This window comes from Sceloporus occidentalis, unplaced genomic scaffold (assembly GCF_023333645.1).
Source record: "Sceloporus occidentalis isolate IW3139 unplaced genomic scaffold, rSceOcc1.0.p SCAF_57, whole genome shotgun sequence".
Taxonomy (NCBI): Eukaryota; Metazoa; Chordata; class Lepidosauria; order Squamata; family Phrynosomatidae; genus Sceloporus; species Sceloporus occidentalis.
Window position 1 is genome coordinate 2,630,567 of NW_028317037.1, and position 144,179 is coordinate 2,774,745.

General features: G+C 43.7%; 4 protein-coding genes and 1 long non-coding RNA gene across 5 annotated transcripts; 2 read left to right on the forward strand and 3 right to left on the reverse strand.

Annotated features, from left to right (window-relative positions):
- Positions 1 to 5,079: 5,079 nt before the first annotated feature.
- Positions 5,080 to 9,487, reverse strand: LOC149287704 (uncharacterized). Its single transcript, XM_089492563.1, has 2 exons — positions 9,421 to 9,487; positions 5,080 to 6,450 (listed from the first exon to the last, which is right to left on the reverse strand). The coding sequence occupies exons 1-2, from the start codon at positions 9,485 to 9,487 to the stop codon at positions 5,717 to 5,719; spliced, it is 801 nt and encodes a 266-aa protein (XP_089348689.1). The 3' UTR covers positions 5,080 to 5,716.
- An 18,252-nt stretch (positions 9,488 to 27,739) lies between these two features.
- On the forward strand, positions 27,740 to 31,420 carry LOC149287705 (uncharacterized). Its single transcript, XR_016277447.1, has 3 exons — positions 27,740 to 27,808; positions 30,722 to 30,875; positions 31,065 to 31,420. It is a non-coding gene; the product is annotated as an uncharacterized LOC149287705 (long non-coding RNA).
- Positions 31,421 to 33,956: 2,536 nt separating this feature from the next.
- Positions 33,957 to 109,960, forward strand: LOC149287706 (uncharacterized). The gene is made up of 3 exons (XM_089492564.1): positions 33,957 to 33,960; positions 34,144 to 34,991; positions 109,205 to 109,960. The coding sequence occupies exons 1-3, from the start codon at positions 33,957 to 33,959 to the stop codon at positions 109,727 to 109,729; spliced, it is 1,377 nt and encodes a 458-aa protein (XP_089348690.1). The 3' UTR covers positions 109,730 to 109,960.
- LOC149287707 (uncharacterized) lies at positions 46,878 to 50,241 on the reverse strand. Its single transcript, XM_089492516.1, has 2 exons — positions 50,225 to 50,241; positions 46,878 to 47,841 (listed from the first exon to the last, which is right to left on the reverse strand). Exons 1-2 carry the CDS (start codon positions 50,239 to 50,241, stop codon positions 46,962 to 46,964), a joined length of 897 nt encoding a protein of 298 aa, XP_089348642.1. The 3' UTR covers positions 46,878 to 46,961.
- Positions 59,185 to 64,259, reverse strand: LOC149287708 (uncharacterized). Its single transcript, XM_089492518.1, has 2 exons — positions 64,250 to 64,259; positions 59,185 to 61,078 (listed from the first exon to the last, which is right to left on the reverse strand). The coding sequence occupies exons 1-2, from the start codon at positions 64,257 to 64,259 to the stop codon at positions 59,925 to 59,927; spliced, it is 1,164 nt and encodes a 387-aa protein (XP_089348644.1). The 3' UTR covers positions 59,185 to 59,924.
- Positions 109,961 to 144,179: the final 34,219 nt, after the last annotated feature.

Sequence of the window (144,179 nt, forward strand, 5' to 3'; positions counted from 1 at the left end):
CCCTCCCGCCATCCCTGGCCCTGATTGGCTGGGAGGGGAAGCAAGGGCAAGATGGCAGGAACCACGGATCAACTAATCACTGAAAGACAGAGGATTGTACATAACTGACCCCCATTACATCCCAGTCTCTCAAATTCCCAATGGCTCCACTTCAAAAAAGGAGGGCTGAACATTTACTGTCCCAAGGTCTTCTTTCCTCCATTTTCTTCTTTGAAGGAGGAACTGAGGGTAGTTTATCCTCTCTTCCTTCCTTTGGAGGCCATCTTGGTTCTTTGCACACCTGCAGAAAGTACAAATGGAGGTGTTTTACATGTGCAACACTTATGCAGTCTTCCATGGACCACCAAAGATAGAATTCAATGGCTCTCAGAGCAAAGCAAAGCTCAACCTTTCCTAGAAGATCAAACAAATCAATGAAGCTATTGTACTTTGGGCAGATAGTTAGATGACATGACTCACTGGGGAAAAGGAGGATGGTCAGTAAAGTGGAAGGCATCAGGAAAGAGAAAGAGTGGCTGGAGGTGGACTGAGTCAAGGAAAGGAAGACTTTCAGCTTGCAAGACCTTGTTCAGTCAGTTAATAACAAGGTCTTTGGAGGTCCCTCCTTCTTAGGGTTGCTCCAGAGAGAAGCCAACTGAACAGACGAAGGAACAGGAAAAGGCTCTTGTCTTGGGTTCCTTCTTTCTTCATTAAGAAAAACAACCCCAAACCCCTCTAGCTGGGATTACGCACAAGGCTTAGTCCTAAACTAGGGATGGGATTTCTTTTGGCCTCCAGGTGTCAGTGTACTACAACTCCCAGCATCCTTCTTTTATTTGTTATGCTGTCCAAGGGGATGATAGGAGCTGTAGTCTGTCAACATCTGGTGGGCGATAGGATGTTCATCCCAGTTGAAAGAAGACCAACAGTTTGCAATGAAGGAAACAGAGCCAGATCCCCTTCCCTCCAGGATCCAGCCTTTGGAGAAGAGTCTGGAAAGAGCTTCAACACCAGAGATGGTCCTCTTTTGCCTGAACAGAAGCAGATGTATATATTCACACAGAGACACCCTTTGATTCCCCTCTGAAATCTCATAGACCGACAGAGACCCCCAAGAAGGAAGAGGAGGCCTGGCAGCCAGAGGAGCCTTTCTGTCTTTTTGGAGGGAGGAGGAGGAGAAGGGGCCTTCCTTGCTTCCAGCCCCAAAGCTGCCTCCCTACAGAAGGCCCTCCATCCCCCATCACTGGCTCCAAAATGGGGCTCTTCCCCTCCAGTCCTCATTCTCACAGAGGAACCAAACTGGGGAGTGCCCCATGGAGGCCCCACTTTCCCTTCCCTGCCAAGGAGACCCAGAAGGAGCCCTTCTTTTTCCTAAGCAGCCAATGGTCAAAGCCACAGCCTTCTAGGATCCCATTCAGGCCTCTCTAGTCTCAGCAGCCACCTTCTAGAAGCTTCTTCCCCAACAGCTGCCCTCTGATTGGACAGTTGCCCACCAGTGATGTCATCCCCCAGAGGAGTGTCTTTGTGCCTCTGAGAATGGCCTCCTTCACTGTTGCCAGGCAGAGTCTGTTGTCGCCATGGAAACACCAAGGGAGGGAGGGAGAGTACTGAGGATGCTCCTCAAGAGATCTGGGCATGCTCAGTAGCAGCCACTGAAGCCCCTCTGCCCTGAAGGAAGATGGCTGCCCTGGCTGCCACTGAGCATGCTCAGTCCCTCCAGAGGAGAAAATGGAGGAGGAGGAAGGGGCCTGAGCCTTTAAGGGCTTGAGCCATTCCCAGAAAGAAGGACTCATTAATAGTTAATACTAATTATAAGTGAGTCAGTTGGAAAAGCCCATCTCACTCCAGAAAATAAAATAAAGATACTTGAAGAGTTTGCTCTCTACCTCTTTTCTAATGTAAGGGGAAAATACAGGAAAGGGCAAAATATCAGTACAGAATATATAGGTGATGCCAAGATAATAAATAGAACATGTATTGGAAGGTATTGGAAGTTGTAAATAGGATCAATCTGTAAATATCTTGTATGTTCAAGAGATGCTGGCAGAAGTTATAAATAACTGCAAAGTACAATTGCAAATGTATAACTGTATGTGAATTTATAAATAAAGCTCACCTGAACCTAAATCAATCAATCAATAAATAAATTGTCACAGTGAGCTGCCATATTTTGAATTAGTTGAAGTTTCCAGACTTACTGCAAGGGTAGCTCTATGTAGAGCGCATTGCAGAAGTCAAGATGTGAGCTTACCAGCGCATGAACCATAGTTTCTGGGTCTTCAGGTTCCAGGAAAGGGCGCAGCTGGCGTATCAACCGAAGCTGATAACAGGCCCTCTTGGCCGTCGCATCTATCTGAGCTGACATCTGGAGCAAAGGAAGCAGGAGCACCCCCAAACTGCAAATATAGTCCTTTAGGGGAACTGTGACCCCGTCCAGGAGCGGTAGACAAGCCTCCATACCTGGGTTAGAGGCTCCAACAACAAGTACTTCTGACTTAAATGGATTCACTTTCAATCTGATTTCCTCATCTTGCCCATTACTCCCTCAAGACATTCATTCAGAGGGGAGATGTCTTCCTTAGTTGACGCTGAAGTCTGGGGCATGGAGAGATATTGGATGTCATAAGCGTACTGATAAAACCCCATCCCATACCTCCGGATGATCTCTCCAGGCGGTTTCATGTAGATGTTAAATAGCATTCGGGACAGGATGATGCGACGAAGGATGCCAAATTTAAGCTTCCAAGCATCACCATCTGAATCTGCTTCTGAGATAGGACCAAAACCACCGCAACGCAGTGCCCCCGATCCCCAATTCCCTCAGGCTTTCCAGAAGGATACCATGGTTGACGGTATCGAAAGCCACTGAGAGGTCCAAAAGCACCGACAGGGTCATACTTCCCCTGTCAATGCTCAAGCGGAGATCATCTAAGGAGACCATTGCAATCTTGACTCTGTATCCCGTCCTGAAGCCAATTTGAAAAGGGTCCAGATAGTCTGTTTCATCCAAGACCACTTGGACTTGAAGAGCAACTGCCCTCTCAATCACCTTGCTTAGAAATGGAAGATGGGGGACCGGTCTGTAATTGTTCATGTCCAAGGGATCTAGGGAGGGCTTTTTCAGAAGCGGCCGTACCACCGCTTCTTTTAAGCAAGATGGAAAATAGCCCTCCCTAAGAGGTGCATCTATGATACATCTCAGGAGAGTCCTAAGTGCATCTCCTCCTTGGAGGACCAGCCATGAAGGGCAAGGGTCGAGGGGGCAAGTTGTCTTCTTTACACTTCTAAGGAGCTTGTCTACGTCCTCAGGACTCACAGATTCAATTTGATCCAGTATGATCTTATTCACAGAGTCACTGGACACCTCACCTATAGCCTCTGCAATAATGCTGGCATCCAAGTCAGCTCTTATCTGAGAGATATTATCTGTGAAATAGTCATTTAAAGCATCACAGTGATCTGTGGTAGGCTCTAATGGTGGGTTCTGGGGGGCAGGTGCCTGGATCAGGTTCCAGATCTCCCCCTCTCCCACTTAAGCCGTCCCTTTATGCTTCTCTTCCCTTGGTGTTTTCATTCCTTTATTCCTTCTTTCTACTCCTTTTACCTACATCCTTTCAAGGGGGTCCAAAGCCTTTTCAGCATGTTCCCAAAACCGGGAGGAGGGTGTTCTTTTTGGGGCTGAGGGTCTCTCTGTTGGTCCTCCTCCGCAGGGTTGTTGTGAAGGGAAAGGTATGTAGTTGTGGGGGATGCCTAATATGGATCCTGTGGGCCTTTAAGCCTAGTTCCCAGGTTGCCAGGGAAGTGTCAGTCTCCCCAGACGGGGCTTTGGGGTCCCTCCATCTCCCTCCTCTTGGATTTGGCCTAGATTTTGCCTCTTTCCCCCACCCAGACAGAGCCTCCTCACCCCAGGACCCCAGAGAAAACGTCTCCCCCCCCCAAAAAAAAAACAACACTGTTGTTTCCAATGCTCTTGAACCCTATCCTGTCTGATGCTTTGTATTTGGCACAAAACTCTTCACCAAATGAGTCATCAGAAGGGAGGGTCTCTCCTCTGCCCCACTTTCCAGGAGGGAGAGGGCTCCCCAAAATCCTTTCTACCCTTGAATGCCCCTCCCCTTCATGGCCATGCCTCTCTCCAAGGGTCCCCCCTTTCCTCTTTTCTCAAAATAACCCCCCAAGTACCTGGGTCCCAAGGAATCCCCAGAGGAGGGGGCAGGGAAGGGAGAGGAGGCCTGGCAGGCTCCCTGCCTTTCTTTGTGGGGAGGAGATCGGGGTTTCCGTCCTTCTTACATCACCCCTCCCCAGAAGATCCTCCAGCCATTCTGAATGAATGAGGGCTCTCCCCACTTCCCTCCCTCAGAGCAGGCTGTGAGGGCGGCAGATTCAGGGGATGAGACAGAGCATGCACATTGGCCACCAAAGGCCCCTCTTGAGCATGCGCAGGGATCGCAAAGCCCTAGCTGCTGCTGTTTATTCCATTGTCGACATTTGAAAGAAGGGAAGGACTACACCCTTCCTTCCTTCCTTTTTCCTTCCTTCCTTCCGGAATGGAGCCCAAGCTGCGGAGCTGGACTCAGGAGGGAAAGGCTGTGAAGACTCTGCTTTGTACATACAGATCTCTCTCTCTCTCTCTCTCTCTCTCTCTCTGTGTGTGTGTGTGTGTGTGTGTATGTGTGTATACACACAAGTGTGTGTGTGTGTGTGTGTGTGTGTGTGTGTGTGTTTGCCTCTGCTGCTCATATGGCTGGGAATGGAGCTGAGGACTGAGAAGAGAAGAAAGGGTCAGTTATGTGCAAATTCAGAACTTATATGCATCAATGAGTCCATTGTGTTGAAATAACAAAGAACTTTATTAAGAACACAATGGCGGGATACAGACCGACCAAAAATGGCAGTCTCTCGCCACCCTGGTTTGCTCCGCAAGGGAGCCAAAGTGAACAAACTGTGTGGCTCCATCGCCAAACAAAAAGAACCCACAAAAAGCAGGTTCTTGTTGTGGTGCCTTTGTGACGCCGCAAGGCACCAAAGGCGCACTTGCAGTGTCACAAAGGGGCCGGGACGTGCATACGCAACGCATCCATTGCATCAAAATGGCAGCGCCTGTGTGTACAGGGTGCCGCCATTTTGACGCCCCCATCACGTGCTAGGAGTGAGGTCGGTATGGACACTACGTTCTCGGCCAACCCCTAGCATGTGACGGGGGCTGCGCAAAGGCCCATTTAAATCAGGCCAGCATTTAAGTTAGCATTTAAGTCAGAACTGCCCACCTCAAGCCAAATAATACATTAAAACCCCAAAACCTAAAACTCTACCCTCTTCCAAACCTAGCCACCACCTCCAATTCCCACAGTCAATGGCCCACAGGTAACAAGGCTACCTTTGTCATTCCCAGAAACTAGTCCCCTTTATGTTAATACCTTCCCCCCAAATTTCTTCAGCCAACATCCCACACAATCCAAAGGCTATAAATCAAACAACTATTCTAGCCAGCTGCAACAAATCCCACCCTCTATCTAGCTAAGCCATTCCACAACCCATAATCCCCAGTCAAATTTATAAACTAAAGCAATGATCTACTCTAATAACAATTAATAGCTAAAATTCAGAAAATATAACTTTAAAACATAAAGACATATGGAGAGACAAACCTAACACACAAATCACAAGGGCATTTTCTTATCACCAAAGGAAGAAAAATATATTCTTTGTATTCCTTCTCCACAAAAATAATGTTAGTTCATTTCTGGGATTTTTGTGGCTTCTTTCCCGTGTGGCCTTTCTGATGTCTTACTAGGTTTGACTTCTGAGCAAAACATTGTCCACAATGCTGGCATTTGTGTGGCTTCTCTCCTGTGTGGACTCTCTGATGTTTCACTAAGTCTCCCTTCAAAGAAAAACCTTTCCCACAATGCTGGCATTTGTATGGCTTCTCTCCTGTGTGGACTCTCTGATGTAACACTAGGTATGACTTTGAAGAAAAACCTTTCCCACAATGCTGGCATTTGTATGGCTTCTCTCCTGTGTGGACTCTCTGATGTAACACTAGGTATGACTTTGAAGAAAAACCTTTCCCACAATGCTGGCATTTGTATGGCTTCTCTCCTGTGTGGACTCTCTGATGTATCACTAGGTTTGACTTCAAAGAAAAACATTTCCCACAATGTTGGCATTTGTATGGCTTCTCTCCTGTGTGGACTCTCTGATGTTTCTCTAGGTCTGACTTCCAAGAAAAACATTTCCCACAATGCTGGCATTTGTATGGCTTCTCTCCTGTGTGGACTCTCTGATGTATCACTAGGTTTGACTTCAAAGAAAAACCTTTCCCACAATGCTGGCATTTGTAGGGCTTCTCTCCTGTGTGGACTCTCAGATGCTTGACAAGGACTGACTTGTAAGCAAAATGTTTCCCACAGTGCTGGCATTTATGTGACTTCTTTCTTTTATGGACTCTCTCATGACTGACATGTTCATCTGTAAACAATGACAATGACAGACAAGACTGAATCTCAGCATTAAGAGAAGAAGGTGTTACCTCAAGATTTAGCCCCACGTTAACCCCTCCCTATGTGAGATTAAATTAATTTGGGCGCGTTACACATGCGCCAAAAGTACAAGCTCCGCACATACTAGGGTTAGGAAGGGGCATACTAGGGTTAGAAAGGGGCTTCTATTCTAGACACCCCTGAACTCTAGTATGCGCAGAGAGCGTACAAATTGACACCCTTCCACACGGGCGCCACCATTTTGATGTCACGGACGCATAGCATCCAGATGTTGCCCGGCAGAAGTGACTCTGCAAGTGTGCGACTAGCGCCTCTCGGCGCCACTTCTGGGGTGCAGAAAAGAAGCGCCATTCTCAAGCTTCTTTTTTGCTGTGTCTGGAAACTACGCAGTTTGGCCACTGCGGTTCCTGGACACAGCAACAGGTAGCACTGGCAAACCACCGCTTTCAGGCCGTCTGTAATGCGCCATAGTTGGTGTGAGTGACCCGAGCATAACCCTGTTCTGGATGCCCCAAATCCATATAATGATTGTATCCTTACTCCTAGGAGCTAGCAAAGAAGAGATTGTAGGTGAACTGCCATAAGGAAATTAGTGGAAGCAGATAGTCAGACAGTTTGAAAATATTCCAATAAATATATGTAAAAATACTTTGATTGAAAAGTGGCATCATTTCCTGTGAGACGGCCATAGAGTGTTGAGTCAGAGCACATGGCATGATGCAATCTAACTGCAGAGGATGCTTCATATTGTGAGGCACCAGGAGATGACTCCCAACCAATACAGTATACAGCTCACATGCGGATTGATGTGGGTTGGAGTTGTGTGTACAAGAGATTGTGAAGTTGATGGAAGTCAGAGAGGAGAGCTGGTACATATTTGTTTTCTATTGCAACTCAAGCTAAAGAACTTCCAAGGGCTTGGAGGAAATCAGCTGTGTCTGTGAGTTATTTTTAAGAGTGGAAAGTGGTTAGTGCATTGACAATACCTATATCTGGAGATTTGCTTCTGTTCTTGCTGTGTTATTATTGAGCTCTGGGAGTGTCGCCTTCAGACTGTGCTATACATTGGCTTTGAATGGGACCAGAATTTAGAGCCAAGAAGGACCTGAGAGCCTGTGTGATAATCCTTTTTGGCTGAAGTATTTCCACCAAGCACCCATTTCATTTAATTCAGTTTCCAACAATGTTTTCCCCATACAAAATACTTTCTAAACCAATTTAAACCTTTTTGAATGCTTGCTTTCTGTCCCCAAGTAACAATTTCAGTACAAATATCAGCCCCAAGGGGCTGTTCTTTAGCGTCAGTCCAGTTGCATACAGACCCTCTGTTGATATACATTGCTAAACACCTCTCTACACTCGCCAGCCCCACTTGCCATTGAAGTTACTGTCTTCTCTCCCCATTCTGGACTCATAGCAATTGGATTCGAGATCCATCTAGGTCACTGATGGTGAAACTATGGCACGCGTGCCAGAGGTGGCACTCAGAGCCCTCTCTGCCGGCACATATGCCATCACCCCAGCACAGATTTTGCCAGAGTTTGTTACTAGAAATCTAGAGGGACATGGCAATTTGCAATAAATAAGTGGCTTTTGGGTTGCAGTTTGGGCACTTGGCCTCTAAAAGGTTCACCATCACTGATCTAGGTGATGTATTACCATTAGCAAAGCCTCACACTATTCACCACTCCCACCTTTGTTACCTAGTTTGTGTGTTTGTGTGTGTGCGTGCGCATGAACACGTATATGAATACATATATGTATGTATGTGTGTGTTTTACTTTCCCCCTAAAAAACCCACAAAAACCTATTTGAAATGCCTCTGGAGTTCTGTGTGTACCTCTTGCCTTCTTCTTCCACCGTTCTCATACCCCTCTCCCCCTGGGGCATGCCTGCCACCCAAATCTCACAAACCAGTCAGTTAATAGCCTCCGCAACTGATTCCCTTCCTCCAAGCCGTTCTAGGCCCCATTATACTTACCAACGACTTAAAACTACTAACATTTAAACTACTAACAACTCCCCCCTAAACCCCAAGACCATTCTGGATGAACTACAGAAGCTGGTTCTGACAATTGGCAGTTTACGATGCGGTATTTAGTATCCTTATAAAGTGGAGACCATAGTGCCTCACTAAACCACAAATTCAAATATTCTACAGGATGTTGCTATCTCAATTAAACTACACTTGAATGGGATCTAGGACTCCCAGTAGACCACAAGTTGAACATGGGCCAACAGTGTGATGCGGCAGCTAAAAAGGCCAATGTCATTCTAGGCTGCATCAATATGAGTATAGTTTCTTGATCAAGGGAAGTAATAGTGCCACTCTCTTCTGCTTTGGTCAGGACTCCCTTGGAATAATCCTGTGTCCAGTTCTGAGCCCCACAATTCAAAAGGATGTTGAAAAGTTTGAACATGCTCAGAGGAGGGCATCCAAAGTGGTGAAGGATTTGGAAACCATGAAGCCCTAAGAGGAATGGCTTAGAGAGCTGGGTATGTTTAGCCTGGAGAAAAGAAAGTTAAGAGTGGATACGATATCCATGTTTAAATATTGGAAAGGGTCGTATTTATGATGGAGCAAGCTTGCTTTCTGCTGCTACAGAGAAAAGGAGACACCACAGTGGATGCAAGCCACATAGAAAGAGGTTCCACCTAAACATTACTAGGGACTTTGGGACAGTAAGAACTCTTCAACAGTGCAATATACTCCCTTAGAGCTTGGTGGAGTCCTCTTCTTTGGAGGTCTTTAAACAGAGGCTGGATGGGGCTTGGAATGTGTATTCCTGCATGGCAGAAGAGGCTTGAACTGAATGGCCCTTGGGGTCTATTCCAACTCTATGATTCTATAATTCTAGGGGAATAATAGCACAATGATAATTTAGCATAAAAGGGACCTCAGTCTTCATAGAAAGGAGAATGGATTACGGTTCCTTACCCACAGAGGCCACATTCTGATAATTCTCCATCATCACATAACTGTACATCAGTCTCTCTTTCTTCATCAACAGTTTCCATTCCTCCTCAGTGAAATATACTGCCACATCTGCAAAGGTCACCTGCAACAGAAAATAGCCCTCATCCAGAGAGTGACTAAACAAAAGGGGAGGAAAGCACATGGTTCATCCCAAATATTATTTCATCACTTCACAATTCAGTCCAGAAAATAAACTTTAAATTCTGTCAGCAAGGGGGGGGAAACTACTGCCTTCGAGATCCAGTTTGTCTCGAATCCTTTCAATATAATATACAATATAATAAACAATATAATTTAGGCCACGGTTGGGATATAGAGGATGGATTAGGATACTCACTATCCCAACACATACAGTACATTTAGCCACCAAAGAATTATAGTGCATTTAGATATTTCTTGCCACATTTCAGAGGCAAAAGTTAATTTTAAAAAACTGTTCTGGGGAGCACTGTGGGCTTGAGGGCCACTGGGCCCACCCCATATTTAGACCCAGAGATGTTCTCCCATATCCCCCATTTCACAGACGGGAAAAGCAATACATATGTGGAAAAGCAACACCAAAAGGTGGGTCAAGATGGACAAAGTTGTTTATGAGAAAGATCACAGAAGCTAGGAAGGGCACAACAGTTTGCTTTTGCTTCAGCCTCCTGGGAAGGGCAATATCCTGCCTCTTTCTTTCCTCTCCTCTCCCCACTTTTGAGTTGATGGGGTGCAAACTCAATGGCACTCAGAAACTGAAGTAAGCTGAGAAGGGGGAAAGTGGGAGGAGGAGAGAGCAATCGGGACATTTTTAAAAGCCCCTGAAAAAGTGGGTTGACAGAGCATTAACCAGGACTGTCTTTGCCAAACTCAGACAGTATGTGATTTGCTTCCTTTCATAAATTGGCCCAGCAGTGACACAGATGAAGCTAATAGGATAGTGACTTACCGAAGGACTGTCTCTGGTAAATTGGGAAAGTATGTTCTCTGTTTGCTTTCATGAACTGGCCCAGCAGTGACACAGATGAAACTAACAGTCAAGAACCTCGACTCACCAAAGAGTTCTTGTATCTCTGCATCCTCTTTCTCTTGGGGCCCAACTCCCTCCGCTTGGCCTCTGTGTTGGCCATCAGGTGGGCAGGGGTCCTGGTGGTCTTGCACTTGGGTCACTTCCAGCAAAGGGTGCCCCAAAGCTGTGTCCAAGGGGTCCAAAATGAAGTTCCTGCGAAAGGAGACCAGAGATTCAAAAAAAGATGCAAATTGGATCTCCTATAAAGAATTAATGCAAATAGATAGAACTGGTTATAGAATAAAGACATGAGAAGATCCTAATGATCAGGGATATGATCTTTCATGGTTCTTTTACAGACAATTACGAGAGCTCTTCCTAATGGATAAAAAACAATACAATATTTGCAAATCAGACTCTGATCTAGAACAGGAAATAATGTTGAATAAAGATGCCTTGTTAGCAAGACTTTATAATTGTATTCTTAAAAATCTGTACAGAAGAGGAAGTTATTAAAGAAAATATGGTTAGATGGTCTCAAATCTTTGGTTTTGCAATTGAATTAGACCAGTGGGAGTAGACTTGGAAACAAAGATTGACCTATACTTGCAGCCAAAACATCAAAGAGAGTTATTATAAAACATTTTTGGTGGTATTTAACACCAGAGAGAATAAGCAAGATGTATAAGAATTGCAGTAATTTGATACAGTTAAATACCTGGGGGTTTGGCTCTCCACTAAAAATTTGGAACTGTATAAGAATAAATACTGTAAAACTTGGCTTAAAATTAAAGCAGATTTATCCCGTTGGAATAAAATCGGCTTATCCTGGTTGGGTAAAGTGGCTGCTATTAAAATGTTAGTTTTACCTAGAATGATTTTCTTGTTTCAAACTATCCCAATCTTAACTAATGAAGCACCATTTGTAACGTGGAATCGAGATATTAGCAAGTTTTTGTGGGGAGGCAAGAAACCTAGAGTCCACTTTCGGATAATGCAGGATGATGTAAAAACGGGGGCTTGGGACTTCCTGATTTAAAGACATTGTATAGCAATCAGAGAAAATTATTACAAGATGCAGAATAGGTGGCATCTAACTCCTTTAAAGCTCTCCAAAATTTAGAAAAACCAAAATTTGGACTGCTGGAAGTGTGGTAACTCCCCAGGATCCCTGGTACACATGTGGTGGCAATGTCAGCATGCCAAGAAATACTGGAAAGTGATTCATCAGAAGATGCAAATGATTCTTAATTATAAATCCCCGTTTGGCCCGAGAATGTTTTTGTTGAATATGGTTATGGATGTTAAACTTGAGAATATGCATGGAAAATTACTGTTTTATATGATTTCAGCGGCCAGATTGGTGTATGCTTCTTGTTGGAAAGGGTCAGGGCAGCCCTTGTGGAAGGACTGGACTATGAAACTATTGGATTATATGGAATTGGAGAAACTCACTTGCTACATGAAAAACCTTGACTGGGAAATAACAAAGAAAGTAAGGCATCCTTTTATGTTGTTTATTAAGAAGGAAGGCCTATCCCCTAATTTTATATGGTAGCTATGATTTTTGATTTATCTTATTGGGAAAGATATGAGATTAGGCACAGAAGCAAAAACATAAGTATAATATATGATATATGACTTTTTTTACTATATTTAAATTGTGCATGGATTAATTCTATTCGTTTAGATCTGATTGCATTAAGGGCTATAATTTGGCATAATCGTGTCCCATCTTTCTCTTGGAAGTCTTACTTAATCTTGCTTTATTTTTAGTTTAGAATACTGTATATTGTGCATAGTTTATAACTAATACATTTATTTAAGATGTAATGCTGTATATGTTGTTCATCTTATATATTGTTATGTGTATCTTTATGTGTTTTTAATGCCTAATAAAGATTATACTAAAAAAAAAAAGAATTGCAGTAATTTGTATTGGAACTGTGAAAAGGAGAAGGGCTCAATCTGTCATTTGTGGTGGACTTTGGGAAAGCGATACAATATTGGAAGTTGATTTATTTTGAAATTAAGAAAGTTGTAACTATCTTTTAAATTCGTGCCTGAATTTTTTTGCTTAATATAATAGAACAATCCATAGGGGGAAATGGTTTATTATTATTTTATATGTTGTCATCTGCAAGAATAGTGTTTGCTCAGAGACAGAAAAGTAAAGAAATTCCTTCAAAAGAAGATTGGATAGTTAAGCTTCTGGACATGATGGAAATGGACAAACTCTCAAGAGGAATTAGAAAGGAGCGTTAAATTTATATAAAGGAGACTGGAATAATATAACTGAATATCTCCAGAAGCATGGAGGGAAAATGTTACTTTAGAGACAAGACTAATTTAATTTGAAGTGTTTTAATTTATTCAAAGAAATATAACATCGGTAAAACAGAAGTATGTTGGGAGGTTAAAAGCCCAATGATGTTGAGTTTAATCTAATGAGAGCGATTTTGTATCAACTGTTTTACAATTTAAATGAGGCCTGAAAGAGAAAATAAATGATTTGTAAGGATAAAGATAAGTAGAACAATATAGTATATATTTACTTTTTACTTATTAACAGATAATTAAAAACGAATGAGATAGAAATAAAAGTTAGTGTGGTAGTTTGGAAGCAGCGGATGGTAAATGTAATAGGTTTGTCTTTAACCCTCAGTGCTATGGAATCCTGGGATTTTGCCTTTGGACACTTAGCCTTCTCTGCCAGAGAGCTCTGGTGCCTCAACGAACTACAAATCCCAGGATTCCACAGGACAGAGCCAGGAGAGTTAAAGAGGTTTTGAACTGGATTATTTCTGCAGTGCAGATACAGCCTGAGTCGGTTGTAAAAGGGCAGAAGCACCCAAGTCTTGCTTTTACCTTCCTAATAATGGGTTTCATTTAAAAAAAAGAAGCAGTTTGTTTTTCTGTCTAATTCTTATTTTTGTTGTTATTGTTTGTTTCTATGTTTATTTGGTAATAATATGAGATGGTCTGGTCTGCCTCCTTCCTTCTTCCCTTAAAGTCTCTTAATAAGGAAACTGGGGAGACTTTTAAAACCTTCCAAAGGAGCCACTTTTGGCCTTGTTTGGGGGGCAGTCCTCCTCTTAGAAGCCAAAGCCCAATGTTTGTGAAGAAGAAGAATAAGGCTTGTATTAAAACTATCTCCCCATTTCTGATCCCTCTTAAAACCCATGTTCCCCAGAAGGAGCAGAGCTGTGTAATAAGAAAACCCTCTCAGAAAAGAGACACAAATGTCACACTTCCTTCCTTTTGGCCCAAGGAGCCTGGCCTCCTTCTCTCTCTGGAGCCTCAGAGAGAAAGAGAGGCCTCTGTTCAACTGAGGCTTCAGAGAAGGTTCTGGAACATTATTCCCAACAGTCAGAAGCAGCACAAAATGGCTGCCAGAAAAATAAATGGCCACCGGAACACAAAATGGCTGCTTGAAAACAAAATGGCTGCCGGAACACAAACTGGATGCCTCTGCCTTATGATTATTAAGGTCTGGCGGCAGCTCCATCCTCTCCCCCGCAGGCCTGATAATATCATCATCATCACCACAAGCACCATTGCTACAGCATGAGAGCCACCATTAAAAGCATTGAAATCCCTTTGGGGAGTCCTCTCTCCCACCTTCAGAGAGAGAGGGCCTTGCCTAGAAGGACTGCTGGGCCTCCTTCCTCCCCTCCTTCATGGCAGTGGCCAAAGGAAAGCAGCAGAAGTAGTAGAACCAAGCCAGGCCCAGCCAGACTTCAGTGCAGCAGTGAAGCCTAGTGGTTCCAGGCCTTGTCTCTCTGCTCTCACTCCACTCCTTCCTCTCTGTCTGTTCTCCCTCTAAAACTCTGCTCCTTTCTCCTCACTCTCTCTCTTCCACGCGCAGAGCTATATAGAGAAGCAGAAGCTCCGCCTCTTTTTGAGGCTGGCCAATGGGGGCAGAGCAGCTGGAAGACCCCGCCCCCTGCCCCAGACTCATATTTTGTGTTCCGGCGTCTATTCTGTGTTCTGGCAGCCATTTTGTGTGCTGCTTGTGACTGTGGGGAATAATGTTCCAGAACCTTCTCTGAGGCCTCAGTTGAACTGACCATTGGCTTCTCTTTCTCTCCCTGAGGCTTTAGAGTGAGAAGGAGGCCCAGCTCCTTGGGCCAAAAGGAAGGAAGTGTGTTTCTTTGTGTGACTTTTGTGTGTCTTTTCAGAGTTCAATCCTATATATACATATTATCAGACATAACTCCAGAGAGTGTTAGCCTTTTGGATGCCAGAAGGTTCCTCTCATTCTTCAGAGCAAGAAGCAACACTTCAGCTGCCTTCTAGAAGATAAAGCAAAAAGGCTTCCAAAAGAACTGAAGCCTTGGGCAATTCTCACTCTCTCAGCCTCAGAGGATGGCCATGGGAAACCCACTCTGAAGAAACCTGCCAAGAAAACCCCTTCAGAGATTCCCATTAGGTCACCATAAGACCTGGAAACAACTGGAAGGCACACACACACACCAGTCACAATAATGGGAAATAGGTGCAAGTCTTGCCCTGTGCAAGTCACACTCTCTCAGCCTCAGAGCACAGTAGTGACAGGAATCGCTCAGCCAAGGGTGCTGCCAGTCTTTCACACTGCAGCAGCCATGGAGCACTTGATGGTGGAAAGGTCAACAGTGCCCCAGCCACCAGCCACTGCCTTCTTGGCGGAGGCAACGGTTGGGCAGAGGCTCAAGCCCATGGCGGCTCCCTTGATCCCAGCCATTAAGCCCTGAAGCTGTCAGGAAGGTTAGGATTCATTTCTTCCCTGGAGAAGTCACACTCTCTCAGCCTCAGAAGAGGGCAGGGACAGACCTCCTCCCCAGCCTAAATCTTGGAATTTAAGAATTGATCCAAGGACAGGATGGGCAGGAGACATCTGACCCTTTTCTGGAGGGACTATTTTGGATCTAGGATCCATTTTAAGGCCAACAGGCTAAACGTAAACACTGATCTCAGTCAGAGTCCTTGGTGAGGAGATAGGTTTGATCCTGCTATAAATCTGTGGATATAAGGATTCAATAGTACCAGCGGATCCACATATGCACACGTTCAGAACAAGACTGCACCTGTCTATTCACAAGCAAGACTCACTGAGGTCAGGACAAGCATGTTGTTGTTGTTGTTGCTGTTATTGCAGTGTGCCTTGGCAGGAATTCTTCAGAGTGGTTTTGCCATCATATCCATCCACTGACGGCTGAGAGAGTGTGGCTTATTGCCCCAGTTCATCCAGTGGGTTTATACAGCCAAGCCTGTACTCGAACCCTGGGCTCCAGAGTCACCCAGGACATGATTTGGTTTCCTGGAAATACAGTGTTCAGAGGAAGCCTTTTGTTGCTGGGCTAAGACTCTGGAGACCAGAGTTCAGATCTCGTTTGCTTAGCTTCAGAGGGTGGCAAAGGCAAAAAACCAAGGAGTCTTTAACAACGTGATTTCCAGAACTATATCTCTCAATCCTCCCTCCTTCTAAGGATCTCTTTTCACTGCCCTCCCTGCCAGGATCTCCCTCCAACTCTAGGATTCTGTGTATTCCTGCATGGCAGAAGGGGGATGGACTGGATGGCCCTTGGAGGTCTGGGATTCTGTGTATTCCTGCATGGAAGAAGGAGGCTGGACTGGATGGCCCTTCTAGGTCTGGGATTCTGTGTATTCCTGCATGGAAGAAGGAGGCTGGACTGGATGGCCCTTGGGGTCTAGGATTCTGTGTATTCCTGCATGGCAGAAGGAGGCTGGACTGGATGGCCCTTGGGGGTCTAGGAGTCTGTGTATTCCTGCATGGCAGAAGGAGGCTGGACTGGATGGCCCTTGGGGGTCTAGGATTCTGTGTATTCCTGCATGGCAGAAGGAGGCTGGACTGGATGGCCCTTGGGGGTCTAGGATTCTGTGTATTCCTGCATGGCAGAAGGAGGCTGGACTGGATGGCCCTTGGGGGTCTAGGAGTCTGTGTATTCCTGCATGGCAGAAGGAGGCTGGACTGGATGGCCCTTGGGGGATCATTTCCAATTCTAGGGCTCTCAGATTTTCTTCTCTTCCCATTTTATAGAGGACAAATGACTTTGCTTCAAACTCAGTTGGCACTAATTAAAGCAGTGTGTCCTAACCCCATTTGGGACTTTCGGCCCTTGCCTTCCCCACTTCAGCCTCTCTAGACCAAAAGAATTCTGCAGAACTTAAAAGCCTCCATCTTATTCTAGGCTCAGAAGTGGTTAAGAAGGGAGGTCCTTTGCAGTCCAGGCCTCTGGCCACCCTCTTTGGGGTCCCTTCTGACTTTGCAGCCCTTTCATCTTGCATTAGGGATTCCCTAAAGGCCTCCACCTGCCAAGTGCCAAGTGCTGAGGCAGAGGCAGCCATTTTGTGTTACGGCAGCCATTTTCTGCTGTTTGTGACTGTGGGGAATAATATTCCAGAACCTCTGAAGCCTCAGTTGAATAGAGCCTCCTCTTTCTCTCCTGAGGCTCCAGAGAGAGAAGGAGGCCAGGCTCCTTGGGCCAAAAGGGAGTCAGTGTGTTTCTTGGTGTGTCTTTTGTGTCTCTTTCCAGAGAGGGGTTTCTTATACAGAAATGGGGAGGATGGTTTTAATAGAAGCCTTGTTATTCTTCACAAATATTGGGCTTTGGCTTCTAAGAGGATGCCAAAAAGAGCTCCTTTGGGAGATTTTAAAAATCTCCTCCCTTTTCTTATTAAGAGATTTGCAGGCAAGAAGGAAGGAGGCAGACCAGACCATCTCATATTACCAAGAATGAAACAAACAAACAAAACAAGAAGAACAAAAATAAGGATTAGACAGAAAAACAAACTGCTTATCTTTTAAAAAGTAGAACCATTTTTAAGGGTAAAAATCAGCCTTTGGTGCTTCTACACTTTTACAACTGACTCAGGCCGTATCTGCACTGAAGAAATAATTCAGATCGAAACCGCTTTAACTCTCCTGGCTCCATCCTGTGGAATCTTGGGATTTATAGTTTGTTGCGGTATCAGAGATCCAGAGCCACCCAAGGCAAGGCTCTCCAGGGCTCTCTTGGCTCTCCTTTGCTTGCGAATTCAGTGGGCCCCTGGAGCGTATACCAAAATCCGCGTATGCTCAAGTCCATGCGTGCAGACATTTGGGACAAAAGTCCCTCTCCTCCCCTCCCCTCCCCAACTTTTTCCCTCCCCGCCGCCACGGTCGGGGGAAAGGTCGCGTGGGGGCCTCCAGCCCACCATCTGGTCCTTCCACAGAGGTGGCAGTGATTGTGGCGGTGGCAGCGAAGAGGAGGCGGAGGAGCAGCGCCAGAGGCCTCCTCTCCATCTCGGCCTGCATGCCCCCGATGCTGCCACCGCAGAAGGGCCGGGTGGTGACTTGGAGGCCTCTTGGCCTCCAATAGCCCCACATGGCCCTTGCACAGAGACAGAGGTGGCGGCAAAGAGGAGGCCTCTGGCATTCTCCTTGGCCTCCTCTCCACTGCCACCATCACCAACACAGGAGGTGCCGGCGGCGACGGCGGAGAGGAGTCTGAGGCTTGGCCTCCTTGCAGCCGCAGCTCCACTGCCGCCCCCCAATGCGAAAGGGCCAGGTGCAGCCTGGAGGCCTCTTGTCCAGCTTGTTTCATGTTTTTGTTTTATATACAGTACTGTTTAATTTGGTTAAATGCTATTAAGGGACATATCTATGAGATTCTATGATATGGGGTGCACTATAAACCTTTTAATAAATGAACAGGGATTGCAATCCTATATATTCATATTATCAGACATAACTCCAGAGAATGTTAGCCTTTTGGATGCCAGAAGGTTCCTCTCATTCTTCAATGCAAGAAGTCACACTTCAGCTACCTTCTAGAAGATAAAGCAAAAAGGCTTCCAAAAGAACTGAAGCCTTGGGCAAGTCACACTCTCTCAGCCTCAGAGGATGGCCCTGGGAAACCCACTCTGAAGGGACCTGCCAAGAAAACCCCTTCAGAGACTCCCATAAGGTCACCATAAGACCTGGAAACAACTGGAAGGCAGACCCCAAGAACAACATTGGGAAATAGGTGCAAGCCTTGCCTTGGGCAAGTGCAATGACTGGGCTCCAGTCAATGGAAGTCTTTTTCAGGCAGTAAGGGGAGGTTTATGCAAATACAGAATGACATCACTGCTACGGAAGGCTCTCTTGACCAATCAGAGAGCAAGATAAAGGTTCTTCTGGAAGCTTCTGTGAGAAGGAGATATAAGGCCTGAGAGACCAAGAGACAGTTGGGGGAATTGTGTCGGTTGGAGATCGAGAGAGAGAGAGTTAAAGAGCGGATCTTGGAAGTTAGTCTCAGAATTGGATGTTTAGGTTTATTTATTATTATAATAGCTTGTAGGAATTGAATATTATATACTTACAAATATTGTACCTGCAAGACTCTTAATATCTTGTATGACTTATATTTTAGTTATATTTTGTTATTTATAATAAACATCTCCTTGGAGTATCTACTACTCAAAGCTCCTTTTACACGTGTTTTGGCTCGGTTGATGCTTGGGAAGATCAGTAAAAAAGTAGAAATAAGTCTCCTTAACTGGTCCCAGTGTAGGTTAAGGGAAATCCTTTTATATTTCACTGGGAGGTGGAGAGAGAGAGAGAGAGAGAGTGTGTGTGTTTTGGAAAGGATTAAAGTGGAGAGATAAAGGTTAGAGTAAGAGCTGAGGCAAGAGAAAAGTGACCCCTCTTTAGAATATTTTTGTTAGTATAAATAAAGGATGAAAGATGAATATGTAAAATAGAAATGCATAAGTAGGTATGTGTGTGTGTGTATATATATATGTATGTGTGTGTTTGTATATGAAGATTGATATATGTGTGTTTGTATATATGTTTTAATAATAAAATATTTTTTAAAATTAAAAAATAAATCACTGGGAGGTGGCAGCGTGATTTAAGGAATTTAACAATTTGTAAGCCACTTTGATAGCCTTTTGGCTGAAGAAAGAGCGGTATAAAAGTATTATTATTATTATTATTATTATTATTATTATTACAGGGCCATGGTTTGGCTGCTTGGACCACCGGAGATCATCACAGTGACTCAGTTGGAAAAGCCCATCTCACTCCAGAAAATCAAGGTACTTGAGGAGTTTGCACTCTACGTCTTTCTGTAATAATAGCTACAAAACTGATAATAGCATTTGGAACATTTAGTCTTTTAAAAACAAATATGGCAGATTTAAATGCTGCTTTAAAACCTCTTTCCATCTGCCAGCTTTGTGCTGGTTTTGGGGGGAAATGAGAAAGTGTTGGGAGGGAGGGACTGCCAACAGAATTAGGAGATGCATTGCAGGCTATGGACAGTTTGCGGCCAAGAAAGGTCCAAAACACACGGCAGCAATAGTCCAGTTTGAGTGTGCTTTAACTGCCCTGGGCCAGTGCTAGGGAATCCTGGGAAATGGAGTTTATTGTGGCACCAGAGGTCTCTGAAAGAGAAGGCTCAATGTTTCACAAAACTACATTTCCCAGAATTCCCTAGCACTGAGCCAGGGCAGCTAAAGTGGTCCCAGTCCTGCAGCTGGACTGGCCTCCCTGAGCGGTCAAGACCTGAGCTGGGTTGTGGATGATGGGCTCTCTTGATATTAATATCAATATCTTTCACTATTGATTGTAATTAAGGAGGGGATCAGGTTCCTCCTTTCAATAGCATCAGGAAAATATTTAGCTGTTGTTAACGTTCAGAAATCCTGTTTGGGGACTTTTTGTGTTCTCACAGCCATCGGGTGCGATCAGGAAAACCTTTCTGTGTTGTTTAGGTTCAGAAATCCTGTTTGGGGTCCCTTCTGACTTTGTGGCCCTTTCATCCTCCATTTTGGGTTCCCTGAAGGCCTCAAACTGCCATCTGCCACGCACTGACGCAGAAGCAACCGTTTTGGGTTCTGGCAGCCATTTTGTGCTGCTTGTGACTATGGGGTATAATGTTCCGGAACCTTCTCTGAGGCCTCCTCAGTTGAACCAAGAGGCTCCTCTTTCCCTCCCTGAGGCTCCAGAGTGAGAAGGAGGCGAGGCTCCTTGGGCCAAAAGGAAGGCAGTGTGTCCCTTTCTGCCTCTGGCCCTCCATTTTGGGGAGAAGGAAGGAAAGAAGGAAGGAAGGACGGAAGGAAGGACGGAAGGAAGGAAGGAAGGAAGGAAGGAAGGAAGGAAGGAAGGAAGGAAGGAAGGGGTCCGAGAAAGGGGAGGCAGGGGACCCAGGGCCAGTGCGGAGGCTGGGCTTTGGGGGCTGGGAGAAAGAGGTAGAGCAAGAGACACTCCCTTTGGACCCTAGCTGGGGAGGGTCCACCGGTCCTTGCCCCCCCTTTGGGAAAGGAGACCCCCCTCAGCCCCCTGGACTCACTCCTGCCACTCATTCCTAGGGCTGGGACTCAGAGGAGTTTCCTAGGCATTGTCACCTTCTGCCCTCCATGGCCATTGGCACTGACCTTTTCCCCATTGCCTTCCCTCCCTCAGCCCTTGGACCTCCTCCTCATTTGCATTCAGAGCAACCCTTCTCTACGGCTGAGGAGACTGCCTCTGACCCAGGGAAGCTCCGGCCTTAAAGGACTGCAGAAGAGCCCTTTCTGGGGCTGCAGTAATCAGGGTCTTTGTACTGAAGGTAGGCCTTTATTCCTGGAGCTGGAAGAGGTCCTTTGTTTAAATGCTTCAGTCCAGGATTGTGTGGAAGGGCTGCAGCTGAGACAGTGAGCCCATGCTTTGCAGGCATAAAGTCCCAAATTCAGCTTCTGGCAGCATTGTCTTCCCAGAATGTGGAAGTGAGATTCCAGACCCCAAAGACACAGTGCGTCAGTGAGTCCTTTTTATGGGGACTGTGTGTACGTGTTGTTTACTAGAACTTTGTGAGGTATTTTTTCCTCTGGGTTTATAAAATGAATTTACATAGGTCTTCACTTCCCAAAAATGAGCATAATCCAGGATGCAATCTTCACTCATAAACCTATACATTTATAGATTTTTGTTGTATAAGTGCAACATATTCAGCAGTGTGCATCTTTTTAAAAAATATACAAGGAAAAGTGAAGAAATTGTGATTTTGACAATAGATCCTTTCAGAAACACTGTACACAAATGTACATGCCTCAATTTCTGTGTGGCTTTAGCAAACAGAGGGAGGAGGTACATACCTCATGCTCCTGCTATGACTGACACACACAAACACACAAATCTTGTAATTGCACATTTGTAAACTGCTTTGATCTTTTTGGAAAGGTGGTATACACATTATTATTATTATTATTATTATTAACACAGCAGTTAAACTCAGAGATTTTTCTCATTTGCAAAAATGAAATGATTATTTTCACCAGTGTCTAAATGGGGAAGGGGGCATGATAAGGGGAGGCCATTGATCAGATCATTGAAAAAATACAGGTCTTATCCAGGCCAGGGGCCAGTGTTTCTCCACCTGGAATATAAATAATAGAATCAAAGAATCATAGAGTTGAGAGAGACCTCAAGGGCCATCCAGTCCAACCCCATTTTGCCATGCAGGAACTCTCAATCAAAGCATCCCTGACAGATGGCCACCCAGCCTCTGCTTAAAGACCTCAAAGGAAGGAGACTCCACTGCACTTCAAGGAAGGAGTGTGTTCCACTGTTGAACAGCCCTTACTATCAGGAAGTTCCTCCTAATGTTGAGCTGGAATTTCTTTCCTGTAGCTTGCATCCATTGTTCTGGGTCCTGTTCTCTGGAGCAGCAGAAAACAAGCTTGCTCCCTCCTCAATATGACATCCCTTCAAAAATTTAAACAGAGCTATCATATCACCTGTTAACTTTATCTTCTCCAGGCTAAACATCTCCAGCTCCCTAAGTCATTCCTCATAGGTCATGGTTTCCAAATCCTGCACCACTTTAGTTGCCCTCCTTTAGACACACTCCAGTTTCTAAACATCCTTTTTGAATTGTGGTGCCCAGAACCGGACAAAATGTTCCAGGTGGGACCTGACCAGAGCCGAATAGAGTGGCACTATTACTTCCCTTGATCTAGACATTATACTTCTATTGATGCAGCCCAAAATCGCTTCTTTGCAAGAATGACATGGGGAACCTTTCTGAAATCAAGATATACTATATCCATAGCATTCCCTTCATCTACCAAGGCCTTACTGAAATCAAGATATACTATATCCATAGCATTATCTTCATCTACCAGGATCATCTACCGAGATTAGATTTGTCAGGCATGACTTCTTTCTCTGAAACTGATATTGACTTTTTGTGATTATGGCATTGCTTTCTAGATGTTCACAGACTCTCTGATTAATGATCTGCTCTTTAATCTTTCCATAAAGAAGGTGGTCCTCCTCCTCTTCCTCTGCATGAAAGAGAAATCAAATTCTCATCAGTGATGATGATGCAGCATGGAAAAATTAACATTCCTGCATTTAAAGTCTTTTTTTAAAATAATTTTTTATTGAAACTAAAGTACATACAATGAATTTTATACAATGCATAATTATGTATATATATTTTCTACATTCTATTGCAATTTATCGGAATTTAAAGTCTGAGGAGGCCTGAATCCTGTTGGTTAAACCTAGCGTAGATCGACTCAACCCATAATTGACTGGTGAGTCAATCTATAGGTAAATCCAAGAGACTGAGTGATTCTACTCTGATCAGGACTAAGTATAGGATTGGATACAGGCTAAGATTTAGTCCTATTTGTGGCTAGAACAGGACATTCCCAAGCCAAGATGGCCAGGCAACAGTGTGGAAAATAGGCACTCTCCACATGGGCAGAGACACTCTAAGAATTGTGACTTCTCTGCATGCAGAAGGCTGCCATGGGAATTGGTTGTTCCCTTCCCATCAGCTCAATCCTCTGGTGCCCCCCCCCCCCCAATCCTGGGAGGAGAGCTGGATCCCATGGAAGGGGGGCAACCAGAGAAGAGAGAGCTCCTTTCCTGCCCTGCTTGACCTGGGAACTCCCTGGGGGATGGAGGGCAACTGCTTTGGCCAATGGGAGAATGGGAAGCCACTAGGCCAGAAAGCCTGACCCAGCAGAACCCTCTATGCTCCAGTGTTGCTCCGTGTGGAATCGGGCTAGGAAGCAAATGCCCACCTCTGCATTGGCCCAACCGAGGCATATGTCTTCTGCGTGTGTCACCAGCAGGATGCTGTTCTCTGTCTCTTTGAGTGCTGCAGGGTTTCTTGCTAAGCCAATCCTAACCCTGGGCCCTTTTCTCAGGACCTTCAACTCGGCCTCCTTGTACACGGCTTTGAGGCCTCTCTTTCTGGAAGTGACCCAAGTGCAGGACCACCAGGACCCCTCTGCAGACCTGATGGCCAACACAGAGGCCAAGCGGAGGGAGTTGGGCTCCAAGAGAAGGAGGCTGCCGAGGTACAACAACTCTTTGGTGAGTCACTATCCTAATAGCTTCATCTGGGTCACTGCTAGGCCAGTTTATGAAAGGAAGCAAATAAAGTACTGTCTGAGTTTGGCAGAGACAGTCCTGTTTAATACTCTGTCATCCCAATATTTCAAGGGCTTTTAAAATGTCCTGGTTTCTCTCTTCTCCCACTTTCCCAATTCTTCAGCTCATTTCAATTTCTGCATAATGATTGCCAAGGAGTTTGCAGCCCATCAACTCAAAAGTGGGGGTTGGAGAAGAAAGAAGGGGGCAGGGACTTGCCCTTGCTAGGAGTCTGAGGCAAAAAGAAACTGTTGTGCCCTTTCCCACTTCTGTGATCTTCTTCATAAACAACTTTGTCCATCTTCACCACTTTCTGCTGTTGCTTGTCCACATATGTCTTGTTTTTTCCATCTGTGAAATGTTGGGGGATATGGGAGAATGTCTCTGGATCTAAATTGGGGGTGGCTCCGTGGCCCTGAAGCCCACAGTGCTCCCCAGAACTGCTTTTTAAAAATGACATTCGCCATCCCTGTCAGGGATGCTTTGATTGAGAGTTCCTGCATAGCAGAATGGGGTTGGACTGGATGGCCCTTGGGGTCTCTTCCAAGTCTATGATTCTAGGTTTCTTCAGAGTGGGTTTCCCATGGCCATCCTCTGAGGCTGAGAGAGTGAGACTTGCCCAAGGCTTCAGTCCTTTTGGAAGCCTTTTTGCTTTATCTTCTAAAAGGCAGCTGAAGTGTTGCTTCTTGCACTGAAGAATGAGAGGAACCTTGTGGCATCCAAAAGGCTAACATTCTCTGGGGTTATGTCTGATAATATGTATATATAGGATTGCAATACCTGTTCATTTATTGAAAGGTTTATAGTGCACCCCATATCATAGAATCTCATAGATATGTCCCTTAATAGCAGTTAACCAAATTAAACAGTATATAAAATAAAAACATGAAACAAGCTGGACAAGAGGCCTCCAGGCTGCACCTGGCCCTTTCGGGTTGGCGGCGGCAGTGGAGTTGCGGCTGTGAGGAGGCCAAGCCTCAGACTCCTCTCCGCCTTCGTCGATGGCACCTCCTGTGGTGGTGATGGTGGCGGTGGAGAGGAGGCCAAGGAGCAGTGCCAGAGGGGCTATTGGAGGCCAAGAGGCCTCTGGGTCACCGCCCGGCCCTTCTGCAATGGGGGCAGCGGGGGCATGCAGGCCGAGGTGGAGAGGAGGCCTCTGGCGCTGCTCTTCCACCTCCTCTTCGCTGCCACCTCCACAATCACTACCACCTCCGCAGAAGAGCCGGATAGTGGGCTCCAACACCCCAAAGCGGCATTTCCCCCGAACGTGGCGTCGAGGAGGGAAAAAGTTGGGGAGGGGAGGAGAGGGACTTTTGTCCCCAATGTCGGCACACATGGACTTGAGTATATGCGGATTTTGGTATACGTGGGAGGGTCTGGAATGGATTCCCCGCGTATACCAGGGGCCCACTGTATTTGCAAGCAAAGGAGGGCAAAGAGAGCCATGCCTTGGGGTGGCTCTGGATCTCTGGTGCCGCAACAAACTACAAATCCCAGGATTTCACAGGATGGAGCCAGGAGAGTTAACACAGTTTCAAACTGGAATATTTCTGCAGTGCAGATACAGCCTGAGCTGGCTGTAAAAGGGTTGAAGCACCCAAGTCTGGTTTTCCCCCTTTTGATAATGGTTTTACTTTCAAAAACTACGCACTTTGTTTTTCTGTCTAATCCTTGTTTTTATTGTTGTTTGTTTGATTCATTCTTGGTAATATGAGATGGTCTTGTTTGTCAACTTCCTCCTTGCGTAAAAATCTCTTAATAAGAAAGCTGAAGAGACTTCTAAAACCTCCCAAAGGAGCTACTTTTGGCCTTTTTTGGGGGGACTAGCCTCCTCTTAGAAGCCAAAGCCTGATGTTTATGAATAATAATAATAAGGCTTGTATTAAACCTATCCTCCCCATTTCTGATCCCTTTTAAAACCCATGTTCCCCAGAAGGAGCAGAGCTGTGTAATATGAAAACCCTCTCAGAAAAGAGACACAAAAGACCCACAAAGAGACACACTTGCTTCCTTTTGGCCCAAGGAGCCTGGCCTCCTTCTGACTCTGGAGCCTCAGGAGAGAAAGTGCGCCAGTGAGTCCTTTTTGTGAGGACTGTATGTGTATGTGTTGTTTACTAGAGCTTTGTGAGGTATTTTTTCCTCTGGGTTTATAAAATGAATTTACATAGGTCTTCACTTCCCAAAAATGAGCGTAATCCAGGTTGCAATCTTCACTCATAAACCTATACATTTATAGATTTTTGTTGGATAAGTGCAACATATTCAGCAGTGTGCATCTTTTTAAAAAATATACAAGGAAAAGTGAAGAAATTGTGATTTTGACAATAGATCCGTTCAGAAACAATGTACACAAATGTACATGCCTCAATTTCTGTGTGGCTTTAGCAAGCAGAGGAAGGAGGTACATACCTCATGCTCCTGCTATGACTGACACACACAAACACACAAATCTTGTAATTGTCAATTCATAAACTGCTTTGATCTTTTTGGAAAGGTGGTATATAAATAAATGTATTATTATTATATTATTATAGTATAAACACAGCAGTTAAGCTCAGAGATTTTTCTCATTTGTTAAATGAAATGATTATTTTCACCAGTGTCTAAATGGGGAAGGGAGCGTAATGAGGGGAGGCCATTGATCAGATCATTGAAGAAATACAGGTCTTATCCAGCCCAGGGGCCAGAGTTTCTCCACCTGGAATATAAATAATAGAATCAAAGAATCACAGAGTTGGAAGAGACCCCCAGGGCCAACCAGTCCAACCCCATTCTGCCATGCAGGAACTCTCAATCAAAGCATCCATGACAGATGGCCACCCAGCCTCTGCTTAAAGACCTCAAAGGAAGCAGACTCCACTGTACTCCAAGGAGGGAGTTTGTTCCACTGTTGAACAGCCCTTACTGTCAGGAAGTTCCTCCTAATGTTGAGGTGGGATCTCTTTTCCTACAGCTTGCATCCATTGCTCTGGGTCATAGTCTCTGGAGAAGCAGAAAACAAGATTGCTCCCTCCTCAATATGACATCCCTTCAAAAATTTAAACAGGGCTATCATATCACCTCTTATCCTGCCAAGAAAACCCCTTCAGAGACTCCCATAAGGTCACTATAAGACCTGGAAACAACTGGGAGGCAGACACCAAGAACAGCATTGGGAAATAGGGGAAAGCCTTGCCTTGGGAAAGTGTAATGACTGGGCTCCAGTCAATGGAGGTCTCCTTCAGGCAGTAAAGGGAGGTTTATGCAAATGCAGAATGACATCACTGCTACGGAAGGCTCTCTTGACCAATCAGAGAGCAAGATAAAGGTCCTTCTGGAAGCTTCCGTGAGAAGGAGATATAAGGCCTGAGAGACCAAGAGACAGTTGGGGGAATTGTGTTGGTTGGCGATCGAGAGAGTTAAAGAGCGGATCTTGGAAGTTAGTCTCAGAATTGGATGCTTGGGTCTATTTATTTCTTTAATAGCTTGTATGAATTGAATATTATATACTTACAAATATTGTACCTACAAGATTCTTAATATCTTGTATGACTTATATAACAGTTATATTTTGTTATTAATAGTAAATACCTCCTTGGAGTATCTACTACTTGACGCTCCTTTTACACGTGTCTTGGCTCAGTTGATGCTTGGGAAGATCAGTAAAGAAGGAGAAATAAGGTTCCTTAACTGGTCCCAGTGAAGGTTAAGGGAAACCCTTTTATAATTCACTGGATGATGGCAGCGGGATTTAAGGAATTTAAGGGTCTGCTGGGCTAAGAGCCATAATGTCTAAATGTCTAATTAACAATTTGTAATCCACTCTGATAGCCTTTTCACTGAAGAGAGGGGTATAAAACTATTATTATTATTATTATTATTATTATTATTATTATTACAGGGCCGCGGTTTGGCTGCTTGGACCACCGGAGATCATCACAGTGAGTCAGTTGGAAAAGCCCATCTCACTCCAGAAAATAAAGGTACTTGAGGAGTTTGTACTCTACGTCTTTCTGTAATAACAGCTACAAAACTGATAATAGCATTTGGGACATTTAGTCTTTTAATAACAAATATTGCATGTTTAAATGCTGCTTTAAAACCTCTTTCCATCTGCCAGCTTTGTGCTGGTTTTGGGGGGGAAATGAGAAAGTGTTGGGAGGGAGGGACTGCCAATAGAATTAGGAGATGCATTGCAGGCTATGGACAGTTTGCGGCCAAGAAAGGTCCAAAACACACGGCAGCAATAGTCCATTTTGAGAGTGCTTTAACTGCCCTGGCCCAGTGCTAGGGAATCCTGGGAACTGGAGTTTATTGTGGCACCAGAGCTCTCTGACAGAGAAGGCTCAATGTCTCACAAAACTACATTTCCCAGAATTCCCTAGCACTGAGCCAGGGCAGTTAAAGTGGTCTCAGATTGGATTATTGCTGCAGTGTGTTTTGGATTTAGGTGACCCTTGGCAAGTCACACTCTCTCAGCCTCCGAGGATGGCAATGGCAACCCCTCTCTGAAGAAACCTGCCAAGAAAACCCCATGATAAGGTTGCCTTAGGGTCGCCATAAGTTGGAAACGACTTGAAGACACACATGAAGAACAGGAAAAATGTCTGCAGTTATTTCTCAGGTTGTACATGGGAACGGGAGGCAGTGTGGTGCAGTGGTCTGAGTGTTGGGTTACAATTCTGGAGACCAGGGTCCAGTGCCCCACTCCCCCATGAAATCAGCTGGGTGCCCTTGGCAAGAAGTCACACTCTCTCAGCCTCAGGGAAGGCAATGGCAAACCTCCTCTGAACAACTCTTGCCAAGAAAACCCCAGGAGAGGCTCCCCAGAAGTCAGCAATGAGTTGGAGCCACTCCACAAAAAACGGCAAAGCCTCAAGAAAGAGCCAGCGTGGTTCAGTGGCTGGAGCATTGGACTATGACCCTGGAGACCAGGGTTCGAATGCCCTCTTGGCTACAGAAACCCACTGATTGAACTTAGGCAAGTCACACTCTCTCAGCCTCAGAGGGAGGCACTTGCAAAACCACTTCTGGACAAATCTTGCCAAGAAAAGCCTACAAAGGGCTTCCCTTACGGTAGCCATAAGTCAGAAAGAACTTAGAGGCACACAATGACAACAAGAGAACACCACTAACACAAGGCAGCTAGGGAGAAAGAAAGAAAGAAGATGTGGGAGTTGTAGTCCTTGGTTCAGAGGGATTGGAGGGGCCTTTCTGCAGGGCAGGACCCCTCCTCTTTCTGGCCACGTGGATCCTGGGAAATCAAGTCTAGGAAATACACTGTAAATCCCATTGGCAAGAGAAAAGGCTACTACTGTCTTTCAGATCCAGTTTGCCCCAAATCCTTTATGAGGCCAGAAACCCCTTTGTTAGGAGGCAAACACCGAATATCTCAGGAAGGATCTATATCTCCCAAGGCCCCCTCCCTCCAGGACCTCTTCCACTCTTCCTTCAGTCTCTCTCTCTCCCCTGGAGGCCTCAAAATGACAACTGCCAAGTGCTGAGGAAGAGGCAGCCATTTTATGTTCTGGCAGCCATTTTATTGTCTGCTTGTGACTGAGGGGAATAACATTCCAGAACCTTCTCTGAGGCCTCAGTTGAACAGAGGCTTCTCTTTCTCTCCTGAGGCTCCAGAGTCAGAGGGAGGCCTGGCTCCTTGGGCCAAAAGGAAGGAAGTGTGTCTCTTTGTGTGTCTTTTGTGTGTATGTTTTCTGAGAGGGTTTTCTTATTACACAGCTCTGCTCCTTCTGGGGAACATGGGTTTTAAAAGGGATCAGAAATGGGGAGGATAGTTTTAATACAAGCCTTATTATCATTCTTCACAAACATTGGGCTTTGGCTTCTAAGAGGAGGCTAGTCGCCCAAAAGAGGCCAAAAGTGGCTCCTTTGGGAGGTTTTAAAAGTCTCTTCAGTTTCCTTATTAATAGATTTTCAGGTAAGAAGGAAGGAGAGACACCAGAATAACTCATATTACCAAGAATGATACAAACAAACATAGAAACAAACAAGAAGAACAAAAATAAGGATTAGAGACTAAAACAAACTACTTAATTTTTTTAAAAGGAAAACCATTATTAGGAGGGTAAAAACAAGAATTTCTACCTTTTTACAGCCGACTCAGGCTGTATCTGCACTGCAGAAATAATCCAGTTCGAAACCGCTTTAACTCTCCTGGCTCCATCCTGTGGAATCGTGGGATTTGTAGTTCGTTGTGACACCAGAGCTCTCTGGCAGAGAAGGCTAAGTGTCCAAAGGTAAAATCCCAGGATTCCATAGCACTGAGTGATTAAAGCGGTGTCAACGTGCCTTATTTCTGCAGTGTGGATGCAGCCTTCTTGGGAAAGGGGCTGATGATGGGGAAAAGCACTGGGGACCTCTGCAGTTTTCAGCACATGATTTATTTATTCATTTATTCATTTATGATGCAGTTGTTTCACATCTAGCTGCAGGGACATAACCAGGGCCCTCTCCAATTCCCAATCCCCTCATCCCTCACCACTCTAATAAGGCATGGAGTATCTGTTGTGTAGGGGAGCTGCAGTGAATCTAAGCTAGGTCCAGGGGGCTTTGTTTGGAGGGAGGAAGGGGATACCCATCTCTGCATCGGCCCAAAGGAGGCATATGTGACTTTTGTATGTCACCAGCAGGATGCTGTTCTCTTTATTCAACATTATTTCCTGTTCTAGATCAGAGTCTGATTTGCAAATACCGTATTGTTTTTTATCCATTAGAAAGAGCTTTCTTAATTGTCTGTCAAAGAATCATGAAAGATCATAACCCTGATCATTAGGATCTTCTCATGTCTTTATTCTATAACCAGTTCTATTTATTTGGAGTAATTCTTTATAGGAGATCCAATTTGCGTCCTTTTTTGAATCTCTGGTCTCTTTTCGCAGGAACCCTTGGACACAGCTTTGGGGCCCTTTTCGCTGGAAGAGACCCAAGCGCAAGACCACCAGGACCCCTGCCCACCTGATGGCCGACACAGAGGCCAAGCGGATGGAGTTGGGCTCCAAGAGAAAGAGGATGCAGAGATACAAGAACTCTTTGGTGAGTCGAGGTTCTTGCCTATTAGTTTCATCTGTGTCACTGCTGGGCCAGCTCTTGAAAGCAGGCGGAGAACATACTCTCCCAATTTAGCAGAGACAGTCCTGGTTAATCCTCTGTCACCCCACTTTTTCAGGGGCTTTTAAAAATGTCCCAGTTGCTCTCTCATCCTCCCATTTTCCCCCTTCTCAGCTCACTTCAATTACTGAGTGCCATTCAGTTTGAACCCCATCAACTCAAAAGTGGGGAGAGGAGAGGAAAGAAGGAGACAGGATATGGCCCTTCCCAGGAGGCTGAAGCAAAAGCAAACTGCTGTGCCCTTCCTTGCTTGTGTGATCTTCTTCATATACAACTTTGGCCATCTCGACCGCCTTCTGGATTGCTTTTCCACATGTGTATTGCTTTTCCAATCTGTGAAAAGTTGGGGGATATGGGAGAATATCTCTGGATCTAAATTGGGGGTGGGCCCAGTGGCCCTCAAGCCCAGAGTGCTCCCCAGAAATGTTTTGTAATAATGACATTTGGTTCTAAAATTTGGCAAGAAATGGCTAAATGCACCATAATTCTTTTGTGCCTAAATGTACTATATGTGTTGGGATAGTCAGTATCCTAATCCATCCTCAGTATCCCATCGATGGCCTAAATTATATTGTATATTATATTGAAAGGATTCGAGACAAACTCGATCTCTAAGGAAGTAGCTTTTTTCTTGCTGACAGAATTAAAAGTTTATTTCCTGGACTGAATTCTGAAGTGATGAAATAATACTTGGATGCACCATGTACTTTCCTCCCCTTTTGCTTAGTCACTCTGTGGATGAGGGCTATTTTCTGTTGCAGGTGACCTTTGCGGATGTGGCTGTATATTTCACTGAGGAGGAATGGAAACTGTTGACGAAGAAGCAGAGACTTATTTACAATTATATAATGATGGAGAATTATGAGAATGTGGCCTCTGTGGGTAAGGAACCAGAATCCACTAGCATTATAGAATCACAGACCACAAGGGCCATCCAGTTGAACCCACTTCTGCCATGCAGGAATACACATTCCAAGCATCATCCAGCCTCTGTTTAAAGACCTCCAAAGAAGAGGACTCCACCAAACTCTAAGGGAGTATATTCCACTGTCGAAGAGCTCTTAATGTCCCAAAGTTCCTCCTAATGTTTAGGTGGAACCTCTTTCTCTCTGGCTTGCATCCATTGTGGTGTCTCCTTTTTTCTGTAGTAGCAGAAAGCAAGCTCGCTCCATCCTCAATACGACGACCCTTTTCGATATTTAAACATGGATATCATATCCACTCCTAAATTTCTTTTCTCCAGGGTAAACATACCCAGCTCTCTAAGCTGCTCCCATGGGGTGCAAAATGGCTTGATGGTTTCCAGATCCTTCACCATTTTGGTTGCCCTTCTCTGGGCATGTTCTAACTGAATTGTGGAGCCCAGAATTATTTCAAGTGAGGATTATTCCAAGTGAGGCCTGACCAAAGCAAAATAGAGTGGCACTATTACTTCCTTTGATCTAGAAACTATACTCGTATTGATGCAGCCTAGAATCACATTGGCCTTTAGGAGTCCTAGATCCCTTTCAAGTGCAGTTTAATTGTGATAGCAACAGTCTGTAGAATATTTGAATTTGTAGTTTAGTGAGGCACTATTGGAGAGAGACCAAAGGAGAGGGGCCTTGGGGATTGGGAGGCAGCCATGAACCTGACAGATTTTAAGAACTGGTTTGAGAGAAGTTCTGAGAATTGGCTCAAATCCTTGTTTGTAGACATATTTAGGGGTTCCATTAAGCAATTATGAGTAATATCTATGAAGGGAGGAAAGGGGGACACAAACCTGCTTTTCCTCTAATGTTTCTTTTCCAACCTGAGTTTGCTTAGTACCATGGTTGATTCCAGAGGCCCTTTGTTATCCAAAATGCTGGAGTCTGGGGAGGACACTCCCAAGTGCTATGCTTTTAGGGGAATGGGGTACTTAGCTGAAAGCAGACATATAGTTTGGTTGGGGCAAAAACTACCTTGGGATTCAGCTCAACTATATCGGGCCCGGAAGCACCCAGAACTCCAAATGCAATTGAAATAGATTTTTATGTTTTATTTAGGGGAAAAGCAATATACACGCATATACATGCATATACAGATATGGGTGTTCACACATACACAAGAACTAGTAACAAAGGTGGGAGTGGTGAATAGTGTGAGGCTTTCCTAATGGTAAAACTTTACCTAGGTGGATCTTGATTGCAATTCTTGAGGGTCCAGAATGGGGAGAGAAGTCAGTAACTTCCATGGCAAGTGGAGCTGGCGAGTGTAGTGAGGTGTTTAGCAACGTAAACCAACAGACTGTCTGTCTGTAATTGGACTGATGTCAAAGAACAGTCAGTCAGGGCAGATATTTATACTGTAATTGTTTCTTGGGGTCAGAAACCGAGTGTTTCTGACCCCAAAAAGGTTTATATCATTTTAGAAAGATTCCTGGGGGAGAATGGTTTGAAACTAAATTAAATTCACTGGGTGCTTGGTGGAAATATCTCAGACAAAAAGGATTAGCATACTGGCTCTCAGTTCCTTCTTGGCTCTGAATTCCTATTGCGTTCACAAGCCAATATACAGCGTAATCTGAGGGTGACACTCCCAGATGCAGCTCAAGAATAACATAGCAGAGTATGGAAACAAATATCCAGATATAGATATTGGCAATTCACTGGCCACTTTTTACTTAAAAATAAATCAGAAACACAATTGTTTATTTGCAAGCTCTCCTCTCTGACTTCCATCAACATCACCATCTCTTCCTCACACAACTCCAATCCACACCAATCCGCATGTGAGCTGTATACTGTATTGATTGTGAGTCATCTCCTGGAGCCAAACAGCATAAAGCATCCTGTGCAGTTTGCTTGCATCATGCCTTGGGCTCTGACTCAAGACTCTATGGCAGTCTCACGGGATATGATGCCACCTGTCAATCAAAGTATTTTTGCACATGGTTAATGGAATATTTTTTCAACAGTCCTTTGACTCTCTGCTTCTACTGATTCCCTCATCAAAGTTCCCTCAATCTCTTTTTTGGTCGCTCCTATGAGTAAGGTTACAATCATTATATGGATTTGGGAGCATCCAGAACAGGGTCATGCTCAGGCCACTCACACCAACTTTATTAATCTAATCTGAAATAGGGAGGGATGAACGTTGGGCTAAATCTTGGAGTGACATCTTCTTCTCTTAACGCTGAGATTGTCTTGTCTGTCATTTTCTTTGTTTACAGAATCACTTGTCAATCATGAGAGAATTCACACAAGAAAGAAGTCACATAAATGTCAGCATTGTGGGAAAAATTTTGCTTACAAGTCACTCCTAGTGACACATCAGAGAGTCCACACAGGAGAGAAGCCATACAAATGCCAGTGTTGTGGGAAATGTTTTCCTCAGAAGTCAAGCCTAGTGACACATGAGAGAGTCCACACAGGAGAGAAGCCATACAGATGCCAGCATTGTGGGAAATGTTTTTATTTGAAGTCAATCCTAGTGACACATCAGAGAATCCACACAGGAGAGAAGCCATACAGATGCCAGCATTGTGAGAAAGGTTTTTCTCAGTGGTCACACCTAGTAACACACAAGAGAATCCACACAGGAGAGAAGCCATTCAAATGCCAGCATTGTGGGAAATGTTTTTCTTCAAAGTCAGACCTAGTGAGACATCAGAGAGTCCACACAGGAGAGAAGCCATACAAATGCCAGCATTGTGGGAAAGGTTTTTCTAGGAAGTCACACCTAGTGACACATCAGAGAGTCCACACAGGAGAGAAACCATACAAATGCCAGCATTGTGAGAAAGGTTTTTCTCAGAAGTCAGACCTAGTGACACATCAGAGAGTCAACACAGGAGAGAAGCCATACAAATGCCAGCATTGTGGGAAAGGTTTTTCTCAGAAGTCAGACCTAGTGACACATCAAAGAGTCCACACAGGAGAGAAGCCATACAAATGCCAGCATTGTGGGAAAGGTTTTTCTCGGCAGTCACACCTAGTAACACACAAGAGAATCCACACAGGAGAGAAGCCATACAAATGCCAGCATTGCGGGAAATGTTTTTCTTCAAAGTCAGACCTAGTGAGACATCTGAGAATCCACACTGGAGAGAAGCCACACAAATCCCAGTAGTGAATTAACATTATTTTTCTCAATAATGAATACAAAAAATATATTTTCAATCCAGTGGTGCTAAGAAAAGGCCTTTGTGTTTTTGTTTGTAAGCTTTGTGTGTCGATATGTCTGTTTGTGTTTTAAAGTTGTATTTTGTTATTTTAAAGTTTTAATTGCTAATAGTATAGATAATTACTTTGGGATGTAAATTTGGCTGGAGATTGTGGGTTGTAGTATAGGTTAGGTAGTTCGAGGGCTGGGATTTGTTAAGATGTGTAGAATAGTTATGGGAATGATAACTTTTGCAATGTGTGGGATGTTGGGGGCAGGTATTGACATAAAGGGCTAGTTTGTGGGAATGGCAATGGTGGCCTTGTTACCTGTGGGGCATAGACTGTGGGAACTGGAGGTGGGGCTAGGTTTGGAAGAGGGTGATGTTTTAATTTTGGGGTTTTAATGTATTGTTTGGATTGGAGTGGGCAGTACTGTCTTAAACACTGAATTTCTATGTGTTCCCAATAAATTTCTTTGCTATTTCAACACACTGGACTCTTTGATGCACAGAAGTTCTGCATTTGCCCAAACTGAACCTTTCTTCTCTCCTCAGTCCTCAGCTCCATTCCCAGCCATAAGAACAGCAGAGGCAAACACATACACACACACACACACACACACACACACACACACAAACATACAAGAAACACAGAGAGAGCCTTCCTTTCCTGCCTTTCCCTCCTGAGTCCAGCTCTGCACTTTGGGCTCCATTGCAGTCTCCTCAAAGGAAGAAAAGAGGGAAGGAAGGGGAGGCCGCTGAACCCGCAGAGCATACCTTCCTTTCCCGCAAAGGCCGCCAGTGGAATAAGCAGCAGCATCTAGGCCCTGGCAATCCCTGTGAATGCTGAGGAGAGGCATCGAGGGGGATGTTGCGGACACCCAAGACTTAAAGCCTAGGTGAATCCAGCAGCAGCTCAAAGACCAGATGTCAGCTCCGCTAGGGAGTCTGTTAAGGAACGGGGCGGATGGTAAACCAACAAAATCCCCAGACTTTTCCTAGTCTTTAAGCTGAAATAAATACATTCAATGTGGTCCATCTTACGGATATGTATCCTGGACAAAGCAGGATTGTCTTTATGGACCAACGCGACATCCCTTTACCTGCTCTCTGACGGAGAACCAGGCTGGTAAGGCCCGATCCCAGGTGGCTGAGCTCTCATCACCCAGAAAGGTCTCCGTGAAACAAGCCAGGTCAGCCTCTTCGTCCAGAAGGAGATCCTGGACTATCTGAGTTGTATTTTTGACTGATCTGGTATAACACAAGAGCAGGGGAAGGTTCTGTGGTTGGTTGGGTATACTCTCCAGCTCTTTTGGGATAGCAGGCTGAATGGAAGGGGAGAGAAATATCTGTCAGGGTCCTAATTGCAGCCCCTCTTGCAACACAACAGGCAGTACTTTGAAAAAGGAACAGCTTTCATTGAAGGAGATATATGCAATAGAAGTGACTTTTTTGTCAGGAATGAAAGAAAGTATAAATATATTACTTTTATAACCATATCAATTAACCTCACCCCATTAACCAATAAAGCTAATTAATTGGATAGCCCTTTCTCACAGAGCATTCTCCTGCCCTTTTCTGCGCAATGTCTTCCCATCCAGGATTCTGGCAGCGTTTCTAAAGACAATTAAGCTCTCATATGCCTTGGACCACAGAACTCAGCCACACAACAGTTTAATTAACATTATGGCTTGTATATATATATATAGAAACCCCATCAATCCCAATCTAATATGATACCGTATAAAAATATAATAAGCATAAACACATAACCACATAATACAATATAAAAAAACCAATAACTTTCTATGTTCCCCCTCCTTTTACAGAGACCAGTCTTTTAAACCCAAGCCTCTGTCAGAAGGATGATTCCCACACTTTCCAATCCTAGCAAACAATCACATTCTTTAGCCATGATCTCTCTCCCTCTTTCTAGTGTCTTCTATTATAGCACATATTAAAACATATTATTTTAACCCACCATAAATCCCATCTATCTTAACTCTAACCTAAACCTATAACCTTTATGGCATGAATCCCAAATGAATAAATGCATGAATAAAGGTATTCATGACATATTGTGATTTTAGGCTGGTGCTCCTTACCTGAATGAGACGGGCCCATTGTGACTTCAGACTGATGCTCCTTGGATGAAGGACTGAGACGGTACTATTGTGACTTCAGGGTGGTGCTCTTTACCTGAAGGATTGAGACTGGCCCATTCATTGCGTGTCAGAAACAGTGTATAAGGGTTCTGTCATAAAGAGTAAAATATTAGGGTTTGGTTATTAAAGTAGGAGTTATAGTTGTAGTTCATAGTAGGTAGTGTAGTGTGATGGGTTATAGAAAGCACGTAGTGGGAAATTAGAAGGACAGACAGAGTGGCTTTTAGATGAAGGAGGGCGTTTGGAGAGAGGGATGGGGTTGCAGCTGTAGATGGTTATCAAGGAGGAGTGAAGCTGGCTTGGGAAGACCGCTCTTCAAGGTGAGGCTGTCTGGGAGAAGGGAAGGGAAGTATACACAACCTTGGTATCTATGCAACCTCCGCTTGTGTTGCTTTAGGTTGGGAATTGGGGGCTCGATTAGAGAAGGTTGAGTAAGTTCCTTCGGACTTCAGACTTTGCAAAAAGGTGTTAATGGATGTTTCTGCCTGGATTCATCAATAAAGCTTCTTTTGTTTCAAATGAGTTTTATTTTTTGAGCGTAGGACTGACTCCAGATCTCGCAGTTTGCAAAGTCTCACAGTTTTACCTCCAATGGAGACCCAGGAACAAGAAGAGTTCTTGGGGAACCCGGTGGTTCTGAAGATCCTGGTGGTGGAGGAGCAGATGCCTTCTTCAGAGGAACTAGGGCCAAGCCCAAGACTGGGAAACCTTATGAAGCTCACACCATCCAGGCCACCACTGGAGGATTTGGGTTTCCGGCCCCAGACTGGGGGAAAGAAGGCCGTCGGGGGGCAGAGTGACAGCCTGGGACCTGGCAGTGGGGGAGTCCCTTGATAGCTGCCCCAGCAAAGAAGAACCCCAGGTAGACGTTTATCGAATGGAGGAAGACATACAGGAATTAAAGGACCTTATAAAGTGGATGGTGCCCAAGTTAAAGATGTAAGACAAAAGATGTAAGACAAAGCTAAAGAACCAAGGAATGGTGTTTTAAAACAAGCTAAAGAACTAAACAAGATGGTTCCGCGCAGAGCATTGATGTGAAGGAGGGATTTGGCAACTGAGATGAGGAAAGGCTGAGGAATTTGGAAGCTGAAGCTGGGAGATGTTCGGGTGTGTCGAACTATGACTGTGAAGGTGCTTTTTCTCCTGAGTGGCAATAAAGAGGAACTGACAGGACAACGGACTAATTTGAACAGAACGACCTGCCTTTGAACAGCGTGGACTGTTTGAACAGCTGTCTCCTCCCGAAAAGAAGAAGTTGAGTAATGGGCTGCAATATTGCAAGATTTCAACAGCCAAAAGCCAGAAAGAATAAAAGTATAAGGATCCTTGGCTTTCACCCTAATTTTGTTGGCACCAAACGCGCGGCAACAATGTCATCCCCAGCCTTCGAGGACAACTGATCAATGTCCAGCGGAAGGAAAGTGTGTGTGAGTATTGTATGAATGTGTGAGTGAATGAAAGAGCTCTTTATAATCAATGTTTGTGTTATGTTTGTGATTTAATAAATGTTGCATGTATAGTGTTTAAACCCAAATTTGGTGTCTCACTATCTGTGTTAGTCCTGCTCTGAATAAGTCCACAGAAAGAGAAATTTTCATTACACGTTCTCAGGTTAAAAAGGTGGCCCTTACAAACTCGGGCATAACAAAGATGTGGAGGAGGAAGATATTTGAGGCTTACTGAGGGCAGCCGATGCTCCTTGCCTGAAGCATTGAGACTGGCCCATTGTGATGACTTCAGTCTGATGTTCTTTGCCTGAAGTTTGAGACTGTCCCATTGTGGTTTCCAAATCCTTCACCATTTTAGTCGCCCTCCTTTGGACATGCTCCAGTTTCTCAATGTTCTTTTTGAATTGTGGTACCCAGAAATGGACACAATATTCCAGGTGGGGCCTGACCACAGCAGAATAGAGTGGCACTATGACTTCTCTTGATCTAGACAGTATACTTCTATTGATGCAGCCTAAAATGGCATTGGTCTTTTTAGATGCTGCATTGCACTGTTGACTCATGTTCAACTTGTGTCTACTTGATTCTTAGATCCCTTTCACACGTAGTTTCATTCATCCAGGTGTCCCCCATCCTGTATCTGTGCATTTCATTTTTCTGCCCTTAATGCAATACCTTACATTTCTCCCTGTTGAAGTTCATTTTGTTAGCTTTGGAACAGCTTTCTAGTCTATTCAGGTCATTTTGAATTTTGATCCTGTCCTCTGGGGTATTAACTACTCCTCCTAATTTGGTGTCATCTGCAAATTTGATAAGAATGCCCCAATTCTGTCCTCCAAGTCATTGATAAAGAACAGCACTGGGTAACAGACAGAACTCCACTGGACACCTCACTGGTCACTTCTCTCCAGGATGAAAAGGAGTAATTGTTGAGCACCCTTTGGGTTCAGCCAGTCAACCAATTACAGATCCATGTAACAGTTTCCTTGTCTAGATTGTTTCATGTTTTTGTTTTATATACTGTTTAATTTGGTTAACTGCTATTAGTGAATTGCCAAGAGTGGCCACCAGATGGCACTCCAGGATAGAAGTTGGTGAGAAGCCCAAGGAGGCTGCAGTGCCCTGAGTATCCACAAGAGGGCGGCGTTGTATTAGGCATGTTCTTGATTGATTAAAACATTAATCTATGGGGACTAATGTGATTTTCCCATTGGCTCCCCATTCCTGAGGGGGCGTGGCCTCCTTCCCTTTACCTGGACCTTCCTCCGCTCCCATTGGCTGCGTATTCCCCACCAAAGGGTTCAGCCTTATCCCAGCAACAACGGAGCGAACAACAATCCCCCCCTCAGTTGCCCTGAAAGCGAAAGGACCACCGGAAGGAAATGGGGGGAATTGCAGTGCTGCATAATGGGAAATTTGCAACCGGGGGGTTTGCGGTGGTGAAACAGAGCAGAAACGAAGCTACATTCCACAGCAGACCAATTCGGAGTGGAATCGGAGTGAGCTTGGAAGCGATTTCTGTGCATTCGCTTGTCACTGATTTCACCAAAATGAGGGGTCACTTTGGAATCACTGCGGATGCCCCACGGAAGGAGCCCCCATAGAAAGGAATTGCGTGTCATAACACAAAACGTTATCGCCTGAATTCGCATCGTTGGACCTGCAGTGGCTTTGGATCTGAGCTGCGAAGAGCTGCAAAAACCTCCGTGTGATAAACACAGTCTTTGAGATTTCACAAGGTTTTGTGGTTTTGGGAACAAGAATTACCATAATTGTTGTTGTTGATGATAATAATAATAATAATAATAATAATAATAATAATAATATCCCCTTTCTCTCTCATAAAGGGACACAACTGGAATTACAAGTTTAAGACAATAAACTCTCTTTCCCTGGAGTTTGCACCCATTGCTCCGTCTCCCGGTCTCCTCCGCTGGGAGGAGGGAGAGCGTGGAATTCTGGGAAAGGCTGGTGGTTGGCTTGGAGCCTGAATAGGATTCTAGAAGGCTGGTGGCTTTGACCGTTGGCTGCTTAGGAGGAAGAAGGGCTCCTTCTGGGTTTCCTTGGCAGGAAAGGGAAGGTGGGGGCCTCGAGATGGCGATGGGAGACCCCCAAATTTGGTTCTTCTGTGAGAAGGATGGCTGAGGGGGAAGAGCCCCCATTTTGGAGCCAAGGATGGGGGTATGGAGGTTCTTCTGTAGGGAGGCAGCTTTGGAGGCTTGAAGCAAGGAAGGCCCCCTCCTCCTCCCCTCTTCTCCGGCTGCCAGGCCTCCTCTCCTCTCTTGGGAGTCTCTGTGGGGCCATGAGGTTTTGGAGTTGGATCCAAGAGAATCAAAGGGAGGCTGGGACCAAGGAACCTCAGAATATGATCAAGATTGCAAGGTTGGTTCTGAGGAAGGAGAGGCAAACTAGGAGAGGCTGCAGCTGTTTGCTTCTGCCTGAGCCTCTGGGAAGGGCCCCTCTTCTCCTTTCTCCTTGGCTGTCTTCATGGAGGACAGACTCCTTTCCCCCTTTGGACTCAGTTTGCAGCAATGGCAGTGAGCTCAAGAGAAGGGGAGAAATGGCAGGAGGAGGAGGAAACTGTGGCCTTTGAAGAGCAGCTGAGAAGGTGGGAGGGCAGAGGATGAACCAGGGGAGGGTCCCTGCCAAACTGGGAGAGTTGGAGGGCTTTCAGAAGGACCTGGGCCTGGAAATGGAGGAGGAGAAGGGGGCTTCTAAAATGACCTCCATGGATGAGGAAGCTGGGCCCAGTGAAACAATGTCCATGTTGTAGGAGTCAGTGTGGTCTAGTGGTTTGAGCATAGTGGAACTATGACTCTGGAGATCAGTGTTTGAATCCCACCTCCAACATAGAAACTCACTGGGTGACTGAGCAAGTCACACTCTCTCAGCCTTAGCGGAAGGCAATGGGAAACATTAAATATAGACATATAATATTGCAGTTGCCATGGTTGTTGTTACTGGGTAGTTGTTGTTATTGCTGTCTATCTATACATTATGATTTTATGTAGATTATTGGAAGAAAAAAAATCAAAAATAGACCCATTAATATCAATCAGACCCATGAGTCCTACCCAGACCTCCTTCTATTGACATCTGTGGGAGTGATGAAGGCTGGGGCCAACCCTAGGACTCCAATCCTAGCCCCATTTTCTAGAAATTAAGGGGATGTACAGGCCGCCCCTTTTATCGCCAGATCAAGGCCATGGCAAACACATTGCTTTTTACAGCTCCTTTTTGCACTATGATAAGGTTACGCCGTGGCCTTGATGTGGGGCAAAAAGGAGCTCCTTTCTGCGCTGCGGAAAAAGTGCCATATCCGCCAACGGTGTGGCTTTTCTGCACTGCTTTGGCACTGTGTCATCTGGATGTAGCACCAGAGGAACGCCGTGTCATCACCTGCGATGTGGTGCAGTGTGCAGTGTCACACCGGCATGTGGGAAGAGTCAGGGAGTGCGCTGTGCAGACGCCATCTTCACCCTCATGCCGGCTAACGATGCTGGTTTCTACGCCCCAAAAGGCCCAGTGAACTGTCTAATCTTTCAGCATTCACAAGATTCTCTCTCTGCGGGTTTGGAGGCGAGACTCCCTCTCTTTCTTGCCAAGATAGAGACTTATTCAGGGAAGGCTTGCCATGGCCTTCCCCTGAGGCTGAGAGAGTGTGACTCCCCAAAGTCACCCAGTGGATTTCCATAGTCCCATTTCTCTCCCTCCCCCCCCAATAACTCCTTCCTCCTTCCTACACTTTGGCCCTATTCTTCCCTATCCACCCACCTTTGCCTCCCTTCCCATCACTTGTTGTTGTTGTGTGCCTTCAAGTCCTTTCTGCCTCCTGGCCATCCTCTCATGGGGTTTTCTTGGCAAGGTTTGTTCAGAGGAGGCTCACCATGGCCTTCATCTGAGGCTGAGAGAGTGTGATGCCCCACCCAGTGGGTTTCCATGGCTGAGCTGGGATTTGAACCCAGAGTCATAGTCTAATCAATGCTCAAACAACTAGTCCATACTGGCTCCAACAATCCACTTTAAAAGCATGGTCTTTTTCCCAGATGTCTTCACCGCAAAGGAAGACACCACAAAATGGAAGACATTCAAGAAAAAGGGAGGACAGGACTCAAGAAAAGCTCCAAACACGCCTAGAAATGTTAATGCATGCTTCTTAGTCATGCTCAAAATGGAGGATGCTTTAGAATACCTCCTGGACAGAAGGTTGGAATGGAGGACATGTCCTGGAAGAGGAGGAGGTCTGTCCTGCCCTGAGGTGAACCTACCATGGGGTTTTCCTGGCAATATGAGTTCAGAGAAGCTTTGCCAGGACCTTCCTTTGAGGCTGAGAGAGTGTGGCTTGCCACTCTTGGTGGCTGTGCTTACTATGTGTCTTTTCTTTCTCAACCTGGAGCCATTCCCATCCTTTTTTCATAGGCTGCATCTACACTGCAGAAGTAATGCCATTTGACACCGCTTTAACTGCTCTGGCACCAAGCTATGGAATCCTGGGATTTACACTTTGGAGAAGTCGCCTTCTCAGTCAGAGAGCAGTGGAGCCACAACAAACTACAAATCCCAGGGCTCCATAGCATGGAACCCCAGGATGACCAGTTGTCTTCTTTTTCTGGGGTATACCTTACATTTCAGTCTTCTGTCCAGGAGGAATTCCAAAAATGTCCTCCCTTTTGAGCATCACTAAGAAGCATGAATGTATATTTATATGAGAGGTTTCATCTTTTACTGGCCATGTCCTCCATTTTACTTGAAAGTCCTACATTTTGTGGTACCTTGTCCTCCTTTGCAGTTAGTACAACTGGTCACCATGGGAGCCAAAGGCAGCTAAAGTGGTGTCAAACTGCAGCCCTGGTCCTCTCACCTGGAGACCCTATTGGTTTTCTTTCTTGTGACACCCTTTTCTGCCCCTTGGGTGAAGATTTCTAGTTTTTAGGGGTCATACATGGACCACTACTACCCCATAAATTCATGGGATGGGACCCAGATTTTTCCACATCCTTAGAATGAATAATGCTTCCAGCTTGCAAAAGGAATATGTGTGCGTTAGTTGCCATTCGAAATATCACAGCAGTCAATTAACCTGTAAAAACCTAATTGGCTTTTTGACTAATTCGCAATACTGTGACGAGAGATTGGAACCCAAATTTTATGTCATGTTTAGCTTTAACAAATGAAACAGCGGAAATCAAGGAGTGAAAATAATTATGAGGGGCGACGGGTGCCAAAATATTTCTCGCCTAGGGTGGCAAAATACCTAGAGCCGGCCCTGGGAACAACTGTCCCCAAGCGTCTCCATCTGGAATCTGCTTGAGAGATAGGACTAGAACCACCGCAACGCATTGCCCCCTATCCTCAGTTTCCTCAGACCCTTCTGGATGCCCTGGTCGATGGTATCAAAAGTCGCTGAGAGATCTAAAAGCACCAGCAGGGTCACGCTTTCCCTGTTGATATTCAAGTGGAGATCATCTACTAAGGCGACCATAACAGTTTCGACTCTGTATCCCATCCTGAAGCCAATTTGAAATGGTCTAGATAGTCTGTTTCATCTAAGACCGCTTGGAGTTGAAGAGCAACTGCCCTCTCAAGCACCTTGCTTAGAAATGGAAGATGGGAGACTGGTCTGTAATTGTTCATGTCCAAGGGATCTAGGGAGGGCTTTTCCATAAATGTCCGTACCACCGCTTCTTTTAAGCAAGATGGAAAATAGCCCTCCCTGAGAGAAGCATATCTCAGGTGAGTCCTAAGTGCATCTCCTCCTTGGATGACCAGCCATGAAGGGCAAGGGTCCAGAGGGCAAGTTGTCTTCTTCACACTTCCAAGGAGCTTGTCCATGTCTTTGGTACTTACAGATTCAAATAGACCCAGTATGATCTTATTCACAGAGTCACTGGACACCTCACCTATAGCCTCTGCAATAATGCCAGTGTCCAATTCGGCTCTTATCTGAGAGATGTTCTCTGTGAAATAGTAATTTAAATTGTCAAAGTGAGCTGTGGAAGACTCTAATAATGAGTTCTGGGGGGGAAGATGCCTGAGTCAGGTCCCAGATGCCCCCCCCCCAACTTCAGCACTCCCTTTATGCTTTTCTTTCCTTGGCACTTTCACTCCTTTATTCCTTCCTTCTTCTCCTTTAACATACATCCCTTCAAGGGAGTCCAAGGCCCTTTCAGCATGTTCCCAGAACCGGGGGGGGGGGGGGGGGGGCTGAGGGTGTCTCCGCTGGTCCTCCTCCACAGGCTTGTTTTGAAGGGAAAGGTATGTATGTGGGGGGGGGGGGGCGCTAATCCGGAAACTGTGGGCCTATAAGCTTAGTTCCCAGGTTGCCAGGGGGTGTCAGTATCCCCAGAAGGGGTTTTGGGGTCCCTCCATCTCCCTCCTCTTGGCTTTGGCCTAGATTTGGGTCTTCTCTCCCCCCAGACAGACCCCCCCCCAGAGAAAACTCCACCCCTCCTGAATAATGTTGTTTCCAATGCTTTGAAGTACCTGGACCCCAAGGCCATGCCTCTCTCCAAAGATCCCACCTGCCCTCTTTTCTCATAATAACCCCCCAAGTACCTGGGCCTCAAGGAATTCCTTGAAGAGGGGGCAGGGAAGGGAGAGGAGGAAGAGGAGGACTGCCTTTCTTTGGGGGGAGGAGATCAGGGTTTCCTTCCTTCTTACAACCCCCCCAACTCCCCCCCTCCCGAAGACCCTGCAGCCAAATCTTTGAATGAACGAGGGCTCTCCCCACTTCCCTCCTTCAGAGCAGGCTGTGAGGGTGGCAGGTTCAGGGGCTGAGACTTTGCATGCACATTTGCCACCAAAGGCCCCTCCTGACCATGCGCAGGGACTGCAAGGACCATGCTGCTGCTGCCGCTTACTCCACTGTCGGCCTTTGGAAGAAAGGAAGGAGCCCTGGTGGCGCAGTGTTTAAATCCCTGTACTGCAAAACCATAAGGTTGTGAGTTCAATACCTGTGAAAGGGTTCAAGCTTGACTCAGGCTTGCATCCTTCTGAGGTCGCTAAAATGAGTACCCAGATTTTGGGGGAGCAATTAGCTTATCATTGGAAACCACTCAGACACTGTTAGTTCAGTATGAAGCGGTATATAAATGACGCTGTATGTTTTTTGTTTGTTCCAGAATGGAACCCAAGCTGCGGAGCTGGACTCAGGAGGGAAAGGCTGGGAAGGCTCTGCTTTGTACATATAGCTCTGATGTCTGTCTGTCTGTCTGTGTGTCTATAAATATGTGTGTGTTTGCCTCTGTTCCTATGGCTGGGAATGGAGCTGAGGGCTGAGGAGAGAAGAAAGGGTCAATTTTGTGCAAATTCACAACTTCTGTGCATCAATGAGTCCAGTGTGTTGAAACAACAAAGAACTTTATTAAGAACACATAGTCAGAAATTTGGTGTTTAAGCCAGTACTGCCCTCCCCAATCCAATGAATACATTACAACCCCCAAACCTAAAACTCCACCCTCTTCCAAACCTAGCCCCCACCTCCAATTCCCACAGTCTATGCCCCACAGATAACAAGCCCCCCTTTGCCGTTCCCAGAAACTAGCCCTTTCTCTTAATACCTGCCCCCAACTTTCTGAAGCCAAAATCCCACACATTGCAAAAGCTAGCATTCCCATAACTATTCTAACCAGCTGCAACAAATCCCAGGCCCCCATCTAGCTAACCTATACCACAACCCATAATCCTTAGCCAAGTTTATAACCCAAAGCAATGATCTATACTAATAGCAATTAAAACATAAACTTAACAAAATATAACTTTAAAACATAAACAGACATATGGACAGACAAACCTTACAAACAAAATCATAAAGGCTTTTTCACTGCTGCATTGAAAATATATTTTCTTTTAAAAAATTATTGAACATTCATTAAAAAGACATACAAAACAAAACATTAGTACACACTGAAACATATTTACACAATATACAAAGAATATATATATATATATATATATATGAAAAAAGCCAAATTAGTTTCTGTATCTCTAAACTATGTATACTTCCTAGATGGTCTCTAAACCTCTTAAATTTTCATTTCTTCTAGTTTCCTGTTTTAATCTTTCAGCAAAGAAAAATAGAGCTAGATAAACAAAAAACCAATCTCCATTTTTACTTGGTTCTTGTTTCTACTCTTTAAGAGAAGAGGAGATTAATTCATCCTAATTTATATATGTTTTCATAGTTGATTTGAATTGAAAAATCAAAAAAAGAACCTTTTTTTCTGAAAATATATTTTCTGTATTCCTTCTTTACAAAAATAATATTAGTTCACTGCTGGGATTTTTTTGGCTTCTCTCCTGTGTGAACTCTCTGATGTGTCACTAGGTGTGACTTCTGAGAAAAACCTTTCCCACAATGCTGGCATTTGTATGGCTTCTCTCCTGTGTGGACTCTCTGATGTGTCACTAGGATTGAGTTCCGAGAAAAACATTTCCCACAATGCTGGCATTTGTATGGCTTCTCTCCTGTGTGGACTCTCAGATGTGTCACTAAGTGTGACTTCGTAGAAAAACCTTTCCCACAATGCTGGCATTTGAATGGCTTCTCTCCTGTGTGGACTCTCTGATGTCTCACTAGGACTGACTTCTGAGAAAAACCTTTCCCACAATGCTGGCATTTGTATGGCTTCTCTCCTGTGTGGACTCTCTGATGTCTCACTAAGAGTGACTTTGTAGAAAAACATTTCCCACAATGCTGGCATTTATGTGACTTCTTTCCTGTGTGGACTCTCTGATGTGTCACTAGGTTTGACTTCAAAGAAAAACATTTCCCACAATGCTGGCATTTGTATGGCTTCTCTCCTGTGTGGATCCTGTGATGTTCCAAAAGGTGTGACTTCCGAGAAAAACCTTTCCCACAATGCTGGCATTTGTATGGCTTCTCTCCTGTGTGGACTCTCTGATGTGTCATTAGGACTGACTTCTGAGAAAAACCTTTCCCACAACGCTGGCATTTGAATGGCTTCTCTCCTGTGTGGACTCTCTGGTGTATCACTAGGTATGACTTCCAAGAAAAACATTTCCCACAATGCTGGCATTTATATGGCTTCTCTCCTATGTGAACTCTCAGATGTGTCACTAAGTGTGACTTCGTAGAAAAACTTTTCCCACAATGCTGGCATTTGAATGGCTTCTCTGCTGTGTGGACTCTTTGTTAGCTTTGGAACAGCTTTCTAGTCTATTCAGGTCATTTTGAATTTTGATCCTGTCCTCTGGGGTATTAACTACTCCTCCTAATTTGGTGTCATCTGCAAATTTGATAAGAATGCCCCAATTCTGTCCTCCAAGTCATTGATAAAGAACAGCACTGGGTAACAGACAGAACTCCACTGGACACCTCACTGGTCACTTCTCTCCAGGATGAAAAGGAGTAATTGTTGAGCACCCTTTGGGTTCAGCCAGTCAACCAATTACAGATCCATGTAACAGTTTCCTTGTCTAGATTGTTTCATGTTTTTGTTTTATATACTGTTTAATTTGGTTAACTGCTATTAGTGAATTGCCAAGAGTGGCCACCAGATGGCACTCCAGGATAGAAGTTGGTGAGAAGCCCAAGGAGGCTGCAGTGCCCTGAGTATCCACAAGAGGGCGGCGTTGTATTAGGCATGTTCTTGATTGATTAAAACATTAATCTATGGGGACTAATGTGATTTTCCCATTGGCTCCCCATTCCTGAGGGGGCGTGGCCTCCTTCCCTTTACCTGGACCTTCCTCCGCTCCCATTGGCTGCGTATTCCCCACCAAAGGGTTCAGCCTTATCCCAGCAACAACGGAGCGAACAACAATCCCCCCCTCAGTTGCCCTGAAAGCGAAAGGACCACCGGAAGGACAGTGCGACGCAGCAGCTAAAAAGGCCAATGCAATTTTAGGCTGCATCAATAAAAGTATAGTGTCTAGATCAAGGGAAGTAATAGTGACACTCTATTCTGCTTCGGTCAGGACCGACCTGGACTATTGTGTCCAGTTCTGGGCACCACAGTTTAAAAAGGATGTGGAGAAACTAGGGCATGTCCAAAGGAGAGCAACTAAAATGGTGAAGGTTCTGGAAGCCATGCCCTACGAGGAATGACTTAGGGAGCTGGGGATGTTTAGCCTAGAGAAGCGAAGGTTAAGTGGTGATATGATAGCCCTGTTTAAATATTTGAAGGGATGTCATGTTGAGGAGGGAGCAAGCTTGTTTTCTGCTGCTCCAGAGACAGGGACCCGGAACAATGGATGCAAGCTACAGGAAAAGAGATTCCAACTCACCATTAGGAAGAACTTCCTGAGAGTAAGGGCTGTTCGACAGTGGAACAAACTCCCCTGTAGGGGAGTCTCCCTCCTTGGAGGTGTTCAAGCAGAGGCTGGATGGCCATCTGCTGGGCATGCTTTGATTCGGATTTCCTGCATGGCAGGGGGTTAGACTCTTGCGGTCTCTTTCAACTTTATTATTCTATAATTCTATCTTGAAATAATTATGACATAGAGTCAGTCTACTGTTTTAAGTCTATATTTCTCAAAGTTATTTGGGACAATTTTTACTTGCAAGGTTTAGGATTTCATTTTATGAACTGATTTTACCCTTATTGCTAGGATGCAGTTTACTTATTGTGATTCTTTGTAATACTTGTTTTTACTTCTTCTTTTTTTTAAGCTGGCCATGTGCCATAATAAATTATTCATTTATTCATTTGTATTATTTTGTAACTCAAGATAAAGAACCTCCAAGGACTTGAATGAAATCTACTGTGTCGGTGACTTATTTTTAAGTGTGGACAGTGGTCTGTGTAGTGCCAATACCTATATCTAGATATTTGCTTCCATACTCTGCCATGTTATTGTTGAGCTGCATCTGGGAGCGTCACCCCCAGATTGTAGTGTACATTGGATTGTGAACGCAATCGAAATTCAGAGCCAACAAGGACCTGAGAGGCAGTGTGGTCTTTGTCTGAGGTATTTGCATCAAACACACACTGCATTCAATTCGTGTTCATGCCATGCTTTCCCCTCACAGGAAATATTCTAAAGAGCTATAAACCTTTCCGAACCCTCAGTTTCTGCCCCAAGCACCAATTTCAGTATAAATATCAGGCCCAACTTGCTGTGCTTTAGTGTCACTCCAGTTAGAGACAGACACTCTGTTTTCTTAGCTAAGCACCTCAATGCACTCACCAACCCCAATTGTCGCAGGAACTACTGACCTCTCCCCATTCCAACAATTGGAATAAAGCTCTGGATAGGTAATAAATACCTTTAACAAAGCCTTACATCTATTCACTACTCCCACCTTTGCTACCTAGATCTTGTGTGTGCACATGAACACTTATATATATATAGTATGTGTGTCTGTGTATTTTGCTTTCCCCCTAAATAAATAATATAACTTTATTACAGCCATTTGGCCAGCACAATTACAAAATTCCAATTTAAAACACAACATAGGTTCATGTACAGGCAGATTGGAGAGTATAACCAAATGATAGTTTATAAAAAGTAAGGCTAAAAAGTAAGGATAAAAAGTAAGGATAGGGCTGCACGATCAGGTAAACAGACAACGAGTAGGCTGCCATCACCTCACAAACAGCTCTATCATATTGTGTAATAGAGTACCACATTCAAGACATATTAGTTCAAAACCACAGACATATCCCCTGTCCAACCAAGAGCTAAACTACAAAGTGCCATTAATCAGATGCAACTGATTGGGGTAATTTCATTAGACTTTAGTCCCCAACTAGGTTAGTTTGATGGTATGGTAAAATACGGTCATACCTCCTCCTTTACCAATTTAACGTTAAATCAAGCCATCTATACAGATTTTGAGATTATAACATATTACATCTGTTTAACAAACTGTTAACGATTTGCAATAGCAGCTGCAAAGAATTGTGCAACTGCTTGCGTTATAACTTCCTTCTGATCTGCAAGTAGAAAATTGGTATAAAATTGCTCTTGTGTGCCTGGAAACTGCAACACAATTGGTGTTATATATAAAGCACGTATTTCTGTATACAAAGAACAGCCAAAGAGAACATGATTAATATTTTCGATTTCCTCAGAGCCACAAGGACAGTATCTGTGTTCGTAAGGGATCTTTTTAAATCTGCCCTCCAGGACTGCTGATGGTAAGATGTTAAACCTTGCTGACATGAAAGCTATTCTGAATTTCGGGACATTCAAACTCTCAAAATATTTCGCATATTTGCCAGGTCTACTGGATTCCCTAACAGGATGTAAAGTTAGTTGGCTTATATGAGTCTGGAAATCAATATCCTTGATGCGTTGAGAAATCACAGATTTTGCTTTATCATAGCCTAGTAGAGTTATTTCAGATAGTGAGAGTCCAAGAGATAAGAGTTTCAAGGTCAGTGTCTCCTTCCAGGGGACAAAAAGGAGTCTGTTAGAATTAATGGCACTAAAACGATCGGAACAAAAAACATTTTGAGCCATATATTTAATTTGCATATCCATACACGCGCCTCAACAAATAGCATCCCTGTTTCTAGACGGAGAATGGGATTCGAAACACAATTTGGGGCACGTAAAATTGTTCTTAAAATTTTTGCTTGAACTGCCTCGAAGGTTGTAAAGCTACTGAAAGTACAAATCTCAGAACCGTATAATAGTTGTGCGAAGATATTAATAACAAAGACTTGGAGAGCTGCTGGAATGTATTGGCCTCCCTTATTATAATAGAAAGAACATAGAGCTTTAATACTTCTTTGTGTATCCCCTAAATAAAACACAAAAACCTATTTCAAATGCCTCTGACGTACTGTTTGATTCAGGACCTGCTAGAGCTGGGCGGGATCCAGAGGTCACTGTTGCCCCAGTAAAACTATCTCGATCTATTGAGCTATGTACCAAATCCCCCTAAAAGCATAGCGCTTGCGGGTGTCCTCCCCAGACTCCAGCATTTTGGGTAACAAAGGGCCTCTGGAATCAACCATGGAGCTAAGCAAGCTCAGGATGGAAAAGAAACATTAGAGAAAAAGCAGGTTTTGTGTCCCCCTTTCTTCCCTTCATAGATATTACCCATAACTGATCATAGAATCATAGAATCGTAGAGTTGGAAGAGGCCACAAGGGTCATTCAGTCCAACCCCTTGCCATTCAGGAACTCTCAATCAAAGCATCCCCGAAAGATGGTGATCCAGTCTCTGTTTAAAGACCTCCAAGAAGGGAGAGTCCTCTACACTCTGAGGAAGGATTGTGTTCCACTATCAAACAGCCCATACTTTCAGGAAGTTGCTTTGATTCTATAATTTTAAAGTGGAAACAAAGTGCTCTGACAGTGAATGAAGAAAGGGCCCTCAGTCTTCACAGGAAGGGCAATGGATTCAGGTTCCTTACCCACAAAGGCCACATTCTCATAATTCTCCATCATCACAGAACTGTATGTAAGTTTCTGCTTCTTTGTCAACAGTTTCCATTCCTCCTCGGTGAAATATACTGCTACATCCGCAAAGGTCACCTGCAATAGAAAATAGCCTTATCCAGAGAGTAACTAAGCAAAAGGGGAGGAAAGCACATGGTGCATCGCAAATATTATTTCAACGCTTCAGAAATCTGTCCAGGAAAAAAAATTGAAATTCTGCAAGAAAGCAAAAAGCTACAGCCTTTGAGATCCAGTTGGTCTCGAATCCTTTCAATATAATATACAATATAATAAACAATATAATAAACAATATAATTTAGACCATTTCTGAGATATTATTGATTGATTGGGATACTGCTTACCCCAACACGTAAAGTACATTTAGTCACCAAGGAATTATAGTGAATTTAGCCATATCTCTCCTAATTTCAAAAACAGTTCTGGGGAGGGCTTGAGGGACACTGGGCCCATCCCCAATTTAGGTTCAGAGAAATTCTTCCATATCCCTCAGCATTTCACAGATGGGAAAGCAAGACATATGTGGACAAGAAACACCAGAAGGGGTTCAAGATGGCCAATGTTGTTAATGACGAAGATCGCACAAGCGAGGAAGGGCACAGTAGATTGCTTTTGCTTCCGACTCCTAGCAAGGGTAAGACTCCTCCCCTCTCCCTCTTTTGAGTTGATGGGCTGCACACGTCTTTTGAACTTGGAACACATTTTGCAGTAACTGAAGTGAACTGAAGAGAAGAGGGAAAGTGGGAGCAGGAGAGAGAAATGGGTCATTTTCAAAGCCCCTGAAAAAATGAGGTGACAGAGGATTAAGCAGGACTCCCTCTGCCAAACTGGGACAGTTGTTCTCCGCTTGCTTTCATGAGCTGGCCCAGCAGTGACCCAGATGAAACTAATAATCAGGATGGCAATTTACCAAAGAGTTGTTGCACCTCGGCAGCCTCTTCTTCTTGGAGCTCAACTCTCTCTGCTTGACCTCTATGTCAGCCATCAGGTAGGCAGGGGGTTCCTGGTGGGCCTGCACTTTGGTCACTTCCAGCAAAAGATACTGCAAAGCAGGGTCCAAGGGGTCCAAGATGAAGTTCCTGAGAAAAGAGATCAGGGTTAGGCTTGGTTTAGAAAGAAATCCTGCAGCACTCAAAGTCACAAAGATCGGCATCCTGCTGGTGATATACGCAGGTGACATATGCCTCCTTTGGCCCAATTGACAGGTGGGCATCACTTCCTCCCTCTGCACCAAACAAAACCCCTTGGACCTAGCATAGACTCACAGCAGCTCCCCTACACAACAGTTACTCCATACCTTGTTAGATTAGCTGGGGATCAGGGGATGGGAAATTGGAAAAGGCCCTGGTTATGTCCCCATAGCTAGATGTGAAATGAGGGCATCACCTGCTGAAACCTGCAGAGGTCCCCAGTGGCCCTCACAGGAAAATGTCTTCGTTTTGCTTCTGGCTATAGAAAGACAGCTGGATGCATCTCCAATACCTCGCACCCAACACTCCCACCAGGCATGGAATGGTCATGCGGGATGGCTTCCACAACTCTATGGTAATACCTGGGTCATTGAATGGCCAGTTGCAGCCTGATTCCACCTGGAGCAACACTGGAGCATAGAAGGTTCTGCTGGGTCAGGCATGTCTGGCCAGGTGGCCCCTCATTCTCCCAGTGGCCAAACCAGTTGCCGTCCATCCCCCAGAGAGGCCCCCAGTCAGGCAGGGCAGGAAAGGATCTCTCTCTTCTCTGGTTGCCACCCTTCCATGGGATCCAGCCCTCCTCCCCAATTCCCATGGCAGCCTTCTGCATGCAGAGAAGTCACAATTCAGAGAGTGTCTTTGCCCATGTAGAGATTGCCTATTTTCCACACTATTGCCTGGCCATGTTGTCTTGGGAATGTCCTGTTCTAGCCACATAGATTCATAGAATCATAGAATCGTAGAGTCGGAAGAGACCCCAAGGGCCATCCAGTCTAACCCCATTGTGCCATGCAGGAACTCTCAATCAAAGCATCCCCGACAAATGGCCATCCAGCCTCTGCTTGAAGACCAAGGAAAGAGACTCGACTGCACTCCGAGGAAGGAGTCTGTTCCACTGTCGAACAGCCCTTACTGTCAGGAAGTTTCTCCTAATGTTGAGGTGGAATCTCTATTCCTGGAGCTTGCATCCATTGTTCCGGGTTCTAGTCTCTGGAGCAGCAGAAAACAAGCTTGCTCCCTCCTCAATATGACATCCCTTCAAAAATTTAAACAGATCTATCATATCACCTCTTAACCTTCTCTTCTCTAGGCTGAACATCTCCACCTCTCTAAGTCATTCCTCATAAGGCATGGTTTCCAGACCCTTCACCATTTTAGTCGCCCTCTATGATTCTATGATTTGTATCCCAGGTGGAGAAATTACAGCCCCTGGGCTGGATAAGACCTGTATTTCTTCAATGATCTGATGAATGGCTTCCCCTCATTAGGCCCCCTTCCCCATTTAGACACTGGTGAAAATAATCATTTCATTTTTACAAATGAGACAAATCTCTGAGCTTAACTGCTGTGTTTGTAATATCATAATATAATAATAATACATTTATTTATATACCGCCTTTCCAAAAAGATCAAAGCAGTTTACAAATTGACAATTACAAAATTTGTGTGTTTGTGTGTGTCAGTCATAGCAGGAGCATGAGGTATGTACCTCCTCCCTCTGCTTGCTAAAGCCACACAGAAATTGAGGTATGTACATTTGTGTGCATTGTTTCTGAACAGATCTATTGTCAAAAATCACAATTTCTTTACTTTTCCTTGTATATTTTTAAAAAAGAAGCACACTGCTGAATACGTTGCACTTATACAACAAAAATCTATAAATGTATAGGTTTATGATTGAAGATTGCATCCTGGATTATGCTCATTTTGGGGAAGTGAAGACCTATGTAAATTCATTATATAAACCCAGTGAAACAAATACCTCACAAAGCCCTAGTAAACAACATGTACACACAGTCCCCACACAAAGGACTCACTGGTGCATTGTGTGTCTGGGGTCTGGAAATCTCACTTCAAACTTCTGGGAAGACAATGCTGCCAGAGACTGAATTTGGGGCTTTATTCCTCCAAAGCAAGGTCTCACTCTCTCAGCTGCAACCCTTCCATACAATCCTGGACTGAAGCATTTAAACAGAGGTCCTCTTCCAGCTCCAGGAATAAAATCCTACCTTCAGTACAAATAATAATAATAATAATAATAATAATAATGATTTATTTATAGCCCGCCCAATCACAAGGAATCCAGGCGGGTTACAACAGTAAAAATAAAGATAATAAAATAAAATACAATAAATAAATAAAATACAATAAAATTACAGAGAGCGAAGTGAGCACAGTTAGGCCTGATGGAAGTTGGGCCTCTCTTTTTCACTCCCTCCCAGGTCTGATGATGATGTCATGGAGGGAGGGCTCTTCTTCTTGAGGCAAGGATTTTATTTTAATTAATTTTAATGTAATTCTTCTCATTAAATTTAAGAGAAGAATTGGTGGACAGAGTGACATAAGTCACAGTAAATGGGGAGTAGAACTAGGTAGGGAAGGCCTGCCGGAAGAGATCCGTTTTAAGAGCCTTCTTAAAGGCTGTAAGAGTAGAAATGTCACGGATCTCCTTCGGCAGGTCATTCCGTAGCTTCGGAGCTGCGATGGAAAAGGCCCTCTGGGTGACTGAGGTTAGCCTAGATTTTATTGGCTGAAGTAGATTCTTTCCCCAGGACCTTAGAGTGCGGGACGGACAGTATGGAAGGAGGCGATCTCTTAAGTATTCTGGACCCAAGCCATGTAGGGCTTTGAAGGTAATCACCAACAACTTGTACCTTGCCCAGAAACTAATTGGCAGCCAGTGAAGGGATTTCAAAACCGGTGTTATGTGGTCGGTACGACGAGTACCTGTAATTAACCTGGCTGCCATATTTTGTACAAGTTGAAGTTTCTGAACTTGGCACAAGGGTAGCCCCATATACAGCGCATTACAGAAGTCCAATCGAGAGGTGACCAGCGCATGTACAACTGTTTCAAGGTCTCCCTGCTCCAGGAAGGGGCGCAGCTGGCGTATCAGCCGAAGCTGATAACAAGTGCTCCTGACTGTCGCATCTACCTGAGCTGTCAGGTGAAGCGACGAGTCAAGGAGCACCCCTAAGCTGCGGACGTGGAATCTCTTTTCCTGTAGCTTGCATCCATTGTTCCGGGTCCTGTTCTCTGGAGCAGCAGAAAACAAGCTTGCCCCCTCCTCAATATGACATCCCTTCAAAAATTTAAACAGATCTATCATATCACCTCTTAACCTTCTCTTCTCTAGGCTGAACATCTCCACCTCTCTAAGTCATTCCTCATAAGGCATGGTTTCCAGACCCTTCACCATTTTAGTCGCCCTCTATGATTCTATGATTTGCACAGAGACGGTGCAGCCCCAGGAAGGCCTCTTCCGCAGTCCTTTATGGCTGGAGCTTCCCTGGGTCAGAGTCCGCCTCCTCAGCCGTAGAGAAGGGTTGCTCTGAGCGCGAAGGAGGAGGAGGTCCAAGGGCTGAGGGAGGGAAGGCAATGGGGAAAGGTCAGTGCCAATGGCCATGGAGGGCAGAAGGTGACAATGCCTAGGAAACTCCTCTGAGTCCCAGCCATTCTAGGAATGAGTGTCAGGAGTGAGTCCAGGGGCTGAGGGGGTCTCCTTTCCCAAAGGGGGAGGCAAGGACCGGTGGACCCTCACAGTCACAAGCAGCACAAAGTTTCTTCCAGAACACAAAATGGCTGCCTCTGCCTCAGCACCTGGCAGTTTGAGGCCTTCAGGGAACCCAAAATGGAGAATGAAAGGGCCCCAAAGTCGGAAGGGACTCCAAACAGGATTTCTGACCCTAAACAACACAGAAAGGTTTTCCTGATGGCACCCAATGGCTGTGAGAACACAAAAAGTCCCCAAACAGGATTTGCAAACCTTCACAACACCTAAACATTTTCCTGATGCTATTGAAAGGAGGAACCTGATCCCCTCATTAATTACAATCAATAGTGAAATATATTAATATTAATATCAAGAGTGCCCATCGTCCACAACCCAGCTCCGGTCTTGACCGCTCAGGGAGGCCAGTCCAGCTGCAGGTGGCCCTCCGTCCGTCCGTCCTCCTTTCCCTCTTCATTCCTCCTCTTTTTCCTAGCATCAGCCCCTTTCCCAAGAAGGCTTCATCCGCACTATAGAAATAAGGCTCTTTGATACTGCTTTAACCGCTCAGTGCTATGGAATCCTGGGATTTTACCTTTGGACCCTTAGCCTTCTCTGCCAGAGAGCTCTGGTGCCACAACAAAGTACAAATCCCAGGATTCCACAGGATGGAAACAGGAGAGTTAACACACTTTAGAACTGGATTATTTCTATATTGCAGATAAAGCCTGGGTCGGATGTCAAAGTCTAATTATTATCCTGTTAAAAATGGTTTTGCTTTTTTAAAATATAAGCAGTTTGTTTTTCTGTCTAATCCTTATTCTTCTTGTTGTTGTTTGTTTCCTTCTTGGTAATCTGAGTTATTCTGGTCTGTCTCCTTCCTTCTTCCCTGAAAATCTCTTAATAAGGAAACTGGGGAGACTATTAAAACCACCCAGAGGAGCCACTTTTGGCTTTTTGGGGGGACTAGCTTCCTCTTAGGAGCCAAAGCCCAATGTTTGTGAAGAAGAAGAAGAAAGATTGTGTTAAAACTATCTTCCTATTTCTGATCCCTTTTAAAACCCATGTTCCCCAGAAGGAGCAGAGCTGTGTAATAAGGAAACCCTCTCAGAAAAGAGACACAAAAGACACACAAAGAGACACACTTCCTTCCTTTTGGCCAAAGGAGCCTGGCCTCCTTCTGACTCTGGAGCCTCAGGAGAGAAAGAGAGGCCTCTGTTCAACTGAGACTCAGAGAAGGTTCCGGAACATTATTCCCAACAGTCACAAGCAGCACAAAATGGCTGCCAGAAAACAAGGAGGCAGGGGCTGAGATTCTAGCCAATCAGGGCCAGGGATGGTGGGATGGACAGGAATTCCAGCCAATCAGGGTCAGGGATGGTGGGAGGGTGCGGACTCCAGCCAATGGCAGCACCTCATAGTGTCCTCAGGAGGCATTCATGTGTAAAATACATATCATAAAAACATCACAAAGTATAAATTCCAATTGCAGGAGTCGCAGGGCAGTTATACTGTTATGACCGGAAGTAAACATATATACAGTTATAATTATATATACACACTGATGTTGACCAGAACCTGGGGGGTGTATACATGCGCATTCATATGTACTTACATATTTCTCTATGCATTTCCTTATGTTTAAATTGTATGCAAATAGAAGAGTATATATAAATATATAAATCATATATATATGATCCAACATATATGTGTACATGTGTTTGCATCTCTCTCTCTCTCTCTCTATATATATATATATATATGTATACACACACACACACACACACGTACACATGCACACGTTCAGACAGGTATCAATGGGTATGTATAGATGTATCTATGGGTATCGTATGCAAGATGTATAGACTTGAAACATTCCATATATATATAGATGTGTGTGTGTGTAAGCTCTTAAAAGTATAAGTCTGAGTGCACTTAGATAGAGATGCCTCCATATTTATATATATATATACACACACATACACACATACAGATGTACAGATGTATATGCACAAACACACATGCCACATCCATCTGTTGTTGTCCATTGTTCTGGTCCGTTGTTCCAGGTGATGCTGGAGAAGAGGCCCTGCCTCCAACGGAACCAGAGGCTGCAGGCGATGACCCAGCCCCCATATTTTAACCCAAACCTTACGGCTGGCAGTGGATAAGAACTCCAAGGCCTGTCTCTTATAGTGGAATCGTAATGGGTTAACAAAGGAAGTGTGTCCCCACTGCTTAGTTAGTTCTCTTTCCGCTTTCAGGGATCAGTGCAGAATGAGAGATCACACACCTGTCACCAATCTAGGTCTTCTTCTTTACATCTAGAGTGGTGAGTAAATACAGAATTGGACTATAAAACTTTTAATCAGACACATAAGAGACCAGATCTGGATTCAAACACTTTGTATGTAACATTTATTCTAACATTAGGGACATGCATTCTAATATATTACATATCAAGAGGCCTCAAATCATGCACACATTCATACAATGCCCATGCACACAAATCTTCCCAGAGGTCGATCAGTTTTCTGAAAGAGCGATGGGTGCCAGTTCCAGCTGATTTTGGCACACTAGCACCATGGTTTTGAATATTCCTTTATGCTTTTTATATGTGCATCATTTTTCCTGATGAGTGACGTCTTGTTCCCATTCCGTTCTTGTTCTGGTGCTCTTTACATCAAGTTGTGTTATACACAGTCCATTCTTCTTTTAGTACATTCGCTTTCATGTCCTTGCATTACGGTGTCTTTATCTTTTGCACATTCAGTTTGAGCTTTTCTTGCTTCTCTGTGCCAGATCCTTCATCTCATCCTTCATCTTCTAATTCTGTCATATTCACACATAACACACCTACCCACCATGCTACATCTTCCTATATGGCAGGGGCTTGGACTAGAAGGTGCTTGTGGTGCCTTACAAAGCCAGAATCCTATAAATCCATGCTTTGTCATCCTGTGTGTCGGGGGTTGGACTGCATGGGTCCTGTGGTCCATTCTTATTCTAGAATTCTATAAAAAAAAATAAAAACAACAACAACAACACAACAACATACAAAAATCAATAACTTTATGAACAGACAACCCTTAAAAACAAAATCACAAGGGCTTTCTCTTATCACCAATGCATTGAAAATATTTTTCTTGTAATACTTCTTAACAAAAACAGTGTTAGTTCACTGCTGGCATTTATGTGGTTTCTCTCCTGCATGGACTCTCTGATGTATAATTATGTATGACTTCGAAGAGAAACATTTCCCACAATGCTGGCATTTGTATGGCTTCTCTCCTGTGTGGAGTCTCAGATGTATCATTATGTATGACTTTGAAGAAAAACATTTCTCACAATGCTGGCATTTGTATGGCTTCTCTCCTGTGTGGCCTCTCTGATGTCTCACTAGGTGTGCCTGCTGAGAAAAACATTTCCCACAATGCTGGCATTTGTGTGGCTTCTCTCCTGTGTGGACTCTCTGATGTATCACTCGGTTTGACTTTAAGGAAAAACATTTCCCACAATGTTGGCATTTATGTGGCTTCTCTCCTGTGTGGACTCTCTGATGTGTCACTAGGTCTGACTTCTGAGAGAAACCTTTCCCACAATGCTGGCATTTGTGTGGCTTCTCTCCTGTGTGGACTCTCTGATGTGTCACTAGGTTGGGCTTCTGAGAAAAACCTTTCCTACAATGCTGGCATTTGAATGGCTTCTCTCCTGTGTGGACTCTCTGATGTATCAGGAGGTTTGACTTCTGAGAGAAACCTTTCCCACAATGCTGGCATTTGAATGGCTTCACTCCTGTGTGGAGTCTCAGATGTGTCACTAGGTTTGACTTTAAAGGAAAACATTTCCCACAATGCTGGCATTTGTATGGCTTCTCTCCCGTGTGGACTCTCTGATGTGTCACTAGGTGTGACTTCTGAGAGAAACCTTTCCCACAATGCTGGCATTTGTATGGCTTCTCTCCTGTGTGTACTCTCTGATGTTTCACTAGGTCTGACTTCTGAGAGAAACCTTTCCCACAATGCTGGCATTTGTGTGGCTTCTCTCCTGTGTGGATTCTCAGATGAATCAGGAGGCTTGATGTCTGAGAAAAACCTTTCCCACAATGCTGGCATTTGAATCGCTTCTCTCCTGTGTGGATTCTCAAATGTGTCACTAGGTTTGACTTCCAAGAAAAACATTTCCCACAATGCTGGCATTTGTGTGGCTTCTCTCCTGTGTGGCCTCTCTGATGTCTCACAAGGTCTGACTTTGAAGGAAAACATTTCCCACAGTGCTGGCATTTATGTGGCCTCTCACATGTATGGACTCTCTCAAGACTGACATGTTCTTCTGAAAAAAAGAAAGAACAATGACAGACAAGACTGACTCTCTGAATCAAGAGAGGAATGTGTTACCCCAAGATTTAGCCACCTGTTAACCCTTCCCTATTTGATATAAAATTAATAAAGTTGGAGTGGGTGCCCTGAATTTAGCATTTTTGCAGGTATGGATCCCTACTCATAGGAGGTAGCAAAGAAGAGATTGTAGGAGAACCTGCCTTGAGAAAATGAGTGGATTTAGCTGCATGATCCATTTATGTCTGTAGAGGTTGAAGGGATTATGGCTAAGGAATGGGACTGGAAGGAAATAGTCAGAAAAAGGCTCTGAGAATCAGTGTGCTAATCCCTTTTGTCTGAGGTACTTGCACCAATAATAATAATGATGATGATGATTTATTTATAGCCTGCCCAATCACAAGGAATCCGGGCGGGTTACAACAATAAAAATAAAGAGAATAAAATAAAATACAAAAATAAATACAATACAGTAAAATAAAACAGAGCGACGTGAGTTACAGTAAAATTCACAGTTAGGCCTGATGGAAATTGGGCCTGTCTTTTTCACTCCCTCCTAGGTCTGATGATGACAGTTGGGGCGGAGGGAGGGCTCTTCTTTTTGAGGCCAGAATATAATTTTAATTTAATTTAATTTAATTCTCCTCATTAATTTAAGAGAAGAAGTGATGGACAGAGTGAAGGAAGTCACAGTAAATGGGGAGAGCTTAAACCAAGCCCTCATTGCATTAAATTTGGTTTCAGACCATTGTCTCCTCACCCAGGAAACATTCTAAAGCAATTTAAACCTTTTCATACCCTCAGTTTCTTCCACTAAGCAACAATTACAGCATAAATATCTGCTCCTAGTGGCTGTTCTTCAGCCTCAGTCCAGTTGCAGGCAGACACTCTGCTCCCTATTGCATGGGGTAAGAAAGCCAGGTTACCTTCCCAAAGAGAATTTTAATTTGGGCTATGTCCGGGTCCAATCTTATGTAAATCACTGCTGAATCTATTGGCCAAATCCATCCCAGATGTAGCCTGGGTCCGAGGCATGCTCAGCCATCCCCCTCTTTTTTAAGCGGAAGCTTCCAACATTAAAAAATGGCCCTGAAGTGCTGTGGGGATTTGGGCTGAATCCAGGATGGATTTGGCTGGTGGATTCAGCGGAGATTTACATATGATAGGACCCGGATGCAGCCCAAATCAGAATTCAGTTCAGAAAAGTTAAGCTGGCTTTTTTATCCCATGCGATAGGGTCCTCTGTCGGTTTACATGGCTAAGCACCTCAATACACTCTCCAACCCCACTTGCCATGGGAGCTACTGACTTCTCTCCCCATTCCGGATTCTCAGCAACTGGGATTGAGATCCATCCAGGCAACATATTACCATTAGCAAAGTCTTACATTTATTCACCACTCCCACCTTTGTTACATAATTCTCTGTGTGCATGTGTGTGCATTTTGCCTTTCAAATGCCTCTGGAGTTCTGTGTGATTGCAGACCTGCTATAGCTTTGCTGGATCCTGAGGTCACTGTTGCCTCAATCAAACTATATCTCCCCTTTGAGCTAAGTATCTAATTCCCCTAAAAGCATAGCACTTGCAGGTGTCTTCCCCAAACTCCAGCATTTCAGGTAAAAGACCCTAAGCAAGCTCAGGTAGGAAAAAGAAACATTAGAGAAAAAGGAATTTTTGTGTTGCCTTTCCTTTCTTCATAGACATTGTTCATAATTGCTAAATGGAAGCCCTTAATATGTCTGAAAACCAGGGTCTGAGCCGGTTCTCACCAGTTCAGTTCTTAAAACCTGTCAGGTTGGTGGCTGCCTCCCAATCCCCAAGGCCCCTCTCTTGACCCTTCCCAGAGGTCCTTTCCTGTCCACATACCTCACCTTACTTCCCCTCACCTTCCCACTAGGGCCCTCCGTTCTGGTAGTCAAGCCTGCTGTCCCAGCCCAGGATTTCCTCTGCCCCATCTAGGATTCGCCCCTTCTCACTCGCTGCCCCTCACTCCTGGAACCTTCTTCCCCCGCGAGCAAGAGCCATCACTTCATTAACCAGCTTCAAAACGGAGCTGAAGACCATCCTGTTCAGAGAAGCGTTCCCAGGCATTGCATAATTGTCACTTGCTATTTGATGTTCTTTTCTTGTCTGTTTTATTGAATCATTTCCGGTATTGCTATGTATTTTATATGTATTATCTTAGTAGACAGGCCCCTTAGCCACCACCACTCCCTTCTCCTTCTGTGTCATGTCTTTTTAGATTGTAAGACAGAGGGCAGGGAACCGTCCAATTAAAAAGATTGTATGTACAGCACTGTGTAAATTTACAGCGCTTTATAAATAAAGGTTAATAATAATAATAACAACAACAACAACAACAACACAGAGCTAGGCAATCCTGGCTTTGCTCCTGCTTTCCTTTCCTGGCTCCCAGAGACCTGATCCCCTTCCCTTTCTCCCTCCACTCTCCAACCTTCCCTCTTGCCTATCCGCACTGCTTCAGCTTTCACCTTCAGCATCTCTTTCCTGCCTTTCTGTTTTTCCCATTCCCTCCATCTCTCTATCACAGACACACATCCACAGCATGTGATGCACAAAAGGGACATTCTGAGTCCCATTTGTTGAGAAAGGCAGGATAATCAATATACAAATAAGTCATTGGGAAAGCAAGAGCAAGGGGGCTGGGACCTGGTCTCCAATTTTGGTGAGGGTCAAGTGCCAGCCTTAAGGCATCTATAAGACAGGGATGGCCTAATGTTGGGGATGGGGGGGTCACACTGGCCCACAGGGGATCTCAGGAGCAACCTAACATTGTATTGTCTGGGGGTGAAATGAAATACTATTTTCTCCTCAGTATCCCACAGCATCCCTTTGGGGAACCAGAGGCCATTTTGCCACTATTGGGCTCTCTCTGAGCCATTGTAGGGCCAAGGGAGGCCTTTTCCCCAAGAAGACTCTCCTGAGCCTGAAAAGCCTGGAAGAAGGGCCAAAAAAGCCAGGAAACTTAGGACCTTTCCAGAAGGGCACCCTAGTACGTACTGTGTACGTACTAGGGTTGCCCGGGGGCATCTTTTTCAGACGCCCCCAACCCTGGTACGCACACAGTACGTACAAAATGGTGGCGCCCATTCTACATGCAGATAGTGGTGCCCCTTAGGACGTCACGATTGCGCTGCCTCCAAACGGAGCGGCATGGACGTGATGTCCTGGTGTCATGAAAGGGCGCTTGTGGCGCCCTTTCCACGGTGCAGGAAGGAACTCCATTTTGGAGCTCCTTCGTTCATTTGTGTCGCTGGTGCAGCCTTTAGAGAGCTGCGCCAGCGATACAAAAGAGAAAGGTGCAGAGTGGCCCCTTTCTCCTTTCCACGCCGCTGTTGGGGTGTCTTTGGGGCTTGAAGCCCCAAGGACACTTTTTCCAGGCCACGGCGTGGAAAAGCGGTGGATTGGGGCCTCAGGGCTGCAGCTGTGGCAGCTGAGGCCCTGATCCGTTGATGAAAGGGGCAGGTACAGGCCACCCCAAAGGGGCAGTCTGTAAACCGCCCTACTGAGGGATGTGCTGAGGAGCATTTGGGGGTGAAAAGCATTTATCTCCATAGTTCCTTCCCACAGAATCCTAGAATTGGCAGTTTAGAATGGGATATTTAGAATCCTTAGAAAGTGGAGAGCAATAGTGCCTCACCAAACTACAAATTCCAAGATTACACAGGATATTGTTATGACAATTAAACTACGTGTGAAAGCAGCTTAGGACTCATAGTAGACCACAAGTTGAACATGAGGCAGCTAAAAAGGTCAATATGATCCTAGGTTTTATCAATAAAAGTATAGTGTCTAGATCAAGAGAAGTAATAGTGCCACTCTATTCTGCTTTGGTCAGGCCTCACTTGAAATAAGCCTGTGTCTAGTTCTTGGCACCACAATTCAAAAAGGATGTTGAGAATCTGGAGAGTATCCAAAGGAGGGCAACCAAAAAGGTGAAGGAACTGAAAACCATCAAGCCCTATGAGAAGTGGCTTAGGGGTGGCTATATTTATCCAGGAGAAGAGAAGGTTAAGAGTGGATATAATAGCCCTGTTCAAATATTTGAAGAGATGTCACCTTGATGGATCAAGCTTGCTTTCTCCTATTCCAGAGAAAAGGAGAGGAACAGTGGATGCAAGCCACAGGAAAAGAGATGCCACCTAAAGATTAGGAGGAACTTGCTGACAGTAAGGGCTGTTCGAGAGTGCAATATACTTCCTCTGAACGTGGTGGAGTATCATTATTGTTATTATTGGCCTGGTAGAAATGGGCACTTTGTGGCATGCCGGCGGTGATTTTAGGGTTTGGGAGCATGCAGTAACTGCACACTCCCAAAGCCTAATACTTATGGGCAGCACAATCTTGACGCAGCGCCATCCATACGGCGCATGCATCCATGACGTGTCTTGTGTGACGCGTCCAAACAGCACGGCGCATAAGACATATCACCGTGACGCTCCAAGGTGCAAATGGTGCCTTGGTGGCATCACGGGAAGGAGTTCCATTTCTGAGCTCCTTTTGGCTGCAGATTGTTCTTGCAGCCATGAGGTTGCTGCAGCAATGATCCGGAGGAGAAAGGGACAGCCTGTGGCCACCCCTTTCTTCTAATCTGCACTGAGCCATTGTTATTGTTATTAAGATTTATTTCTAAAGCGTTCCTTCTTTGGAGATCTTTAAACAAAGGCTGGATGACTATCTGTTGTGGGTGCTTTGAATGTGTATTCCTGCATGGCCAGGGGTTTAACTGGATGGCTCTTGTTGCCTATTCCAACTCTATGATTCCATAATTCTAAAGTAGAAACATAACACCATGACAATGTAGTATGAAAGGACCCTCAGTCTTCACAGGAAGGGCAGTGGAGTCAAGTTTCTTACCCACAGAGGCCACATTCTCATAATTCGCCATCATAACATCGCTGTACAGAAGTCTCTGCTTCTTTGTCAAGAGTTTCCATTCATCCTCGGTGAAATATATCGCCACATCCGCAAAAGTCACCTGCAATAGAAAATAGCCCTGATCCAGAGAGTGACTAATAAAAGGGAAGGAAAGCACATGGTGCATCCCAAATATTATTTCATTACTTCAGAATTTATCCCAGGAAACAAACTTTAAATAATGTTAGCAAGCAAAAAGCTACTGCCTTTGAAATCCAGTTTGTCTCGAATCCTTTGTGAGGCTACAAGCCCCTCTGTTTGGAAGAGAAAACTGAATTTCTCAGGCAGGCTCCATGCTTTTACACAGGAAAACTTGTAGGTGTTGATAAGGTAAAACATGCCAATGCTGTCCCAATTTAAAAGATATTTTAAAACCTTTGTTGGAGGTAGCAACCTCCAATAGTACAGGTCCCATCCATTGGCCTTCTCTTTATCATTCTCCCGTGAAGCCTAAAATGTGGTATATTCACATCCATATAACATATCCGATATCCTAGTTTTGTGGATTTGGGATGCTACTGCTATATGGCCAACATGGCTCCCGCTGGATATGTCAATTGTGTGTGTGTTTGTGTAGGGTAAAATCTGGGAAGCAAAGCTCTGAGTTTCTGACATTCTCTGGGTGTCAATAGGAAGGTCTTTTCACATCATCCTGTTTCCCATCCATTTCCTCCTGGGTTCACCCCACTCCATTTTCTTCCAGAGCCCCCCAGCTCTCTGTCCCCTCCAAGGGACTGACTGGGTCTGTGGCCTTCAAGTATGGCCTCCTTTGGAGGAAATGGTGAGCTAACAGGGAGGGCTGAAGGACAAACTCTGCCAGAGCTGGAGAACCATGGTGGCTGCATTACTGGCTCTGGTCGAAGGTGGGGCAGCCCTTGAGGAGGGTGAGGAATGCCTGGAAAAGACACCCCAGCCCCACCATCACCAGAGGTTAGAAGTCAGTTGCTCTGCCTTCCCTGAGGCCATCTCAGTAGCAAGAGCCCCACAGAGTGAGAGTCCAAAAGGACAGGGGGCTACCTGGGTCTCAGACATTTCCTATCCCTTCTTGTTCCTCCCAGGAATGGTCTTGTGCAGTTGCTTGCATGGCCAGAGGAATGGAGCCCATAGCAATGTGTTGTGGCTGGGAAGACCCATTTCCGTCCCACTTACCACTGCAGCTGAGCTCTGAGGGGGTGAGAGGAGAGGGTCAGGGGGCTGTTGCCAGAGGAAGGGGCACAGACCAGGTTCAAAGCTGCAATATCTTTCACACAGTTGGTCTCAAGGGTGCTGCAAAATCCCTCTGCACACAATCACTACATCTTATAAGTATAACCCATCCAATCATATTTGATTCACTATTATTCAGTCTGAACCATCAAATGATTTTCATTACCATGATAAGGGCCTGAATCATACTGTTAGTTTTAGCGCAAGAAGACCTATTGATCCCATAGGATTTACAACCATGTGTGGAATAAGCGGAGTTTCACAAGTATTGTGATTTCACATAAGCAAAACTGTCTCTGGTCCTCACCAGAGTAGACCCACTGAATCAGCTGAATTTACCTATCTGTTGAAGAATCGTTTAGTAGTTGATTGAAAGGGTCTATTCTAGCTCAATATACACAATATATAATATATAAACCAAAGATAAGATAAAAACAAAATAATTTAGGCTATGGCTGGGATACTGAGGATAGATTAAGATATTGACTATCCCAAAACATATACTACATTTAGCCACCAAAGAATTATAGTGCATTTATCCATTTGTTGCCAAATATCAGTGGCAAATGTCATATTTAAAAAACAGTTCTGGAGAACGCTGTGGGCTTGAGGGCCACAGTTCAGATCCAGAGACGTTCCCCCATATCCCCCAACATTTCACAGATGGGAAAAGAAAGACACATGTGGACAAACAACACCAGAAGGTGGTCAAGATGGCCAAAGATGTTTATGAGGAAGGTCACAAAAGCAGGGAAGGACACAGCAGTTTGCTTTTGCCTCAGACTCCTAGCAAGGACAAGTCCCTGCCCCCTTCTTTCCTCTTCTCTCCCCACTTTTGAGTTGATGGGGTTCAAAATCCTTGGCACTCATTTTGTAGGAACTGAAGTGAGCTGAGGACAAAGGGGAAAGTGGGAGGAGGAGAACAAAACCAGGACATTTTTGAAAGCCCCTGAAAAAGTGGGGTGAGAGAGGATTTACCAGGACTGTCTCTGCCAAATTGGGAGAGTATGTTCTCCACTTGCTTTCATGAACTGGCCCAGCAGTGAAACACATGAGACTAATAACCAGGATGGGGACTCACCAAAGAGCTGTTGTACCTCCGCAGCCTCCTTCTCTTGGAGCCCAACCCCCTCTGCTTGGCCTCTGTGTCGGCCATCAGGTGGGCAGGGGTCCTGGTTGCCCTACTCTTGGGTCACTTCCAGCAACAGAGGCCCAAAGCCGTGTACAAGGAGTCCGAGATGAGGTTCCTGAGAAAAGGGACCAGGGTTAGGATTGGCTTGGAAAGAAACTCTGCAGCACTCAAAGAGACAGAGAACAGAATCCTGCTGGTGACATACACAGGTGAGCAGAGCTGTGTAATAAGAAAGCCCTCTCAGGAAATATACACAAAAGACCCACAAAGGGACACACTTCCTTCCTTTTGGCCCAAGGAGCCTGGCCTACTTCTCTCTCTGGAGCCCCAGGAGAGAAAGAGAAGCCTCTGTTCAACTGAGGCTCAGAGAAGGTTCCGGAACATTATTCCCCACAGTCACAAGCAGCACAAAATGGCCCCTGGAACACAAAATGGCCACCTCGACCTCAGCGCTTGGCAGTTGGAGGCCTCAGCACAGCAGTGAAGCCTACCACTTCCAAGCCTTGTCCCTCTACTTCCTCCTTGTCTCTCTCTAATCCCTTCTCACTCTCTACTCCTCACTCACTCTTCTGCGCAGAGAGCTAAATAGAGAGGCAGAAGCTCCTCCCCTTCTTCAGTCTGGCCAATGGGGGCAGAGGAGCTGGAAGGCCCCGCCCCCTGCCCCACCCTCACAGGCTCCTCCTGCAGTTAATATGGAACAAGGCAGGAGGGACTCTGGAGCCCCAGCCACATGGACGCTGGCCAAAGGCACACGTTCCCAGAGCCTAAGACCCATGAAATGCAGGGCAGGACCCCTCCTCTTTCTGGCCCTGTGGATGCTGGGAGATCCAGTCAAGCAAATACACTGTAAATCCCATTGGCAAGAGAAAAGGCTGCTACTGCCTTTCAGAACCAGTTTGCCCCAAATCCTTTATGGGCCCAGAAACCCCTTTGTTAGGAAGCAACCCGAAATATCTCAGGAAGGCCCTATATCTCCCAAGGCCCCTTCCCTCCAGGACCTCCTTCCCTCAGTCTCTCTCTCCCCTGAAGGCCTCAAATGTCAACTGCCAAGCACTCAGGCAGAGACAGCCATTTTGTGTTCTGTCAGCCATTTTGTTTTCTGGTGGCCATTTTGTGTTCCAATGGCCATTTTGTGTGCTGTTTGTGAGTGTGGAGAATGTTCCAAAACCTTCTCTGAAGCCTCAGTTGAACAGAGGTACACTGTTGCCAATTTTGTGACTTTCACACGGAAATTGGGATTTCTGAGTGCTTTCCGTGTGATTTCTGTGCCTGGCTCTATTCTGTGGAGATTCAGGGACTTTTGCACATTTCAGCTCCAGCCCTGAAAAAAAACAACCCAATTTCCGGGACAAACCCCCGAAATTGGCACCAGTGGCCCTGACTCTGAGAGCGAGGCTACAGAGCAACCAGTCCTGTTGGGAGTCACACTAAGAGTTTTCAGGCAATCAGAGAGAGGAGACTGGTTGCCCCCCCCCCCTGCCCTCAGGAAAAGCTCAGCCAGGGCAGACGTGCGGGAGACAAGGCTCTTATATACACACACACACACACACATATATATATACACACAGACAACACACACACACATATATATACACATACATGTCACAACAAACTACAATTCCCAGGTAGGGCTGCCATAATTGTCCACTTTTACCAGGGACAAAATGTAGGACAAATTCAAGACCAAACTGTAGAGCAACTGCAGGACAAAACTCAGCTCAAAATGTAGGACATTTAAGGTCCACCATTTTTCTTCAATGTCCTACATTTTGGGCTGAGTTTTGTCCTGCAGTTGTCCTACAGTTTGGTCTTGAATTTGTTCCACATTTTGTCCCTGGTAAAAGTGGACAATTATGGCAACCATATCCCAGGATCCCCTGGTTTGACAAGGGAATTGCCTCCACACTTAGAGATCACAGCCCCAGAGAAAGAGTCTACAGTACGTCAGTGTTGCCACTTTAAGTCCACTTCTTCAGCTGCATTAGGATTTAATAATGATAATAATAATGGTGATGATGATAGAGAGATAGATCTTGTAGAAAAGTTGACAGCATGAGCTTTCCTAGACTTAAGCGTACTTCCTCAGATGCATGGGAATTGTAGTTTATTGTGGCACCAGAGCTCTTTCTCAGAAAACTACAATTCCCAGGGTTCCCTAGCACTGAGCCAGGGCAGTTAAAGCAGTTTCAAACTGGATTATTTCTGCAGTATGGATTGGATCTTGAGCATTTATAATAACAAAGGTCCAAAACACACTGCAGAAATAATCCAGTTTGAGACTGGACCGCTTTAACTGCCCTGGCTCCATGCTAGGGAATCCCGGGAATTGTAGTTTGCTGTGGCACCAGAGCTCTTTCTAATAGAGAAGGCTCAATGTCTCACAAAACTACAATTCCCAGGGCTCCCTAGCACTGAGCCAGGGCAGCTAAAGGGGTGTCAAACTGGATTATTTATGCAGTGTGGTTGCAGCCGAACACGTTTCTATTTGGCACAAAGCTTCCTGGACCCCCTTCATGTCAAAATAAATATCTTAAAGGTATTAGAGAGTGTGACTTCTTGTCCAAGGGACCCAGCTGGTTTCATGGAGGAGTGGGGCACTGGACCCTGGCCTCCAGAGTTGTAACCCAACACTCAAACCACTGCACCAGACTGCCTCCCATTCCCATGTACAACCTGAGAAATAAGTGCACACTTTTTTCTGTTCTTCATGTGTGCCTCCAAGTCGTTTCCAACTTATGGCAACACTAAGGCAACTTTATCATGGGGTTTCCTTGGCAGGTTTCTTCAGAGATGGGTTGCCATTGCCATCCTTTGAGGCTGAGAGAGTGTGACTTGCCAAGGATCACCTAAGTCCAAAACACACTGCAGTAATAAACCAATCTGAGACCGCTTTAACTGCGCTGGCTCAGTGCTAAGGAATTCTGGGAAATGTAGTTTTGTGAGACATCGAGCCTTCTCTGACAGAGAGCTCTGGTGCCACAATAAACTCCAGTTCCCAGGATTCCCTAGCACTGGGCCAGGGCAGTTAAAGTGCTCTCAAACTGGACAATTGCTGCCTTGTGTTTTGGACCTTTCTTGGCCGCACACTGTCCATAGCCTGCAATGCATCTCCTAATTCTGTTGGCAGTCCCTCCCTCCCAACACTTTCTCATTTCCCCCCAAAACCAGCACAAAGCTGGCAGATGGAAAGAGGTTTTGAAGCAGCATTTAAATCTGCCATATTTGTTTTTCAAAGACTAAATGTCCCAAATGCTATTATCAGTTTTGTAGCTATTATTACAGAAAGACGCAGAGTGCAAACTCCTCAAGTACCTTTATTTTCTGGAGTGAGATGGGCTTTTCCAACTGACTCACTTTGATGATCTCCGGTGGTCCAAGAAGCCAAACTGCGGCCCTGTAATAATAATAATAATAATAATAATAATAATAATAATAATAATGTTTTTATACGCCTCTCTTCAGCCAAAAGGCTATCAGAGTGGATTACAAATTGTTAATTAGACATTTAGACATTACGGCTCTTATCCCAGAAGACCCTTAACTTCCTTAAATCTCGCTGCCATCATCCAGTGAATTATAAAAGGACTTTCCTTAACCTACACTGGGACCAGTTAAGGAACCTTATTTCTCCTTCTTTACTGATCTTCCTAAGCATCAATCGAGCCAAAAGACGTGTAAAAGGAGCGTCGAGTAGTAGATACTCCAAGGAGGTATTTACTATTAATAACAAAATATAACTAAAATATAAGTTATACAAGATATTAAGAATCTTGCAGGTACAATATTTGTAAGTATATAATATTCAATTCATACAAGCTATTAAAATAAAAAATAAACCTAAGCATCCAATTCTGAGACTAACTTCCAAGATCCGCTCTTTAACTCTCTCTCTCTCTCGATCTCCAACCGACACAATTCCCCCAACTGTCTCTTGGTCTCTCAGGCCTTATATCTCCTTCTCACGGAAGCTTCCAGAAGGACCTTTATCTTGCTCTCTGATTGGTCAAGAGAGCCTTCCGTAGCAGTGATGTCATTCTGCATTTGCATAAACCTCCCTTTTCTGCCTGAAGACCTCCATTGACTGGAGCCCAGTCATTGCACTTTCCCAAGGCAAGGCTTGCACCTATTTCCCAATGTTGTTCTTGGGGTCTGCCTTCCAGTTGTTTCCAGGTCTTATGGTGACCTTATGGGAGTCTCTGAAGGGGTTTTCTTGGCAGGTTCCTTCAGAGTGGGTTTCCCATGGCTATCCTCTGAGGCTGAGAGAGTGAGACTTGTCCAAGGCTTCAGTTCTTTTGGAAGCCTTTTTGCTTTATCTTCTAGAAGGAAGCTGAGGGGTTGCTTCTTGAAGAATGAGAGGAACCTTATGGCATCCAAAAGGGTAACATTCCCTGGAGTTATGTCTGATGATATGTATATATAGGATTGAAATACCTGTTCTTTTATTAAAAGGTTTATAGTGCACCCCAGATCATAGAATCTCATAGCTATGTCCCTTAATAGCAGTTAACAAAATTAAACAGTATATAAAACAAAAACATGAAAACAAGCTGGACAAGGAAACTGTTACATGGATTTGTAATTGGTTGACCGGACGAACCCAAAGGATGCTCAGTAATGGCTCCTTTTCATCCTGGAGAAAAGTGACCAGTGGAGTGTCCAGTGGAGCTCTGTCCTGGGCCCAGTGCTATTCAACATCTTTATCAATGACTTGGATGACAGAAATGGAGGAATACTTATCAAATTTGCAGATGGCACCTAATTAGGAGGAGTAGATAATACCCCAGAGGACAGGATCAAAATTCAAAATGACCTGAACAGACAAGAAAGCTGGGTCCAAGCGAACAAAAAGAAATTCGACACAGAGAAATGTAAGGTACTGCACTTAGGGCGGAAAAATGAAATGCACAGATATAGGATGGGTGACAAATGGCTGAATGGGATCTAGGAGTCCAGGTAGAACACAAGTTGAACATGAGTCCACAATGTGATGCGTCAGCTAACAAGGCCAATGCGATTTTTGGCTGCATCAATAGAAGTATAGTGTCTAGAACAAGGGAAGTAATAGTGCCACTCTATTCTGCTCTGGTCAGGCCCCACCTGGAATATTGTGTCCAGTTCTGGGCCCTACAATTCAAAAAAGACATTGAGAAATTGGAGTGTGTCCAAAGGAGGGTGACTAAAATGGTGAAGGATCTGGAAACCCTGCCCTACGAGGAACGACTCAGGGAGCTGGGGATGTTTAGCCTGGAGAAAAGAAGGTTAAGAGGTGATATGATAGCCCTGTTTAAATACTTAGAGGGGTGTCATATTAAGGAGGGAGCAAGCTTGTTTTCTGCTGCTCCAGAGACTTGAACCTGGAGCAATGGATACAAGCTACAGGAAAAGAGATTCCAGCTGAACATTAGGAGGTACTTCCTGACAGAAAGGGCTGGGTTTTGTTGTTGTTGTTTTTTACATTATATCTTTATTAATTTTTTCAATAATGTCTTCATCAATGCAAGTCACATGAATGCAAACTTCAATAACACAGAAGACATTTGATCTTCTTTCTCTTCTTTTTCTTCACTTCTTGCTTTAAAAGAGCTTATCTGTGTTGCCTATCACACTTCTTTTTGTTTCTTGCAATGAAGTTATACAATCCCCTCATTGAATTATTACATTTCCCCTTTTTTTAACTATATAAAGGGTTGTATACCTAAACATATTATCCTAATTTTATCTAATAATCCCTATAACTTTGATTTCCTTGAAAAATATTTCTTCTCCTGCTCTCTTCACATATTTTATTTTGCTCATATTTATGCATAATATCAGACCAGGTTTTTATCCACAGCCCATCTTTTCTCCCAATATGTCACTATCTGCATCCAATCCTTTTCTATTCTGTCTCTCTTCTTATCCTTCAGAGTACATGAAAGTCTATCCAACTCTCTAATCTCATTAAGTTTTAACAGCCACTCATCTACCTGTAACTTCTCCTTTGATTTCCAGTATTTTGCTATCAATATCCTGGCCAGTGTTATCATGTATAGTATAGTTCTCCATCGCTTGTACTCATCCTCTCCCTTCATGAAATGTGTCATATTCAGAAGGTACAATTCCGGTCTTTTCTTGTATTTTATACCATAAATTTGCTGTATTATTCTGTGTATATCATCCCAAAACCCTTTTACCTTTTCACATTTCCACCAGATGTGGATCATCGTTTCTTTTTCTTTTTTTGGCAATTCCAGCACCTATCTGTTTCTATTTTAAACATCTTTTTCATTCTGGCTGGAGTATAATACCACCTATTGCTGATTATTAAAAAAATTCCCCTTAATTCCTGACATTTGGTGAAAGAGTTTGTTTTTCCCAAGCTTTCTCCCATGCTTCTAATGGGATTTCATGTCCAATATCCTTTGCCCAGTCTATCATGTATTGCTTTATTGCTTCTTTTTCTCACTCTCTATCTCTGAATAATTTATAATATTTAGCTATTTTTTATCTTCTTCTTTTATTATTAATTCGTCAAATTCTGTTGTATCTCAATTCCCACTGTCTTCATGTCCTCATTAAATCTATATTTCATTCGATAGTAACTATACCAATTTATTTCTTTTTCCCCAGAATCAATTCCTCCCTAGATTTCATACAAATTTCTTGTTTTTTATTTATTTTAATTATATCATTATATCTTAACCAATCTTTTTTTGAGTCCCATCTATTAGCGAAAGCCTCCTGTCTTGATCCCCAACCCAGTATTTTGTAATAAAAATTTTCTTTTACCAATTTCCATGTTTCCGACAGTGCTCTTCGAATTGGGTTGTTATTGAAGTCTTTATTCACCAAAGCTTTATTGCACCATAGGAACGCGTGCCACCCAAGTCGTATGTCTGTCCTTCCACATTTAATGTTGTTTTATCATTTAATTTAATCCACTCCTGTAGCCATATCATCTTACATGCCCATCTAAAGATGTTTATATCTGGCATGGCACATCCTCTTTCTTCTCTTTTAAATTGTTCCACTTAATTCTTGCTTTACCCCCTTTCCAAATAATTTGTTTAAGTTCTTTATTCCATTGATCTATGATTCTTGGGGTTATACTAATTGGTAAATTCATAAAAAGGAATAGAAACTTAGGGAGTGTGGCCATTTCTATTGCATTTATTCTGCCATGGAAAGATAAATTTAGGTTTGACCATCTATACAATTATTTACATATCTTATTCCACATTGTTTTATAATTATTATTATTATTATTATCAAGAAGATTCATGTTGTTATTGGATAAACAGACTCCTAAATATTTTACTTTATTTGTGACTTGAAATCCCGTTTTTTGTTTCAATAATTCTTTTTCTTGCTTATTCAAATTTTTTGGTATTATCATAGATTTTCCCTTGTTGGTCTTAAATCCTGATAGTCTTCCAAACCAATTTAATTCACACATTAAATGTTCGGTATTATTTATCGGGTCTTCAAGAATCACAACTAGGTCATTCGCAGAGGCTCTCTCACCTTTGTTTCTTCTCCCTTTATTTTAAGTCCTTTTATCCTTGAATTATTTCTAATCTTATTTTAAAAAAATTCCAATACAATTATGAATAATAATGGCGAGAGCGGACATCCTTGTCTCCTTCCTCTTCTTATATTAAATTCTTTTGTTAGTTCTCCATTAATTTTTAGACAAGCTGACTGGTTTTTATAAATTTCTCTCACTCTATCTTGATCCTCTTCTTTCTTCTTTAACCTCTCATTCTTTAACCTGAACCTTTGCTTTCCTAGATTCTTCTTGTCATTTTCTTGTTTGTAAGTCAGTCACTTGCTTTGCCTTTCGCCCCTTTCTTCTTAAACACTGACACTTTCTCCCTACTCTTACATTCATAACACACTCATTTCTACTTATCTGTGACTTCCTCCGCTTTGTGAGAATGATACAACTAAATACTCTCTTATACCTTGCTCTCTCGCTTATGCCCTCCTCCTTCAATATGTTAACAATAGTATACTTTCCAAATGTCCCAACTACTCTCTTGTATCTGTTACGGATATCTTTGACACAGATAATAACCACTAGGTTTTCCAGTCTTCTTTTTCTTTCTCTATAATCATCATCGTCGAGATTCTATAATACGCTATATCGCTTTTTTATTATTTGTTTGTTTCTTTCTATACTGCTTCCTTAGTTTATCTTTTTCTCTAACAAAAATACAAATTATTTTCCTATATCATGAAATTAAAAATACACGGTACAATTACATAGTTAGTAAATTAAAGTGCAAGAAGAAGGATCGTCAATAGATAATCAAATAATTTTCCCATTTCTTCCTAATGAAACCTAATACTTTTCCCCAGTGTTCTAATGTAGTTAATCCCGAATTTTCTCTCAATATGAGTGATAGTTTGTCCATCTGCAATAAATCATAGAGAGAGTTAATCCATCCTTCTGTTTCTGGTATTCCTTTTGTCTCCCATTTCCTTGTGTATAAACCCTGGCGCTAGATAACATAGAATCTACTTCAGCCAATAAAATCTAGGCTAACCTCAGTCACCCAGAGGGCCTTTTCCATCGCAGCTCCGAAGCTATGGAATGACCTGCCGAAGGAGATCCGTGACATTTCTACTCTTACAGCCTTTAAGAAGGCTCTTAAAACGGATCTCTTCCGGCAGGCCTTCCCTACCTAGTTCTACTCCCCATTTACTGTGACTTATGTCACTCTGTCCACCAATTCTTCTCTTAAATTTAATGAGAAGAATTAAATTAAAATTAATTAAAATAAAATCCTTGCCTCAAGAAGAAGAGTCCTCCCTCCATGACATCATCATCAGACCTGGGAGGAAATTAAAAAGAGAGGCCCAACTTCCATCAGGCCTAACTGTGAATGTACTCACTTCGCTCTCTTTAATTTTATTGTATTTTATTTTATTATCTTTATTTTTACTGTTGTAACCCGCCTGGATTCCTTGTGATTGGGCGGGCTATAAATAAATCATTATTATTATTATTATTATTATTATTATTGACATTCATATCCTCCCATACTTCTTATCTGTATTGTCCTCCAACATGCTTAATAACATTCTTAATATGCTTAATAACATTCATCCTGGTGTTTCTTCTGGTGCAATTTCTAGCATCGTATTTATTGCGTCTATTATCTGCCTCCAGTATTCTTTCGCTTTTCCGCATTTCCACCAACAATGAAAATAGGAGCCTGCTGCTTTTTCACATTTCCAACATAAATTATTCATTTTCTTATACATTTTGGCTATTTTTGTTTGGGTTAGATGCCATCTTAAGTACATTTTCAACCAGTTTTCTCTCAAGCTTTGTGCCAATGTAAATTTGATATCTTTCTTCCATATGATTTCCCATTTATCGTAATCAATCGCGTCTCCTGTGTCCTTCGCCCAACTGAGCATTACCTCTTTCACTGTTTCTTGCCCCGTGTCCCACAATAATAATACTTTTAAATTTTGCCCATCATACCATTTTTGATTGCTCTAATTTCTAATATTTCTTCTCATTCAGATTTTTTTAATCTGTCCCCATTCTTTTAAATCACATCATGTTCTCTCTTGAATTTGTCAATATTCAAAACAATTTAAACCAATTCCTTCAACTTTTGACTCTTCCTAAGATTCCTTCCTTCTCCCAGACAGCCTCACCTTGAAGAGCGGTGTTCCCAAGCCAGCTTCACTCCTCCTTGATAACCATCTACAGCTGCAGCCCCAGCCTCTCCCCAAACGCCCTCCTTCATCTAAAAGCCACTCCATCTGTCTTTGTAACATTTCCCACTACATGCTTTTTTACCCTTAATGACAGAACTCTTATACACTGTTTCTGACACGCAATGGGCCAGTCCCAATCCTTCAGGTATACAGCACCAGTCTGAAGTGACAATTCTCCCATCTCAACCTTTCAGGCAAGGAGCATCAGCCTGAGGTTGCAATGGGCCAGTCTCAATCCTTCGGGTTTACAGCACCACCCTGAAGTCACAATAGCACTGTCTCAATCCTTCATCCAAGGAGCATCAGACTGAAGTCAATATGGTCACATCTCAATCCTTCAGGTAATCAGCATTAGCCTAAATTCACAATGGTGCCATCTCATGGCAGCAGACAAAGAGCATCAGCCTGAGATCACAATTGGCCAGTCCCCATTCAGGTAAGGAGCACCAGCCTGAAGTCACAATATGTCATGAATCCCTTCATTCATGCATTTATTCATTTAGGGATTCATGCCATAAGGGTTATAGGTTTAAATTAGAGTCAAGATAGACAGGATTTATGGTGGGTTAAAATAATATGATTTAATATGTGCTTTAATAAAAGATACTAGAAAGAGGTAGGGAGATCATGACTAAAGAATGTGATTGTTTGCTAGGATTAGAATGTGTGGGAATCATCCTTCTAACAGAGGCCTGGGTTTAAAAAACTGGTCTCTGGAAAAGGAGGGGGAACATAGAGAGTTATTGGGATTTTTATATTGTATTATGTTGTTATGAGTTTATGCTTATTATATTTTCATATGGTATCATATTAGATTGGGATGTATGAGGTTTCATTATACACACACACACACACACACACACACATCGTTAAGCCATAATGTTAATTAAAACTGTTGTGTGGCTGAGTTCTGTGGTCCAAGGCCACACATGCAGTGGTTGAGATAAGGCACATGAGAGCTTAATTGTTTTTAGAAAAGCTGCCAGAATCCCGAATGGGAGGACACTGCGCAGGAAAGGGCTATCCAATTAATTAGCTTTATTGGTTAATGGAGTGGAGTTAATTGATATGGTTATAAAAGTGATAAGTTTATACTCTCTTTCATTCCTGACATAAAAGTCACTTCTGTTGCATGTATCTTCTTCAATACAAGCTGTTCCTTTTTCAAAGTACTGTCTTTTGTGTTGCAAGAGGGGCTGCAATTAGGACCCTGACAGATATCTATCTCCCCTTCTATTCACCCTGCTATCTCAAAAGGGCTGGAGAGCATACCAAACCAACCACAGAACCTTTCCCTGCTCTTGTGTAATGCCAGGTCAGTCAAAAATAAAACGCACATAGTCCATGGTCTCCTTCTGGACCAAGAGGCTGACCTGGCTTGTTTCAGGGAGACCTGGCTGGGTGATGAGAGCTCAGCCACCTGGGATAAGGCCTTACCAGCCGGATTCTCTGTCAGTGAGCAGGTAAAGGGACGTCGCTTTGGTCCATTAAGACAATCTTCCTTTGGCCAGGATACCTATCCATAAGATGGACCACATCAAATGTATTTATCTCAGCTTAAAGACTAGGGAAAGTCATGGGATCCTGTTGGTTTAATGTCCACCCCGTTGCTTAACATAAATACTCTCTGGAAAAGATAACATCAAAATTAACACAAACCAGGGAAACAGTGACATTCCTGGGGGAAAAAAATAAAAAGTTGGGAAAAGAGATAGAGAGATTAACAAAAGAACATACTGAAGATACAGCAGAAAGAATTAAATTAGAGCAAAGATTTAGAGAGAGATGTCTTAGAATAAAAGGTCTTCTTGAACAGAAGGACAAAGACCTGTATAAAAGGATAATACCGGCCTTGGCTGAATTTATAGACCTAGATAATGAAACTTTTCTCCTTGAGGTGGACAAGATGTTTAGAGTAAGCTCCTGGGTCACAAAACAGAAGAGACTGCCCAGAGATATCGTCATTTATTTTCATAGGACTCAAATGAAAGAAGTAATTCTCCAACAACACTTTCATACAAGATTCAGAACTAAAAAAAAATGAAATTTTATTGTTTAAAGGTATCTCTGGGAAACTGTTAAGGAAGAGGAAGGAATATGGACCACTGACTAAGGTTTTGCGCAGCAATGGGATCTACTACAAATGGGAACTAACTCAGGGCCTATCTTTTAATTCAAGCAAAAAAGATACCAAATCAATGGTACAAAAAGAAAGAAATATTCTACATGAGAATGAAAAAGAACTTAATAAAGGGGGCAGTCAGAAAGAAGAAAGAAACAACCCCGGAAAAGGAGAAGAGGATAAGGAGGAAGGGAGCTCAGAAGAAGATACAGAAGAAGGAGAATTGCTTAGGAAACCAAACACAAGAGCGGACGATATAGATGGAGAATATGAGGATGAAACGGGAAAAGATGGACATCCTATCATCGAATGTTAAAGGAATTAACAGCCCAAAAAAAGAGGTAAACTTTTTCATTATTGAGGAAAACAGGGACTTGATGTCATTTGCCTTCAGGAAACCCATATAAAGAAAGAGGATATAAGATTGTTGGAAAACGCCAAATTGGGGAAAGAATACATAGCAGCCTCAAAAAAGAGGAAAAAAGGTGTAGTGATATATGTAAAGGATAAATGAGAATCTAAAGAGGTATTCTCAGACCCCAATGGATACTTGGTTGGTGTAGAAGTTACTTTACAAGACCAAAAGATCCTAATGGTGGGAGTTTATGTACCCTTAGAAAATAAAGGCCTGTTGTTTGGAAAATGGAAAAGACAAATGCCAGACCGTATGTGCGATAGGACCTTAATGATGGGAGATTGGAATGGACTGATAGACCCCCAGATAGACAGAAAAGCAGACAACAAAATATACTTAAAGCAAGGGAAATTTCCAAAATCTTTCTTTGAATTAAAAGAAGCCTTCACATTAGAAGATACTGGAGAATCAAGTATGGTCTGTCTAAGGATTTACACTCTTTGCAAACACCCATCAATCCTGGTGGAGAATAGATATGTTCTTGGCTTCCCCAACTATTAGCACAATGGTGGAAGCAGTAGAAACCTTACCAAAAATCCTATTGGATCACGACCCAATTTTATTGTCTTTGAAGAATAAACCTAAGGAACTGATATGGAGACTAGATGAGACTTTGTTAAAAGATGGAAAAATTCTAGATAAAGCAAAAACAAACCCACTTAAATCCTTCTTTGAAGAAAATCTGAATGGGGAAGTCAGCCCAGAGATCGTCTGGGACACAAAGAAAGCGGTAATGATGGGTTTCTCTTTGAAACAATCTTACGAAAGGAAACAAAAATAGAGAAAGAACTACAGGAAAAGTTAAAGGATAAGGAACAATTACTTAAAGAAAACCCCCAAAACAAAATGATTCAACAACAGATTAAGAAGATTGAAAAGGAAATATCCACAAAGCTAATAGAAGACCAGGAGAAAAAATCAAGATACATCAAACAGAAACACTTTGAGAATGCTAATAAACCTGGCAAATGCTTAGCATGGAAACTGAAAAAGGAAAAGGAGAAATGAATCTTTTCAAGGGTTAAAGAAGGGAATGAGATTTATTCCAACCAAAAACATATGAAAGAATGTTTATATAAATATTTCACAAATTTACACAAAGAAGAATATATTTCCCAGAAGATACAAGAATCTTTGGACAGACAAGACGTAATAAAGATTGATGAAGAAGAGAGAATCGAACTTAATAAACCAATAACGGCTACTGAGGTGCTAGAAGCAATCAGTAAAACCAAGGCATCCAAAGCGCCAGGGACAGATGGCCTAAGTGCAATGTATTACAAGAGCTTACAGAAAGAGCTAATTAAACCCCTAGTAGAAATCACGGATAGACTCTCACAAAGAAGAAGGCCTGACTCTTGGAAGAGAGCTGATATTGCACTGATTCCTAAAGAAAGTAAGGAGGTGCTGGAGGTGAAACATTTCAGACCGATTTCTCGCTTTAACAACGATTATAAAATCTTTGCAATGGTCTTAGCAGGAAGATTTCAAAAAACCCTACAAATTATCATAAACGAAGACCAAACGGGCTTCCTCCAAAAAAGGCACCTTAGAAACAACAGGAGAAATTTACTAGATATTATAGACTTCTATGAAAAGAAAATAGATAAAAAAGGAGCTATAATTTTTCTCTACACTGAAAAGGCGTTTGATGAAGTTAATTGGAATTTCATGTTGGAAGCCTTAAGAAAAATGGTTCTAGGAGATAGCTTTATCAGCTGGATAGATGCAATCTATAGAAAACAAACAGCGAGACTTATGATTAATGGGGGGAAAGCGAAGGCGTTACCTGTAATGAGAGATACACCTCTCACCTTTCTTGTTTATAGCCCCTTTAGAGACTCTGAGTCCTAGCATTAAAGAAGATAAGAAGACCAAAGGCCTGGAAATAAAACAGGAAGAGTACAAACTTAAACTATACGCGGACGACGTGGTGATATACTTATCTGACCCAATAGAAAGTGTTAATCCCCTGCTTTATAAATTAAAGGAATACGGACAGCATTCAGGTTTCCGGATCAACAAGGATAAGACAAACATTTTACCAATGAATTTAACAAAAGAATGATCAGGAAAATCTACAAGAGGAGACTGGCTTTAAAGTAGAAAAAAGGTCAAATATCTAGGTGTTGAGTTCATCTCTAAAAACCAAGACCTCTTTAAAAACAGCTACAAGAAAATATGGGGTGATATCAAACAAGGTCTCAATAGATGGGCTAAACTCAACCTGTCCCTCTTGGAAAGGATCAGGGCAGTTAAAATGAACGTACTTCCTACATTACTATTTTCATTTCAGACTATACCTATCCTTCTTAATGACAAACCATTTTTAGAACGGCAGAAGGACCTGCAAAAATCCATCTGGACAGGAAAAAACCTGGAATCAGGTTTAAATCTCTAATAGATGATGTAACGATTCACAATCCTCTCTTCTATTTTGACCCGACACTTCTTTGGGTGTTTGAAGGACAGTCGTGTGGATGGATTGTAAAACACAGACCAAGCGGCTGGTTAAACAGGAATATAAGTTTATTTTTAAGCAAAGATATCTTTGAGATGGAGTTGTTACTCTGTCTTCTTTTGTTATTTATATACAGGTCTGGTTTTAACTCAATAATAATAATAATAATAATAATAATAATAATAATAACTCCGCCACATAGCCTATACTATCACTCAAGAAATGATGTAAGCCAAAGCCCTCTTCCTGAGTCTGGTTCCACTGAGTCTCTCTTCTCCAGACTCTCCAGAACTAATCCTGTCTCTCTCTGGACAAAGCAGTTCCTTAAGTAACCATCCCTCAGGAACTATGGGAACCCAGTCCTCTCTTGGACTCTACTGTTCCCATCCTCTCTATCACTATCTCCCACTGAACTCCCGCTTCATCCCTCAGGATTGCAAACCCTAACTGACTCCACCCAACTGCCAAGCGGAATCTTCAAACTCCTCAGCCAGCACCTGGTTGGCTTAGAGTCTCTGGCTTCTGATTGGCTGGTTTGGAAGTCAGTCCGTCACACGCCTCCCCCCTTTAATAGGTTGATTGAGACACAGAACCAAATGGTTCTATGGTCCAAGGAACTCCCAGTTATCAATTATACTTACCCATTATATATAACATTATACACACATCAGGTGACACTTGTGATATATTTCATATACTTGTTTTATCAATAACCATTACCAACTTAAATATCTTTGGTGTTTTCCTGTATGTTCCCCTTTTAAACATATGTCTAATATCAGTTCTACCTGTTATAACAACTTACCATCATTTTCTGATAAGTTTAGCATATTATATCCATATCCCACATCACTTGTTGGGTTTTGATATTTTAATAACACTTAACCTTTTCCCCAACTTTAGATATTTATATGTTCCATTTAAATGTTTTTATCAAACATATTTAATCTTTTAACCCTTTTTTCTTATTGATGGATCATCATCTCCAACCACTTTGCCCTATTCCCAGTATGGTTTTGAAAACATTTCATCTTCCATTATACTAATGGCAAACTACAATATATTGGTTTTCCAGTCTATCAACTCAATTATATCCTTGTCCTTTTTAGGAGTCTTCTCTGGATCAGTCCTTGTAACCGACCACGTGTTTCTTTTTACCGGCTGTGGACTTAACACCTCATCTAGTAAAAAGTCTTTGCTTCCTCCTGTTTCACTGGACCACATTCCTTGAGTGCGCTGAGCAATCTTTACATCTTCTTCTGTAGACCGTAAAGTGTCCCTTATCAAAATCATCCCGTTCTCTAGATAGTTCATCACAATCTTTGGTCTTTTTCCCTCTGTTGAATCTCCTTTTCCAGTTGGTTGATGGCTTTTGGGGTCCCACCGACGCTTGTCTGTCATCTGGTCGCCACCAGTATGTTTGACAGTGAAGTTTATAGACGTGAACATGTTCTGCATATACACATCTATTCTTTCAACTTTTACTTTAAGATTCTTCCAGTCTCTGTGAACTAAACCCTTTTCTTGGGTTATATCACCCATTTGCCAAACTACATATCTTTCAACACTGTCCCATTTAATATATAGCTTCCAGAACCCTGAACTCTTTATTAGAACCTACAAAAGCCTGTTGTGATGCTTTTAATAACTACTTCACGGACAAAATCTCTCAGATGAGAGCCGATTTGGATGCTGGCCTTACGACAGAAGTGACAGGAGAGGTATCCAGAGCCTCCGCCCATACGGTTATTCTGGATCAATTTGAGTCAGTTAGTACAGAGGATGTGGAGAAGCTCCTTGGGAGTATGAAAAGAGGACTTGCTCTCTTGATCCTTGTGCGTCTTGGCTGGCTGTCCAGGGGGAGATACCATCAAGATGCTGCTAAACATATAACTAATGCATCTTTCAGGGAAGGCTGTCTTCCATCTTGCTTCAAAGAGGCGGTGGTTAAACCACTTCTACAAAAAGCCTTCCCTTGACCCTCTGGACAGAAACAATGACAGGACAGTTTGGATCTTAATATTCTTAGGCAAGGTAATGGAGAGGGCAGTCGCCATTCAACTCCAAGCAGTCTTGGAAGAAATGGATTTTTCTACATCCATTTCAAACTGGATTTAGGATGGGTTACAGAGTTGAGACAGCCATGGTCACATTAGTCGATGACCTCAGTCTGAGCATCGACAGCTCTTTGAAAAGGGGAAGTCTGACCCTTCTGGTGCTATTGAAGGCCTGTCAGCGGCCTTCAATACCATTGACCACAGTATCCTTCTGGAACATATGGGAGAGTTGGGAATTGGGGCACTGCTTTCCAGTGGTTCAGGTCCTACATCTCGGGCAGATTCCTGTGACTTAGGGACAGTTCTTCGTCCAAGAGGGAGCTCAAGTCGGGCGTCCCTCAAAGCGTGATTCTGTCCCCAATGCTATTCAACATTTACATGAAGCTGTTATGTGAGATCTTCTGGAGACATGGGGCGGGGAGCAGGGAGACCTTGAAACAGTAGTACATGTGCTCAACTTCTGTTAACGCACTCTACATGGAGCTATTCTTGTGCCAAGTTCAGAAACTTCAATTGGTACAGAATATGGCAGCCAGGTTGGTTACGGGCTCTTCTAGAACTGCCCACATTACACCGGTTCTTAAATCCCTTCACTGGCTGCCCATTAGTTTCTGGACAAGATACAAGGTGTTGGTTCACTCTGGAACGACCTCCGGATGAGATCCGTCCTATTAACACCTTGGAAGCCTTTAGGAAGGCTATTAAGACGGACCTCTTTCCAGACTAGATTAGATCTATTGACTTGCCTCCCCCTCCCCCTGACCCTTACCCTTGCCATCGTTAGTGTGATGGAAATTGCTATTGATGTATATCGTTCCTGCCCTCTCACCTCTCCTTCAGAAAACGACCCATTTCTTGCCCGAATAAAACTTTTTTACTGTATTGTGTTATGAAAGTTTTAAATTTTCTTGCTGTTTAATAGGATTTTTAAAGGTTGATTAATGTTTTTATAATTGGGAGAAGGGTTGGGGGTTTGGAATTTTAATTGTATTTCTTAAATTGTATGTTATTTTATTACTGTAATCCACTTTGATTCCTTTGAGAAAAGGTGGAATTATTATTATTATTATTACATCTCTTCAAGGGGGTCAAAAGCCCTTTCAGTATGCTCCCAGAACTGGGGGGGGGGGGGATGTTTCTGGGGCTGTGGGTCTCTCTGTTGGTCCTCCTCTGCAGGGTTGTTGTGAAGGAAAAGATAAGTATGTGAGGGAGGATGCCCAATCTGGATCCTGTGGGTCTTTAAGCCTAGTTCCAGGTTGACAGGGGATTGCCAGAGTTTTGAGCTCCCTCCGTCTCCCTCCTCTTGGCTTTGGCCAAGAGGATTTTGGCTCTTCTCTCCCCCCCCAGAGCCCCCTCCCCCAGGACTCCAGAGAAAACTCCCCTCCCCCAAGAAAAATGCTATTGAATCCTATCCTGTGCGATGCTTTCTATTTGGCACAAAACTCTTCCCCAAATGAAGCATCAGAAGAGAGGGTCTCTCCTCGGCCCCACTTTCCACAAGGGAGGGGGCTCCTCAAAGACCTTTTTACCTTTGGATCCCCCTCCCCTCCATGGCCATGACTCTCTCCAAGGGTCCCACCGGCCTTCATTTCTCATAATAACTCCCCAAGTACCCGGGACCCAAGGAATCCCCCAAGGAGGGGGCAGGGAAGAAAAGAGGGAGAGGAGGCCTTGCAGGACCCCTGCCTTTCTTTGGGGGGAGAAGAGGGGCTTCTCCCCTCCAGCCATTCTTCTGAATGAACAAGGGCTCTCCCCACTTCCCTCCCTCCCTCAGAACAGACTGTGAGGGCAGAAATGGCTTCTGGGGCTGAGACTGTGCAGGCGCATATAGTCCCAAAGGCCCCTCCTCAGCATGCACAGGGATTGCCAGGTCCTAGATGCTGCTGCTTATTCCGCTGGTGGCCTTTGTGGGAAAGGAAGGTATGCGCCGGGGTTCAGTGGCCTCCCCTTCCTTCCCTCCTTTCTTCCTTTGAGGAGACCGCAATGGAGGCCAAGGTGCAGTGCTGGACTCAGGAGGGAAAGGCAGGAAAGGAAGGCTCTGCTTTGGAAATATAGCTCTCTCTGTGTATCCTGTATGTTTGTGTGTGTGTCTCTGTGCTGTTCTTATGGCTGGGAATGGAGATGAGAACTGAGGAGAGAAGAAAGGGTCATTTTTGGGCAAATTCAGAAATTGTGTGCATCAAAGTCCAGTGTGTTGAAACAGTAAAGAACTTTATTGAGAACACATAGAAATTCAGTGATTAAGCCACAACTGACCACTCCAATCCAAACAATACATTAAAACCCCTAAAACCAAAAACATGACCCTCTTCCAAACCTAGCCCCCACCTCCAATTCCCATAGTCTCTGCCCCACAGGTAACAAGGCCCCCTTTTGCCATTCCCAGAAACTAGCCCTTTCTGTTAATACCTGCCCCCAACTTTCTTAAGTCAAAATCCCACACATTGCAAAAGCTATAATTCCCATAACTATTCTAACCAGCTGCAACAAATCCCAACCTCCCATCTACCTAACCTATACCACAACCCACAATCCCCAGCCAAATTGACAACCCAAAGCAATTATCTATACTATTGGCAATTAAAACCTAAACTTAACAAAATCCAACTTGAAAACATAGAGACATATTGGCAGACAAATTTTACAAATAAGATCATAAGGGCCTTTTCTTTGCACTGCGGGATTGAAAATATATATTTTTGTATTTGTTATTGACAAATATAATGTTAGGATTTTTGTGGCTTCTCTCCTCTGTGGACTCTCTGATGTTTCACTAGGTGTGACTTCTGAGAAAAACATTTCCCACAATGCTGGCATTTGTATGGCTTCTCTCCTGTGTGGACTCTCTGATGTATCATTAGGATTGACTTCCGAGAAAAACATTTCCCACAACGCTGGCATTTGTATGGCTTCTCTCCTGTGTGGACTCTCTGATGTGACACTATGTGTGACTTGCAAGAAAAACATTTCCCACAACGCTGGCATTTGTATGGCTTCTCTCCTGTGTGGACTCCCTGATGTATCATTAGGATTGACTTCCGAGAAAAACATTTCCCACAACACTGGCATTTGTATGGCTTCTCTCCTGTGTGGATTCTCTGATGTATCATTAGGATTGACTTCTGAGAAAAACCTTTCCCACAATGCTGGCATTTGTATGGCTTCTCTCCTGTGTGGATTCTCTGATGTATCATTAGGATTGACTTCTGAGAAAAACCTTTCCCACAATGCTGGCATTTGTATGGCTTCTCTCCTGTGTGGACTCTCTGATGCATGACTAAGATTGACTTGTAAGCAAAATGTTTCCCACAATGCTGGCATTTATGTGACTTCTTTCCTGTGTGGACTCTCTCATGACTCAAATGTTTTTCTGTAAAGAACGACAATTACAGATGAGACTGAAAATCAGACTTAACAGAGGAAGGTGTTACTGCATGATTTAGCCCTCATTAATCCCTCCTTCTTAGAGATTAAATTAATAAAGTTGCTGTGAGTAACCTAATCATGACCCTGATGCTTATGCCCCTAAATCCATTGAACAGTTGCATTCTTACTCCTAGGAGCTAGCAAAGAAGAGACCATATGGGGACTGCCTTGAGGGAATGAGTAGAAGAAGATAGTCAAAGGACTGTTGAAAAAAAAATTCAATTAAACATGTGCAAAAATACTTTGATTGACAGGTGGCATCATATCCTGTGAGACGGCCACTGAATGCTGAGTCAGAGCCCAAGGCATGATGCAAGCTAACTGCAGAGGATGCTTCATGCTGTTTGGCACCAGGAGAGGACTCACAACCAATACAGTATGCAGCTCACAAGCGGATTGGAGTGGATTGGATCGGAGTTGTGTGTACAAGGGATGGTGAAGTTGATGGAAGTCGGAGAGGAGAGCTTGCAAATATTTGTATTATTTTGCAACTCAAGATAGAGAAGCTCCAAGGATTTCGATGAAATCGACTGTGTTTGTGACTTATTTTTAAGTGTGAAAAGTGATCAGTGCATTGCCAGTGCCTATATCTGGATATTTGCTTCCATACTCTGCTATGATATTTTTGAGCTGTATCTGGGTGCATCACCCTCAGATTGTAGCGTACATTGGCTTGTGAACGCGATCAAAATTCAGAGCCAACAAGAATCTGAGAGGCGGTGAGCTAATGCCTTTTGTCTGATGTATTTGCATCAAACACCCATTGCATTCAGTTCGTTTCACACCATTCTTCCCCCACAAAGGAAATATTCTAAAGTGATATAAACCTTTCTGAACTCACAGTTTCTGCTCCCAAGCAGAAACCAATTTCACTAATAAATATCAGCCCCGAGTTGCTGTTCTTCAGTGTCAGTCCAGTTACAGATAGACACTCTGTTTGTTTTCATGGCTAAACACCTCAATGCACTCACCAACCCCAATTGTCATGAGAACTACTGACCTCTCCTTATTTCAAATCCTCAACAATTGGAATAAAGATCGGGATAGATAATGTATCACCATTATCAAAGCCTTACATCTATTCACCACACCCACCTTTGTTACCTAGTTCTTGCGTGTGTGCGTGAACACTTATATGTATGTGTCTGTGTGTTTTGCTTTACCCCTAAATAAAACACAAAAACCTATTTCAAATCCCACTGAAGATCTGCTTGATTCAGGAACTGCTATAGATTGGCTGAGTCCAGAGGTCACTATTGCCCCAGTAAAACTATTTCTTTCTATTGAGCTAAGTACCAAACTCCCCTAAAAGCATAGCGCTTGCATCCCACAACATTCCAGAATTGGCACTTTAGGATTGGATATTTAGAAACCTTACAAAGTGGAGAACAATAGTGCCTCACTAAAACTAGAAATTCCAAGATTCCACAGGAAGTTGTTAGGACAATTAAATTATGTGTGAAAGGGAACTAGGAATCATAGTACTGCACAAGTTGAACATGTGTCAACAGTGTGATGCAGCAGCTAAAAATGCCAATGTGATCCTAGGCTGTATCAATAGGAGTATAGTGTCAAGATCAAGGGAAGTAATTGTGCCACTCTATTCTGTTTTGGTCAAGGCTCACTTGCAATAATCCTGTGTCCAGTTCTGGGACGACAATTCAAACAGATGTTGAGAAGCTGGAGCATGTCCAGAGGAAGGAAACCAAAATGGTGAATGGTCTGGAAACCATGTTCTCTGAGGAATGACTTAGGGAGCTGGGCATGTTTAGCTTGGAGAAGAGAAGGTTAAGAGTGGATATGACAGCCCTGTTCAAATATTTGAAGAGATGTCATATTCAGGATGGAGCAGGCTTGCTTTCTGCTACTCCAGAGAAAAGGACATGGAATAATGGATGCAAGCCACAGGGATAAGAGATTCGACTTAAACTTTAAGAGGAACTTCCTCACAGTAAGAGATCTTCAACAGTGGAATATACTCCCTCAGAGTTTGGTGGAGTCTTCTTTGGAGGTTTTTAAACAGAGGCTGGATAGCCATCTCTTGGGGATGCTTTGAATGTCTATTCCTGCATGGCAGAAGATTGAACCAGATGGTCCTTGTGATCTGTTTCAACTCTTTGATTATATCATTCTAAAGCAGAATCATAGCGCTCTGACAGTAAATTATGAAAGGGCCCTCAGTCTTAACAGGAAGGGCAATGGATTCAGGTTCCTTACCCACAGAGGCCACATTCTCGTAATTCTCCATCATCACATTACTGTACATAAGTTTCTGCTTCTTCGTCAACATTTTCCATTCCTCTTCGGTGAAATATACCGCCACATCCGCAAAGGTCACCTGCAACAGAAAATAGCCCTCATCCAGAGAATGACTAAACAAAAGGGGAGGAAAGCACATGGTGCATCCAAATATTATTTGATCACTTTAGAATTCAGTCCAGGAAATAAACTTTAAATTCTGCAAGCCAGAAAAAAGCTGCAGCCTTTGAGATCCAGTTTGTCTCGAATCCTATCAATATAATATACAATATAATAAAGAATATAATTTAGGCCATTTCTGGAATATTATTGATTGATTAGGATACTGACTATCCCAACATGTATAGTACATTTAGTCACCAATGAATTATAGTGCATTTAGCCATATGTCACCTAATTTGAGAGGTATATTTCATTGTTAAAAACAGTTCTGGGGAGTGCTCTGGGTCTGAGAGCCACTGGGCCCACCCTCAATTTAGGCCTAGACATATTCTCCCATATCCCCCAGCATTTCACAGATGGGGAAAGCAAGACACATGTGGCTAAGCAACACCAGAAGGTGGTCAAGATGGCCAAAGTTGTATGATAAAGATCACACAAGCGAGGAAGGGTACCGCAGTTTGCTTTTGCCTCCGTCTCCTGGCAAGGGCAAGACCCTGCTTCCTCCTCTCCTCCCTTCTCCCCTCTTTTGAGTGGAAGGGATGAACACTCTTTTGAACTTGGAACAAATTTTTCAGCAACTGAACTGACCTGAGGAGAATGGGGAAAGTGGGAGGAGGAGAGAGAAATAGGACATTTTCTAAGCCCCTGAAAAAATGAGGTGACAGAGGATTACCCAGGACTCTTTCTGCCAAACTGGGACAGTATGTTCTCCGCTTGCTTTCATGAGCCGGACCAGACATAGATGAAACTAATAGTAAGGATGGCAGCTTACCAAAGAGCTGTTGTACCTCAGGAGCCTCTTTCTGTTGGAGCCCGACTCCCTCCGCTTGGCCTCTGTTTCGGCCATCAGGTGGGCAGGGGGATCCTGGTTGTCCTGCACTTGGGTCACTTCTAGCAAGAGAGGCCCAAAGCCGTGTCCAAGGAGGCCAAGATGAAGGTCCTGAGAAAAGGGACCAGGATTAGGATTGACATGGCAAGAAACCCTGCAGCAATCAAAAACACAAAGAACAGCATCCTGCTGGAGACATACACAGGTGACATATGCCTCCTTTGGCCCAATGCAGAGGTGGGCATCCCCTTCCTCCCTCTGCACCAAACAAAGCTCCCTGGACCTAGCATAGATTTACTTCAGCTCCCCTACTCAACAGATACTCCATGCCTTATTAGAGTGGGGGGGGGGGAATTAGGGGATGGGGAATTAGAGAGGCCCCTGGTTATGTCCCCATAGATAGATGTGAAATCAGTGCATCATAAATAAATAAACCATCTGCTGAAACCTGCAGAGGTCCCCAGTGCTTTTCCCCAGCATCAGCCCCTTTCACAAGAAGGCTGCATGCACACTATAGAAATAAGGCACTTTGACACCGCTTTAACTGCTCAGTGCTATGGAATCCTGGGATTTTACCTTTTGGACACTTAGCCTTCTCTGCCAGAGAGTTCTCATGCCACAACAAACTACAAATCCCAGGATTCCATAGAATGGAGCCAGGAGTTTCAAACTGGATTATTTCTGCAGTGCAGATACATCCTGAGTCGATTGTAAAAGGATAGAAGCACCCATGTCTTGTTTTTATCCTCCTAATAATGGTTTTCCTTTAAAAAATTAAGTAGTTTGTTTTAGTCTAGAATCCTTATTTTTGTTGTTTGTTTTATGTTTCATTCTTGGTAATATGAGTTATTCTGGTCTGTCTCCTTCCTTCTTGCCTAAAAATCTATTAATAAGGAAACTGGGGAGACTTTTAAAACCTCCCAAAGGAGCCACTTTTGGCCTTGTTTGGGGGACTAGCCTCCTCTTAGGAGCCAAAGCCCAATGTTTGTGAAGAAGAAGAATAAGGCTTGTATTAAAACTATCCTCCCATTTCTGATCCCTTTTAAAACCTATGTTCCCCAGAAGGAGCAGAGCTGTGTAATAAGAAAACCCTCTCAGAAAAGAGACACAAAGAGACACACTTCCTTCCTTTTGGCCCAAGGAGCCTGGCCTCCTTCTCTCTCTGGAGCCTCAGGAGAGAAAGAGAGAACTCTGTTCAACTGAGGACTCAGAGAAGGTTCCGGAATATTATTCCCCACAGTCACAAGCAGCACAAAATGGCTGCCAGAACACAAAATGGCCACCTCTGGCTCAGCACTTGGAGGCCTCAGTGCAGTAGTGAAACCTACCACTTCCAGGCCTTGTCCCTCTGCTCCCTCTCCCCTCTCTCTCTGCCTCCTTCCTTCCTCCTTCTCTCTCTCTCTCTCTCTCTCTCCCTCTTTCCTTCCTTCCTTCCTTCCTTCCTTCCTTCCTTCCTTCCTTCCTTCCCTCTCTCTGTCCCCTTCTCACTCACTCTTCCGCGTGCAGAGCTAAATAGAGAGGCAGAAGCTCCTCCCCTTCTTTAATCTGGCCAATGGGAGCAGAGGAGCTGGAAGGCCCCGCCCCTGCCCCACCCTCACAGGCTCCTCCTGCAGTTAATATGGAACAAGGCAGGAGGGACTGAGGGACCCTGGAGCCCCAGCCACACTGGTGGCCATTTTGTGTTCTGGCGGCCATTTTGTGTGCTGTTTGTGACTATGGAGTATGTTCTAGAACCTTCTCTGAGTCCTCAGTTGAACATGCATAAACACACACAGATACACACACACACAGAGAGAGAGAGAGACATACAGACACACATATACACACATTATATATACACACACACACACAGAGACATATATACACATACATATACTGTATATATACATACGTGTCACAACAAACTACAATTCCCAGGATTCCCTGATTTGAGAAGGGAATTGCCTCCACGCTTCCAGATCACAGCCCCAGAGAAAAAATCTCTGCAGTATATCAGCATTGCCAATTTAAGTCCACTTTTCCAGCTGCATTTGAATTTAATAATGATAATAATAATGGCGATGATGATGATAGATAGATAGATCGTGTAGCACCTTTGAGACTCACTAAAAGAAAAGTTGGCAGCATGAGCTTTCCTAGACTTAAGCGTACTTCCTCAGATGTATGGGAATTGTAGTTTATTGTGGCACCAGAGCTCTCTCTAACAAAACTACAATTCCCAGGGTTCCCTAGCACTGAGCCACGGCAGCTAAAGTGGTCTTGAACTGGATTATTTCTGCAGTGTGTCTTGGAACCAACTCAGGCTGCATCTTCACTCCAGAGACAATCCAGTTTCATACCGTTTTAACTGCCATGGCCCAGTGCTATGACGTCCCAGTAATTGTAGTTTGTTATCATACAAGAGTTTGCTGAGAGAGAAGGTTCAATGTCTCAGAGAACTAGAATTCCCAGGATTCCATAGCACCGAGCCTGGGCAATTAAAGGGGTGTCAAACTGGATTATTTCTGCAGTGTGGTTGCAGCCGAACACGTTTCTATTTTGCATAAATCTTCCTGGCCCCCCTTCATGTCCAAATAAGTATCTTAAAGGTATTAGAAGGACTGAAAGATTCTTTGTTTGGTCCAATGGTAATTTTGAGAGTTGAAATACGTTACAATTATTTTTATTCAATTAGGTTTACATTTATTTGCTAAAGATCCACCATATTAATAAAAATATAAATAAATCCTATTATTATTATTAACATTACGGGAACTTTCAAGGGATTTTGACTGAATATTCCGTGTAATATGGGGTGGATTCCATGGATTTTGGTAAAACATGCCGGGAAATAAGTTCAAGGCTTCTTACCAACACTGGTCCTGCCCTGCAGTAAGGCCACTCCAATCCCTCTCAACCGAGGACTACAACTCCCAAGTCTTCTTTCTTTCTTTCTTTCTTTCTTTCTTTCTTTCTTTTTTTGTTACTTTCCTTCTTCCTTCCTTCCTTCTTTTCTCCCAAGCTGCCTTGTGTTAGTGCTGTTACTGCTCTTGTTGTCGTTGTGTGCTTCTAAGTTGTCTCTGACTTATGGTGACCCTAAGGGAAGTCCATTGAAGGCTTTTCTTGGCAAGATTTGTCCAGAAGTGGTTTTGCAAGTGCCTCCCTCTGAGGCTGAGAGAGTGTGACTTCTTGCCTAAGGTCACTCAGTGGATTTCTGTGGCCAAGAGGGCATTCGGACCCTGGGCTCCAGGGTCATAGTCCAATGCTCCAGCCACTAAACCACCGCTGGCTCTTTCTTGAGGCTTTGTAGTTTTTTGTGGAGTGGCTCTAAGTCATTGCCGACTTCTGGGGAGCCTTCCCTGGGGTTTTCTTGGCAAGAGTTGTTCAGAGGAGGTTTGCCATTGCCTTCCTCTGAGGCTGAGAGAGTGTGACTTCTTGCCCAAGGGACCCAGCTGGTTTCATGGAGGAGTGGAGCACTGGAGCCTGGACTCCAGAGTTGTAACCCAACACTCAAACCATTGCACCACACTGCCCCCCGTTCCCATGTACAACCTGAGAAATAATAGCAGACTTTTTTCTGTTCTTCATGTGTGTCTTCAAGTCTAATCCAATTTATGGCAACCCTAAGGCAAACTTATCATGGGGTTTCCTTGGCAGGTTTATTCAGCGAGGGGATGCCATTGCCATCCTCTGAGGCTGAGAGAGTGTGACTTGCCAAGGGTCACCTAAGTCCAAAACACACTGCAGCAATAATCCAATCTGAGATTGCTTTAACTGCCCTGGCTCAGTGCTAGGGTATTGTGGGAGATGTAGTTTTGTGAGACATTGAGCCTTCTCTGTCAGAGGGCTCTGGTGCCACAATAAACTCCAGTTCCCAGGATTCCCTAGCACTGGGCCAGGGCAGTTAAAGCGCTCTCAAAATGGACTATTGCTGCCGTGTGTTTTGGAGCTTTCTTGGCCGCAAACTGTCCATATCCTGCAATGCATCTCCTAATTCTGTTGGCAGTCCCTCCCTCCCAACACTTTCTCATTTCCCCCAAAACCAGCACAAAGCTGGCAGATGGAAAGAGGTTTTAAAGCAGCATTTAAATCTGCCATATTTGTTTTTAAAAGACTAAATGTCCCAAATGCTATTATCAGTTTTGTAGCTATTATTACAGAAAGACGTAGAGTGCAAACTCCTGAAGTACCTTTATTTTCTGGAGTGAGATGGGCTTTTCCAACTGACTCGCTGTGATGATCTCCGGTGGTCCAAGCAGCCAAACTGCGGCCCTGTAATAATAATAATAATAATAATAATAATAATAATAATAATAATGTTTTTATACGCCTCTCTTCAGCCAAAAGGCAATCAGAGTGGATTACAAATTGTTAATTAGATATTTAGACATTTTGGCTCTTAGCCCAGCAGACCCTTAACTTCCTTAAATCTCGCTGCCATCATCCAGTGAATTATAAAAGGACTTCCCTTAACCTACACTGGGACCAGTTAAGGAACCTTATTTCTCCTTCTTTACTGATCTTCCAAGCATCAACCGATCCAAGACACGTGTAAAAGGAGCGTTGAGTAGAAGATACTCTAAGGAGGTATTTACTATAAATAACAAAATATAACTAAAATGTAAGTCATACAAGATATTAAGTATCTTGCAGGTTACAATATTTGTAAGTATATAATATACAATTCACACAAGCTATTAAAATAATAAATAGACCTAAACATCCAATTCTGAGACTAACTTCCAAGATCCGCTCTTTAACTCTCTCTCTCTCGATCTCCAACCGACACAATTCCCCCAACTGTCTCTTGGTCTCTCAGGCCTTATATCTCCTTCTCATGGAAGCTTCCAGAAGAACCTTTATCTTGCTCTCTGATTGGTCAAGAGAGCCTTCCGTAGCAGTGATGTCATTCTGCATTTGCATAAACCTCCCTTTTCTGCCTGAAGAAGACCTCCATTGACTGGAGCCCAGTCATTACACTTTCCCAAGGCAAGGCTTGCACCTATTTTCCAATGTTGTTCTTGGTGTCTGCCTTCCAGTTGTTTCCAGGTCTTATGGTGACTTTATGGGAGTCTCTGAAGGGGTTTTCTTGGCAGGTTTCTTCAATGTGGGTTTCCCATGGCCATCCTCTGAGGCTGAGAGAGTGTGACTTGCCCAAGGCTTCAGTGGTTTTGAAGCCTTTTTGCTTTATCTTCTAGAAGGATGCTGAGGTGTTGCTTCTTGTACTGAAGAATGAGAGGAACCTTGTGGCATCCAAAAGGCTAACATTCTCTGGAGTTATGTCTGATAATATGAATATATAGGATTTCAATCCCTGTTCGTTTATTAAAAGGTTTATAGTGCACCCCATATCATAGAATCTCACAGCTATGTCCCTTAATAGCAGTTAACCAAATTAAACAGTATATAAAACAAAAACATGGAACAAGCTAGACAAGAGGCCTCCAGGCTGCACCTGGCTCTTTTGCATTGGTGGCGGCAGTGGAGCTGCGGCTGTGAGGAGGCCAAGCCTCAGACGCCTCTCCGTCGCCGCCGCCAGGAACTCCTGTGGTGGTGATGGTGACGGCGGAGAGGAGGCCAAGGAGAGTGCCAGAGGCGTCCTCTCCGCCGCCGCCTTTGCGTGAGGGCCAGGTGCTGGGCTGGAGTCTTCTTGGCCTCCAACACCCAAACCTGGCCCTTTTGTGCTTGCGGTGGCAGCGAGGAGGCTGAGGAGGCATCTGGTGTTGCTGCTCCGCCACCTCGGGCTCCTTGTTGCCAAGGCCAGGGGAAAGGCGAGGTGTTTCTCCTGGAGGCCAAGTGTGCTGGCAGTGGAGCGAAGGCCGAGGAGTACTGCCAGAGGCCTCTTCGGCCCCCTCTCCACTGCCGCCATGGCGCAAGGGCCGTGTGGGGCTATTGGAGGCCAAGAGGCCTCTGGGTCACCACCCGGCCCTTCAGCGGTTATGACAGTGGAGGCGTGCAGGCCGAGGTGGAGAGGAGGCCTCTGGCGCTGATCCTCTGCCTCCTCTTCGCTGCCACCGCAGCAATCACTGCCACCTCCGCAGAAGGGCCGGATGGTGGGCTGGAGCCCTCTTTGCCTCCAACATCCCCACGCGGCCTTTCCCCCGACCGTGGCGGTGAGGAGGGAAAAAGTTGGGGAGGGGAGGAGAGGAGAGGGACTTTTGTCCCCAATGTTGGCACGTGTGGATTTGAGCATACGTGGATTTTGGTATACGCCGGGGGGCGGAACGGATCCCCCACGTATACCAGGGCCCCACTATATTTGCAAGCAAAGGAGGGCCAAGAGAGCCCTGGAGAGCCTTGCCTTGGGGTGGCTCTGGATCTCTGGTGCCTAACAAACTACAAATCCCAGGATTCCTCAGGATGGAGCCAGGAGAGTTAACACAGTTTCGAACTGGAATATTTCTGCAGTGCAGACACAGCCTGAGCTGGTTGTAAAAGGGTAGAAGCGCCCAAGTCTGGTTTTTTTCCTCTCTTAATAATGCTTTTACTTTCAAAAACTAAGCGCTTTGTTTTGTTATTTTTGTTGTTGTTTGTTTGTTTCATTCTTGGTAATATGAGATGGTCTGGTTTGTCAACTTCATTCATGCATTAAAATCTCTTAATAATAAAACTGAAGAGACTTTTAAAACCTCCCAGAGGAGCTACTTTTAGCCTTTTGGTGGGGGGGGGGGGGGAATCCTCCTCTTAGAAGCCAAAGCCTGATGTTATGAAGAATAATAATAATGCTTGTATTAAAACTATCCTCTCCATTTCTGATCCCCTTTAAAACCCATGTTCCCCAGAAGGAGCAGAGCTGTGTCTATTTGAAAAGACACACAAAACACACAAAAATAAACACACTTCCTTCCTTTTGGCCCAAGGAGCCTGGCTTCCTTATCTCTCTAAAGCCTCAGGAGAGAAAGAGATGCCTCTGTTCAACTGAGGCCTCAGAGAAGGTTCTGGAACATTATTCACCACAGTCACAAGCAGCACAAAATGGCCGCCAGAACACAAGGAGGCAGGGACTGGGATTCCAGCCAATCAGGGCCAGGGACACAAAATGGCTGTCAGAAAACAAAATGGCCTCCGGAACAGAAAATGTGAGTCTGGGGCAGGGGGTGGGGTCTTCCAGGTCCTCTGCCCCCATTGGCCAGCCTCAAGAAGAGGAGGAGCTTCTGCTTCTCTATTTAGCTCTGCGTGCGGAAAAGTGACTGAGGAGAGAAGCAGAGTGTCAGAGGGAGAAAGAGACAGATAGAGAGACAGGAAGGAAGGAGGAGAGAGGAGTAGAGTGTAAGAGAGATAAAGAGACAGACAGGAAGGGAGGAAGGAAGGAGAGAGGAGCAGAGTGTAAGAGAGATAAAGAGACAGACAGGAAGGGAGGAAGGAAGGAAGGAAGGAGAGAGAAGCAGAGTGTCAGAGGGAGAAAGAGACAGATAGAGAGACAGGAAGGAAGGAGGAGAGAGGAGTAGAGTGTAAGAGAGATAAAGAGACAGACAGGAAGGGAGGAAGGAAGGAGAGACGAGCAGAGTGTAAGAGAGATAAAGAGACAGACAGGAAGGGAGGAAGGAGTGAGGGGAGTGAAGCGACAGCAGAGGGACACGGCCTGGAACCACTAGGCTTCACTGATGCACTGAAGTCTGTCTGGGCCTGGCTTGGGTCTACTGCTGCTGCTTTTCTTTGGCCACTGCCATTAAGGAGGGGAGGAAGGAGGCCCAGCAGTCCTTCTAGGCATGGCCCTCTCTCTGAAGTCCCAAAGGGGATTCCATTGCTTTTAATGGTGGCGCTCATGCTGTAGCAAAGATGATGATGATGATGATGATGATGATGATGATGATGATGATGATGATTTTATCAGGCCTAGGGGGGAGGATAGAGCTGCTGCCATACCTTAATCATCATTAATGCCACCTTCCTGTGCCTTCTTGCTTTGCACCACTGTAATGGCCATGGCTCAGTGCTATGGAACTCTGGGAATGTTCTTTTGGTTTGGCATTTTAGGTGTTGTTAAGGTTTGGAAATACTGTTTGAGGACCCTTCCGACTTTGGGGCCCTTTCCGCCTCCATTATGGCTTCCCTGAAGGCCTCAAACTGCCAAGTGCCAAGCGCTGAAACAGAGACATCCATTTTGTGCTTCTTGTGACTGTGGGGAATAATGTTCCAGAACCTTCTCTGAGGCCTCAGTTGAACAGAGGCTTCTCTTTCTCTCCTGAGGCTCCAGAGTCAGAAGGAGGCCAGGCTCCTTGGGCCAAAAGGAAGGAAGTGTGTCTCTTTGTGTGTCTTTTGTGTGTCTTTTCTGAGAGGGTTTCCTTATTACAAAGCTCTGCTCCTTCTGGGGAACATGGGTTTTAAAAGGGATCAGAAATGGGGAGGATAGTTTTAATACAAGCCTTATTCTTCTGCTTCACAAACATAGGGCTTTGGCTTCTAAGAGGAGGATTGCCTTCCAAAAAAGGCCAAAAGTGGCTCCTTTGGGAGGTTTTAAAAGTCTCCCCAGTTTCCTTATTAATAGATTTTGAGGCAAGAAGGAAGGAGACAGACCAGAATAACTCATATCACCAAGAATGAAACAAACAAAAAGAGAAACAAACAAGAACAACAAAAATAATGATTAGACAGAAAAACAAACTGCTTATATTTTAAAAAAGCAAAACCATTTTTTACAGGATAAAAATTTGACTTGGGTGCCTCTATTCTTTTACAACCAAGTTAGGCTCTATCTGCACTGCAGAAATAATCTGTTTCGAAACTGCTTTAACTCTCCTGGTTCCATCCTATGGAATCCTGGGATTCGTAGTTTGTTGTGGCATGAGAGCTCTCTGGCAGAGAAGGCTAATGTCCCAAAGGTAAAATCCCAGGATTCCATAGCACCGAGCAGTTAAAGCGGTGTCAAAGTGTCTTATTTCTAAGTGCGGATGCAGCCTTCTTGGGAAAGGGGCTGATGCTGGGGAAAAGAGGAGGAATGCAGAAGGAAAGGAGGACGGACGGAGGGCCACCTGCAGCTGGACTGGCCTCCCTGAGCGGTCAAGACCTGAGCTGGGTTGTGGACAATGGGCACTCTTAATATCAATATTAATATCTTTCACTATTGATTGTAATTAAGGAGGGGATCAGATTCCTCCTTTCAATAGCATCAGGAAAATGTTTAGGTGTTGTTAAGTTTGCAAATCCTGTTTGGGGTCCCTTCCGACTTTAGGGCCCTTTCATCCTCCATTTTGGGTTCCCTGAAGGCTGCCAACTGCCAAGCACTGAGGCAGAGGGAGCCATTTTGTGTCCTGGCGGCCATTTTGTGTCCCAGTGGACTTTTTCGTTTCTGTCAGCCATTTTGTGTTCTGGTGGACATTTTGTGCTGCTTGTGAATGTGGGGAATAATGTTCCGGAACATTCTCTGAAGCCTCAGTTGAACATGTCAGGGAATGAAATGGATGTGGCCACTAGGTGGAGCTGTTGTGCAAGTTATATATATACAGCTCTAGTGGCAGTTATATGTGTCAGCATTCGAACAGTGCATCATCGGAATGTTGATGCAACTGTCAACTGTCCTTCCTAACTGTCACTGAGAGACAGAGTGAGACAGTTGGTGTGGGAGAGCAACTGCCTCTCTGTGGAGGGTGTTACTGTGGCTGCGTCACAGGTTGTGTTATTATTGTTGGTTGTGTAAATAGTGTGTATTAGAGACGGTTGTCCAATACACTGTGTGTGTGTGTGTGTGTGTGTGTGTGTGTGTATATATATATATTGTAAATATTGCAAACGAAGATTAAAGTCCTCATGAAGAGTGAAGGCTTGTTCTGTGGTTATTTCTCAAGCCTGGAGCTCATGACCGTTTGCAGTGGTGAAGGAATATTTCCTTCTTGACCAGAATACCTTTGCAGACATCTCCACAGATTCCTTCTCCCTGGCGTCCTGTCGATGTGGTTCAACTCAGCAGGTGGTTGTGGTGGACACAGCGCGTCTTTCCACACGCCCCAACAAAACAGAGGTTCCTCTTTCTCTCTCTGAGGCTCCAGAGCGAGAAGGAGGCCAGGTTCCTTGGGCCAAAAAGAGGGTTGTGTGTCCCTTTGTGCCTCTGACCCTCCATTTTGTGGGGAAGGAAGGAAGGAAGGAAGGAAGGAAGGAAGGAAGGAAGGAAGGAAGGAAGGGGCCTGTGGGGGTCTGAGGAAGGGAGGCAGGACCAGTGGAGAGGCTGGGCTTTGGGGGCTGAGAGAGAGAGAGGTGGGGAAAGAGACCCTCCCTTTGGGCCCTAGCTGGGGAGGGTCCACCGGTCCTTGCCTCCCCCTTTGGGAAAGGAGACCCCCTCAGCCCCCTGGACTAACTCCTGACACTCATTCCTAGAATGGCTGGGACTCAGAGGAGTTTCATAGGCATTGTCACCTTCTGCCCTCCATGGCCATTGGCACTGACCTTTTCCCATTGCCTTCCCTCCCTCAGCCCTGTGGACCTCTTCCTCCTTCGCATTCAGAGCAACCCTTCTCTACGGCTGAGGAGACGGCCTCTGACCCAGGGAAGCTCCGGCCATAAAGGACTGCAGAAGAGGCCTTTCTGGGGCTGAAGAAGTCAGTGTCTTTGTACTGAAGGTAGGCTTTTATTCCTGGAGCTGAAAGATGACCTTTGTTTAAATGTTTCAGTCCAGAATTGTATGGAAATGTTGCAGCTGAGAGAGTGAGCCCATGCTTTGCAGGCATAAAGCCCCAAATTCGCTCTCTAACAGCATTGTCTTCCCAGAAGGTGGAAGGGAGATTTCCAGACCTCAGACACACAGTGCGCAAGTGAGTCCTTTTTATGGGAACTGTGTGTGTATGTGTTGTTTACTAGAACTTTGTGAGATATTAGTTTCACTGGGTTTATAAAATGAATTTATATACGTCTTCACTTACCCCAAATGAGCATAATCCAGGGTGCAATATTCAAGTCATAAACCTATACATTTATAGATATTTGTTATATCAAGTGCAACATATTCAGCAGTTTGCATCTTTTTAAAAAATATTCAAGGAAAAATGAAGAAATTGTGATTTTAACAATAGATCCATTCAGAAACAATGCACACAAATGTATATGCCTCAATTTCTATGTGGCTTTAGCAAGAAGAGGGAGGAGGTTCATACTTCATGCTCCTGCTATGACTGACATAGGAAACACAGCAGTTAAGCTTAGAAAAATAGTCTCATCTGCAAAAATAAAGTAATTATTTTGACCAGTGTTTAAATGGGGAGGGGGCCATGATGATGGGAGGGCATGGATTAGATCTGTAAGGTAATTCATGTCTCATCCAGCCCAAGAGCTAGAGCTTCTTCACCTGGGACATAAAGCAGGTCCTCCCCCTCCTCCTCTGTGTGAAAGAGAAGTCAAATTCTCATCAGTGATGATGACACAACATGAAAAATTTGCATTCCTGAATTTAAAAATCTGAGGAGTCCTGAATCCTGTTGGTTAACTCTAGAGAGTAGACCCACTGAATCCATAAGTGACTGGTGAGTCAATATATAGATAAATCCAACTGATTCAATGATTCTACTCTTGTCAGGACTAGGCATAGGATACAGGCTAGGATTTAGGTCTGCATGTGGCTAGAACAGGATATTCCCAAGACAAGATGGACAGGCAACAGTGTGGAAAATGGGCACTCTCCACACTGGCAGAGACACTCTCAGAATTGTGACTTCTCTGCATGCAGAAGGCTGCCATGGGAATTGGGTGCTCGCTTTCCATCAGCGCAATCCTCTGGTGCCCCCTGATCCTGGGAGAAGGGCTGGATCCCATGGAAGGGGAGCAGCCTGAGAAGAGAGAGCTCCTTTCCTGCCCTTCTTGACTGGGGGCCTCCCTGGAGAAGGGCCATTTGTAGACTCATTCCACCCAGAGAAACACTGGAGCATAGAGAGTTCTACTGGTTTGGCCACTGGGAGAATGAGGAACCACAAGGCCAGACAGCCTGACCCAGCAAAACCCTCTATGCTCCAGTGTTGCTCCGAGTGGAATCAGGCTACAACTGGCCATTCACTGACCCAGGTCCTACCATAGAGTTGTGGAAGCCATCCCGCATAGCCATTCCATGCCTGGTGAGAGTGTTGGTGTGAGGTATTAGAGAAGCATCCAGCTGTGTTTCTGTAGTCAGAAGCAAAATGAAGAAATCTTCTTCTGAGGGCAACTGGGGACCTCTGCAGGTTTCAGCAGATAATGCACTCATTTCACATCCAGCTATGAGGACATAGTCAGGACCCTTTCCAATTCCCCATCCCCTGATCTCTCACAAGGCATGGAGTAAGTGTTGTGTAGGGGAGCTGCAGTGAGTCTGTGCTAGGTCCAGGGGGTTTTGTTTGGTGCAGAGGGAGGAAGGGGATGCTCACCTCTACATCGGCCCAAATGAGGCATATGTTACCTGCATATGTCATCAGCAGGATGCTGTTCTCTGTGTCTTTGACTGCTGCAGGGTTTCTTGCTAAACCAAGCCTTACCCTGGTCTTTTTTCTCAGTAACTTCATCGCGATTCCCTTGTACACAGCGTTGGGACATTGTTTGCTGGAAGTGACCAAAGTGCAGGGCCACCAGGATCCCCCTGCCCACCTGATGGCCAACACAAAGGCCAAGCAGAAGTTGCTGGGCTCCAACAGAAAGAGGCTGCCGAGGGTTAACAGCTCTTTGGTAAGTTGCCATCCTGACTGTTATTTTCATCTGTGTCTGGGCTGGATCATGAAAGCAAGCAGAGAAGATACTGTCCCAGTTTGGCAGAGAGAGTCCTGGTTAATCCTCTGTCTCCTCATTTTTTCAGGGGCTTAGAAAATGTCCTATTTCACTCTCCTCCTCCCATTTCCTCCTTTCTCCTCAGGTCAGTTCAGTTGCTGCAAAGTGCATTCCAGGTTCAAAAGAGTCTACAGCCCATCAATGCAAAAGAGGGGAGAGGGGAGGAGAGAAGGGGACAGGGTCTTGCCCTTGCCAGGAGTCTGAGCCAAAAGCAAAATGCTGTACCCTTTCTCGCTTGTGTGATCCTTATCATTAACAACTTTGGCCATCTTGACCCACTTCTGGTGTTGCTTGTCCACATGTGTGTTGCTTTCCCCATCTGTGAAATGCTGGATGATATGGAAGAATATCTCTGGACTTAAATTGAGGGTGGGCCCAGTGGCCCTGAAGCCCAGAGTACTCCCCAGAACTGTTTATTAAAAATGAAATTTGCCTCTGAAATTAGGTGAAATATGGCTAAATGAAAACTAATATACATGTTGGAATAGCCAGTATGTTAATCAATCAATAATATTCCAGAAATGGCTGAAATTATATTGTTTATCATATTGTATATTATATTGAAAGGATTCGAGACAAACTGGATGTCAATGGCTGTAGCTTTTTGCTTTCTTGCAGAATTTAAAGTTTATTTCCTGGACTGAATTCTGAAGTGTTGAAATAATATTTGCGATGCACCATGTGCTTTCCTCCCCTTTTGTTTAGTCACTCTCTGGATCAGGGCTATTTTCTATTCCAGGTGACCTTTCCGGATGTGGCTGTATATTTCACTGAGGAGGAATGGAAACTGTTAACAAAGAAACAGAGACTGATGTACAGTTATGTGATGATGGAGAATTATGGAAATGTAGCCTCTGTGGGTAAGGAACCTGAATCCATTTCACTTCCTTTGAAGACTGAGGGCCCTTTCGTAATTCACTGTCAGAGTGCTATGATTCCACTTTAGAATTATAAAATCAAAGAGTTGAAATAGACCACAAGGAGCATCCAGTTCAATCTTCTGCCATGCAGGAATAGACATTCAAAGCACCCCAAGGGATGGCCATCCAGCCTCTGTTTAAAGACCTCTAAAGAAAGAGACTCCACCAAACTCTGAGGGAGTATATTCCACTTTTGAAGAGCTCTTACTGTCAGGAAGTTCCTCCTAAGGTTTAAGTGGAATCTCTTGTCCCTGTGGCTTGCATCCATTGTTCCACGTCCATTAATTTGAAATTAATAATAATAATAACCATAATGTGATGCCACCATGCTCTGATGGAGTATATTCCACTGTTGAATAGCTCTTATTGTCAGGAAGTTCCTCCTAATATTTTGGTGGAACCTTTTTTCCTGTGGCTTGTGTGATCGAGTTTGGATTTATACACATATTGGGTACCAAGCGATCAAAAATCATGACCCCTGACTGACCCCATCACAGCCGCCATTATCCCAAAAGCGAGCTGACCACGTAGCCAGACAAGCCTAGCAGGCCATGGCTAAAGCAGAAAGGTAGATTTAAACCTTTAAAACCAGTTCTGGGAGTTGCCATTGTCGCAAGCAACCTGAATGAGGACAAAGGAAGTTTGCCTCACCTATTGATGGTATTAAGTACCCAGCCATCTACATAGTAGTCTTCTCCCAAAGAAGTGGCAGACCCTTTTGTGTATCCATTGTTTAACTTTAGTCTTAGTCAATAGATAGCCATGAAGACCTTTGTTCCGCAGGTAGCTATAGCCTGAGGATACATTTCGCAGTATAAATAAGACCCAGATTCCAGCCCTCCTTTGGGCTTTGTGAGCTACAGTTCCAAACCTCAACTCTGTCGAGCAATCGCTCTGGAGCTCTCTTGGGCACTGTGCCCTGCTGAAATCACTTGGGCAAGCCAAAGCCCACTGTCTCTTTCGGGCCTCTTGTTAGCTTAGCCGGCTGGAACTTAGCTCCTAGCCATCGTGGTTGCCGCTTGCTTTCTGTTCCACACTGCTGTGTTCACTTACCAACATCCCTCACATCTGTCGCTTGGAGAAGACTCCTAAGGTAAATATTTCAACGGTGCCTCTATCCTTTCTCCTTTACCCCCAACTCTTCCCCTCCCTTGCTTTAGCATTGAATGTGTGTGTGCGTGTGTGATCCCTTTTTGGTTGTGTGGCTTTAATAAATGTTTATATTTTATTTGCAACTCATTGACATTGCAGTCTCTGTTTCTTGGGGTTGGACTATATGACCTCTGGTATACACATAGGGACCCAATCCGCTGCGTGCGTTGTTAGGACACGCCTCTTGTAAATTTGAGCTAATTAAATTCCTCTGATTCGATCCTTCCTAACACTTGCGTCCATTGTTCTGTGTCCTTTGTTCTAGAGCAGCAGAAAGCAAGCTTGCTCCATACTCAGTATCTCTTCAAATACTTGAACAGGGCTGTCATATCCACTCTTAACCTTCTCTTCTCCAAGCTAAACATACCCAGCTCCCTAAGTCATTCCTCAGAGAGCATGGTTTCCAGACCATTCACCATTTTGGTTTCGTTCCTCTGGACATGCTCCAGTTTCTCAACTTCTGTTTGAATTGTGGTGCCCAGAACTGGACACAGGATCATTGCAAGTGAGCTCTGACCAAAACAGAATAGAGTGGAACTATTATTTCCCTTGATCTTGACACTATACTCCTATTGATACAGCCTAGGATCACATTGGCCTTTTTAGCTGCTGCATCACACTATTGACACATGTTCAACTTGTGCTCTACTACCATTCCTAGTTCCCTTTCACAAGTAATTTAATTGTCATAACAACTTCCTGTGGAATCTTGGAATTTCTAGTTTTAGTGAGGCACTATTGTTCTCCAATTTGTAAGGATTCTCAATATCCAATCCTAAACTGCCAATTCTGGAATTTTGTGGGAAGGAGCCATGGAGATTAATGCTTTTTGCCCCTAAATGGTCCTCAGCCCTTTCCTGAGCAGGTTTCCTGGCTTTTGTGGCCCCTCTTCCAGCCTTATGAGGCTCTGGAGAGGCTTCATGGGAAAAAGGCCTCCCTTGGCCCTTCAATGGATCAGAGAGGGCCCAACAGTGGCAAAATGGCCTCCACTTCCACAAAGGGATGCTGTGGGATATTGAGGGGCAAAACATTATTCCATATTTTTAGGCAACACAATTTGGGGTTTCCCCTGAGATCCCCTGGGGTCCAATGTGACCACCCCACTTCCCAACAGTAGTCCATCTCTGTCTTAGAGATGCCTTAAGGTTGTTTTAAGGCTCATCCCTCACACTTGACCCTCACTAACATCAGAAACCAGGTCCCAGACTCCTTGTTCTGCCTTTCCTAATGCATTAGTTGTATAATGATTGTCTTGCCTTTCTCAAGAAATGAGCCTCAAAGTGTCCCTTTTGTGCATCACACTCTGTGGGTGTGTGTCTGTGATAGAGAGATGGAGGCAATGTGAAAAACAGAAAGGCAGGGAAGAGATGCTGAAGGTCAAATGGTAAAGCAGTGCAGATGGGCAAGAGGCAGGGTTGGAGAGCGGAGGGAGAAAAGGAAGGGGATCAGGCCTCTGGGATCCAGGAGGGGAAGGCAGGAGCAAAGCCAGGATCGCCTAGCTTGAAAAACACACAAAGCATCACAAGAAGTAATTCGTATTGTAGCAATAAGGGTAAACATCAATCCATAAAATGAAATCCTAAACCTGGCAGGTAAAAATTGTCCCAAATAACTTTGAGAAATATAGACTTAAAATAGTGGCTTTGGCACGGTTGCTTAGAAAGTTGTATCCTAATCGAGTATCTCCCAAGCTGAGTTATATAACATTTCAAGCAGAATACAAGCTGCACATGGCGTGTTTATAGTGTTTATAGTGGCAACCCACTCATTAACTTCAAACTTCTAAAATGATTCATATAAAACAGAAGAGTCAAATGGATATAGTGCAGAAAACACCGTATACAATCCTATTAATTCCAAAATGGAAGTTGTATAAAAATGTAATAGCCTGACTCTGGGTCATAATTATTTCAAGATATTTCATGGGTGTTTCTACATCTGTTCCAAAAAAAATCTGCTACAAATAATCGCAGATGCACAATATCTGGCAACTTTAACAGTTACCTGCTCCTAATAATACAATTATTTGCAAGCTCTCCTCTCCGACTTCCATCAACTTCACCATCCCTTGTACACACAACTCTAATCCACACCAATCCACATGTGAGCTGTATACTGTATTGGTTGTGAGTCATCTCCTGGTGCCACACAGCATGAAGGGACCTCTGCAGTTAGCTTCCATCATGCCTTGGTCTCTGACTCAGGACTTTATGGCAGTCTCACAGGATATAATGCCACTTGCCAATCAAAGTATTTATCCATATGTTTAATAGAATATTTTTTGCAACATTCCTTTTTCTGACTATCTGCTTCCAGTGATTCCCTTAAGTCCCCTCCAATCTCTTCTTTGTTAACTCCTATAAATAAGGATACAATTGTTCCATGGATTTAGGGGCATAAGTAGTACAGTCATCCTTGGGTTACTAACAGAAACTCTCTTAATTTAATCTCTAATAAGGAGGGGTTAATGAGGGCTAAATCATGGGTAACACCCTCCTCTCTTAACGCTGATTTTCAGTCTTATCTGTCACTGTGCTTCTTTACAGAAAAAGATTTGAGTCATGAGAGAATCCACACAGGAAAGAAGTCACATAAATGCCAGCATTGTGGGAGACATTTTGCTTACAAGTCAATCCTTGTCATGCATCGAAGGGTCCATACAGGAGAGAAGCCATACAAATGCCAGCACTGTGGGAAATGTTTTTCTATGAAGTCAGTCCTAGTGACACATCAGAGAGTCCACACAGGCGAGAAGCCATACAAATGCCAGCGTTGTGGGAAATGTTTTTCCTCGAAGTCACACCTAGTGACACATCAGAGAGTCCACACAGGAGAGAAGCCATACAAATGCCAGCATTGTGGGAAATGTTTTTCTCAGAAGTCAGTCCTAGTGACACATCAGAGAGGTCACACAGGAGAGAAGCCATACAAATGCCAGCATTGTGGGAAATGTTTTTCTATGAAGTCACACCTAGTGATACATCAGAGAGGTCACACAGGAGAGAAGCCATACAAATGCCAGCATTGTGGGAAATGTCTTTCTCAGAAGTCAGACCTAGTGACACATCAGAGAGGCCACACAGGAGAGAAGCCATACAAATGCCAGCATTGTGAGAAATGTTTTACTTCGAAATCTTACCTAGTGATACATTAGAGAGTCCACACTGGAGAGAATCCGTACAAATGCCAGCATTGTGGGAAATGTTTTTCTCAGAGGTCAAGCCTAGTGATACATCAGAGAGGCCACACTGGAGAGAAGCCATACAAATGCCAGCATTGTGAGAAATGTTTTTCGTCAAAATCATACCTAGTGATACATCAGAAAGTACACACAGGAGAGAAGCCATTCAAATGCCAGCAGTGTGGGAAAGGTTTTTCTTGGAAGTCAGACCTAGTGAAACATCCACACAGGAGTGAAGCCACACAAATCTCAGCAGTAAACTAACATTATTTTTGTCAGTAAGGAATATAAAATATTTTCAATCCAACGGTGCTAAGAAAAGGCCCTTCTGATTTTGTTTGTAAGGTTTCTCTGTCCATATGTCTGTTTGTTTTAAAGTTGTATTTTGTTAAGTTTAGGTTTTATTTGCTAATAGTATAGATAGTTGCTATGGGTTGTCTATTTGGCTGGGGATTGTGGGTCATGGTATAGGTTTGCTAGATGAGGGGCTGGGATTTGTTGCAGCTGTCTAGAATATTTATGGGAATGATAGCTTTTGCATTGTGTGGGATGTTGGCTGAAGAAAGTCGGAGGCTGGTATTAACAGAAAGGGCTAGTTTCTAGGGATGGCAAAGTGGGGCTTGTTACCTGTGGGGCATAGACTGTAGGAATTGGAGGGGGGAGCTAGGCTTGGAAGAGGGAGCAGTTTTAGGTGTTTGGGGTTTTAATGTATTGTTTGCTTGGAATGGGCAGTTCTGGCTTAACCACTGAATTTTTGACTCTGTGTTCTCAATAAAGTTCTTTACTATTTCAACACACTGGACTCTTAAATGCACAGAAGTTGTGAATTTGTGCTAAACTGACCCTTTATTCCCTCCTCAGTTTTCTGTTCCATTCCCAGCCATAAGAACAGCAGAGGCAAACACACACAAACACAAACATAGAAGATACACAGAGAGAGCTTTATTTCCAAAGCAGAGCCTTCCTTTCCTGCCTTTTCCTCCTGAGTCCAGCTCTGCACCTTGGGCTCGCCTGGAGTCTCCTCAAAGGAAGAAAGAAGGGAAGAAAGGGGAGACTGCTGAATCCCCAGCGCATACCTTCCTTTCCCGCAAAGGCCACCAGTGGAATAAGCAGCAGCAGCAGAGAGGCCCTTGCAAATCCTGCGCATGTTGAGGAGGGGCCTCGAGGGGGATGTTGAGGTCGCCCAGGACCAAAAGCCTAGGTGACTCCAGCAGCATCTCAGAGACCAGTTGTGTCAGCTCCGCTAGGGAGTCTGTTAAGGAACGGGGTGGACATTAAACCAACAGAATCCCTAGACTTCGCCTAGTCTTTAAGCTGAGGCAAATACATTTGATGTGGTCGATCATGTGGATAGGTATCCTGCTCAAGGCAAGATTGTCTTTATGGACCAAAATGATGTCCCCTTACCTGCTCACTGACGGAGAACCCGGCTGGTAAGGCCTGATCCCAGGTGGCTGAGCTATCATCACGCAGCCAGGTCTCCATGAAACAAGCCAGGTCAGCCTCTTCGTCCAGTAGGAGATCCTAGACTATCTGCGTTGTATTTTTGACTGACCTGGCATTACACATGGTTGGTTTGGTATGCTCTCCAGCCCTTTTGGGATAGAAGGGTGAATGGAAGGGGAGAGAGATATCTGTCAGTAGTGATTGGAGAAACCCATGTTTTTCTTCTCGGTCAGAGAAACTTTGAGGAGAATTTTTTTAAAAAATATTCTTCCCACAATTCTCCCTTTCAAATGGTGATTTCTTCTCTCCTTTTCAGCAGCCAGCGAAATATTTTTCACAGATTTCTCTCTCAATGACAATAAAAGACAAGGAGAATAATTACGCTAATTACTTTGCATTTCAAACTCAATTACCATCTCAAAAGGAAGTTTGGCAGAGGTTTAAAGCACATTCCTATGCTTAAAAACCCTGAAGGCACACACACAAAAGGGGAAAAAAGCCCAGCCTCAACAAGAAATGCTAGAAGGGACCCTCAAGGACCATCCAGTCCAACCCCCTTCTGCTATGAAGGAATATATGGGATCCAACTCTGCACCTCTCCTCCCATGCTGATGCCAAGGTCTAATAATAATAATAATAATAATAATAATAATAATAGGCAAGGAGAGTGCAGAATATCCACACACACACACACACTTATAGTGTTACTGCCAAAAGTGTGAAGCCGTATTTATATGTGTACATACATAGCTGTCTGTATGTGTGTGTATGTGTGTGTATACACACACACAAACTGTGGAGCAGCTGAAAGTGTAATGCTGCATGTAATATGCTTGCACACACATCTTTCTGTGTGTGTGTGTGTGTGTGTGTGTGTATATATATATATATATACATATACATATACACACACGCATATACACACACACACACACAAACTGTGGAGCAGCTGAAAGTTTAATGCTGCATGTATGTGCTTACACACACTTCTTTGTGTGTTTGTAAATATATATACATACATACATACATACATACATACATATACATATACATATACACACACGCATATATATATATATAAATATATATACACACTCACACAAACTGTGGAGGTGCTGAAAGTTTAATGCTGCATGTATATGCTTACACACACATCTTTGTGTGTTTGTATATATATATATATATATACATACATACATATACATATACACACACGCATATATATATATATATATATATATACACACTCACACAAACTGTGGAGCTGCTGAAAGTGTAATGCTGCATGTATATGCTTACACTGCACATCTTTGTGTGTTTGTATATATATATATATATATACACACATACATACATATACACACACACACACACATATATATATATATATACACACACACACACACACACACACACACACACACAGACAAACTGTGGAGCTGCTGAACTTTTCCCCTGCCATTCATTTGCTTCTCCTTTTGTCTCTTGTCCCTTTAAATTGCAAGCCTGAGGGCAGGGAAATATCTAGTCATTTGTAAGCTGCTCTGATAGCCTTTTGGCTGAAGAGCTGGGCATAAATTATTATTATTATTATTATTATTATTATTATTATTATTATTGGCAAGGAGAGTGCAGAATTTCCAGGAATGAGAGAGTGTGGATTTACATGGCTGAGCTGGGATCCTCCCAGTTCACCATAGAAATTCACTGGCTGACCTTGGGCAAGTCACATCCTCTCAGCTTCAACTCCAACTCCTAGGTATTCCTTCATGGTAGGTTTTATTCATGGCAGAATTCTTGCCATCACACACTACTCTGCTCCTAATTGAGGATTCCTGCTTGGCTTATTAGACTGCAGTTCCCAGCAGTCTGTGGTGCTATCAGAGCAGCTTACATATTGTTAGACATTTCCCTGCCCTCTCTCTCTGCACTTCTCCCATGGTGATGCTAAGAGGTCATGCAATCATAATAATAATAATTGGCACATTCTCTCAGCCTCAGAGGCAGGACATGACAAACCTCTCTCTCCAGCTCTCTCAAGGTGATGCTGCTAAGGACCATCCAGTCCAACCCCCTCCTGCTATGAAGTAATACATAGGAATACATGGCATACTAGAGGGCATGTAGTCTGACCCCTGTTCAACATCAGGAGGATGACACTGGAAGATGGGACAAACCGAGGGTTTTCTTGGCATAAAGAGGAGTTTTGTCATGGGATGCCCCTGAAGCTGAGACAGTGTGACCCTCACAGATGAGAAGGGGAGGGGTCGGGTGCCAAGTGGCAATGCTCTTCTGCCAAGCAGGAATCCTGAAGAAGGAGCAGAGTGGGGGGAGATGGCAAGAGTTCTGCCATGAATAAAGCCTACCAGGAAGGAATACTTAGGAGTTGAAGCTGAGAGGATGTGACTCGCTCAAGGTCAGCCAGTGAATTTCTATGGTGAACTGGGAGGCTAGAGTTGGGGTACCCTCAAGGACCATCCAGTCCAACCCCCTTCTGCTATGAAGTAATACATAGGAATACATGGCATACTAGAGGGCATGTAGTCTGACCCCTGTTCAACATCAGGAGGATGACACTGGAAGATGGGACAAACTGAAGGTTTTCTTGGCACAAAGAGGAATTTTGCCATGGGATGCCCCTGAAGCTGAGACAGTGTGACCCTCACAGATGAGAAGGGGAGGGGTCGGGTGCCAAGTGGCAATGCTCTTCTGCCAAGCAGGAATCCTGAAGAAGGAGCAGAGTGGGGGGAGATGGCAAGAGTTCTGCCATGAATAAAGCCTACCAGGAAGGAATACTTAGGAGTTGAAGCTGAGAGGATGTGACTCGCCCAAGGTCAGCCAGTGAATTTCTATGGTGAACTGGGAGGCTAGAGTTGGGGTACCCTCAAGGACCATCCAGTCCAACCCCCCCTTCTGCTATGAAGTAATACAGGTCAGCCAGTGAATTTCTATTGTGAACTGGGAGGATCCCTGCTCAGCCATATAAATCCACAGGGTGACATTGGCCTGTTACCAACTGCCAATATAAAGCTTTTGGGTCTCTTTGGAGGTATGCTATTTAAATGATGCATGGGTCCTAAGAATCCAGAAGCTGCACCAAAGCTGCATTCCAGTGCTTAGGAATGGAGTGGAGCTTTGGCGCGACCTCCGGACTCTTAGGACCCATGCATCATTTAAATAGCATACCTCCAAAGAGACCCGAAGCAGCTTTATTTTGGCAGTCTGTAACAGGCCATTGGCACCCAAAAGAATATATAAATAAATAAATGGTAACTTTATCATTTAAAGAGGCTTTGTTTAAATACAGAGCAATGACAAAGCAGTAGAATGAAAGGCACCCTCCCCCATGATTGATGATCGCTTCACATTCACACCTTTGCTCTGAAAAAGAAAGGAGAAGAAGACAAGCAGGAAATGCTTCGACTCTCTCTGGTCTCCTCAGTATAATGTTCTGTTTATAACAATTAATCCAAAGAAAACTCAGTTTGCTAAAGTAATATTTCGCATGCCTGTCTATGGAGAAATAAAGTCCAGTCCCCTTTTATGTCAAAGCTGTGTGCAAGAGCATAACAGGATTCTTCAGCCCTGGGGAAAGCTATTAAAAAGAAAACTCCATTCCTGGGGAGGGGAGGGGTAAAAATAAATAAATAAATAGCGTAAGTATTCTGTATACATATGAGGGATTAGCTAATAGCTAAGAAGACTTTTGAGACAGGATATGATTAATTTTTTAGCTTATAAGGTAAATTGTTTATTTGGAAATCCAAGGACTCACCAAAATTTGACTTTAAAAAGCTGCCAGCAAATCCATTTAAGGACATTGATAAAAGTCTAGCAACTTCCACAGTAGAGGGACTTCCAAATATGTTGTATTCACCAGTATAACTATTCTCTTCATCCTCAGACAGAATGCATTTTTTAGAATACACATTGCTCATGACAATACTATATTTCACTTAATCTAACATGCCACCATCACATGAGAAGGTATAATGTGATGTAATGAGACTGTAAGGGGTGCAAACAGCAGGCACAGGAGTAGTAAACAGTGGTGTGTGGAACAACAGAAATGCTTTATTAGAATCAATTTCAACAGCTAAGAAACCATACCCATGAAGAGATTTGACTTCTCAGGCACAACATGGGAAGTAACAAAATAACAAAATAATTAAGAATGCATAACATGCAGAAAGATCACATCATAGGAACAGAAATAGTAGAAACCTAGGGAAACAAATGAATTTAAAACAATGATTTTGTGAAATGGCAAATTTAGCCTTATCCTGTCATATGATATCCTAGACCCTAATTTGCTTAAGTAATAAATGAAAAGGATGGAACATACAATAAATTTTACTATTAATAAAAGTATTAAAAGATAGCTTTGGCCATGGCACTCAATAGATCCATACTCCCCATTGATATTGGGGAAGATTTTGTTTACTTTTATTCATTCTTTAATGGAGTAAGAGTCATCATGCTGACTAAGTGACAGACTGAAGTCAGTTTCTTCAGCATCAATCCATTCACATCCATAGTTCTGGTTTCTCATTTTGAATCCTTTGGGATGTGGAAGCCATTTCCTGTTTGCCCTTATGAAGACCATCTGGGAGACATGCGCAGGTGTGAGCCTGCTTCTCAGCTTTGTTACCAAATTTCCAGCCTCAGAAAATAGCCTTTCTGAAAATACACTACTGGCTGGACATGAAAGGTGCCATATTGCAACTTTAGACAAGGATGGCCACACAGTCAACTTTTGTTCCCAGTAGGAAAGGGAACTTGTTTTTGGTTGGACAAAATGTAGTGGTAGAATTTCTCTGATATAAGATTCTAGTTCTTGCCTCACTCTATTAAGAGCCAAATGGTCTGATGCTCTCTTTGGTGTCTTTTGCTTATTGGTGGGTTGGCCTGTCGGAGCCAGCCGTGCTGAGTACATTATGCGTTGAAACATGGAGCCAACAGGTGTAACACTCTGCATGGTATCTTTGGAACAGGTCTCTTTAGAACAGCTGGGCTCATTGCCTAGATGTACTGAGGTGTTTTCACTCCCAGCAATGCTATGGGTGGCTGTGCTTTCATTCTGTTCTGAGTGTAGCTGTTGTACTTTTTTGCTTGTTTTTTTGTACAACTGCACTCCATGCTGAAGAATATAATCCTCAACTTCCTTGATGTTTATGTCCATTGTTTTTCCTTCCCGAAGCCTTTCAAGAGTGCTGTCTCGATAAATTGGTTCAAAGAGACTTGCTGCATGGTATTTTAGGTCCTGACGGATTACATGTATATGTTTGTTGCCATGGAGGGAGTCAAGTAGATAGCTTGCAAAAGCCACAGATGGTAAAACTTCACCATTGCCAACAGAGGTGGATGGTTTCTTTCTCTTGTCCAGAAATTCTTTGAGTGCATACTCCATTATCTCAAGAGCTGGTAAAACCCATGCAATAGAAGCATCATCACTACTAAGTATAGTAGTGCATTCTTTGAATATGGTCAATATATCGACCAGGTCTTGCATTATGGACCACTGCATTGGCTGAACATTCAACTTTGTTGAGACTCGCTCATGTTCATGTATGTACTGTATCACTGCTGTCTTTTGCTCTAAGAAGCGCTCCAGCATGTTCAGAGTGCTGTTCCAGCGAGTAGGAACATCCACAAGAAATTTGTGCTCTGGGAGACCATTCTTCCTCTGCAACAGACGGATGGCTTCTGTTGCTGCAGATGAGCTTCTGAAGTGGGAACAGATTTGCTGAGCCACATCTATTGCTTCCTGCACAGCAGCATTGTTCTTACCTTTGAATGCATTCCGAATGATTAGATTTATGCAGTGTGCAATACATGGCACATGACTCACAGCCTTTTGACGAACATATTTCAGGTAGTTGGCTGCATTATCTGTAGCCAGGCATCCTAATTCAATTTGCAAAGGTGTAAGCCACTTGTCAGTGACAGCCTGTAGCTTTTCAGAAATGTTTGAAGCTGTATGTGATTCTGAAAAAAGAGTGAGGGTGAGAGTTGCCTGGTGTCTCATCAGGGTGTTCTCATTGTTACTTGAAACCCAGTGAGCAGTGACACATAGGTATGATTTGTTCTGATTGCTGGTCCAGCAGTCACTGGTAAAGTGTGCAGCACTACCAACAGCTAGGCACAATTCTTTGCTGATACATTTGGAAATATCTTCCTCTAGTTTTGGAAAAGCAGTGTCACAAAGAAAGTGTCGTGTGGGTACCTCATATCTAGGGCACATCTCATGGAGCAACAGGTGGAATTCTTCATGCTCAACTAATGAAAAAGGCAACATCAAAAATGAAATGAAACGTGCAACTGCAGTATTACATCTAATTGCTTTGATGCTTTTAGGAGGAAACTTTTGAGACATGGCAATGGACTCCTGGATGGACAATTGCTTGCGTGCAGATGGTATTACTTCTCCAAATTCACTGGGATGTTGTTCCCCTCCTATGGTTGCAATGGTGGGTGTGGTCAACAATGTGACTTTTTGCACAGAGGCTTTTGGAGGAGAAAGTAATTTGTTCTTAGTTGGTGGAGACATCAGCGAATGCCTGTGTTGCAGATGTTTTATCATTGAAGTTGTCCCAACCTTTTTGCAACCACCTGGCTTTCCAATCTTGACATGGGCTCTACAGTACCGACAGATGGTGATGTGTGGGTTATTTGAAATTTTATCAAAGTGTTTCCACACAAATGATGCTCGTTTCACATTGCTGCCTGGATGCTCCAGTTCAGAAAGAGTGTTTGGTGTGAGGTTTGTCTTTTCTTCTGTACATGTCACAGTACGTTGTGTATCTATTGGATTGTCTGCTGCCTCACTTGATTTTTGGCGCTTCTGTGGTGGAGAAATATCCAATGCATTCTGTTCCTCACAGTCCTCGGTAGTTGATGCATGCATGGATACTAGGTTTATGGTGGTGACATCATCAGCATGACATGTTTCTTGAGACCTCTTTGGAGATGCAGGAGAAAAATCAGTTTGTTCTTGCTTATGAATAATGTAAATGGAGTCTTGATTATAAAAGCTGAGGTCATTCTCTCCAGATTTTTCTTCTCCATTTGCTTCTTCATCATAATATAATTGGGTGGGTTCATGGCCATCAGTGGGTATTAATAACTCTTTCTTCCTTTCCTCATTGTGGTGGTATATGGGAGGAGATTCTGGTTCAGTCTCTCCCAGATCAGTGTCGCCATGGTTGTTGTCACTTTCAGACCAATATCTCGTTGTGCCACCTGGGCCGAACAGTTTGAAGGCAGTCTGAAGAGGGTACAGTTTCCGATCTGTGGGACGAAGTGCTGTTGCTCCAACATTTTTGCTTGCATTGGTAGAAGTATTTGCTGTATCATTCTTAGCATTCACTGACATATTTTATATTTTTATGTTGAAGGAATGAGAGATGTGGAATTAAATGAATCCCTTATGGCTGATGGACGTGGGCTGCAAAGTAGGGTGCTGAAAAAGAGAAAATGCAAATTAGTACTTCATCTTTATGAAATACAGACACCTTTCCATAAATAATGCAACAGAGTATGAGTTCTTAAATTGTTGTTATCCAAGAAAGGCAAACATTTCTGTTATGGTAAACTTACCAAGACTAATGATAACCAATCTTGATTTCTAGCTCTGAAAAAGATGTCAAGGAGCATATTTCATCTATACAGTAACCTTTGATAATTGAAAATTGTGTAAATTGTAAAGTGTAGCACAATTTATTATAGAGTATTGGTTAACCTTGAAGTACAATAACATCCAAAATCCACAGAACAGTGATACCTTTTATCTGGAGGTAGGAGCAGTCTGTATTATTGTCCTTCCAGTACACCTGAGCTAAGAATGGCAACATCTTCAAGATGTAGGATTTTGACTCACATCATCATTATTTTTCATCATGATCATTGAAAAAAATTCTTTTGTATGATTTTGACATCTTTACCTGATGAAGAAACCACTGAAGCCTCAAAACCTTCCATAAAGTTATCACTGTTTTGTGGAATATGGATATTATTGTACTTTGGTACATGGCCACCATGGCTACCTCTGGATATCTTTTCTGGTTAACCTTGAGAAAGTCTCTTTCTCATAATCAAATAAACCACATACAGTGGTTGTGGGGATACAGTGAGGGATGGCCATATATCCCACTTTGAACTCTTTCAAGAAAGAATGGAATAAAAAAACACAATAGTAGGCTTCTATTTTATAGTGAAGTTGATTGCAATTCACTTGGGTGGAGGGAGGAAATTATCCTGCTCAAAACCAAATCTTTAGATGTTCAAAGCTCTTATTAAATTGAAAATTAAGATTAAAAAAGGAAATCTTGGAGAAGCCACTCAAGCAAACATTAAATAAAATGAAAGTTTACGGCTCCAACTTCAGTAATTACTTCCTCATCTGTTTGATTTTTAACAGCTTTGCCTGATGAAGAAGCAGTGGAGCTTCGAAAGCTTGCATTAAGTATTTTGTGCATTTTGTTTGGCCCGCAAACAGTATTACTGCTCTATGGATTTTGAATATTATTGGACTTTGCTGTATGGCCAATAGGGCTACCCCTGGATATCAATTTTAGACAAATTACTCTGATTGTCATGCATGAGAAATTAAGGGGCCAATACACTGGCAGTCACACCACCATGAGAAATCTATTGTTTAATCTTTGGTCTCTGAGTTGTAACTTAAAATTCAAAAGTAAAAGAATGGAGGAAAAGTGGAGAAGGCAGTCTGGATTCTGCATTGTCTTACAACAATGCAATACTTTTATTTGTCAAAGCAAATAACCCCAAATACTGTAAGTTATGGAATGCACTGTAAGACATGGGGGTGCCACACTATATCTGATGAGGAATCTGTGCCAAGGACAAGAGGTCACCATCAGAGTGGGGTGGAAATATGAGAATATGAGTCATAGGCCTGCTTTTTGTCAAGATGTAACTGTTTTCATTTAAGGTGTTATGGAAGGAAATAAAATTTAAACATTAGCAAAGCAAAAAGATGATTCTCATGAGATCCAAGCTGGGCCAAAACTAACAAAATTAATTTCAACACAAAGAAATTTAAGGTACTGCACTTAGGGCAAAAATAAAAAATAAAATGCATAGATATAGGATTGGGGACATCTGACAGAACAAGACTTATACATGTGAAAGAGATCTAGGAGTCCTAGTAGACCACACATTGAACATGAGCCAACAGTGTGATGCGGCAGCTAAAAAGGCCAATGAAATTCTAGGCTGCATCAGTAGAAGTATAGTGTCTAGTTCAAGGGAAATAATAGTGCCACTATTTTCTGCTTCTGTCAGGTCTCACCTAGAATATTGTGTCCAGTTATGGGCATCACAATTCAAGAATGATGTTGAGAAGCTGGTTTGTGTCCAAAGGAGGGCAAATAACATGGAGAAGGTTCTGGAAACCATGCCTTATGAGGAGAAACTTAGGGAGCTGGGGATGTTTAGTCTGGAGAAAAGATACACTGGTTTAAATATTGGAAGGGATGTCCTATTGAGGAGGGAGCAAGCTTGTTTTCTGCTGCTCCAGAGACTAGGACCTTGAACAATGGATGTAAACTACAGGAAAAGAGATTCCAGCTCAACATTAGGAGGAACTTCCTGACAGTAAGAGCTGTTCGACAATAGAACACACTCCCTCTGACTGAGTGTGGTGGAGTCTCTTTCTTTGGAGGTCTTTAAACAGAGGCCGGATGGCCAACTGTCAATGGGAATGCTTTGATTGAGAGTTCCTGCATGGCAGAATGGAGTTGGACAGGATGGCTGTTGGGGTCTTTTCCAACTCTATGATTCTAAGTTCAAATACATTCTCTTGTCTTGGCCATAGAATCATCTGGGGGCAGATTAGATCTCAAGAGGAGCATTGTTGTATTTTGCTATTGAATGAAACTTAATTTTTATTTCCTGGGCACCCACAAGGCGAGAAGGAGGAAGGGCCTGCCAGCATTAATTTCCCTCCATGATACCTGAAATAGGGGGAAACAAACTACCAGGAACAAATCATATTCCAGTTGAACTGCTGCAATTCACACTGACAGAATCAACTGTAGTGCTGACCAACATTTGTCAAGATATGGAAAACAAAAGGCAATTGTCAGAACAGAACACAGAGAAACAGAAATTTATTCCCTCCCTTTACTGGGGGAGAGAGAGAAAATGGGAGCGAGAGAGAGAGAGATGGAAGGAGCAGCATTTCATGGGATTTAATAGATCTACTATGGTAATTTAGGACTAACCAATAGTTCTTGCCACTTTAAAGGTTAATAAAAATAATAGGTTTCTACAGGGGCCAGAATTCAGACACAAAAGTATGGGCAGATTAAAATGAACAATTGCCCTGTACAACTCACTTTAAAATCTTACATGTGTGTGCATAACAAGATTTGTCAAAAAATGTGCCCCCCTTCCCCAATCATTATTTGATATGTTTTTGGTCCCCTGTTCAGGGTGGAATATAGAGCTCTTTTCAGCAGAGCACATTCCATGGCAATCTGCAATCTGATGAGCAAAGCATTGTGTTGTATTGATTATGTAGTAAACTTTTAAGAATGCTCTAATTATATATTCCTGCATGGAAGAGGGGTTGAATTAGATTGTCCTTATCGGTACTTTCCAATCTAGGATTTTTTTTTTAAATATACTCCTCTGAAAGGGAGCAGGGTGCTCAATCCACCCCATAGGGCTACAAACTCTGGGAAAACCTGGCTTCCTCGCCTGCTGCTTTATTTGCAATCAATGAGGAAATCCCAGATCTCATCTGAATATATATATAGAGAGAGAGAAGGAAGGGAGTGAAAATATTTTTAAAAAACAATTAACTGTAACCCATCCCCCCTCTCCAAATCCAACAAAATGAACAACACACTAGAGTTTTTCAGGAGAGACTGTTAGGCCTGGAAAAAAAACTTAGGAAGAATTACTGTATGTAACAATGAATAAATTATTAGACACTTACAAAGAAGAGAGGCACTTGATGGTGTTCTGCTTCTGCTGTCTGTTTCTCCCAGTTGTGCTGTGTGTATCCAGCTCCAAGTAACTTACTTCTGATGATGACCTAAGTGACCTTTTTTCCTTTGGATTAATTGTTATAAACAGAACAACACTGGAGACCAGAGTCTGAGAGCTGCCAGCTAAAGTCTTCTTCTTCTCCTTTCTTTTTCAGAACAAAGGTGTGAAGTGATCCATCATGGGGGAGGGTGCCTTTCATTCTACTGCTTTGTCATGGCATGGTTCTTTCTTTAAACAAAGCCTCTTTAAATGATAAAGTTACCATTTATTTATTTATATATTCTTTTGGGTGCAAATGTCACCCTGTGGATTTATATGGCTGAGCAGGGATCCTCCCAGTTCACAATAGAAATTCACTGGCTGACCTGTATTACTTCATAGCAGAAGGGGGGGTTGGACTGGATGGTCCTTGAGGGTACCCCAACTCTAGCCTCCCAGTTCACCATAGAAATTCACTGGCTGACCTTGGGCGAGTCACATCCTCTCAGCTTCAACTCCTAAGTATTCCTTCCTGGTAGGCTTTATTCATGGCAGAACTCTTGCCATCTCCCCCCACTCTGCTCCTTCTTCAGGATTCCTGCTTGGCAGAAGAGCATTGCCACTTGGCACCCGACCCCTCCCCTTCTCATCTGTGAGGGTCACACTGTCTCAGCTTCAGGGGCATCCCATGGCAAAATTCCTCTTTGTGCCAAGAAAACCTTCAGTTTGTCCCATCTTCCAGTGTCATCCTCCTGATGTTGAACAGGGGTCAGACTACATGCCCTCTAGTATGCCATGTATTCCTATGTATTACTTCATAGCAGAAGGGGGTTGGACTGGATGGTCCTTGAGGGTACCCCAACTCTAGCCTCCCAGTTCACCATAGAAATTCACTGGCTGACCTTGAGCGAGTCACATCCTCTCAGCTTCAACTCCTAAGTATTCCTTCCTGGTAGGCTTTATTCATGGCAGAACTCTTGCCATCTCCCCCCACTCTGCTCCTTCTTCAGGATTCCTGCTTGGCAGAAGAGCATTGCCACTTGGCACCCGACCCCTCCCCTTCTCATCTGTGAGGGTCACACTATCTCAGCTTCAGGGGCATCCCATGACAAAACTCCTCTTTGTGCCAATAAAACCCTCGGTTTGTCCCATCTTCCAGTGTCATCCTGATGAGACAGTGTGACCCACTTGGCTGTTGATGTTTGTTGCCTTCTGGTGAGCACTCTCAGTGCTTTGGGAGGACCCTGGCAAAACGGGGCAAGAAGGGGGGGGTTTGTGGGTTTTGTGTGTGTTTAGAGGGCTCTTGCAATGAGGACATGCCAGTGTCTTCCTCTGAGACCCAGAGAGTGTGACTTGCCCAAGGCCTCCCAGAGGGCTCCTATGGCCATCCAAGCCCTGAGCTCCCTTTCTCCATGACCTCTTGGAAACATGGCTGTTGTCGTGTGTTGTGACTTTTAGGACTCTCCTGGCATGCAAGGCTTGTTGGGGGAGGGCAGTGCCTCCCTTTGAGGCTGAGAGTCTGTGCCAGGGATGTAAGAAAACAACAACAACAACAATATCTGGGTATTGTAGTTTTGTGAGACATTTAGCCTTCTTTGTCAGAGAGCTCTGGTGGCACAACATACTATAAATCCCAGGAGTTTCCATAGCATTAAAGTATTGTCGAACTGGATTATTTCTGCAGTGTGCACTGCAGCCTTATTAGACTGCAGTTCCCAGCAGTCTGTGGTGCTATCAGAGCAGCTTACATATTGTTAGACATATCCCTGCTCTCTCTCTCTGCACTTCTCCCATGGTGATGCTAAGAGGTCATGCAATCATAATAATAATAATTGGCACAGTCTCTCAGCCTCAGAGGCAGGACATGACAAACCTCTCTCTCCAGCTCTCTCAAGGTGATGCTAAGGCAAACCTACATTTATTTTGCATTGTGTGTGTGTGTGTGTGTGTGTGTGTGTATGTACTTGAATTTCTTGGCCTTGGAGAACCCAAATCAATGTCTCCACTGCAAGGTAATCTCCAGATCATAGTGATGTAACTGTATTTCATCAAAGTGATTAGTCATTTTTTTTTATCATCAAAATACCTGTCTTACTCCAAAAAACGGTGGCCAAGACCTTTCCTGATAATAAGTTTTGAGATTTCAAGTTCTTCTGTTCTGTGAGAACTTGAATGTCAGAGCATGGCATAAAGGGCAGAAGCCTCACCTTTTGTTATCTTTTGTTTTTCAAAGCAAAGCTGCTGTGATTAAGCAAAGTTGGAGCAAATCACCCTAACAAAAGAAATAGCCTCCAGGATGAATGGTAGCTTTGCTTACACAAAATATGCAAATAGTGGCTATCGAGATTCAGATGAAGGATTCTTCTCTCCCTCTCATTTCGAAATGACTAGCCTCAATATTCTTACTCATTGATAGAGAATTATTCAGAATTTCTCCTCTCCAGATTGTAATAGAAATGTTCGAAATTGCCATTTTTCTCCTAATTTTCGAATTTTGGAGAATATTCTTTACATCCCTATCTGTCAGGGTCCTAATTGCAGCCCATCTTGCAACACAAAAGGCAGTACTTTGAAAAAGGAATAGCTTTTATTGAAGAAGTAGTAATGGAAGTGACTTTTTTGTCAGGAATTAAAGAAGGTATAAACCTATCCCTTTTATAACCATATGCATCCACCTCACTCCATTTACCAATGAAGCTAATTAATCGGGTAGCCCTTTCCCGCACAGCGTTCTCCCGCCTTTTCTGCGCAGTGTCCTCCCATCCGGGATTCTGGCAGCTTTCCTAAAAGCAATGAAGCTCTCATGTGCCTTTTCTCAACCACTGCACCTGTGGCCTTGGACCACAGAACTCAGCCACACAACGGTTTTAATTTACATTATGGCTTAGCAATATATATAGCTATCTATAATATAAAACCCTATCAATCTCCACATAATATGATACCACATGAAAATATAATATGCCTAAACCCATAGCAACATAATATAATATAAAAATATCCATGTTTCCCCTCCTTTTCCAGAGACCAGTCTTTTAAACTCAAGCCTCTGTTAGAAGAGTGATTCCCACACATTCCAATCCTAGCAAAGAAGCACATTCTTTAGCCATGATCTCTCTACCTCTTTCTAGTATATTCTATTAAAGCACATATTAAAACATGTTATTTTAACCCACCATAAATCCCATCTATCTTAACTCTAACCTAAACCTAAACCTATAACCCTTATGACATGAATCCCTAAATGAATAGATGCATAAATAAAGGTATTAATGAGATAATGTGACTTCAGGCTGGTGCTCCTTACCTGAATGAGACTGGCCCATTGCGACCTCAGGCTGATGCTCCTTGCCTGCAGCAATGAGATGGGACCATTGTGAATTTAGGCTAATACTGCTTATCTGAAGGTTTGAGATGTGACCATTGCAACCTGAGGCTGATGCTGCTTGCCTGAAACACTGAGACTGGCCCATTGTAATCTCAGCCTGAGTTTCCTTGGCTGAAGCATTGAGAGAGTACTATTGTGACTTCAGGGTGGTGCTCTTTACCTGAAAGATTTAGACTGACCCATTGCAACCTCAGGCTGATGCTCCTTGCCTGAATGATTGAGATGGGAGAATTGTCACTTCAAACTGGTGGTGTGTCCCTGAAGGATTGAGACTGGCCCATTGTGTGTCAGAGTTCTGTCACAAAGGGTAAAAATATTAGGGTTTGGTTATTAAAGTAGGAGTTATAGTTGCAGTCCATAGTAGGCAGTGTAGAGTGATGGGTTATAGAAAGCCCGTAATGGAAAATGATAGAAGGGCAGATGGAGTGGCTTTTAGATTAAGCAGGGCGTTTGGAGAGGGGCTGGGGTTGCAGCTGTAGATGGTTATCAAGTTGGAGTGAAGCTGGCTTGGGAACATCGCTCTTCAAGGTGAGGCTGTCTGGGAGAAGGGAAGGGAAGTATACACAACCTTGGTATCTATGCAACCTCCGCTTGTGTTGCTTTAGCTTGGGAATTGGGGACTGGCTTAGGGAGGGATTGAGCAAGTCCCTTTGGACTTCAGACTTTGCAAAAAGGTGTTAATGGGTGTTTCTGCCTGGATTCATCAATAAAGCTCCTTTTGTTTCAAATGAGTTTTATTTTCTGAGCACAGGACTGACTCCAGATCTCACAGTTTGCAAAGTCTTGCAGTTTTACCTCCAATGGAGACCCAGGAACAAGAAGAGTTCTTGGGGAACCCGGTGGTTCTGGAGAGCCCGGTGGTGGAGGAGCAGGTGCCTTCTTCAGAGGAACTAGGGCCAAGCCCAAGACTGGGAAACCTTATGAAGCTCACACCATCCAGGCCACCACTGGAGGAATTGGGTTTCCGGCCCCAGACTGGGGGAAAGAAGGCCGTCGGGGGGCAGAGTGACAGCCTGGGACCTGGCAGTGAGGGAGTCGCTTGATAGCTGCCCCAGGACAGAAGAACCCCAGGTAGACGTTTATTGAATGGAGGAAGACATAAAGGAATTAAAGGACCTTATGAAGTGGATGGTGTCGAAATTAAAGATATGGAGGAGGAAGATGTCAGAGGCGAATCGAGGGCAGCTGATGCTCATTGCCTGAAGCACTGAGGATGTCCCATTGTGATTTCCAAATCCTTCACCATTTTAGTTGCCCTCCTTTGGGTGTCCTCCAGTTTCTCAACATCCTTTTGAATTGTGGGGCCCAGAACTGGACACAGTATTCCATGTGGGGCCTGACCAGAGCAGAATAGAGTAGTACTATTACTTCCCTTGATCTAGGCTCTATACTTCTATTGATGCAGCCTAAAATCGCATTGGCATTCTTAGCTGCCACATCGCACTGTTGACTCATGTTCAACTTGTGGTCTACTTGGACTCCTAGATCCCTTTCACACATAGTTTCATTCATCAAGGTGTCCCCCATAATCCTATATCTGTGCATTTCATTTTTCTGCCCTTAATGCAGTACCTTACATTTCTCCATGTTAATTTTCATTTTGTTAGCTTTGACCCAGCTTTCTAGTCTATTCAGGTCCTTTTGAATTTTGATCCTGTCCTCTGGGGTATTAGCTACTCCTCCTAATTTGGTGTCATCTGCAAATTTGATAAGTATGCCCCCAATTCTGTCATCCAAATAATTGATAAAGATGTTGAATAGCACTGGGCCCAGGAAAGGACCCCACTGGACACAGCACTGGTCACTTCTATCCAGGATGAAAAGGAGTCATTGTTGAGCACCCTTTCGGTTCGGCTGGTCAACCAATTACAATTCCATGTAACAGTTTCCTTGTCTAGCTTGTTTCATGTTTTTGTTTTATATACCGTTTAATTTGGTTAATTGCTATTAGTGAATTGCCAAGAGTGGCCACCAGATGGCGATCCAGGATAGAAGTTGGTGAGAATCCCAAGGAAGCTGCAGTGCCCTGAGTATCCACAAGAGGGCGGCGTTGTATTAGGAATGTTCTTTATTGATAAAACCGAAGTCTATGGGGACTAATGTGATTTTCCCATTGGCTCCCCAGTCCTGAGGGGGCGTGGCCTCCTTCCCTTTACCTGGACCTTCCTCTGCTCCCATTGGCTGCCTATTCCCCCCCCCCCTGGTTGCCCTGAAAGCGAAAGGACCACCGGAAGGAAGTGGGGGGAATTGCAGCACTGCATCATGGGAGATTTGCAACCGGGGGGTTTGCGGTGTTGAAACAGAGCAGAAGCAGAGCTGCATTCCACACCAGACCAATTCGGAGTGGAATCGGAGTGAGCTTGGAAGCAATTTCTGAGCATTCGCTTGTTACCTATTTCACCAAAATGAGGGGTCACTTTGGAACCACTGCGGAAGCCCCATGGAAGGAGCCCCCATAGAAAGGAATCCTGTGTGATGACACTCACATTTTCACGTGGATTCGCATCGTTTGACCTGCAGTGGCTTCGGATCTGAGCTGCAAAGAGCTGCAAAAACCTCCGTGTGATAAACACAGTCTTTCAGATTTCAGAAAACTCTGTGGTTTGGGGAATAAGAAGCTAATTATCATAATTGTTGTTGAAATCCAATGCCCCAATAATATGGAAGTCACAGTCTGTCAAAGTTTACATGAACTGTGTGAAATGTGGTTTTTGTTTTGCTGTTGTCTGTCCTGAATTTCCCATCTCCACTAAATGACCCCAAGATCAAGCAAGAAGAGAGAAGGAGAAAACTGTGTCTCCTTCCACTTTCTCAACCCCATTTAGAAATGTATGAACCTCTTTCATGGCCATGTTTAGACACAGCTTTGCTCCTTAAAAAACACAAGGCTTGTAATCTTTCACAGAAGACATATTATTTGGGAGGCAGTTCAAGAAAAATCCTACCAGGAAGGTGCCCTCAATTTCTTTTCTAGGCATATAGTCTGGTGGGCTTTTTCATCCACAGTTTTATGGTGGAGGTGGCCTATGACAAACCTCCTTTGAACACAGACAAATGAAGAACTGCCTTCAACTTGACCACTAGCGATCCTGTTAAAGGTTTACATGATGAAAAGAGTTCTGCCTGATGGATCCTATGATGCTTCTTCTGAGTTTCACTTAATTTCTTCAGGTAAAATTGGATTTATTTGTTAGACTGTTCTTATCCTTTAAAAAAAATCTTCTCCAGACAAAGGACTTGGAAAGAAGAAAGGTCCCTCCACAAAATTGTCTGGCCTTAAGATGAATGACAAAGGCATCATGCGAAATGAAGAAGAGACGGCGATCCTGAACCAGACAATTCTTTCTGACCCAGAGGAAGAGATCCAAGTGAGTCTGGGACACTTTCATGCAATAGGTTCTTGGCCTTAGGAGAAAAGCCGCAATATGGAAAAGGGGCACCAGCTCATCTTTCTACTCTTTGTTCAAATGGACAGGTTTTCTCTGACCTACGGAGTCAAAGCAGCCCATTTGGATGTTGAATGCGGATTGGAGGATGACTCACATTTGCCGCTGGGATCTTACTGGCATGGCTGCAGGAACATGGATCTCATAGAATCAGAGGACGACCTGGAACTAACTGACAAGGTACAGAAGAAGCCTCATGCACTTTCCATGTGTTTTAGAGTTGGGCAGCATGTTCACATCTGGCTGTCTTGCAAAGAGAGTTAGTTATTCCTCCCCACTGAGAATTTATCCTTAAAGTAACGGAGGTCAGGGCATTAAATCCACCCCAAACTTTTTACTCAACTCTCTTCCCCCCAATAAATTCAATGCCTTGGACAGTCAAGATTAAAACCAACATGGATTCACTGTCCCACTAAGATGGAAGCCACTAAGGGGCTTAGACATAAAGGGACACAGACCTTTGTCTTTAGTGAGAGCCATTCAATGAATTTTATGAGGCAAGTCAGGTTTATTTACATACCACCTTTCTACTGTAACAGTGAAGAGTGACTAAATTATCAATGGGGAATTTAATTAGCTCAGGGTCACAAGAGGAGGCCTATTGCTACACCTCAGGATTCGCCCCTTCGATCTGGATACCAGGAACTAGAAATCCAGAAATGAGGCAGAGGCTCCAAGTACAATCAATGTCTCTTTTATTGGAAACAGGGGTCCAAACACACAGAGGCACATACGCACATGCATTCATACAAGGCTCAGGAAATAACTTGGTAGATGTGGGATAGATAATAGGCTTTTCTTATGGTAATACTCACCTGATGTAGAGGTTCTATCTTGGGAAGTCCAATTTGTGTGAGGGTTTGTAAGTCTGCTTAATATTTAAGGCTTAGCAGACCAGGTCAGAGTGACTCTGACTTCAAACTGACATAGATGTTGGCTGCAAAATGACCAGAGACAGGCGGTGACTGACCTGGGTGAGGGAGGCAGCTGAGAGTGGATGGCAGCAGCACATCCCTAAATTTATGAGACCTTTTAAGGGTTTAACAGGGTCTCTAGACAAAGGGCAATCAGTCTGAAACTGTTTGAAGTGTATTTCACATCTTAGGTCCATGTTTTGATCTCACGAAATGTTTCTGCTAGAGTAGGGACCCAAATGGCTATGCAAATGCCATTCCTTTGATTCAAATGGCTCCCCCTCAATCGCAAGAGAGAAACACTTCCTTAAGACATCTGCCTGATAGCAGCTAAGCAGCTCCTGGCATGATCTCACCCATCTTCAGAGCTGGGAAAGGAAATTAATTTACATATCAAAACCCATGGCTTCCCCTTGTTTCAGTGGGAACCTGTTATTTGGATCCCATGCTAGGGCCATACAGCTACTCAGGTCAAGATGCACTTTTGATATCAAGGTGCAGGTCAGAGCCTATCATTTAGATATATTAAAAGGTGCAGATCAATGCCTATCACTACTGGGGAGGAAGTATATAAAGTGAATTCCTTACCAAAATAAACACACAACTAATAATAATAATAGTTTACTTATGCCCCGCTCTTCAACCAAGGCTATCAGAGTGGCTTACAAATTGTTAATTAGACATTTCCCAGATACAAGAGAATATTTCACTATACAACATTTTTGTTGGAGATTTGGGATATCTGCATTGCATATGTAAACAAAAATAGACACATCTTCCTTTAAACCTCCTGCATCTATTTGTAGAAAGGTACACAGGTCCAAATGATTTGTCTTGCTGGGTTTTCCTATCTGACATGATTTGGAAATTGTTGTCGAAACTCATTTGTTTGATTATTGCATCATTAGCTTTACGTGTCTATTATTTCTCAGTGTTATGTTTATTAATACAGAATGAGAAGGAGAAAAACTGAAACCAAAGAGCATGCATTGTTGTTTTCCAATTACAAAAGAGCAACCAGTAATACCATGATGACCATGTGAACCAGATGTGTCACCTACAACCTGCCCCCAGAAAACAATGTTCACATCAGGTTCAGAATCTCACATTCCAGCTCTTGCTTCTCCTGCTCTGGCAGGGAATTTTCATTAAAAAATAGGTGAGATTTTATTTCCTTTTTCTTATTCATTTTCCCATCCATAGGTCATGTTAGTTGAGAGATACAAAAGGCCACAGGAGAAGCAGCTCCAAGCCCAAGTTGGCTACCTGCTGAATTTAGTCCAGAAATGGAGGAGAAAAAGGACTGTGTGAAAGATAAAAGTGAGGCCAGTTGTGCCAAAAACCCAGTGGAGAAGCCAAGAGGAGCTGGACCAGGTCTTTTGCCTTGGAAAGAAGTTTTAGCATCTGCTTTTGTAGACTTGATCTCCTTCGGCAGATGCAAGGAGTGAGAAGGTGCTCAGGAAGGATCTTAGGTCTTTCCTGGGCACCTGTTGACTCCATGCATCTGAGGACGGAGACCAAGTCTACAAAAGTTTATGCTTCAGCTTCTTTTGCTCAGTTAGTCTCACAGGTGCCACAAGATGACAATGCAATTTAAGACAAGAGTGATTTAAGTGGGCTTAATCTTAAAATTTGGCAAATTAAAAGAGAAGAGCCAGCAGCCTTTTAAAACAATTTGAAGCGAAAGACATGCAGAAATTTGAATCAAATCCAATGGTCCCTGGAAGGACGCCTCAGGACTGGCAAAGCCTCACGGAGGGCAGCAGAGGCGCGGGCCCATTGCTCCTCCCCACCACGGCCCCCTACTCTCCCCCAGCTGAGAGACAGCTGGAGGCCAGGGGAAGGGCAGGAGGAGCAGGAGCAAAAGCATCTGCCCATCACCCCCCTAATTTCCCCCGGCTTCCAGCTGTCTCTTCCTGCCCTGGAAGCCCCGCCTCCGATGGTGGAAGCCCCGCCCATGGATGGCAGAAGTCCCACCCACAGAGGGCAGAAGCACCGCCCCCGGCACTCGGACCTAGAAATGTTCGCCATCACCGCAAAGGAGGCCAAGGCAATGCAAAATGCAGGGTGTTATGGTGACCCCAAGTTGAGCTTATCATGGGGTTTTCTTGTAAGATTTGTTCAGAGGAGGTTTGCCATGGCCTTCCTCTGAGGCTGAGATCATATGACTTGCCCAGGATCACCCAGTGGGTTTACATGGCCGAGCGGGGATTTGAACCCTGGTCTCCAGATCCATCGTCCACAACTAGAGGCCAGAGGAAGGGCAGGAGGAGTCCACTACTGCACCCTGGCTCCCGTGGTCTACCTTGCCAAGCTTTATTGTCTTTTTCTAGTGATTCAGGTCTTCTCGTGGCATGTCCAAAGTATGACAGGCTCAGCTTAGGATGGGTGACACCTTGCTTGAAAGGAGCACTTGTGAAATGGATCTTGGGGTCTTAGTAGACACCAAGCTAAACGTGTCAACAGTGTGGAGCAGCAACCAGAAAAGCTAGAATGATTCCAGGCTGAATCAGCAGGACTCTAGATCATAGGAAGTAATAGTGCCACTGTATTCTACTCTGGTCAAGCTTCCCCTGGAATGCTGTGTCCAGTTCTGGGCAGCACGATTCAAGAGGATGTGGGCAAGCTGGAATAATGTCTCCAGAAAAGGATGAGTGAAGATGATCAAAGATTTGGAAACAAAGACTTGTCCACAATACAAAATATATACCTTTATTGGCCTCCCAAAATGGGGAAAAAGTTGCATTGTGCAAACTTTCAAAGGTTCACTGGCTTCTTTGTCCGGCAGAGATGCTAAGATATTGAGTTATGTGACATTGATAGCCAGAATCTTAATAGCATCGAAATGTAAAGAGTTCAATCCTTTTGGTGCAAGATCGGTCATTAAAACTATTGGAAATAGCTGAAAGAGACAAATGGATATGTCTCATGAATTTGTTTATTTATTTATACAGCGCCTTTCTCCCAAGGCGGCTCTCAAGATAAAATGCCTTTAAAACAATAAAAAACCCAATTTAAAATAAGACCATTAAAACAGTTTAAAATTAAGGTTAAAAACATACAAAAGTGAAAACGCATTATCTAATACATCTACCCCATATAAAAGCCATGAAACCCGAAAGCCTAGGGAAACTTGTCAGTATTTGGGAACTGGTAATGAAATACTTAAGTAACATGTTGGGAGAAATGTCAACTGTTGGTTTTCAGGATTAAGTAAGAGAAGCTGTTTTATAGTTATTCAGAATTTGGGATGATCTATATATTTAAGATAGATCCAAAAATCATTTGTATATAAGTAACAGCACTGATTCTACGTTGTAGGTGCAGCCTTTATTATTATCTATTATCATGTGTATATAAGGAAGGAACATTACCAAAAATATGGATAAACACCAAGCATAGATATCTTAGGAAGGAGAGAAAGAATGAAAGGAATTCTTATTATATATTTTATGTCATTTTGTATGTCATGTCATTAGTTTATGTTATGTTTTAGGTTACAATAAACGAATAAATAACTGTTGTTGTGTGCCTTCAAATCATTTCTGATTTATGGCAACCCTATCAGGAGGTTTCTTGTCACATTTCTTCAGAGGGGCTTTGCCTTGATCATCCTCTGAGGCTGAGAGAGTGTAGCCTGACTATGGTCACTCAGTGGCTTTCATGGTTGGGCTAGGATTCGAACCCTGGTCTCCAGAGTCATAAACCAGTGCTCAAACCACTCTGCGATGGAGCCACAGGCCTACATGCTGCCTCTGATGTTACTCAGGCCCTGTACACACCAGCCATTAAGGCTGGCATAGGGGCGGTGTCAGGGCATAGTGTCCTCAAGTTGCATGCCCAACTCTGCCTCCCAGGACGCCCTGATGCCATGTGCTGCTCCACATCACGCAGCCCCAAACAAGTGCTGAATAGCTGTGGCAATGCGGCTATGGTGGCCCTTTTGAGGGTGCAAAAAGGAGCTGCTTTTTGCAGCTCCTTTTCGCACCCTCAAAAGGCCAGATCAGGGCCACGGGGTGAGCCTGCCGCAGTCCTGATCCATCACAAAAAGGGGCGACTGCAGGCCGTCCCTTAGGGGTGGTCTGTAGAGCTTCTCAGTTAAGATGATAGTGAAGGATCTCAATGCAGGCAGATGCCATTTCCCGTTCTTGCTCATATGGACAAAGAGCAATAAAAGACAGATAATAAAGCTGCACCTACACTTTAGGATTAATGCAGATTGATGGCTCCATGCTTTGGAATCCTGGGGGCTATGCTGTATGTACTCATAGAATCATAGAGTTGGAAGAGACCCCAAGGGCCATCCAGTCCAACCCTATTATGCCATGCAGGAAATCTCAATCAAAGCATCCCCGACAGATGGCCATCCAGCCTCTGTTTAAAGACCTCTGAGGAAGGAGACTCGGCTGCACTCTGAGGAAGGAGTGTGTTCCAGTGTCAAATAGCTCTTACTGTCAGTTCCTTCTTCTTAATGTTGAGGTGAAATCTCTTTTCCTGGAGCTTGCATCCATTGTTCCGGGTCCAAGTCTCTGAAGCATTAGAAAACAAGCTTCCTCCCTCCTCAATATTACATCCCTTCAAGTATTTAAACAGGGCTATCATATCACCTCTTAACCGTCTCTTCTCCAGGCTAAACACCCCCAGTTCGCTAAGGTGTTCTTCATAGGGCATGGTTTCCAGACCTTTCACCATTTTAGTCACACTCCTTTGGACACGTTCCACTTTCTCCACATCCTTTTAAAATTATGGTGCCCAGAACTGGACACATTATTCCAGGGTCTTTCCTCTGCTTTTTATATTTATATATTTTATATAAATTTTATTTATATTTGGATCATGATCCCTTCCATGGCCATGCCTCTCTTTAAGGGAACCCCCGCCCTCTTTTCTCACAATAACCCCCAAGTACCTGGGCCCCAAGGAATCCTCCGAGGAGGAGGCAAGGAAGGGAAGAGGGAGAGGAGGCCTGGCAGCCCCCTACCTTTCTTTGAGGGAAGAGGGGCTTCCTTCCTTCTTATAACCCCCAACCCCCCCGCCCCCGAAGATCCTCAAGCCATTCCTCTAAACGAACGAGGGTTGTCCCCCATTTCCATCCCTCAGAACAGACTGTGAGGGCAGCAATGGCTTCAGGTCTGAGTCTGAGACTGCGCATGCACACATACATCCAAAGGCCCCTTCTGATCATGTGCAGGGACCACCAGGGCCTTACTGCTGCTGCTGTTTATTTCACTGGTGGCCTTTGAGGGAAGGAGGAGTGTACGAGGGTTCAGCAGCCTCCCCTTCCTTCCTTCCTTCTTCCTTCCTTCCTTCTTTTGAGGAAATTTTTGAAGAGGCCGCAATGGAGCCCAGGAAAGGCAGGAAAGGAAGGCTCTGCTTTGGAAATAGTAGCTCTGTGTATACTGTAGATAGATAGATAGATAGATAGATAGATAGATAGATAGATAGATGATAGATAGATAGATAGATAGATAGATAGATAGATAGATAGATAGATGTGTGTTTGTCTCTGCTGTTCTTACAGCTGGGAATGGAGCTGAGGATTGAGGAGAGAAGAAAGTGTCAGTTTTGTGCATATTCACAAATTCTGTGCATCAAAGAATCCAGTGTGTTGAAACAGCAAAGACCTTTATTGAAAACACATATCAGAAATATGTTTAAGCCAGAACTGCCCAGAATATATTGAAACCCCAAAACCTAAAACTCCACCTTCTACCAAACCCAGCCCCCACCTACAATTCCCACCATCTATCCCTCACTATTAACCAGCCCCACTTTGCCATCCTTCTCACATGCACAATCTCTCCCTGCCCCAGACATTTGAAGAAGCAAGCTCCCTTTCTGTTACTACTACCAGCCAACATTCCATATTCAGAATGCTATCATTGCTATACTTGCCAGTTGCAACAAATCCCAGCCCCCCATCTAACTAACCTATACCATGACTCATAATCCCCAGCCAAATTTATAACCCAAAACAATTATCTATACTAGCAGCAATTAAAGCCTAAACTTAACAAAACATAACATTAAAACATAAACAGACATATGGACAGAAAAAAAATGTACAAATGAAATCATGAGGGCCTTTTCTTATCACTGCCAGATTAAAACAGTATTTTTGTATTCCTTCTTTACAAAAATAATGTTCGTTCACTGCTTGGATGTGTGTGGCTCCTCTCCTGTGTAGCCTCTCTGGTGACTGAATAGGCCTGACCTCCAAGAAAAGCATTTTCCACAATGCTGACATTTGTATGGGTCTCTCCTGTGTGGATTCTCTGATGTTTCAATAGGTTTGACTTCAAAGAAAAACAGTTCCCACAATGCTGGCATTTGTATGGCTTCTCTCCTGTGTGGATTCTCTGGTGTGTCATTAGGCTTGACTGCTGAGAAAAACAGTTCCCACAATGCTGGCATTTGTATGGCTTCTCTCCTGTGTGGATTCTCTGTGTGTCATTAGGCTTGACTGCCGAGAAAAACATTTCCCACAATGCTGACATTTGTATGGCTTCTCTCCTGTGTGGACTCTCTGATGTTTCACTAGGTCAGACTTCCAAGAAAAACATTTCTCACAATGCTGGCATTTGTATGGCTTCTCTCCTGTGTGGACTCTCTGATGTGTCACTAGGTTTGACTTCAAAGAAAAACATTTCCCACAATGCTGGCATTTGTATGGCTTCTCTCCTGTGTGGATCCTGTGATGTTCCAAAAGGTGTGACTTCCGAGAAAAACCTTTCCCACAATGCTGGCATTTGTATGGCTTCTCTCCTGTGTGAACTCTCTGATGTGTCATTAGGACTGACTTCTGAGAAAAACCTTTCCCACAATGCTGGCATTTGTATGGCTTCTCTCCTGTGTGGACTCTCTGATGCCTCACTTGGACTGACTTCGTAGAAAAACCTTTCCCACAATGCTGGCATTTGAATGGCTTCTCTGCTGTGTGGACTCTCTCTTGACTCACAAGTTTTTCTGTAAAGAAGGACAATGACAGATAAGTGAAAATCAGAGTTAAGAGAGGAGGGTGTTACCCCCAGATTTAGCCCCCATTTACCCTTCCCTATTTGACAGTAAATTAATAAAGTTGGTGTGAGTGACCGAAGCATGATCCTGTTGCAGATACCCTAAATCCATGGAATGATTGTATCCTTACTCATAGCAGCTAGCAAAGAAGAGACTAGATGGGGACTGCCTTGAGGGAATCAGTGGAAGCAGATAGTCAAAGGACTGTTGAAAAAAATATTCCATGAAACATGTGCAAATATACTCTGATTGACAGTTGGCATCATTTCCTGTGAGACTGCCATAGAGTACAGAGTCAGAGCCCAAGACATGATGCAAACCAACTGCAGAGGTCACTTCATGCTGTTTGGCTCCAGGAGATGACTCACAGCCAATACAGTATACAGCTCACATGCGAATCGGTGTGGATTGGACTGGTGTGAACAAGAGATGGTGAAGTTGATGGAAGTTGGAGAGGAGAGCTTGCAAATATTTGCATTATTAGGAGCAGGTAACTGTTGAAGTTGCCAGATATTATGCAGCTGTGATTATTTGTCACAGAAATTTTTTGAAACTGATGCAGAAACAACCATGAAATATCATCCAGTTAGTCTGACATCAATACCAGGAAAGATTCTAGAGCAGATCATTAAACAGAGAGTCTGTGAACATCTAGAAAGCAATGCCATCATTACAAAAAGTCAACATGGGTTTCAGAGAAAGAAGTCATGCCAGACAAACCTGATCTCTTTTTTGATAAAATTACCAGCTTGAAGATGAAGGGAATGCTGTGGATATAGTATATCTTGATTTCAGTAAGGCCTTTGACAAAGTTCCCCATGATATTCTTGCAAAGAAGCTTGTAAAATGTGGACTAGACAAGGCAACTGTTACATGGATTTGTATTTGGTTGACCGGCCGAACCCAAAGGGTGCTCAACAATGGCTCCTTTTCATCCTGGAGAGAAGTGACTAGTAGGGTGTCCAGTGGGGTTCTGTCCAGGGCCTAGTGCTATTCAACATCTTTATCAAGGACTTGGATGACAAAATTGGGAGCATACTTATCAAATTTGCAGATGACACCAAATTAGGAGGAGTAGCTAATACTTCAGAGGACAAGATGAAAATTCAAGATGACCTGAATAGACTAGAAAGCTGGGCCAAAGCTAATAAAATGAAATTCAACATGGAGAAATGTAAGGTATTGCACTTAGGGCAGAAAAATGAAATGCACAGATATAGGATGGGCGACACCTGGCTGAATGAAATTATGAGTGAAAGAGATCTAGGAATCCAAATAGACCACAAGTTGAAAATGAGTCAACAGTGCGACGCAGCAGCTAAAAAGGCCAACGCAATTTTAGGCTGCATCAATAAAAGTATAGTGTCTAGATCAAGGGAAGTAATAGTGACACTCTATTCTGCTTTGGTCAGGACCGACCTGGACTATTGTGTCCAGTTCTGGGCACCACAGTTTAAAAAGGATGTGGAGAAACTAGAGCATGTCCAAAGGACAGCGACTAAAATGGTGAAGGATCTGGAAGCCATGCCCTACGAGGAATGACTTAGGGAGCTGGGGATGTTTAGCCTAGAGAAGAGAAGGTTAAGTGGTGAAATGATAGCCCTGTTTAATTATTTGAAGGGATGTCATGTTGAGGAGGGAGCAAGCTTGTTTTCTGCTGCTCCAGAGACAGGGACCCGGAGCAATGGATGCAAGCTACAGGAAAAGAGATTCCAACTCACCATTAGGAAGAACTTCCTGAGAGTAAGGGCTGTTCGACAGTGGAACAAACTCCCCTGGAGTGTAGTGGAGTCTCCCTCCTTGGAGGTCTTCAAGCAGAGGCTGGATGGCCATCTGCTGGGCATGCTTTGATTTGGATTTCCTGCATGGCAGGGGGTTAGACTCTTGCGGTCTCTTTCAACTCTATTATTCTATGATTGTATCTTGAAATAATTATGACATAGAGTCAGTCTACTGTTTTAAGTCTATATTTCTCAAAGTTATTTGGGACAATTTTTACTTGCAAGGTTTAGGATTTCCTTTTATGAACTGATTTTACCCTTATTGCTAGGATGCAGTTTACTTATTGTGATTCTTTGTAATACTTGTTTTTACTTTGTTTGTTTTTTTAAGCTGGCCATGTGCCATAATAAATCATTCATTTATTCATTTGTATTATTTTGTAACTCAAGATAAAGAACCTCCAAGGACTTGAATGAAATCTACTGTGTCGGTGACTTATTTTTAAGTGTGGAAAGTGGTCTGTGTATTGCCAATACCTATATCTAGATATTTGCTTCCATACTCTGCCATGTTATTGTTGAGCTGCATCTGGGAGCGTCACCCTCAGATTGTAGTGTACATTGGATTGTGAACGCAATTGAAATTCAGAGCCAACAAGGACCTGAGAGGCAGTGTGGTCTTTGTCTGAGATATTTGCATCAAACACACACTGCATTCAATTCGTGTTATGCCACGCTTTCCCCTCACAGGAAATATTCTAAAGAGCTATAAACCTTTCCGAACCCTCAGTTTCTGCCCTAAGCACCAATTTCAGTATAAATATCAGGCCCAACTTGCTGTGCTTCAGTGTCAGTCCAGTTAGAGACAGACACTCTGTTTTCTTGGCTAAGCACCTCAATGCACTCACCAACCCCAATTGTCGCAGGAACTACTGACCTCTCCCCATTCCAACAATTGGAATAAAGCTCTGGATAGGTAATAAATACCTTTAACAAAGCCTTACATCTATTCACCACTCCCACCTTTGCTTCCTAGATCTTGTGTGTGCGCATGAACACTTATATATATATATAGTATGTGTGTCTGTGTATTTTGCTTTCCCCCTAAATAAATAATATAACTTTATTACAGCCATTTGGCCAGCACAATTACAAAATTCCAATTTAAAACACAACATAGGTTCATGTACAGGCAGATTGGAGAGTATAACCAAATGATAGTTTATAAAAAGTAAGGCTAAAAAGTAAGGATAAAAAGTAAGGATAGGGCTGCACGATCAGGTAAACAGACAACGAGTAGGCTGCCATCACCTCACAAACAGCTCTATCATATTGTGTAATAGAGTACCACATTCAAGACATATTAGTTCAAAACCACAGTCATATTCCCTGTCCAAGCAAGAGCTAAACTACAAAGTGTCATTAATCAGATGCAACTGATTGGGGTAATTTCATTAGACTTTAGTCCCCAACTAGGTTAGTTTGATGGTATGGTAAAATACGGCCATACCTCCTCCTTTACAAATCTTACCGTTAAATCAAGCCATCTATACAGATTTTGAGATTATATTATATTACATCTGTTTAACCAACTGTTTACGATTTGCAATGGCAGCTGCAAAGAATTGTGCAACTGCTTGCGTTATAACTTCCTTCTGATCTGCAAGTAGAAAATTGGTATAAAATTTCTCTTGTCTGCCTGGAAACTGCAACACAATTGGTGTTATATATAAAGCACGTATTTCTGTATACAAAGAACAGCCAAAGAGAACATGATTAATATTTTCGATTTCCTCCGAGCCACAAGGACAGTATCTGTGTTCGTAAGGGATCTTTTTAAATCTGCCCTTCAGGACTGCTGATGGTAAGATGTTAAACCTTGCTGACATGAAAGCTCTTCTGAATTTCGGGACATTCAAATTCTCAAAATATTTCGCATATTTGCCAGGTCTACTGGATTCCCTAACAGGATGTAAAGTTAGTTGGCTTATATGAGTCCGGAAATCAATATCCTCGATGCGTTGAGAAATCACAGATTTTGCTTTATCATAGCCTAGTACAGTTATTTCAGATAGTGAGAGTCCAAGAGATAAGAGTTTCAAGGTCAGTGTCTCCTTCCAGGGGACAAAAAGGAGTCTGTTAGAATTAATGGCACTAAAACGATCGGAACAAAAAACATTTTGAGCCATATATTTAATTTGCATATCCATACACGCGCCTCAACAAATAGCATCCCTGTTTCTAGACGGAGAATGGGATTCGAAGCACAATTTGGAGCACATAAAATTGTTCTTAAAATTTTTTGTTTGAACTGCCTCGAAGGTTGTAAAGCTACTGAAAGTACAAATCTCAGAACCGTATAATAGTTGTGCTAAGATATTAATAACAAAGACTTGGAGAGCTGCTGGAATGTATTGGCCTCCCTTATTATAATAGAAAGAACATAGAGCTTTCATACTTCTTTGTGTATCCCCTAAATAAAACACAAAAACCTATTTCAAATGCCTCTGACGTACTGTTTGATTCAGGACCTGCTAGAGCTGGGCGGGATCCAGAGGTCACTGTTGCCCCAGTAAAACTATCTCAATCTATTGAGCTATGTACCAAATTCCCCTAAAAGCATAGCGCTTGCGGGTGTCCTCCCCAGACTCCAGCATTTTGAGTAACAAAGGGCCTCTGGAATCAACCATGGAGCTAAGCAAGCTCAAGATGGAAAAGAAACATTAGAGAAAAAGCAGGTTTTGTGTCCCCCTTTCTTCCCTTCATAGATATTACTCATAACTGATCATAGAATCATAGAATCATAGAGTTGGAAAAGGCCACAAGGGTCATTCAGTCCAACCCCTTGCCATTCAGGAACTCTCAATCAAAGCATCCCCGAAAGATGGTGATCCAGTCTCTGTTTAAAGACCTCCAGGAAGGGAGACTCCACTACACTCCAAGGAAAGAATGTGTTCCACTATCAAACAGCCCTTACTGTCAGAAAGTTGCTTTAATTCTATAATTCTAAAGTGGAAACAAAGCACTCTGGCAGTGAATGGTGAAAGGGCCCTCGGTCTTCACAGGAAGGGCAATGGATTCAGGTTCCTTACCCACAAAGGCCACATTTTCATAATTCTCCATCATCACAGAACTGTATGTAAGTTTCTGCTTCTTTGTCAACAGTTTCCATTCCTCCTCGGTGAAATATACTGCTACATCCGCAAAGGTCACCTGCAATAGAAAATAGCCTTATCCAGAGAGTAACTAAGCAAAAGGGGAGGAAAGCACATGGTGCATTGAAAATATTATTTCAACACTTCAGAAATCAGTCCAGGAAATAAACTTTAAATTCTGCAAGAAAGCAAAAAGCTACAGCCTTTGAGATCCAGTTGGTCTCGAATCCTTTCAATATAATAAACAATATAATTTAGACCATTTCTGAGATATTATTGGTTGATTGGGATACTGATTACCCCAACACGTAAAGTACATTTAGTCACCAAGGAATTATAGTGAATTTAGCCATATCTCTCCTAATTTAAAAAACAGTTCTGGGGAGTACTCTGGGCTTGAGGGCCACTGGGCCCATCCCCAATTTATTTTCAGAGAAATTCTTCCATATCCCTCAGCATTTCACAGATGGGGAAAGCAAGACATATGTGGACAAGCAACACCAGAAGGGGTTCAAGATGGTCAATGTTGTTAATGACGAAGATCGCACAAGCGAGAAAGGGCACAGTAGATTGCTTTTGCTTCCGACTCCTAGCAAGGGTAAGACCCTACCCCTTTCTCTCCTCCCCTCTCCCTCTTTTGAGTTGATGCGCTGCACACGTCTTTTGAACTTGGAACACATTTTGCAGTAACTGAAGTGAACTGAAGAGAAGAGGGAAAGTGGGAGCAGGAGAGAGAAATGGGTCATTTTCAAAGCCCTTGAAAAAATGAGGTGACATTAAGCAGGACTCCCTCTGCCAAACTGGGACAGTTGTTCTCCGCTTGCTTTCATGAGCTGGCCCAGCAGTGACCCAGATGAAACTAATAGTCAGGATGGCAATTTACCAAAGAGTTGTTGCACCTCGGCAGCCTCTTCTTCTTGGAGCTCAACTCCCTCTGCTTGACCTCTATGTCAGCCATCAGGTAGGCAGGGGGTTCCTGGTGGGCCTGCACTTTGGTCACTTCCAGCAAAAGATACTGCAAAGCAGTGTACAAGGGGGTCAAGATGAAGTTCCTGAGAAAAGAGACCAGGGTTAGGCTTGGTTTGGAAAGAAACCCTATAGCACTCAAAGTCACAAAGATCGGCATCCTGCTGGTGATATACGCAGGTGACATATGCCTCCTTTGGCCCAATTGATAGGTGGGCATCACTTCCTCCCTCTGCACCAAACAAAGCCCCTTGGACCTAGCATAGACTCACAGCAGCTCCCCTACACAACAGTTACTCCATACCTTGTTAGATTAGCTGGGCATCAGGAGATGGGAAATTGGAAAAGGCCCTGGTTATGTCCCCATAGCTAGATGTGAAATGAGGGCATCACCTGCTGAAACCTGCAGAGGTCCCCAGTGGCCCTCACAGGAAAATGTCTTCGTTTTGCTTCTGGCTATAGAAACACAGCTGGATGCATCTCCAATACCTCGCACCCAACACTCCCACCAGGCATGGAATGGTCATGCGGGATGGCTTCCACAACTCTATGGTAATACCTGGGTCATTGAATGGCCAGTTGCAGCCTGATTCCACCTGGAGCAACACTGGAGCATAGAAGGTTCTGCTGGGTCAGGCATGTCTGGCCTGGTGGCCCCTCATTCTCCCAGTGGCCAAACTAGATGCTGTCCATCCCCCAGAGAGGTCCCCGGTCAGGCAGGGCAGGAAAGGAGCTCTCTCTTCTCTGGTTGCCCCCCTTCCATGGGATCCAGCCCTCCTCCCCAATTCCCATGGCAGCCTTCTGCATGCAGAGAAGTCACAATTCAGAGAGTGTCTTTGCCCATGTAGAGATTGCCTATTTTCCACACTATTGCCTGGCCATGTTGGCTTGGGAATGTCCTGTTCTAGCCACATAGATTCATAGAATCATAGAATCGTAGAGTCGGAAGAGACCCCAAGGGCCATCCAGTCTAACCCCATTGTGCCATGCAGGAACTCTCAATCAAAGCATCCCCGACAAATGGCCATCCAGCCTCTGCTTGAAGACCAAGGAAAGAGACTCGACTGCACTCCGAGGAAGGAGTCTGTTCCACTGTCGAACAGCCCTTACTGTCAGGAAGTTTCTCCTAATGTTGAGGTGGAATCTCTTTTCCTGGAGCTTGCATCCATTGTTCCGGGTTCTAGTCTCTGGAGCAGCAGAAAACAAGCTTGCTCCCTCCTCAATATGACATCCCTTCAAAAATTTAAACAGATCTATCATATCACCTCTTAACCTTCTCTTCTCTAGGCTGAACATCTCCACCTCTCTAAGTCATTCCTCATAAGGCATGGTTTCCAGACCCTTCACCATTTTAGTCGCCCTCTATGATTCT

Bases quoted from the DNA above. Each gene is read 5' to 3' on its own strand.
- LOC149287704 (XM_089492563.1), bottom strand. From the start codon at position 9,487: ATGAAGAAAGAGAGACTGATGTACAGTTATGTGATGATGGAGAATTAT. The intron at 6,451-9,420 runs GTAAGGAACCGT...CATTGTTTACAG, and splicing joins TCAGAATGTGGCCTCTGTGG to ATGAACATGTCAGTCATGAG.
- LOC149287706 (XM_089492564.1), top strand. The intron at 34,992-109,204 runs GTGAGACATCTG...TTTGCTTACAAG, and splicing joins TTTCTTCAAAGTCAGACCTA to TCAATCCTTGTCATGCATCG.